The sequence below is a fragment of the Paralichthys olivaceus genome, chromosome 10 (assembly GCF_024713975.1).
Source record: "Paralichthys olivaceus isolate ysfri-2021 chromosome 10, ASM2471397v2, whole genome shotgun sequence".
Taxonomy (NCBI): Eukaryota; Metazoa; Chordata; class Actinopteri; order Pleuronectiformes; family Paralichthyidae; genus Paralichthys; species Paralichthys olivaceus.
The window spans coordinates 7,972,533-8,111,047 of NC_091102.1; the positions used below are offsets into that span (position 1 = coordinate 7,972,533).

General features: G+C 41.2%; 12 protein-coding genes across 25 annotated transcripts in view; 5 read left to right on the forward strand and 7 right to left on the reverse strand.

Moving 5' to 3' along the window:
• Positions 1 to 1,377: 1,377 nt before the first annotated feature.
• On the forward strand, positions 1,378 to 17,455 carry srpx (sushi-repeat containing protein X-linked). 2 transcript variants are annotated; one of them, XM_069533299.1, is made up of 10 exons: positions 1,378 to 1,541; positions 7,124 to 7,180; positions 9,903 to 10,091; positions 11,506 to 11,682; positions 12,700 to 12,826; positions 12,951 to 13,072; positions 13,987 to 14,166; positions 15,306 to 15,439; positions 16,515 to 16,636; positions 16,724 to 17,455. In XM_069533299.1, the coding sequence occupies exons 1-10, from the start codon at positions 1,481 to 1,483 to the stop codon at positions 16,905 to 16,907; spliced, it is 1,353 nt and encodes a 450-aa protein (XP_069389400.1). In that variant the 5' UTR covers positions 1,378 to 1,480; the 3' UTR covers positions 16,908 to 17,455. The 2 variants fall into 2 exon arrangements, with proteins under 2 accessions (XP_069389400.1, XP_069389399.1); XM_069533298.1 differs by lacking the exon at positions 7,124 to 7,180 and having other exon boundaries at positions 1,382 to 1,541.
• A 638-nt stretch (positions 17,456 to 18,093) lies between these two features.
• On the reverse strand, positions 18,094 to 54,541 carry sytl5 (synaptotagmin-like 5). Of its 5 annotated transcripts, none has more exons than XM_069533291.1 (18): positions 54,406 to 54,541; positions 35,326 to 35,657; positions 35,017 to 35,232; positions 33,724 to 33,836; positions 32,928 to 33,045; positions 31,903 to 32,040; positions 31,303 to 31,405; positions 31,055 to 31,184; positions 28,943 to 29,055; positions 28,157 to 28,252; positions 25,540 to 25,605; positions 23,969 to 24,147; positions 23,546 to 23,648; positions 23,291 to 23,452; positions 23,070 to 23,178; positions 22,399 to 22,537; positions 22,098 to 22,306; positions 18,094 to 20,897 (listed from the first exon to the last, which is right to left on the reverse strand). In XM_069533291.1, exons 2-18 carry the CDS (start codon positions 35,442 to 35,444, stop codon positions 20,755 to 20,757), a joined length of 2,256 nt encoding a protein of 751 aa, XP_069389392.1. In that variant the 5' UTR covers positions 35,445 to 35,657; positions 54,406 to 54,541; the 3' UTR covers positions 18,094 to 20,754. The 5 variants fall into 5 exon arrangements, with proteins under 5 accessions (XP_069389392.1, XP_069389393.1, XP_069389391.1 ...); XM_069533292.1 differs by having other exon boundaries at positions 28,952 to 29,055; positions 31,297 to 31,405; XM_069533290.1 differs by having other exon boundaries at positions 31,297 to 31,405.
• Positions 54,542 to 56,005: 1,464 nt separating this feature from the next.
• On the forward strand, positions 56,006 to 58,351 carry LOC109631175 (dynein light chain Tctex-type 3). The gene is made up of 5 exons (XM_020089775.2): positions 56,006 to 56,165; positions 56,963 to 57,004; positions 57,104 to 57,227; positions 57,347 to 57,424; positions 57,635 to 58,351. The coding sequence occupies exons 1-5, from the start codon at positions 56,139 to 56,141 to the stop codon at positions 57,703 to 57,705; spliced, it is 342 nt and encodes a 113-aa protein (XP_019945334.1). The 5' UTR covers positions 56,006 to 56,138; the 3' UTR covers positions 57,706 to 58,351.
• A 141-nt stretch (positions 58,352 to 58,492) lies between these two features.
• On the reverse strand, positions 58,493 to 65,779 carry xk (X-linked Kx blood group (McLeod syndrome)). Of its 2 annotated transcripts, none has more exons than XM_069533295.1 (3): positions 65,358 to 65,779; positions 61,694 to 61,956; positions 58,493 to 60,557 (listed from the first exon to the last, which is right to left on the reverse strand). In XM_069533295.1, the coding sequence occupies exons 1-3, from the start codon at positions 65,600 to 65,602 to the stop codon at positions 59,620 to 59,622; spliced, it is 1,446 nt and encodes a 481-aa protein (XP_069389396.1). In that variant the 5' UTR covers positions 65,603 to 65,779; the 3' UTR covers positions 58,493 to 59,619. The 2 variants fall into 2 exon arrangements, with proteins under 2 accessions (XP_069389396.1, XP_069389398.1); XM_069533297.1 differs by having other exon boundaries at positions 61,700 to 61,956; positions 65,358 to 65,758.
• Positions 65,780 to 70,924: 5,145 nt separating this feature from the next.
• LOC109631264 (gastrin-releasing peptide receptor-like) lies at positions 70,925 to 75,144 on the forward strand. 2 transcript variants are annotated; one of them, XM_069533300.1, is made up of 4 exons: positions 70,925 to 71,474; positions 73,693 to 74,032; positions 74,162 to 74,275; positions 74,978 to 75,144. In XM_069533300.1, exons 1-4 carry the CDS (start codon positions 71,056 to 71,058, stop codon positions 74,996 to 74,998), a joined length of 894 nt encoding a protein of 297 aa, XP_069389401.1. In that variant the 5' UTR covers positions 70,925 to 71,055; the 3' UTR covers positions 74,999 to 75,144. The 2 variants fall into 2 exon arrangements, with proteins under 2 accessions (XP_069389401.1, XP_019945455.2); XM_020089896.2 differs by lacking the exon at positions 74,978 to 75,144 and having other exon boundaries at positions 74,162 to 74,786.
• A 462-nt stretch (positions 75,145 to 75,606) lies between these two features.
• Positions 75,607 to 80,098, reverse strand: asb11 (ankyrin repeat and SOCS box containing 11). Its single transcript, XM_020089898.2, has 7 exons — positions 79,931 to 80,098; positions 79,395 to 79,474; positions 79,198 to 79,305; positions 78,523 to 78,673; positions 78,311 to 78,445; positions 76,812 to 77,000; positions 75,607 to 76,707 (listed from the first exon to the last, which is right to left on the reverse strand). The coding sequence occupies exons 1-7, from the start codon at positions 80,022 to 80,024 to the stop codon at positions 76,583 to 76,585; spliced, it is 882 nt and encodes a 293-aa protein (XP_019945457.2). The 5' UTR covers positions 80,025 to 80,098; the 3' UTR covers positions 75,607 to 76,582.
• Positions 80,099 to 80,934: 836 nt separating this feature from the next.
• piga (phosphatidylinositol glycan anchor biosynthesis, class A) lies at positions 80,935 to 86,997 on the reverse strand. Of its 2 annotated transcripts, XM_020089893.2 has the most exons (8): positions 86,852 to 86,992; positions 85,879 to 85,941; positions 85,459 to 85,620; positions 85,089 to 85,359; positions 84,673 to 84,805; positions 84,298 to 84,430; positions 82,875 to 83,081; positions 80,935 to 81,632 (listed from the first exon to the last, which is right to left on the reverse strand). In XM_020089893.2, the coding sequence occupies exons 2-8, from the start codon at positions 85,903 to 85,905 to the stop codon at positions 81,354 to 81,356; spliced, it is 1,212 nt and encodes a 403-aa protein (XP_019945452.2). In that variant the 5' UTR covers positions 85,906 to 85,941; positions 86,852 to 86,992; the 3' UTR covers positions 80,935 to 81,353. The 2 variants fall into 2 exon arrangements, with proteins under 2 accessions (XP_019945452.2, XP_019945451.2); XM_020089892.2 differs by having other exon boundaries at positions 85,459 to 85,941; positions 86,852 to 86,997.
• On the forward strand, positions 86,519 to 104,279 carry LOC109631268 (amyloid-beta A4 protein). 2 transcript variants are annotated; one of them, XM_069533303.1, is made up of 18 exons: positions 86,519 to 86,645; positions 91,589 to 91,947; positions 94,294 to 94,461; positions 94,606 to 94,735; positions 94,847 to 94,959; positions 95,263 to 95,453; positions 95,564 to 95,793; positions 97,952 to 98,085; positions 98,192 to 98,266; positions 98,744 to 98,902; positions 99,144 to 99,272; positions 99,463 to 99,562; positions 100,354 to 100,421; positions 100,866 to 101,004; positions 101,181 to 101,234; positions 101,752 to 101,843; positions 101,951 to 102,097; positions 102,188 to 104,279. In XM_069533303.1, exons 2-18 carry the CDS (start codon positions 91,888 to 91,890, stop codon positions 102,287 to 102,289), a joined length of 2,091 nt encoding a protein of 696 aa, XP_069389404.1. In that variant the 5' UTR covers positions 86,519 to 86,645; positions 91,589 to 91,887; the 3' UTR covers positions 102,290 to 104,279. The 2 variants fall into 2 exon arrangements, with proteins under 2 accessions (XP_069389404.1, XP_069389403.1); XM_069533302.1 differs by lacking the exon at positions 86,519 to 86,645 and adding an exon at positions 95,971 to 96,138 and having other exon boundaries at positions 91,651 to 91,947.
• LOC138411881 (uncharacterized) lies at positions 87,067 to 91,622 on the reverse strand. Its single transcript, XM_069533307.1, has 5 exons — positions 91,442 to 91,622; positions 90,953 to 91,143; positions 89,127 to 89,429; positions 88,972 to 89,025; positions 87,067 to 88,756 (listed from the first exon to the last, which is right to left on the reverse strand). Exons 2-5 carry the CDS (start codon positions 90,993 to 90,995, stop codon positions 88,590 to 88,592), a joined length of 567 nt encoding a protein of 188 aa, XP_069389408.1. The 5' UTR covers positions 90,996 to 91,143; positions 91,442 to 91,622; the 3' UTR covers positions 87,067 to 88,589.
• A 76-nt stretch (positions 104,280 to 104,355) lies between the features above and the next one.
• Positions 104,356 to 110,107, reverse strand: gabpa (GA binding protein transcription factor subunit alpha). Of its 4 annotated transcripts, none has more exons than XM_020089895.2 (10): positions 109,970 to 110,107; positions 107,825 to 107,902; positions 107,597 to 107,741; positions 107,348 to 107,432; positions 107,015 to 107,239; positions 106,721 to 106,915; positions 106,562 to 106,618; positions 105,979 to 106,104; positions 105,412 to 105,604; positions 104,356 to 105,105 (listed from the first exon to the last, which is right to left on the reverse strand). In XM_020089895.2, exons 2-10 carry the CDS (start codon positions 107,899 to 107,901, stop codon positions 104,883 to 104,885), a joined length of 1,326 nt encoding a protein of 441 aa, XP_019945454.1. In that variant the 5' UTR covers position 107,902; positions 109,970 to 110,107; the 3' UTR covers positions 104,356 to 104,882. The 4 variants fall into 4 exon arrangements, with proteins under 4 accessions (XP_019945454.1, XP_019945453.1, XP_069389405.1 ...); XM_020089894.2 differs by having other exon boundaries at positions 107,825 to 107,924; XM_069533304.1 differs by lacking the exon at positions 109,970 to 110,107 and adding an exon at positions 109,520 to 109,649 and having other exon boundaries at positions 107,825 to 107,924.
• u2af1 (U2 small nuclear RNA auxiliary factor 1) lies at positions 109,421 to 116,708 on the forward strand. Its single transcript, XM_020089899.2, has 9 exons — positions 109,421 to 109,561; positions 112,346 to 112,444; positions 113,733 to 113,820; positions 114,586 to 114,652; positions 115,045 to 115,094; positions 115,534 to 115,632; positions 115,731 to 115,864; positions 116,174 to 116,266; positions 116,366 to 116,708. The coding sequence occupies exons 2-9, from the start codon at positions 112,401 to 112,403 to the stop codon at positions 116,529 to 116,531; spliced, it is 741 nt and encodes a 246-aa protein (XP_019945458.1). The 5' UTR covers positions 109,421 to 109,561; positions 112,346 to 112,400; the 3' UTR covers positions 116,532 to 116,708.
• Positions 116,709 to 137,157: 20,449 nt separating this feature from the next.
• The window catches only part of sik1 (salt-inducible kinase 1), a 10,758-nt gene continuing 9,400 nt past the window's right edge, over positions 137,158 to 138,515 (reverse strand). For both annotated transcript variants that reach the window (XR_011244300.1, XM_020090294.2), the window contains one exon: positions 137,158 to 138,515. This exon is cut by the window's right edge and continues 1,384 nt beyond it. The gene's annotated coding sequence lies outside the window, so the exon portion shown is untranslated.

The following is a 138,515-nucleotide window of genomic DNA, read 5'->3' on the forward strand; positions in this document are numbered from 1 at the left end:
TGGAGTCAGTTAGGTCTTTAACTCTTTGTTCACCTGAGAGCCACGTTCATGGAGGCGTGAACAGTTGGCCGAACCCTCATTTAATTACAGCTCAGGGAATCATCCCGCATGCCTCCTTTTCCTGTTTCCAGTCAAGGGAAGGTACGCTTCAATACCTTCATGTGTGGACTCGCCTCCACACACACACACACGCTCTATAACCCGACTTCATGCTTGTGGAGGAGGAAATTAAACACTGATTACTTTTTCACCAGTGCTGAACTTTCTCTAAACCTTTCAGCTGTGCAGGTTTGTTTACATGAGCAGCTCTTATGAAACAGAAGAAGAATCAGCTGTCTGCTATAAACACATCGAGACATTCTCAATCCACTTAAAGATAAAAGATATTCTACAGAAACTCGCACACAACTTCAACTTGGATCCAACTAGACCTCCTGTCAGATCTGCATATCTGGAGCAAATAGTGAAATAAGAAGAGAACCAGTGTTTGAAACTGAGAAATCGTTCCAGTGTTTTACTTCAACTTCTCCCTGATGATGAGAGGAGATAGAAATTGAACAGCCTCTGGGATATTCAGTCAAAGGTGAAGGGGGTGGGGCTACAGAAGTGTGATACAGTCTGTACACATCCTCCACCAAGCGTAATTCAGTCTCAGCTGTCAATCATGATGTTTCACCTTTTTATAGCATCAAATATCGAATTAAAAACAAACTTACTGGAAAAATAAAAACTAATATCTAAAACCACAGAAACATCTTTGCGAAAAAATGTATTTGACGAGTACTTAGATTTTTTCATCTGGTGCATGTCCCATCTGCAAACATGGAGGAAGCAAGGTTTATAACCTATACTGAAGCCAGCCACCAGGTGGCGATGGAGACAGCTTTGGCTTAACTATTGAGGAGCTGTCATGTCATCCATCTTTATATCCTGTGCCACTGCACTTTACTCTATAATATTTCTGTACAAACAATATTTCTCTCGTGAAATGTGTTATGTTTAATTATTTTAAACTTTTTTATTGTTTTTTCTCTTGTTTAACTCATTCTGACTTTCCCCAGTGTGTGGATCAATAAAGTTTTATCTTATCTTTTCTCATCTTATGTTTGGGTCCCTTCAGATTTATCATGTGATCTAATAATGGGTTCATATCCTCCAGATTGGACAACATTGGTTTAATTTACAAGTTTTTATTAGTTTATAAGTGAAATCTGATTTGCTGGTGGGGTGTTTGTAAGGTTTTCAGGTAAAGTAATAGCAATCAGATTTCTGCAGTTGATGTACTTGAGTACCTGTGACGGTTTTACGCACAGAAACAGAGCGTCAGTGTCCTGCGCCCCGGTGGCCCGGGCTGTGTGAGGAGAGTCCTCCCTTGTTTGAGGACGGAGAGGCGGGCCTTTGGAAGGAGGAATGCGCTGGAAGTTTTCCTGCAGGCTCCGCTTCACATGTTGAACAACCACCGTCCCGCGCCCCGCTCGGTATGGACATGTGGCCGCTGCTGCTCCTGCTCGTCCAGCTCTGTCTCTGCTCCGGGTACGAAGGTAAGCACCGACCGAGGGGCCTCTCATCAACCGCCGTGACTTTATCGATTAACCCCAAGTAATCAACCGTCTGATCTTTTACACTAAATGCGTAGAACGTGTGAAGTCACTGAACTGGAGGATGGGGCCAAGTTACAAAGGTTTGTCCTGGGGAAAGATGTCTTGTTTCACTTTTACGCACAAGTTTTACGCTTCTTGTCACCGCTGGTTTTTGGTGAGTCGCGGTGGTGTTTACGTGGAGGGGGTGGACAGGCAGCGGGGGGAGTGCAGTGTGCATCTGGGGGACGTTTCTGAGGCTCTGATGAAAACCTTGCACCAGAACTGTAACTCTTCAATTGATCTTTACATGTCTGCGGCCTTGATAACGTTTTAATACTAATGTTTAAATACTGGATAAACAAACTTTATCAACTTGACAGTGTGAGTGAATGAGGTCTGGAAAGTTTTTACTGTACTGATGAGGTTGGTGTTGAGCAAACACAGAAGGTCTCTGTGTCCCACACACACACACACACACACAGATATTTCTGAGGCCATTACTTTGACCTACATAACCATAGTTGCTACTTGTCTAAACCTAACCCTAAACTTAACCTAACCTTAACTTTAACCTTAACTTTAACCTTAACTGAACCTTAAAACAAGTCTTTGCAGCATAATGTAATTGATTTACACATGAGGACTTGATTGAAGTCTCCATAATGTGACTGTGTAAACACATTTAGGTCCCCACAACATGAGTAATACCTTGACCACACATTCTATCCTTACCAAGACTTTGCATTGACTTTCATTCATTTTGGACAGCCTAACCAAAACCTTAACCATGACCACTTCAACCCTAACCTGAACCTATAACCACAGTTCACATCTCACCACGAACATGAACCAGGACACCAGAAATAACACTTTGCTCCATTAGGACCGGGGCTTTGGGTCCCATGATGTCTACTGGAGAAATCCCAAAAAACAGAAACACACACAAACACACACTGAGATCGAACTGCAACAACTACGATTGGTCAATCAAATAACATGTCATTGAATTTGCGGCTGTTCATTTCAAGGATTGATGGATATTTAAACTTTTTTTTTTTGCAAAAATCTATAAAGTACTTTGGCTCCGTCTTTGAAATTATGAGCTATGTGAGAGTTAGTTAGTTGACAAGACGATTAATGACATCACCTGAGACTTTGGGAAAATGTGACAGGAATGATTAGTCGAAAAAAAGAAAGTAAGAAAAAGATGCAGCCAGACACACCAGTGTGTGTGTGTGTGTGTGTGTGTGTGTGTGTGTGTGTGTGTGTTGTGGCTATGTGCCTGTAGATGGTATGAGAGTGGCTCACCACTGCTATATGATCATACAGGCTGCAACATGAAGAGAAGCTGCAGAGCAGATTTACACTGACAGACTAAAAACTGCTTGTTGAGCCGACAGTCACGACTCTCTCTCTCTCTTTTTCTTTCTCTCGCTCTGTGCTCCTCTATGTCACAGTGTGTGTGTGTGTGTGTGTTTATGGGGAGTTTATTTTACAGGGGTATGTTTGTGTTTGTTTTAGGGGTCAATTGGTTCAGTTTTCAGTTGTGTGTGTGTGTGTGTGTGTGTGTGTGTGTGCCTAGAACTGGGTGGGAATTGAAAGAAACTGTCCTGTAGCAAGTTTTCATTAAAGGCAGATCACATTTTCCATGATGATTCTTGTTCTGATGTGGGTCAGGAGCAGACAGATCACAGTGAGTAACCTGAGGGAATGCCAGAGAGCACAATCACTGAAAAACTGTGACTACAGACGTGTGTGTGTGTGTGTGTCTGAGTGAGAAGTGTGGCCTAAGCTACAGATCAGGAGCTAAGTGTTTATTAATGAAGAGCTAGTATTAATTAATATAATACCGGGAGCAGCAGAGCAAGGCCGTAAACACAACACCGATATTTTATCACCTTATAAAACTGATTTAATGTATGTGTGAGCAAACAGCTGCAAACCATCCAGCAGCGTTATGAGTAATTCAGGGTTATGTTTGATTGAGGCCATTTTACACATCTTTGCTCTTGAGTCTCTGAGACTCAGCAAATTGAGCCTGAAATAAAATAAGAGACAGTTCATTAAGGTGCTGAAATGTACTTAAAGGGATAGTTCACCCAAAAATGAAAATTCACTCATTATCTACTCACCTCTATGCCAACGGAGGGATGGGTGAAGTGTTTGAGTCCTCAAGACACTTCTGGATCATGGAGATGTCAGGTGATGATGTGCATCGGAGCCTTTACTGGAAGTGCAGCATTATATCATGTCTCAGATCACAGACGGTAGAACTCTCACATTATACAATCCATGTGAATTAGATTCACCAATATTGGGATGATTGGAGAAAGTGTAAATAGATTCACACAAAGGATATGCATAGATACATATGTGACATAAATGTGACATCAGAACAAGTATATTTTTAACCACGATGGTGACATAAGAAGCAGCTCTTACAGACGGTTGCAGACGTGTTGGTAAATACAGTATAACTGGAACAGAAATCATTAGTGCTGGAAAAAAAATTACATAACTGCATAATCATGCTGTCTCCTCTGCTCCGTTCGCCTGTAGCCATACTTCAACCGACTTCACATAATGACAGTGTGTATTACAGACCCGCAGAGAAAAGCTAATTGGAATATCAGCCTCTGTAATTTAAAGCTTACTCACTCCCAGAGGTTTTCTGCTGTCTGCACTTCTGCCACTTAGACATATTTCTCTTTTAAAAGTAGGAGAACTGAGCAGGAAGATGACGCTGGTGTCTGATCACACCTCAGACAGATTTTCAGACACGAGTGAAGATTTGTCTCATGTCACATATTCTCATTTTGGACTCGTTTTGAATCTGGAATGATTTTTTTCAGTAAGGTCAAATCAGGTTCAGTCAATTTAATCCTACTGCAGAGTTGCAGACTGAGTGGTGTCAAGCCTGCAGGTCCAGATGACACACTCCACATAAAGATAGAGGACGCGTCTCCACTTCCTCTGAATATTCAGATATGAAGCAGAAACATCCCGAACACGAAACTGTCATCTCGCACATTTGGAGCCAGAGTCTGTGCCGTTGCGATCAGGGAGTGTAGTCAGGGTAGCGATATCCCATAGATACACATGTTCGGCCAATCACGAGTCGGTCTAAGCTGTCAATCATGACACATCGTTTTTATAGCATCAAATAAAACCATGAATTTTTTTGTGCAGTCACGTCATCTGTTTTTATACATATTCAGTAGTCTAGCAAGGCCCCCGGCAGCTACAGGCAAGAAAAATAACTGCAGCAACTGTTTAGATATGCAAATAAAGACATTAAGAATGTATAAAAGAAAGGAGGATTTAATCAATTCATCTATTTCCATGCAACTTATCATCCAGAGATTTAAAAAAACCCAAAAGAAGAGTTTGAGTTGGGGCCTAACACACATTAAGGCCCTGTGACCTCGCCTCCGTGACCTTTATCACAAAGACAACATCAAACAAGAGTTTTATTAGATTTTATGATTAATTTGTTAAATTTCTGGCTAAAGCTCATTTCCTGTTGAATATGTTCTCTTGGTTTATGTGGAGAGGTAAGAGAGCCAAAAGTAAACAGCTCAAGACAATTATCAATAAACTTCCTCTGGATGCATCGTTCTGTTTTGTTTGTAATTGCTCACATTTATTGTTTGTATCTTTTGGCTTCAGACATATAAATATTTCATAGGCAATTCTGATTGTGCCTGAAAACCCCAGCTCATAATGTTTATCAGAGAGAAATGTATAAAATTAATAACAATTGCTTTGCTAAATTGTCTCATGGTGCATCTACAACGAGTGGACTTGCAACACAAGTAGATTTTTTATTGTTTGAGCATTTATTATCTGCAGGATGCTACAGGGACAAAATGATGCCATTTTTATTGGTCAATTTGTTTAATGGGGTTTTGGAAGGTGCTCTTCCATCAGTGGAGAGATATTGATTATATGTCTGAACTGGGGTTTATGTATGTGGTGCTCTGCTTCGAACAATGAAGACGTCTGTTGAGAGGCGTATTTAGAGAATACATTTAGACTTTTGATTGAATTAATCAATTGAAGAAGTGATAAATGTTTAAAACGATGAGGAAAATCTGAGAAAAAGTGACAGTTTTCTGATTACAACTTGTCAAATAAGACAATAAGTGCATTTCTATGTCATCTATCAAAGTAAACTGAATATCTTTACGTTTTGGATCCTTGCTCGGTCAAAACAAGACATTCGAAGATACGTGTGGCTCTGTGAAGATTCATTAAATTGTAATAAATATCACAACCTTCATGAAAAACACACCCATACGTTTTTTTTGCATTTGGAGAAGAGTATGAGTTTATTATTGTTTATCATAATATGTACCAGCCAATCAGAAATAGGTAGCCTCTGTTTGACATGGTGTACGTTGTTATATCCAATGTCACAGAACTGACACACACACACACACACACACACAGACATACATACATACACACACACACACACACACACACACACACCTGTTTAGTTTTCTACACCCTTCTCTGCCTCTTCCCCATTAAGAAGCCGTCACTAAACTTTTTCTCATTAGACCTCTACATCTGACTCACTCAGTGTGTGGGTTCGCTCTGCACAGTCCATGCTGTGTGATCTGACTGCTGAAACCTCAAAGCTTGTTGTGTGTGTGTGTGACTTGCAGCGTTTTGGGTCCAGACAGTTTTTTATTAAACTGACAGAAAAGCCATGATGAGAAATGGGGGACGGGAGATGTGCTCACACAGTATCAGGTTCATTGATCAACACGCGGCCGATATGTGGAGCTGGAGGAGCTTGAACACTCCTCCCTTGTGGAGCCCGAACAGAGGACATATTCACACCGAGGTTCAGAACATCCCGGGGCCAAGGTTGAACACCCCTCCCCCTTACTTTAACCCCTTCCTCACCCATTTCCTCTTCCCTCTGTTTTTATAGCATCTTGACCTGCTCCTCCTGATCCCTCCTTCTTCTTTCCCAAAATAATCCTCCTTGCTCATCACAATTCTGCTCACATTTGTCTTTTACCAGCGTCACTCAGCTGTGTCCCTGCAGCAGCTCTGAGAAACAGCTCACTTCTAGAACACTGCGAGTTTTAGCATCTGAATTCACTTTTGCTCCGTCTGATAAATCTGCTCAGAGTTGACTCAAATTAAATCTCTGTCCACGGTAAGTACGATCTATCTGAGCCGTTTTGGAACAAATTGTTTCAAAATAAATGCAGCTTCTTCTTTCATTTCTACCAAACACAAAATGGGGGTCGCACAGTGAATCACTAATCAATTTTTCCTAATCATCTGGGAAAAAAAATCAAGGATCTTTTTGGATGTGTCCTGTCCAAAAGATTCAGATCGGCCCCCTGGAGTCTGGTTCAAATGAAAAGTTATGTAATGATTGGAAGCCTTCTCTTGGTGCTGTGTGGCTGAAAAGAAAAAAAAGCCCAGGATGATGCTGTCAAACATTGCCTAACATCTTGGACGCAGCTCTTTTCCTCACAGTAGTTGCTTTTTCTTTCTTTTTTCTCTCTCACCCCCAGGGTCAGGACAGTACACCCACGGAGACGATGAGGACGGGTATTCTCGTCGATATAAAGGTGACAACATGCAGATACACATACGGTCATTTCATTTTAGGGAGTGTTCATTGTTTATCAAGGACCAACTGCCCTTTGCAAGTTAACTACACGTCCTCTCGTCTTAATGAATCAAAGTGAAATGGCATCTTCTCCTCTTCTTGAGATGTTTCAGAGTGATGAAGGGGATTTAAATAAAATCTTTAACATTTAACTGGATTGCTCAAAAGTGGTGTTGGAGTAGGGTGATAGACCTGCAGTGATATATGTGGTGCTGTAAACTGTCAGCCTCCAGCCAAACCTCCTTGATCAGCTTCGTTAGATCAGGAGATTAATATTAATTTTGAAATGTCAGCAAAGTCTCACATCCAATCACTAACCTCTGATTTTTCTTACAGCTACAGTGACCCACTAGCTAACAGACAAATGTGCAGCAATTTGTCCTCAATCAAATTGAATTTATGCCCCTGGGTTGAAGACGTGGCGTGGAAAAGAATGAAACGTTTGAAACAACACTGCAACTTTTTACCCTAAAATATCACCTTCACAATGATTGTGATGGTTCAGTGACTTGGAATAAGGAGAATGTTTCCACCTTCAATCCCACTCTTTACCCTGATTGTCTGTTTTTGGTGAGACTCCTGTGAGAAGTCTGGAACTGACTGAAAGCTTAAATTGTCAGAATCAGGTCCAGCAAGTGAAAGAGTAAAGCTGAACTGTAGATCAGTTAAAAAGACTCAGAAGTCATTAAAAACTATTTATTTTTATCTTCATCTTCAGCAGGAAACGTTCAAATGTGAAGAATTTTAAACAGAGTTTGGTGGGTTCGTTACAGCAGCAGCTCTTCTGGTCCAGGAAGCCGGGGATTATGGGTAATACCCACCGTTCGGTTGTGTTTCGGTTCAGTGATTGGGACTGCAGAGGGCGCTGCTGCTCAGTTAAAGTTACACAATGTTGTTTTAAAGTTTTAAAGCAATAGAAAAAAGACAAGGATTGTTATATACTCAGAGCAACAATGCACAGTGACAGGGTTAAAATGAGAAAAACTGTTTTTTTATTTGACTGCGTCTCTAAAGAGTCGTAATTCAATACCAGCTCATTCAGCCAGTTTTGTAAACTGACACAGTTCCGTCAAAGCAGCTTCCAATTTTAAATTCAGGGTCACTTAGATACGGAACATTACTGTCCAGGCCAAACCAAACTCTCTCTGTGTGTAAAAGCTGAAATGTAGTATTATTTTCTCTCTTACTCAGTGGCTCTGGAGACTCTGCCAACACACACGCAGAGAGAGAGGGAGCGAGGGAGGTTTGCTGTGTAACGGATTCCCTTTTTCATTCCAACTGAAAATTTGCCTAATATGGTGTGTGTCCTCTCCGAGTGTGTGCGGACAATGTGTTGGTCCTGAGGGTTGGTGTTTGTCCTGAGCCAGCAGGAAACAAACTGCAGATCTGGATTTCTGTGTGCTGGAAACGAACCTTGTTGCCTCTCAAACTTGGCGTCAGACAGGGGATTCTTACGCAAGCGTTGTAGAGAAGGCAGCAGTATCTTCCCTGGGAGGAAAGAAGAAGAAAAGTTTAAGACCGATGGGACACTATAGTTGTTTTGCTCAATCGGGGGATTGTGTGCTGGACTATTTCTATACAACAGGAGGTTGTGTTTTTTTTCAGCACATGGTCCTTATCATCAAAAGCTCTTGAATCTCTTTCCCAGTCGGCGTTTTCGACTGCGTCTTCTTGTCTTTTTCATTCTGAGACAGTTGTATGATTTTTTTCTTTTCCAATCACAAGTGGGCTCACTCGAGCATTTTTCGAGGGGCTTTGCAGGAAAAGTTTTTTCAAAAAGTCCAGAGCAGCTGACTCTGACATTTGCGTTCTCACGTCCAGACCCTCTGGGACATTTTAAGAGAATGTCTGGACGTCAGTGCATGTCTGAAAGCAGCTCTGGTCTGGACCAGTGACTTCCTGGAGTTCCAGCTGAAGTAGTCCATAATGTAATCCCCCATAAAATGTCATGAGATACAGCGGAAAAATACACGATCTTCAGATGTGGACGTCTTACACTTGGCTGAGGTGGAAAAGTTGTTCATCAATAATAAAGAAAGTTTAATGAAGGGCAATAAAAAGACTTAGTGATAAATCAAAGAGTACATGAAGCACATGACTTTAACGTCTAGCTTCTGCATCATGGAGAGATGCGTGGACCAATGAGAGTGTTACGTTATGAGGACTCCATTGTGCTAAAATACAAGTGATGTGTTTGTGTTCGTTGTAATCAGTGTTGTAGTTCCGCACGGATTAAAATCTCAGCGGGGTGAGAATGAAAGCAGTCACATTATAACCAGAGCTAAGAATTAAATTTGGCCGCACTCCAAACACAGACTTTTATCTTAACCTCCATCACACACACACATTCTGAGATTTAAGTGCTCTCTTTACGTCATTATCTTTTCCTCAAGTGAGACCATCTTTCTTGCCTCATGAGACACTGTTGGATTATGGGAAGTCTCAGACAAGGTAATGAGAAATCCACCGTATCGGTCTGAACTCTAGAGCACGAGGAAGTCTTTTTTTAGCTTTTACAGTCTTCAGGTAAGATATTGTTGAGCCTATAATAAACACTGAAATAAATAACCCTCTCTCCCATAGTGTGGTGTTGTTGAGAGTCAGGTTGAATTAGAATAAAACATAATTGCCTTGATGCGGTGGAGGAAAAATAAGTGTCTTCATCTTTCCTCTGTTTTTAGGGACCCCGTGGTGCGCGCCCATTAAGATAAAACATGGCGATGTGAGCTGCCGCACCCCCAGAGGAGAGCACTACAGAAACGTGATGGGGACGCGCTGTAAAATCCGCTGTAAGCAGGGATACGAGACCCAGAGCTCGGAGGTGGTGTGCATGGCGAGCAAACACTGGTCCTCTAACTATGCCTGCAGAGGTGAGAACTAACACCCACACAGCAGGGATTCTGAAGTGTATGTGTGTGACTGTAATAAACTGAACTTTAGGCCTTAAATATTCCGAAATATTTCAAAATATTACGTTCTAGGTCTTAAATATGTTTAGGTGTAATCGTGGAACTCTGATTTTCCTTCATATCTGTCATACTTCACCTCGATTTTAAATGTATTCTTTTACATCTACATCTATATTTAAAAAACACATACCCACACATCGCTTTGTCTAAAGTGGATTTTTTACATCTTTGAGCATCAAGGTTATTTCTTGGGGAGAAGTTCGGGAAGGAGCTGGTTCTCCTTCCAAGTCGTATCTGCAGCTGATTTTCTTTTTATCAGGCTTATTCATAAACAATTTCCTGCAGCCATTACTTCTCCCCGGAGTCTATTCTTGGCGAGCGTGAAGCCTCTTTGGAAAGAAACAGTATTTATGAGACATGGGGCATTAAACTGCTCCATTGTAACTCAGACACTGATGGAAAATTACTGCCGCTGCTACTAAATCTAAACCCCCCCCACCGCTGCTCCAAATAAATGAAGTGGCGTTTCTAGACAGAGTGGGGCTGATTAGTTCTGCAATAATGATATAATCAAGCAAAATGAAAACCATAAATTTAAAAGGTCAGCGCGGAGAGGTTGATATCTTTTAATTAAAGGCCAATATCAGTGAATGAATGCACCGGGTTTAAATTATCTCAAGTATGTGAAGAAGAAGAGAACTATTCCTCAAGTCATTAGCAAGCAAAGAGTGAGGCGAAGTAACAGCTCAGTGTGTGGGGGGGGTTTGAAGGGTCTGTTTAGTAAAAGCTAGAGATTGACTTATCTAGTTCAGTGTGACTCATCGTTTACAGTCAGAACTTTTTCATGAATCAGCCTCTGATCAAAACTAGGGAAGAGCGATAAAACAAAAGTCCAATTTATATAAATGTATTTCTTATTTAATGTGGAAGTACAATGAGGAGGTAAAACACATGATCGACCTCAGGTTTGTAAAGTGTTTTATATTTCTCTGCTCATAAAGAAAGTTTAACCCTCAGGAGCAAAAAACAAACAATCTTTAAAGTGAACAGAAATTATAATGCGACATTTATCATGATAATTATCAATATCGACTCAAAATCTTCTATGTTGATATAATCTTGGTCAATGTGGAAAGAAAATGACTTCCCCACTATGGATGGAACTCGCTCTGATGAAAAGTCCAAACGATTCAAACTACTTTTAATTTGTCTGTGACAGAATTTTGACTCTTCTTTGCACAAGGATTTCAAAGTCGTAGTTTAATAAGTTAATAATAATATAACCAGTGTCTTGGCTTTTTCGGAAGGTGTGGTGTTTGGGTGTCGATTATCAACGACCTTAGACAAAGTTGTGAACTGAACTTTTCTCTCACAGAGATCCGCTGCGCTAAGCCGGACATGCCCGTCAATGGAGGCTACAAGTGTTCGGACGGCTCTTACTTCAACTCTCGCTGCGAGTTCTTCTGCTCTCCTGGATTCAGTCTGAAGGGCCAGAAGACGGCAACCTGCCAGCACAGCAGAGTGTGGAGCGCGGCTGTTCCCACCTGTGTCGGTAAGACTGTGTGTGTCCTTCTTTTGTGCTGCGGCAGAGGACCGGAGCCTTGGAAAAACCTATAATGGAGAGAGACTGGTTTAATTACATGTTTGAGGCCCAATGTCAGCTGCACTACACTGTATAACTGTCCACAGCAATAACTACCCCTCATAACACAAAAGATTTATTATTGATGTCTGGAAAATACACACACACACACACACACACACACACACACACACACACACACACACACACACACACACACACACACACACACACACACACACCAGCAGAAAATGTGAATGTATTTCACGTCTTTGAGCCTGAGGCTGAAACTGAAAATGACTGTTTTTGGTGAAAAGATGAGCGATAAGGCTCAGGCACTCAGGTGAGCATAGAAATGGCTGAATAGTCCTGCAGCCTCGGTAACAGTGGGCAATCACAGCAGACACACACACACAGACACACACACGCACACAAACACACACAGCTTCAGATCTTACTGCAACACAGCAAGCATACCCTCACCGATGTTGTTTGAGAAATGACATTGAATCTCCTTTGTCTGTGTGTAAAGTCTCATTCTCCTTGAAGCGATGATGCATTTTTCTTTTCTTTTATTGCATTAAAAACAGGCCGTGACTATCAGGACAAATCTCTTAAATAATTGAAATGTTTCATATCCACCTGTCTCTCAGTGTCTCTGTGTCTTTATAACTCACCTTGGTATCTTAGATAGTGCTACAGGTGACGACTGCCATTAACTGAGCAGCTAATATTAGGTTTTCTTATTTATTGAATTAATTTAATTTAAATACATTTGTCAAAAGTTACAATCTACAAGTAAAAAATATTGTAAATCACATCCATCCAGAAATGTTCTTTCTTGGTCCCTGGATCAATAAACCCTGTGATCCACTGGTGACCAGTCATCTGGGATTGGCTCGTGAACCAAAGTTTTCACCTTCTCTGCAGAGCAGTAACACATGTACATGTCAATATGGACCATTTGTTTTCTCTTTCTCTCTGTAGATATTGATCCTCCCAAAATAAAGTGTCCTACTGTGAAGGATAAGTGGGCAGAGCCCGGAAAACTGACAGCGAGGGTGACCTGGGACACACCGGAGGGTGTCGACACTGCAGATGGCATCCTCACAGAGTCAGTCTTATCTCCTACACTCCTCTTTAAGCTTATCCTCCAGTGTGCTCACCCCAGGGTTGTTATTCCACCTAGAAGCAGCCAGATCACAGCGAAAGATTAAACCTGAGCTCTTCTTTTGCAGCGTTATCCTGAAAGGGAAACCTTCAAAATCAGACTTCCCAGAGGCACTCCACAAGATGTCCTACACCGTGTTTGACCGAGCAGGGAACAAAGGATCCTGTCGCTTCACAGTCAGAGTGCGAGGTGAGTTTCTAATGATGGTATCTGATCGTTTGTGTGGGGCAGGGTCAACAGTGAGTTCACAGTGTTAGTCGCAGGGGAGCGAAACAAAAAAACCAGCTCAGGTCACAAAAAGGCAAAACTCTAACACAGGTCAGATGAACCAATCCAAGAACGAGGAAACATCAGGGAACTGAACAGAACAGAGATGAAATCCACAGGGAGGTCAGGATGATTAAACTCAGGTTTCACACTTCAGGGTGCAGCATTCAGAAGAGTGGGGAACAAGACAAATACAGGAAGTAACATACACAAGGTAACTCTTATATTTTCCCAAATTATTTGTTTAGTTTTTTTAATTTTCTAGGAATCTGTTGGTTTGCGTTGGTATGAAGGAGCTTCTTTTGTTAAAAGAAGGTCAGGGGTTCGTCTCTCAGCTGTGACAGAGCTGCTCCTTCTCCATTAATGTGATAATTCTGCTTCATAGAGACGTAAACTAGTGATCTGTGGTCGATGTGTCTTCTTCCCCTTGAATCAGAGTTTTGAATTCCCAGTTAAATTTATGACAAAAACCAAATGCACAGCTGTTCAGGAGTGAAGCTGTTTAATGGGAAATATCCCCATATTACCTCTGGTTTAGGGATTTAATGGATTCAGTGGAATTTGTGTCCTCCATCATACTGCAGGGCTTTATAATGTGATATATACACCAGGCTTTGATGAGCACCTGAACCAACAAGCACCAGAGAGTGATACTGTGATATTTCCTGGATTAACACACTGAGGTAAACAGCTGTGTCTGTCACAGGTTTTGGAATGAGGTCAGCCATGTTATACAGACTTCAGCAGAGCAGGCCTCTGAATTAACTAACAACTACTCTGCATTTGTTGCATCACCCTTCTCCCATTATGCGTCTCGTGTGCGTCTCTGTGTTCAGTGCGCCGCTGCAGCTCACTGTTTGCCCCTGACAATGGTTACATGAAGTGCGACAGTGATGGAGACAACTATGGCGCCACGTGTTCGTTCACGTGCACTGGTGGCTACGAGCTGCGGGGCAGCGCTGCCAGAGTGTGTCAGTACGGACTCACCTGGTCTGGCACAGACACAACCTGTGCAGGTACGTATGCTGCATGACAATGAACACACACTCACCCACAAACAGACACACAAATACGCTTTTATTCAAACCTTTAATTATTTGAAAATTTGTAATATGAGTGTTTGATCGATGAAGCATCTGAAGCATTGGGGTATATTTGCAAGGATATGTCAAAGTTATTATTTTATTTTATCATGCCTCCGACCACTGGGGACAGTAACTGTGCCTCATGAACATGTTATCTTAAAGGTCCAGTGTGTAAGATTTAGGTGAAAGGGATTTTTGGCAGAAACTGAATATGAAATAATCTTAAATGGTGTGTTTCATCTAAATTGTCTGAATTGTTGTTTTCTTTACCATAGAACGGCTCTTTATATCTAAAAACTTCATATTTACATGGAGGGGGGTCCTCTCTGTGGAGGCCACCATGTTTTTTACTATCGGACAAACTGGACAAACTAAAACCTTTTGAGTTTCCATGACAACTGAAGTTCACCACAGGTTCTGTTTCATGTTGGGAATGGGAGGGTGAGATGAGGAACATTCAGCTGCAACATGCAACTTCACCTCTAGATGTCACTAATACTACACACTGAACCTTTGAGAACACCTCAAGAGAAACTTTTCTAATTTGGCACAAATCTTCTAAAACGAGCAGATTAATTGATTAGATTGTGTGGTCAAAGGTCAAAGGTCAAAGGTGAAGGCCTCATAAAACATGATTTTGGCCTCTTGAACAAGATATCTTAAGTTTGCCACACTTCCAGTCACATTTAATTTCCATGTAGTGTCTAGTGCCGCATTAGCGCTAAACAGAAATATGTTGTATAAACTTGGTTAGTATTTATCTACCTGTGCTGAACCGCCTTCCCTGTGAGAAGCTCCGGTGAAGTGAAATGGCCCCTGCTTCTTTCCATCGATCTGATCAAAATCAGTTCTGGATTCTCATCAACCGAACGTCTGTATCTATGAGACAGAGAAAAAGCAGCAATTAATGTCAGTTCACTTACAGATGGGTTAAAAATGATAAAATCATTCAGCATCTCCTCGTCATTTCTCTCTCTCTCTCTCTATATATGTATATTTTGCTGTGAAAAATTCTCTGTGTGTCGTACCTTCTATATTGTCACTTAATTGTTCATTCATTGTCATCGCAGCCATGAACATCAACGTGGGTGTGCGGACTGCTGCCGCGCTTCTGGACCAGTTCTACGAGAAGCGACGGCTCCTCATTATCTCGGCGCCAACAGCTGCCAATCACAATTACCGCTTCCAGATGACGAACTTACAGGTGAGACACGACGCAGAGACAGAACACGAGCTGGAGTTCAGAGGCGACTACTGAAGCCAATGTGACTGGTGCACCGCAGCGTGTTTGTGTTTGTGTGTTGGGTTTTCGCTCTCGCTCAGTCGCCCAAGTTGGACAAAGCAGCAGAAGAATAGGAGGGAGGGCCCAATGATGAAGAGAAAATGTCAAGGCGATGAATAAATGATACTGACGCTGGCTGTGATAAGGCGGTGCCGGAGATGGATGTTCCTGGGCTCGTCACAATCCTTTAAGGATAACTGTCACTAAACGCCCGACCTTTCAGAGCGACTGGGTTATCAGCTGGAAGACAAACACATAATCAAAGTTTGTCTTTCTTCTAATCAGTAACGATGTTGATAACCAATTAGCAAAATGTCATATAATTTAAATCAGGTAGATTGAGATTTGAGCTGAAAAAACATTTTCCCTTTATTTTGTATAATTTAATTCTTAAAATAACAAGAAAAGTGTAAACAGTCAGAAATAAAGTTGCTGTGGCACATTTTATTTTCTCTTAATTAAAGAAAATGGATCTTCATTTATTTATAACTATCATTATCATATAATTAATCAACACTGATCTGTTTTCAGCAACATTATAGCTTTGAAACTATTTACAAATTAAATGCTGCTTATAAATAAATAAATACATCTGTGCTGTGTGTTTATATATCAGCAAATCTGCAAACAGTGTGGTTTTTGGTATAAACCAGTTTTATTTTTTTATGTTTTTTTTAACACTAAGCCTTTTAAGAGTTCTTGTGAGGAAAGTTAGTGTGATGATAGAATCAGACTCTGCACATAAATCATTCTGCTCAGTGAAAGTCAAACATCCGAGTGAAATAAAGAATAAAACACATTTTTGAGTTGAAGGGGACTTGAATAAATCATGAAAATAATCTTTACTTGCAGCCTGAGCGCTGTCTAAACTTAGTGTAACAGAGTTTAATATGCTCTGGACTTGAAGCTGTGCTCACTTTGGTTTGTGCTGCACTGGAATCAATAGCAAAGTTATAAAAGTTATGGATCCGTCTGTTTTTCTGTCCTGTGGGAGCAGCACGCTCAGTGTGGACTGGACCTGAGGCACGTGACAGTGATAGAGCTGGTCGGGACCTACCCTGCACAGATCGGACGGATTCGACACCAGCTGCTCCCCCCACCACTGGCCCTGCAAATCAGGTACACACACACACACACACACACACACACACACACACACACACACACAATCCACAGCTGCTCACTGGGCTGATGTGTGTTTCCTAGGTTACTGCTCCAGATCCCACAGAGGTCTTTCCAAATGGTGCTGGTAGACAAGCAGGGCATGGACAAGCAACGCTACCCGTTCCCCATCACAGCGGCCGAACTGTTCACCACCATCGACACTTTCCCGCAACGCAAGGACGAGATGTTGCTACAGCAGGAGGCGGGTCAGGGCTGTCAATCATAAAAGACACGCCTGCCTTTTTCTGTGCACATGTGCGGACTGTCGGCCATCTTTGATCCTTCTCCTCCCCCAGCGAGAGCAGACAGAACCTGCTCTGACCTCCTGTTCCTGTCCACATGTCCCACTCTCCCACATAAACTCTAACAGGTAACAGTGCAACATCCCAACTACTCATCCAACTCATCCAGTGAGAACTCATTTCAGTCCTGTATCCTAAGGTGTGTGTGTGTGTTTGTGTGTGTGTCATCATAAGTGTGAGTCATGGAGATTACTAAGTGGGTCACACAGTACATTACAATCATATTGATTCCTCAGTCACGTCTTTCTGTATGTTTTATTATTATTATTATTATTGATATTTTCAATCAGAAATATGTTTAACTATTTTGTACAAAAAGTATTTTTACTGTAGAAAACCTTACACCTGTCTTAATATTTATATCTCATTTCTTTGATAATGACGTTCTCTGACACTCCCTGGAAAACTGTACAGTACATCTGTGTGTCCACGTCAGAATTTACAAAACACTGATTAAAAAATGTTTTTCATGGAGGATGTGATCTTCAGTTTGTCAGTGAGAGTAAACACAAGAGGTGTGTGAGAACGACTTACGACAGCCCTAAGGTGCAAATCACATCAAATGAGTTATTGGGTAAATTTTTTAAACTAGAACAGTATCCTGTACATAAATTAATTAATGTATGTGATAATATAATTTCTCATTCAGGTCTGTCAGTAAAGATGGATAAAGTTTAAAACTATGTCCTACATGGACTTTATTCTGACTCTGGATGTTAAGTTTTTTGTCAGAAACCTTTAAAGAAGTTGTAAAAAAGAAAAAAGCCACTGCAATGATCTTTAGGTGCAATAGTTTGGTTTTTGCCACAGAAAATAATTAAACAAGAAGATTACAGAAAATGAATCAGCAGCTACTTTGATCGTCCCAGTTTTTTTAATTTGCCAAATCACTGTTAAGTCAATGTGAATATTTTTCATGTTTATATTATATCAATGAACTTCATTAACACTTGCAAGCAATTTTAAAACATCCGCTGCGAAATTATAATTAAAAATGAGTGACAAGATTTTTTGCACAATCCTTCAGTCAGAAAAACCCAAATAGTGTTGGAGCTGCCACTTACAAAGAAAACACTTGAATAGTCATTCAATAAATCAATCAACAGTTAGTCTATGGAAAGATGTGTTTATTTCAAAATATTCCCTTAACATATTTTGAACAAAAAGGCTTGAATGGAGTGAATCTGATGTTCGGAACAGAGACACTACATGATGTACATCAAGAGCTTCTTCAGTAATCGGGTATTGCACAAGCCTCTCATCTAAAATACATTGTACAGTGAACACCATGAGTTATTACTCTAAGTGTGGAGTGTGAAACTGTTTTGCTCTGCGGGTTCAGAGCGGCGGTTTGGCCAAGGACGAGCGTTCAGAAACCAACCAACATGAAAAATGGATGTGTAGGGTTTGAAACTGGAGGATCCTTTTTATTTATCTTTTTGTGAACTGCGTGATCCGTCACAGGACGGTGGTCCGAGGAGCCGTGGGTGACAGGGACAAGGTGACTGCCACTGACACCTTATTGCTCCCCCTGAGACGAACGCAGCGTGGCTCAGTGCTGACTCACTCTATCACACAGTGGCGGCCTCAGGGTTCCTGGGAACGCACCGCAAGTCACACGTCCTCTTCTGTGTGTAAAGTGATGTCATTATCAGTGCTTTAAATAACCTCCTTTTGTTCTTGTCTAATACAGTACCATGCAGCATCTATTATCACACTGATACAGTGTTATGTTCATTTACATTGAATCTAGTCTAAATCATGGATCCGTCCAGACTTTGTGCCACAGATTTTTTTTTTTTTTTTACTAGAGAGTCAGGGGTGGAAATGAACTGAGTGCTCCTGTGACTTGACTTGCTCACAATGACAATGCTAGCATGTGGATGCTAATCAGGTATAACGATAAGTATGATGAAGTTTAGCTGTAGGTTATAAATGATTTTAAGAGTTTGACAAGATTTGACCTGATGATGGCGCTACAGAGACATTCATTAATCACCAGGTATAATGATTCATCCTCAACTGGATTGATTGCCAACAATGTTCTTGGAAATCTAACTATGTCAGCATGAATGTCTGTTAATGTTGAGATATTGTCCTGGATGAAGAGAAAACTTTGGTGATCATCACACACAGATTCATCCTCTGGGGACAATGAATGTCTGAACACAATTTCATCTGAATCCATCAAATGTTTAAATCTGGACCAAACGGGTAAATTGACTGAACCATAGAGCGAAGCACTCAACAGGATTTCCTCTTTGTCTTTGTCGTATTTCACAGTAAAGTACTTTTGTTTTTTGGGAATTTGATGAACCTGAAGTTTTTAATCACGGTGATTCAATTCTGATCAACAGACAATTAATCAAGGGCAATTTTGATAATTGATTATTTGTTGTTTATTTGTTCACACTTGTTGCTTACAGCCTCTCGCCGCTTGGTGCAGTTTGGTCTGTCAACACAAGCTTTTGAGTTTGAGGACATCGCCGACAGCTCGAAGGAATTTAAAGGCCATTATGCACGTTTTTCAGGCATTTTTCTTCTTTTTTGCGTCCGAAAGCAATATCTCAGGATAAGTTTGACACAAACAGATCCCTGTGACCTTGCAATATTTTTTGCATTATTTAATTCAAGAATTCATGAGGTAATTATGACAAAACGGAACACACATGGAAAAAAATAAGAATTAAAATAATGATAAAATTAAAAAACTTTTTTTTACCATTATTCAGCGGCATAACTGACTGCTATGTGGAGTTTGAGTTCACTTAAAAGTATGTGAGTGAAGTATTTCTACTTTCACCCCAGTACAATTTTGTTGTACATCCTTCCATTATCTATATATTTCTAAGATCTCGACTTTGCGCTGTAAAGTGCCTTATTATGATTTGGCACTATACCAATAAAACTGAATTAAATTGAATAGAATCTATAACATTTATCCTGTGAGGGTCAAGGGGGGAGCTGGATCCCAGCTGATTTTGGGCGAGAGGCGGGGTTCACCCTGGACAGGTCGCCAGCGTGTCGCCAGGACAACATAAACATTAGAGTCTTCAATAAACATAACCATGGACCCTGGGAGGAGACCCCACACAACAGGGACTCAAACCAGGAACCAGGCTACAGTGCTACCCTCTGAAAAACCAGAGGTAATAGAGGGTTTCTCTATTTGGCTCCCTCATAAATCTAAAAAGCATGAGCACACAGTGTGTACGTACTCTGAGGAGTCTTCAAGTGTTCACAGTTGATCATAATTCTGCTTCAGTAATAATTGAATGGAGTATGATGTCACAGACTTTCTAACACCAGTCACTTTCCACCCCTGAACGCAGCTGTTAATGAGGCATCGTTGTGTGCTTCAGACCAGGATGCAGCTCAGTTGTAAAGGGAACGTCTACGTTTCTACATTATTAATCGGTGCCTTGTCGACTGTTGTCTACTTCAGCCGTTACAACACAAGGAAATGACTCTAGTAAATGTATCACAGACACAAGGATGGACGCATCAGGAGTCACACCGTGTGCTTATTCTGTAGCTATAGTAAGTTACATACATGTTTTCTATATTCAGCAGTGAACAGCAGTGTTTGGTCAAGACTAGATGTTGAGGGACACATGTAGATGAGTGTGTAAGGCATGACTGGCTGTTCTGGACCTGAACATCTCAGAGGGGAGAAAAAGTCGGGACCAGTCTCCACCAATCACACCTCTTCTTTTTCTCTTCCTCCTCTCCCTCCTTCTTTACCCTTCATCCTCTGCGCTTCGGTCTGGCTCATGTCTCACGTTTGCGCATGCTGGATCGCAGCATCAGTGTGCACTCCTGAGGGACCTCTGGGTTTTCAGTCATGCGTTGCCACAGCCGCTGTTCCTCCCCGTAGGAGTCCATCCAGTCTACCTCGCTCCCATAGCTTTTCCCTTCAGGGGAGAAACAAACAAACGAGCAAACATTTGTTTTAGTTTGTTAGAACTACTCCTGCTGTGGAGCCCTGAGGAGACAAACACTCCCTCGGCACTCCATTCACTCTTTAATATTTGATGAATGGTAAATGAATGGATGAATTAATTAAGTTTAGAAGCCCTGGGCTCACAAAACAACACATTTTCATAGAACTGTAAGGGCAACAGTAGAATGCAAATTTAAATTCACTAGATCCAGATTTTTATTTTGGTCTGCACCGAATTGCACAAAGTCATAAAAACTATGTCTGGGGGGAAAATCCTGGATCCACACCAAAATTGAATGGGTTCTAAATAACAATCAAACAAACAAAGACCAACAAAAACAGCCTCCTCTGTAAAGGCAAAATTAAATAACTGTTTCAAACAGATTTAAATAAAGTCTGATTTTATTTTTAACTTTTGGACAGGCCAAAAATTACCCCTGTTACCTGTCTTTATGCTAAGCTACGCTAACTGGGTGTCGGCTCCAGCTTCATATTCACTGTACAAACATAAACACGATTATCAAGCTTTTTGTTTAATTATGTCTAAATTGTACTGAAGTACAGTAATTGAGAAAAATGTGTATAGTGTATAGTATTCAAGAAATCGCTAAAGATTAGTTAAGTATCCATGCATTGGAAACAAAGTACATATCAATATTTGAAGAACAAAACTAATCTGTTTGCCAGAACACTTGTTTTTCATTTTGATCCACAACAGAGATTCTTAAATAATCACAGTATTTATGATACAAAAGAAAACAGGCCTTTGTCTCAGCTCTCACACACAAGCTGTTTTCTCTTTGAATGTTTTTCAAGCAAACTTAACGAGAGCACGAAAACAGCAGCTCTCAGCTCCGCAGCTCAATGTTTTACTTCCACACAAACATAATAAACACATTTTTCAGGTATGATCTTTGTGCAATGTAGTTTTTTTCAGTTTTGTGTCCGTCACATGTTAAAAACATCATCACCTCACAATTTTTCCGACATTTTCCTGCTCTATGGGCTCCCTCTGACATTTTACTAGGGGTTTGGGGGGAAAGTTCCAGAAAATGTCCAGAGCAATTGATTTGGACATTTGCGTTCTCTTATCCTGATAATTACAGGAACATGTCTGAAGTTCAGTGCATGTCTGAGAGCAGCTTTATGTTTTACTTATTCTTACTCATACCTGTGCCGGCTCCCAGCCTGACTCCTCCCAGGAAGACGTTGCTGGCCAGAGCCTCTTTGTCCCACACGGTGAGCTCCAGGCAGACGTTGTTGAGGTCTCCTGGCTGCAGGCCGCAGTAGGTGAAGGTGTGGTTCCACTGCGGGTGCACTGTGCGTCGCTCCACCGACGTCTTGTGCTTGGTCGACTTGTTGCTGTCTGGAAGCAGGTACCTGGGATGAAGGTGAAAGTGATGATTACTGCACAATGTTGGGGCTGTGTCTTTGTGAGTCACTGGTCACATAAGGAGCAGGGAGCGTCTCACCCTTTCACAAACGGATCAGACGTCCCTCCGGACTTTACAGCCGTTAGATTTTTGGCTCCTTTGACGAGCAGCTCAACCATGCCCCCTTTAGGGAGGGTGAAGCTGCTCGTCTTCTTTCCTTTCAGGAACCCTTTCTTCACTGAGGAGGGAGAGAGGCGGACACAGAGAAAAGAAAAAAACTAATTGGGAATTCATTTAAGTAACACTTGAGAAAGAAAACAAGTTTGTATGATGTACTTTACATGGAAAGCATATGAACACATGTGAACTCTATCTGCATAGACAAACACATGCACACAAGACATTTTTTAACAGTAGCTATACTCAGGTGTAACAAACCACATGAAGATGGATTCTGAAGGAAAATAAGTCTCAATCAATCAATAAAATGAAATCACAAATTAAAGTACTGTCACTCAAGGGAAATTGCTAATTCTAAGAGTTTGAAAAACAAACAAAAAGAGTTGAAAATGGAATTAATTAGAAGTGAAATGATGGAATTTGAGCTTTTCAAACTTTTTGAAAAATGTTGGGTTCTTTCCTGACCCATCACACGTCCATGCTGCTAACTAAAAGACAAACAAACGTGCTGCAGAAATCAAAACCTACTTCGTGGAGTTAATATATATCCTCAATATAATACATTTAAGTGGTCACAGTTGTGAGTGTACCTTGCACTTGGTCCAGAGGCAGCGTGAGGTTCTTCTCTGCAGGTATATACTTCAACACGACTGTCAGTTCTCCTTTATACTGCATGGTAGAGTCTATACTGTTCTCCACCTACACAAACATATTTCACAAACCTCTCATGCACTTGTCATGTGTCTGTATTTGTTTAACACAGAAGAAGAAGAAGAAGAAAACAAGTGTGCTTGCCAATTCAGGCTCCTACCTTTGGCTGCAGAGCATACCAGTCCTCAATCTGGGAATTGAACTCGCAGGTGTCCAATGACAGCTCCACTTCTCCGAGGAAACTGTTGTGTCCGAAGCGGTCGTGTTGCCACACGGAGACCTGCAGGGTTCGAGTCTCCAGCTGCGAGTGGCTGATCACGTACTGCACAACATGAGAGGAAACACAGAAGCTTTACTATATGAATGAAGCTTCATAGATCGAGGCTGAACGTTGGGGAGGTTTTCAGCCACTGACCCTCAGATTCTCATTGAAAACAGGGTTAATGGTGTTGGCCTTGATGCTCGTCTTCCTCTTGCTCTGTCGTGACGTGTCTGGCAGGAGGTACGTCTTCACATATCTGCAGTGAAAACAACACAGACACTCAGTCGTGCTCCGTCGGAGGAAATCACATGCAGATTCTTCCTGTCTTGACTATATTACAGCAGATTCTTGCACAGGCAATGATGAACCTTTGCGGTCAATATCAATACAATATAATTTCTTTAATTCAAATGTCTTTACAGAAAAAAACTGTTTGGCAAGAATCCATCAAATTTGGCAATTGAAACAGTGACGTGAAGACGGATGTTTAACCAATAAATGTTACAAATATATTATTAAAGAAACATATGAAATGGGTATCCATGTCTGTGTGTGTGTGTGTGTGTGCACTCCTACGCGTCCGTGCGCTGCTTCCTCTCGTCTCCTGTTGCCAGATTGTGACACTCTTTGACCAGGATGTTGAGCGCACCGGTCTTGTAGCTGTAGCTGATGTTCAGCAGGATCTCGCCACTCACCCTGGCGTTGCCATAGTCACCAGTCTCGCTGTACATGCTCATCATGCTGTTTATGCTACTCTGTAAGAGAGACACGAGAGGAGGAGGAGGAGGTCAAAGGAGGAAAAAAAAGAGGAAGAGGGAAAGAAAAGACAAGAAACACGTGTGGTACAGGCCAAAAAAAGGGAGATGGTGAAATACCTTTGTTATTCTAAAGTTTGACAAAATGCTGATGAAATATGTAATATTCTTAAATAAGATTAATTAATTAATAAGACATTACTTCACTACTACTGGATCCCTATAGGGTCATTCTGTACCCAGAAGACTTAAGATTTAGTGGTGAACACAGAGTAGAGATGTGAGCAAGACCTGCATGACAGAGAGCCCTGCCTTCGATAAATAAATGTAAAAGAGGTTGAACACTTTGAAAAGCCAACAATTTTCAGGAAGATTCACTTTTATATTGTGTGAGTCAAAGGTCTGCAGTTTGTGTAATATACAAAAATGAAGGTATCATTTGTGTTTGTGGATTATTATTATTATCCACAAAAGAAGAGAAACTGAATGATTGAAATGAATTGCATTAGTGACACCGGGGGCCATGCGTGATTCTTTTCCTTTTTCTATCAATCAATGACTTTTTCTTTACCTGTTGATCTTAGAAATGTCAAAATCGTGTAAAAACGTCTGTAACAATATTTCAATCTAAAAGATATTTAATGTACTATCACAAGTGAGGCTCCTCTTAATCTGGAACTTTCTGATTTTAATTAGTAAAATCAACCTGGGCTGTGTGTTTATAAATGAGGCTCTGTAAACGAAATGAAAAAAACACACAAGGGAAATGGTTGAAAGTAAAAGCACACGCACAAGATTGGAACTTGCTAAATGTCTTCTTGTTATCACCAGTTACATCCAGAACGTAACTTCTTTCTGAGGTAAGAGTCAGAGTATGTCTGCACCTCCTGAGTTTTCTAGATTACAAAATTTAAAAGTCATAATTCCACAAACCAGCTGGCAAAACACACTGTACTTCCTTGTATCGTGTACCTGGAAAACCCATTTCATGAACAAAAGACTCCAGCAGGTAATTATAAATGCAGCATTTCTGGTGAAGCAGGCTAACATGGGTGTTCAGGACATAACTGGTATAACCCACTGATAATAATATTCCTGTCCTTCCTGGAAAGAAATACTGGAGAATGTAACTCAAGGGAACCATTGTGATCAATGCCTACTTTAATGAAAGGGGCTTAGACATAATGGCAAGAGATGAGGATAAAATCACAACAAGAATGAGCACAAACACTGAACATGCAGCTTTGTTTGAAACCTACTGGTATGTTTAAATTGAATCTATGTATTATTGAATCTTGCATGTAATATTTGTGCTCTGCAGCTGCACCTTTACTCTTCTATAATGCAGTGGTGAATATAAACACATGCACAAACGTGGAGGAGGAGACTTACAGTCTCAGCATCTGAGTCGGGGACATTCAGGTACCCCCACCTTCTCTCTGAGCCAGGAGTGGAAGACTAGCAGTCGATTCATTTAAGAGACAGAGAGAGGAAGGAAAGACGGAAGGCAGAGAAAAAGGGGAAGGAGAGACATCAGAGCTCTTGGATGTGTTAGTGATAGAGGCAGACCCCGAACACAGACCCCCGGCCCCTTAGGAGGAGCTGCAAAAACCCCGGCCCCGGCAGAACAGCCAGAAACCACATCACACTCGGTCACCATGGTGATTATCAGATGAAATGAGAGATTACGACTGATCTGGAAACAGCAGCGTTGAAATCAACACACGCACGCGCACACACACAGATGTGTCATGGCAATCTTGGTTTCTGAGAAGTGACTACAGACCCATTACTCTGAATAATAAATCATAACACACAGTCAGCACAGACTGATGTACTGAGTCACTTATCATCATCATGTTGTCTCATCACTGACAGCAGCAGAGACACAATGATAATTTTAAAATCTATAAAATGCTGCATATTTCATAGTCAGCTTGTTATCTAGAAGTATGTTCCAGTCCTCTGTGTGTATTAAGGGCATTATAAGAAAATTCCACACAATGGAAATAAAATGATGGACAGTAATTATAGTACTAGAGCAGACAATGGTTAACAGAGAGTGATGTTTAGACACCTGTAGCCTTACAGAGCTCTGAGGCTGTACACTCTTAGTTCACCTCAACTTTTCTCAGATCATTCAAATATATACACACATATATATATATATATATATATATAAAATATTCAGCGAAAGCTTGAAAAACACAAAGGAAATTGTATTACAGTAAAATCAATGGCACAAACAGCACAACAGTGGTGCTTTCATTATCCACCCAGAGCCCTTTATATGTCATGAATCTTGTATTAGTGGACAGAGTATATCAGGGATTGAATCAATGACAGACTCATCTATCTGCATAATGTCCCTCATCACCTCCTTCCACTTCCCTTCATTCTCCCAACAGCAGGTTGGCAGCGGCTGTTACGAGACGACAAAATAAATGAGACAGGAAGTGCGTCTGTCTCGTCTGTTTACTTCTCAAATTACACACTCGCACAAACACACTGACGGTACCATGAGTCATGATGAAAGACAATTATTTAGGACATTTGAATAACTGGATTTTCTGCCAGGATAAGTTATAGCTTATCACAGGGGCAACGAGTAAACACTGGAAAGTCAAAGAGTCCATGGTGTTTAATATGAGTGATTATATCATATTGAACCATGGAGTCAGCTTTGGGTTAATGTGCTGATGCTTTGAAATATCCATCATTTCTGTCAGCACAACACATTTCAATTCAATTCTCAGTTCTCAGCTCCAACTCCAGGGTTAGTTCAGCTGCCATCTAACAGGAGTTAAGGATCCTGTCTACATTTGTCTACAGTCTCAAACACAGAATATTGAGATATGTTATAGTTTGCCCCCAATTTAAACTTCCAAGCCTGATATTCATTAACCTCTTAGCTCTGTTTTAGTTCTCCACCGTCTCCTGTGGGAAATGTCTGCCTCTCGAGAATGCTCTGCACTTTGTTCACCAGCCAGTCTTCAGCTGTATGCGTCTGCTCTTTGGCGCTGAGAGTGATCAGAGCTTTTTTTAAAAAAATCAATATTAAGAGTAAAGAAAAGCAGAAAAAAACATCAAAAACAATTAGCTCAGAGATGCTAAGATGAGGTTTGTTTGTTTGTTAGTTTGCAGGATTATGTAAAAATGACAGATTTCCATGAAACTTGGTGGAAGGTAAAGATGGTGCGGATTCGGATTGTGAATCAGATAATGGAATTTAATTTGTGCTTACTTAACATTTTGGTTGATTTCTCAGAAAATAGTTCATGGGTCATGATTCTAAATGAAATTCAGAATGAATTTAAATGTGGTTCCATAAGGGGACGGTTGGGCCTTGATGGAGGAATTTACTACGTGCCATTCTAGTTCTTTCCTGGATTGTCACGACGCGAGACTAATCTCACATTACACACAGTCATTTAATTCACTGTGAGTTGCAACTTTAAATGTTTTCTCTTTTTGTGAGCTTCACAAAATAAATTCCTCCTTCATCCATTGTTTGAGGGTATAGAATAGTATACTTAGAATATAATACTTCCCCAAAAAAACTACAAGAACTATCTGCATAGCTACAGATGCCACAAAGGGTCCTGTAGAAATGTCTGTTAGTAATTTGAGTATAATCTTTAAAATATTCAAAAGTTGCTGTATTAATCTACAGAAAAATAAGTTTCTACAATACACTACTCTCATATACACAGCAGTAATGTTTCACATTAACATACTACTAGTCAAGTTTGTTTTTATTAATGCAGCAGGTTTCCTAAGGCTGTTTTATTTGTGTTGCAGGTGTTCGTGACACAAATTCGCCCGACAGCTCGCACAATGTTTACACAGTCAACACAGGAGCGCACAGACCTGACTCACTCCTCAGGTGACACAGAGGCGATGTGTACACAGAGTGCATGTACACGTACGTTTTATGAGCACACAAGACTCTTCACAAAATATATTCTGCTTATTTTTGTGTATGCAGTAGCTTTAATACGGGATTTACCGTTGACACTGCGTTGCTGAGGCGTCGACGGGCCGTCTGGCTGTGGGCCGACATCAGGGCATCGATGTCTTCCTCGGCATCTTCATCAGAAAACTCCTGCAGAATACAGCGCTCAGTTTTAATCAAAAGGGAGGCAACATCTGGAAAGCTGGCCAGTGCGTCTTTATGATAATTATTTTGTCACACAGCAGCTCTGTGTGGGTGGATGCAGCCAGCTTTCAAAAATTCAATCAGACAAGTCGGGACAGAGCGTGGTAATTTGTTTTTCACCAGCAAAATCAAAATGTCACTGAGTGTACAGTAAACTTGTTGGCTTGAGTGAAGGAGTAACTTTACGACCAAATAGCATGTGTGTGTGTGGGGGGTGGGGGGTTGAGCGTATGACCCTGTTTTTGTATTTCCATGAAGAGCTTTGAATGCAAATGAAAACTCAGTAAACACAAAGACAAAGCAGCCACATACAGACAGCAACATCCTCCACCTGTTTTCAGCCTACAGCCGTTTAGATGCTCCTCGTGCTCTTTGAAGTGAGCTCTGAAGTGAAATTAACATTCAGCCCCACATCTCTGACGCATCACGAAACCCACAGATCCTGAGCTGGATACGGACAACCAGTTTATATGGATTTTAAACAAAAGAGCCACGGACTGCGAAATCCAAGTGTCTCTGTAAATTTCACACTCAAAAGCTTCAGCTGTGACGAGAATCTGCGGCGACACCGCTGCAGGAATGTGGGATCAGCATGTGGGGACACAGCAGGAACACAGGAAGAACAGATTGACTGACACTGCTTACTGTATCGTTGAGCCCGGGGACTGAGCGGCTTCTGAGGCTGAGGGCGTCGTCACTGCTGGGTTCAGAACCGGGAACTGATAGGTCCATCTCTGAGCGACTGTGATCTGGGAGAGAGGAGAGGGAAACGGGAGGGGGGGGAGATGCAGAGGAGGAGGAATGAGAAGGAAAATAAATTGTTTCAGAGATGGTGTTTGAAGGGACTGGGAGGCAAAACACTGAGAAGCAGTAGCAGACAGTGAAAGAGGGAGGACACTAATGATCATCACCATGTTATCAGCTTGGATAAAGATCACGACTGTGAAAAGACATTTTGCAATAACAATAATGGCAATAAAAATAATTTATTGTGCTCTTCATGTACAAGAAATAAAGCTCAAATTGTTTCATTTAGACTTGACATTTGAACAAATAACATTTCGGCCTCTGCAGACAGAGACATCAGAACCAACATCTGAACCAGTCTGGTTTAAATCAGTCGTTTCCCTTCCTGTTTTCTTATGCAACCATTTTTTGAATGTGTGCGAGTTTATTTTATGTGCATCACCATCATTACGCTGTTTTGGTGCGAGTACTGCATTAGCCATTATGGTTTTGCTTCTTCATGAGCTCAGTCATTATTATTTTTTTTTTAATGTGGAGAGAGAGGAGGAGGCTGGTGAAGTGGGAGAGTTGACGAGAGGTCCCGACAGACCCAACCTAAGATGAGACAGAGCCAGCGTAGGAGAAAAAGTATGACTTTCAGGCACAATGGCTAATTGAAGAGGAAAGCTCTGCTGTGTGTGTGTGTGTGTGTGTGTGTGTGTGTGTGTGTGTGTGTGTGTGTGTGTGTGTGTGTGTGTGTGTGTGTGTGTGTGTGTGTGGATTGAAAAAACTCCAGTTCAACACAGTGAAAGCCTGAAACCTTGAAGTTGCAAGACGCAAAAAACACAAAACCCGCAGGCAGGAGTGTTTCAAAGGACTTTGGGAGCCCGAGGCAAAAGGGAACCTGTGGGCCCCACTATCAAACGTCGTTAGGGTGTTTCTGATCATGTCAGTACAGTCGTCTGTACAAAGCAAATCATAGAGTTTGATTGGGTTTTCACAAAATGACTGTGGACTGAACGTAATCAGCAGTTGTCTTGGGCCCCTGCTCAGCTCTGGGCTGCAGGGACTGATGCAACCTGAGTAAGTCATGATATTTTCAGGGACTTGTAGTTAGCTGCAGGATGCATGCTGAGTGCAGTTTTTAGATAAACATGGAGTTTGTTTGTTGGCTGGTTTGTTGAATCATAAGCATCATTACACAAAAACTCCTGATGAAAAAATCGTATTTAGGGAAGTGATTTCTATGAGTGTGTGAAATTTGCTTGATTGAATATAAGCGGACTGTTGGGCTTTGCAGAGGTATGTGATCTCCTAAGTGCTATTCCAGTTTCAATATGACTTTTAAAAAGAAAACCATAAAGTAAGGGACATGCCGATAGGTTATATTATAGAAAACTATTACTTAGTATTATTTGCAGTAATATTAACGGTAGGACTTCACACACACTGCAGCTGTAGCTCTAGTTTCCTGTAACCCAAGAGGGTTGGACACAAAAATGAAATATATATTAAAAAAAAAGATAAAATAAAAAAGTACAAGGTTTTATATACTGTTGAAGATATGGTTTGACACATCTGTGAGTGAAAGTGCAGACACTAAGCGGAGCCACTTTAAACTCTTCACACACTTGTTAGCAGCTGTTACTCGCAGAGATAAAGAGTTTGACACAGACAGAGAGTGAAGGTGATTATACTTTAATAGGAGAGCACTCCACACATAAAGAAGAGCAGCAGCGAGTGACGGGGAGTGAAAGTCAATAGTGTCATTTCTGCAACCTGGAGTAGGGAATAATTTTGACCTATAAAAGATACTTAACAGTCTGCGCCGCAGCCCTGATTAGCCTGTCTAACAGCCCTTCTGATGTGATACCGCTTCCTCTGACACATTTTCAAACTGTGACTCTGGCGTGGAAATGTTTGCGTGTGAGCTGTGAAGCTGTGAGACAACAGCAGGAGGCAAGTTGTGTTAATGTGGAGGGAAAAGAGAAGAAAATACAGGAGGACTGGGATCTGAGTTACCTGAGGACACTGAGGCCCTGGACACAGAAATAGTCGGAGTGCCAGAGTTCGTCCTGTGATGGCCGACACCTCTCTTCTCCGGCGCACCATCGCTTGAGTGTAAACTGGCAACGCTCTCCGCTCCGTCAGGCTGTTTGCAAACACAAACACACAGGTCAACACCAAAACTGTCAAAAGAACATTGTAATCCAGACTGTTTTCCTCAGTGTCTTGCTGTATGTGTGTGAGTATGATTTGCTGACCCTGACCCTCCGGTTGTCGCTGGCAGTGGATAATCTGTCCGGAGTTTGGGATCGCAGGTTGTTAAGGACTGTGGGCATCCCTGAGGACTCCACGGCAACAGCCCCGCCCCTGAAAACCACAAAGATATGAGTGCAACGAGATCAAAAAGTATTGAGCACCAGTCAGCGAACATTTTCTTTACTCTCCACGGCTCAATTACTGCAACCAGCATCACCACAGGCCAAACAGGCAGGTTTACAACGGGAACTTCATCAGTACCAGTGACAACAACTTAAGATTTGAAAAGTCGTCTAACACCTGTCTGAGGCTGGATTTACTTAGATATCACTTAGGCAGATGCCTCAATGTCACTGAACCTTTAATAGCCATTGAACACATCTGCTCTATTCATGAGGTTTTACACTGTAGTTTTTATACTGAAGAGACTGAGGCTGCACCAACACTGACAGGATGAGCTCTGAGAACATCCTATCGTTACTGCTGACGTGTTTTTATTGATCCGTCTTATTTCATGTCTTTGATTTTATTGTAAAGCACTTTGAGCTGCATTTCATGTATGAAAGATTCTGTATAAATACAATTTATTGTCGTTATTATAGTATCACCTGTTTGAACGTGGACTCGGAGCAGAGCGAACACTTCGCACACTCTGAGCGTCTCCGTCCGAACCAGATCTGACGCTGGCGCTGTCGACTCCGTTGTGTGGCTTCAAGGTGAGTCTGTTACCTTTTTTATTCATCCTTCTGCAAGCACGCACACACACACGCACGCACGCACGCACGCACGCACGCACGCACGCACACACACACACACACACACACACACACACACACACACACACACACACACACACACACACACACACACACACACACACACACACACACACACACACAGCCAGTTATCCACTATATTTTGGAGATATGCGCTCATGTCCATTACTGCAGAGTCATTACACTGTGTCTATTTTCTCTGCTTTATCGGGATCATCTTGGTGGCTTAACTCTACAGTTTGTATCCTGCAGAGACGTACAGCCCCGGTACATAAATATTTTATTCAATTATTTCCACTAACTAGGTTATTTTCTGTCCCGTCCTGAAGTCTGCTGATTATGTGATTTGAGATGATCCAGATTTTGCAGATCTAGAATTTTAACCCATGTTGGCTGAATGGCTGTATACATGACGGTGATGATCTGCTGGTTGATCCACCACTTTGGTCCACACGGAAAAATCTCATCTGTTATTGGATAGATTGCCACAAGAGTCTGTACAGACGTTCATGCTCCCCAGAGAATGAGGCGCTGTGATGCCTTCAGGAGCCATTAGAGTGCAGACAAGATGTGGTGATGTTAGCCGGCACAATCCAATTATCATCGTGTTATTTTTTCTAAATGTATTTAAAACTGCATTCACGGCCTCAGAAATCACATGAGCAACCACTTGCTCTTATCGGAGGCCTTTGTGCTGAGGTGAGCCCTCAACACACTGCAGATTTCTTCAGATCTTATCTGGCACTCTCACGCTTCTTTTGTGTTTTCATGCTGTGGAATAAGTCACTGAATAAACACTATCAAATTCAAATTGGTATGAATATAAGCTCAGCTGTCAGTCTTTGTTCACATCTTACTCTTTTTTCCTGACTCCGTCCACAGCGCTGCGTATCGCACTCCTCTTGGATCTTGGCGTGTCGGATCGCTCGGCCTCGGAAGGGACCGGTTCGTTCTCTGTAGGCTTTTCATCTGTAACTTTAGATGAAACCCAGCAATAAAGCATTACAATCGGCATATATCTGACAAGTACATGTTAAACCTTGAAGCAGAGTGAACACAGCAGCAGAAACCCACGAGTTTATACTCCTGTCAGTCATGAGCAGAAACCTGAGGCTGCAGTGGACTCAGGTTCACCAAGGCTGGACAGATGACGAATGGAAAAATGGGGGTGGTTGTGGCTCAGAAGGTAGAGAGTAGCTCCTCCAGTCTGCATTCTGGAGTCTCCTTGGACGTATGAGACTTGTGCAGTGAAGCACTTTGAGTGGTTAATAAGACTGGAAAAGTACTATACAAGTACAGCACATTTATATTTTACCATTAACCATAGCCTGGTCTGATTTCTAATGAGACTGCATATGACGGGGTCTGAATATGACAGCGTGAATCCATGGACCACACCTGCCTCCTCAACAGTCCAGGCTGCTGCTGGTGGTGTAATGATGTGAGGAATGTTTTCCTGACACATTTTGGGCCCCTTAGGGCGAGAGAGATTTTATGATGCAATCATGTCAACATGGACAAGAATCTCGAAGAAATGTTTGTGCAATCCATCCCATGCAGAGCCAATGCTGTTAGAGATGGTCTGTGTTCCTAATAAAGTGCTCATTATTGATCATTTACAGTTTTCTAGAGTATGTTCGTGGTCGGACTCACTGATTGGGCTGCTCAGGATCGTCTGTTTGATCACGTCGGTGCTCAGCGCGACCTGCTCAAAGCGTTTGGACCGTTCCTCCAGGAACCACTCTCCTGTCACCACCTTCAGCTCCCTGCAAACACACACAACTGATGAGGGTTCAACTCCTCAAAACACCAGTTCACACTGTTGGATACTAACATCAGTTATTTATTGGTGTAATCGCACAAAACCCACTGAGAACGGACATAGAACCCGATGTTCAGCAGTAATATTTCAGTTGGTGCTGAATAATTCCCACTGTAGCAGAGCTGGAAATGTCTCATAGTCAGAAGTTCTGCCATGGATTCTTCCCTCATGAATGTTGAAAATGAAAATATTTCAGAGGGATGACGATTGAACTTTATAATCACTATGAAAGCTGCAGTTTGTGATGCTGTTGAAATAGTTTGCACTAAATCGAGACGTGTTGAAGTCTTTTAGGCAAATGGTTTAGATTTCCTGCAAAACTATTCTACAGACATTCAGACATTAGTTGTTGCATTGGTTATTAGGTGTACATATTAAAAGTCAAAGTGGAAGCTTTGATGACTTATTAATGTTTTAAAGTATCTTTCTTCCTACAAAAATCCGGTTGACATTTACACCCACTAGAATTTCACATTATGTTTCAAATGGAAGAATATCTAAATCACTGTATTAAACGCCGTTTTAATAATGCTGTAAGACTGGTTGTAGTTGCCATAGCAACGTAACACGGCTGTAAATGGCGCTCAAAGGAAGGCCGAGTCAACAGAAAGCGAAACAGCCGAAAGAAGTAAAACGAGACGGTTGGTGAAAATGGCTCCACTTTTATCTTTTTCCCGCTCAACACTTGACGCCTCATTAGCAGAAATAACTGTCAGAGAAGTTAACAAATCAACCAAGAACAACAAATAACAAATACTTCAGTGTCTTTTTAGATCTTTAAAAACATAAATGCAATCAATTTGTTTGGGGAACAAAAAAAAAGAACTACATTTGGCAAGTATAACTAATTATCCTCATGTGTGGAGTGTGTAGTTAAAATAAATCACTATAAACTGCAACTGTGCACCACTGGTATAAACAGCAGTGATAAACAGTGCTCAAGGGGGATAAGGTAGATTTTTCCTTTAAGCCTTGGAGAAGATCCCAGCAGCGAGACATCTGAGGCTGTCAGCGACAAACGGAGCCAGATGTGGTGTCATTTACCATCTAATCCAAACCATCTGCACTCCGTTCATCTTCCAAACGCCAGACATCGATTTGGTCCCTGCAGGCATCGCACTTACGTGATCTTGGCACAAACGTTGCACCTCCACTGGCGTTCCTTGTGGAACGTAACCCGACAGTTGTTGCAGACCCGCAGCTGACACTCCTCGCAGAGCTCCCCGCGGTCGAAAATCAGGCCCAGCGTCTTCAGGCAGCGAGCACACTGTCGCTCCCCCAGATCCTGGGGCCGACGGGTTCCCTTTCGTTTGATCTCCAGCAGCTCATTCTTCAGCTTCCTGGAAGAGGAAAGAGGAGGACATCAGGAGAGATGTTAAGAAAAGTCAGATTGAGGTGAAAATTAGTTGAAGTGGTGGCAATGCAGTCTTCACCGTATCCTCTTCTCCTCTCGTTTCCTCAGTTTCTCGTCTTTCTGCAGCACCTTCAGGATCATGTCTCTTTCATGTTCCAGCAGAAAGGAGAGGTTCAGATCCTTCTCAGCCTGCTCCATTGATCCCTCAGTTAGACGCAAGCAGTCAGAAAAGCCAGCAGCGATGTTACATGAAGGGCGTCAGAAAGAACTACATCATGATACAAAGTGCTCCACGTTCTGTTCTGCTAAAGGTCGGGTTGTTCCTGGTCTTTGAGCATCGGCAGAGCCTGAATTTCCCAGCGCCGCACTTCCTTACAGAAATCTGACCAGAGATGACCACTTTCAGGAAGCCTAGAGGAGACACGAGACACAAGGAGAGGTCAGTGAATTACATCTGATGTTAATAATTTAGACGAAACTGTAAATGGGTCAGAAGCAGTGAATAATATGTGAATTAGGAGTTCCAAGAACACAGAGAGATATATGTTTCAGCAGTAAAGTTACAGTCAAAACACTGTAAATAAAGATGGACGACATTACTGCTCCTCAGAAGTGAAGCCAAACTGTCTCTATCACCCCCGGGTGGCTGGCTGCAGACTAAGTCAAACGTTACCTCCTCCGACTCGGTTGAGCACAGGTACCCTGCTCCACACACTGATCGGACTCGGACAGATCTAGCTCCAAAATTGCATCAAAAGCACAAGCAACTGTATCTGAGGAGATGGAGGCACATCGTCCATCTTTTTATTACAGTCTATGAGTCAAAAAGGGCATCAAAAATCCCACAGTGTCTAGAGAACATTGGACATAATGAACAAACCATGATTTGTTTACATTCACTAAGTAGACCATTCACAATAATCAGCGGGGGATGAAGTGGTTGTTGAAGGCTTTCAGCTCCCTCTGTTTCCCCTCACTTCCCTGTGCTTTGCATTCTGTCCGTGGATCACTGCAATTGGAGTAAAATGGAATTATGGCCAAAAATTCAATTCACAACCCCGAGAAGCAGGTCGACTGAGAAACTGAGCCAAGTGACGTGGTCTGTCTGCTTTTCTATTGATCTCCTCAAACACAAACAAACAGCAGCCCACATGCTTCAGGCGTCACTATGAGAGCAAAGGGACAGACATCTCTCTCTCTCTTTTCACAATCAGATTTGAAATACATTCAAAATAAAAGGCAAACAAGCCATTTATGAGTAACTTTTATAGGGAAAGAAATCGGTTTAGAATATTGAAGGTCCAGGTTAATGTGATTGTCTTTACTTGGATGAATTACAGAAAGATAATGATTTGCTGACGTACAAGGGGAAGGACAAGTAATTGGTAGACATTTGACGGCTCCACAGCATCTTAACAACCTCCCAATTAGGCTCCAAGCCTGACATTCACATCCACATTCCTCAGCTTCCATTAGCAAAGCCCCGTCCGATAAACACAGCAAGACTCGTACTAATTATCGGCACACCTGCATGCCAATGCATACAGCTACATTACATTCATTTGGCAGATGCCTCTGTATGAAGAGACTTATTAAGTGTCTGCAGGGAATGCAAAGTCTGCCCATCAGTCACTTCATATCTCATCAGCCGTTGAGATCTGCTGTGAAATCGTGCAGATATTCATGGAGGATGAAGCCTTTAGACTTTGGTGATCATCTAAGGTTGATTTTTGTGGTTTTGGGTTAAATGTCTGAACAATTATTTGGTGGATTGTCATGAAATATGTCACCTAGGATTTATTGCAACACCCCTGGTGAACACCAGCATCACCGCTGTGTGAGAATTGGGCCTCACAGAGCTGCTAGCGTGGCTGTAGACTCTTGTTTCCGCCCAACTATTAGCAGAGTGTTTGGATAAAAGTATCTTGACATATGTCTTGACACTATGACATATGGACGGGAGGAGCTAGACATCGAAGCGACAACCCTTCGGATCATGGCTCTAAAAGCTGATGATGATGAATGATCCAGGGTAAAGCAATGAAAATGTCACTCCCACCAGTGCTGTGGAAATGCCAAGTGGCTCCGATTTCACATGAGGCTTCTGCGAGTTATTGATAGAAATGATTGCCACACATGCTTTGAATACCACACACCCTTAACCTTAACCAGGACCAATCCTTGCCTAACCTTAACCTAACCTGGTTAATAATGATTCACATCTTCTCCTAACCTTAACCAGGACCTCCGAAATAATGCTTTGCTTCATTAGGAATGAGCTTTGGTCCCCATGAGGTCTACTGGTCCTGACGAGGTCGGTGTTCGTGATTGAAAAGGGGTCCCACAGAGGAACAAAAATGAGAACACACACACACACACCCAGAAAAAGAGACGACTCTCTTTCACTGCAGCAGCTGAACAAGTAAACTGCTGTGAATAATCTGATTTGCACAAAAATAAGCTTTCCATGCCGCCAATAAAGTCGATCGTGACGATCACAAACTAATATATACAGGGTTGTATGAGGCACTGAGGAGAGGGACAAAAAAATTAAGTTGGGAAATAAAAGTTGAATGAAGTGGAGGGATCTGCATAAACCCACACCAGCCCCCTTCAGTCCTTCTTCATTACCGTCTCTTTCATCCTCGTCCTCTCTCCTCTCTGTCTCTTCCCTCCACTTTGCATGAATTAGCACTAATGAACCGGCAGACATCATCCGGGCTTCATTTGCAGCCAGAGGCACATCATGACATCGACGATTATGGCATTTTAAACTGAACTGCAGCTGCATTGTGGCCAATGAGGAGATTTCCCTTCAGTGAGATAGAGAATTTATTTATAGTTTGAAATTCTCTTTCTAGTGATTTTTCTTCCTAAAGAAGTTATGTTTTCACTCCTGTTTGTTTGATTGTCGGCAGGATTGCCCCAAAATAGCCATGATTCTGTGTGGATGCATTTACATGTCTATCAGTTTCTGCAATTTGGTGCAGCTTGATTTAAGGGGACTGTTGGGCCTTGGCGTTTCATCTAGTTTTTCATTCTTCACTCAACTATTGTTAACAAGCGCAAAAAATGTCTTCCAGGAGAGTGCGTTTGGAAATATCCACAGTTATTGCAGCTTTTCAATGATATATCTCCTCCCTCTGATCTACCCAGAGTCCAGGTATCAGGACTCAAAGAACTTGCTTCCTTACTTCAACATTAGGGATACACACCACTGCACAGACCAATATAAGAAAAACTGAATATGCGGTCATCTCAACCTCAGTAACTGTAACAGCACATGAATTTCTTGGCTGCTGAGAAACTGTGCCACATGATCTTCCTGACGTACCAGGCACACATGGCTAACTTGGTCAACAACAACAGTGAAGCAAAGCTAACATTTATCTGAGCTTCTATCATATTCTAGTTGTGCTGTTAGAGCAGTTTGAATTGTGTGCTGCAGTAGGCGTGGTGTCCTGACGCAACCCTCCCTGAGCACACAAAGCGCACATTCCCGCTGCCAATCTCTCTGCCCTGAGCAAACAAGAGCGAGGAGACAGTAAAACATCTGAGCAAGAAATGCCCCTGCAAATCCAACACAGCTCAGAGGGAAGCACGGTGACTCACGGCCCTCTCAACACAGTGTGAGAGGAAGGTTTGAATCCTCTCCACATTGTTCAAAGACATACTGGATCATTTGTCACAACCCAGAACATCTGACGACAGAGCCACACTGTGGTGGCTCCTTGGTGTTTTGTAAAAGTTGCATTTTACCACCAGTCTGTGTGGTGCTCACAGACAGCACAATCAAAATCTGAAAATTACAGATCACAGGTGAGCTGCCAGCATCTGGGCCACAGTTGGCATAAAAGCAAAGTAAATGTAGATGAGAAACAAACATGGGGGATAAACATAAAATACAGTCATTACTAAACATTCAGTGGTCGCACAAATCAGCAGATGAGCTATGAAGTCGGAAACCAGGGCCACACGAAGCCTCCAACAGTGTCCGTCCTTCTCTACTTTAATATAAAAGTTTCATGCTGGATTTCTTCCAGAAGAACCATATACTGTGTGAGATGACTCATTTTATTTTATTACCCTTTGACATTACAAAAGGTCTATGTTTGTACTTTTTACACCGGGATATGTTCGGCTTTGGATGGGTGCACTCTGTGAATAGCTGCCCTGTCAGACTTATAGGATAATTCCATTCATAATTTACATTTTTATTATCTTTTTTTTTTTTATTGCCGTTGTCTGTGGAGCCAAAGCCTGATATAAGTTATTTCTCTCCAGTGTTGTCTGCAAACCATTAAAAACACATAAAATAGCCGCATATGCAGCTGAAAATAGTTCCTGAAAAATTAGCTATTCACTCGTGTTTGAGTAACATTTGATAAAAATGGCCTGAGGTTGATAAGGAAACTACACAAACCACTACGAAAGGCAGAATCAGAGCTTCTTGATGTGGTGGAAATATCCACAATATTAATGTGTCTCTGTCAAATGTCAAAATATAAATTGTAACAAAACAATGTAAAAAAAAAAAACATGTCCATCAATCTATACTCGATAATCAATAATGACACAGTGAAAGCATGTTTTAGAAAAATCTGTAGATATTAAACATTTAACTATCATTATACTGAATTATCGTTTAGAAAGGTACACATGCATGTATTCTATAGGGACTTACACTTCACTGCATATCAGCATGTCAACATGTCAGCCCAAGGAATTCCATGTAGACCTCAGCAATAAAATTGTTATGAGGCATTGATCAGGGAAAGGGCATGAAACCATTTCTAAAGCTTTGAGTGTTCCTCTGAGAACAGTAGCATCAATAGTAATTGTGAGACGGAGGACGTTTGCAACCAGGCGAGTGATGAGCTCTGTTCAGGGAGGTGACTGAGATCAGAACGGTCACTGATGGAGCTTCGAAATTGAGAAAACCTGCCAGAAGGACGCCCATGTTCCATCTCTGCACTCCTTCAATCAGGTCTTTATATATCAGACATGTCATATTAGATTATAAAACATGTTTGTCATTTTGTTATTTAAACCTGTACATTTCCTTCTGTCATGTCGAAATGTCTGCTGTGAAAAAGACCTGTGGTAGACCAGGGACACAGATTCTATTTTGTGTTAAAGGCATATGATTTTAAAGTAGTCTCAGTGAAGAGAAAGATTCACTACTCAGGAGGCAGAAATGAACTCTTTGAGCAGAACTCACAGTGTTGTTCATCACCAGAAGAAAACCACCCCTACATTGAAGCATGGTGGTGGCAGCATCAGGTTATGGGGGTGCAGCTCAGGGACAAGGACACTGGTCAGAATTGAGAAATGAAAGAATGCAGCGAAATACAGAGGTCTTTGAAGAAAACCTGCTCCAGAGTGACACATGCTGAGGAGACTAGGTTCACCTTTCTATACGACAACAACCCATGGCACCAAGGAAACACTTGAGTGACAAGTCTCTTACTGTCCTTGAGTGGCCCAGCCAGAGCCCAGACTTTGACCCACAGATCAAGATCTGAAGAGAGACCCGAACAACGTGTCACATCAATGTGAAGAAGCTTGAGAGGATTTGCTACAGAAGAAAATGGGATAAACTGCTCAAATCAATATGCAAAGCTTTTTGCCCAAGACGACTTACAGCTGTGATTTCTACCGCGGGGCTGTAACCAAGTAGGCCACTGAATTCTATGAGATGTCCATTTTAGATTTTTAATAAATTTACTTTCACTTCGTCATCATGTGTTATTGTGTCTGCCTTTTGTTTCTCTGCTTCCAAAGCGACACAGATAACAACTACTCAGAAAAAATGGACAAACAATTAGCAAACAATTGGTGACACTTTTCAGCGGCTGTTTCAATACTGGACTTTATACCTTGATCAAATTGATATGTTTCTGTAAATCTGACAGATAACACCTTGATGAAATTGTTTTACTTCAATATGATTGATTTGCTATTCGAAATTAATTATTACATTAAAATATCCTCCAATTCTGTAGTTTTTTCCCTGATATTCTGTTTTAAAGATCCCGCACTCATGCTCTGCTAATTTTTCTTGCTCCTCTTGTTCATCTTGATCGGCAGAATGTTGTTCGGTGTGCGGGGTATTTTCTTCCAGAAATGTGGGTCACTCCAGTCTTCTTCAAACGAAAAATGAATCAGCTTAGACTTCAGCTTTTAGCCCTGACGGTTCAGCGAAGAGCCCCACGGATCTTAAACCCAAGAGATCCCTTTTGCTTTAAAGATCGTAAATAAATCATAAAGTAGCTCCTTTTGCCTCGTATCAGCAGATTCTTCATCCCCCAGGGAGGACGAGGTTTTTCCAGATAATTTCCCCTGGCGTTACATTGTTTTGCATGTTCACTACCACACAATGCTTGGAGGGAGGGCAATGGAGAGCACTGAGTCCATATCATTAATAAATTACACAAATTGCCAGTTGCATGTAACAGGCATGAGTAAAGGTGGTTTTCTTCCAGATGATAGTTGGCGGAACCTGCAGCCTTTAATGGACTGTGGCTTTACCCCCTCGTTTTAATGTTTTATCCCCAAATCCTGCAGTAATAATACACAGGATGCCGTACATTCTCCTGTTGAATCATTGATGCGACACAGACGGCAGCAGACAGTGATGATGACTGGCAGAGAGCGTCTCTGGTGACCATTAAACAGCTGGTCGCAACATGGGGGTCTTATATGGTGCAGACACACACATACATTGAAAAGCATGCTCTAAGTGTAGGAAGCATCAATTATTCATTACTAAAGGTCGATAATGACACTTCACAGCTGCTTACACCAGTGCTATGGCACACACCATAAATACAAATGTACTGTACCTCTGGCTATAACAACTGCCTGTTTTCTGGATGTCGTCAACAACCGAATGTTTGGGGGGGGGTTTGGTTTCTCTGGATGTTGATGTGAGGAATAATTACAGATCACAAACTAGTAATTATGGCAACTCCCATTTAGTATGAATGCGGCATATGCATGGATGGTGGGTGGGGATTAAAGACGTAGAGGAGGAGGTCTTGGTGCTTAATGACGCTGAAGTGGTTGATGAGGTAAATAAATATCAGCCAGGGTCTGCTGCTCGAGGTTATTAAATGATAAGGGTTTTCTGTATTTTGTCTTGTTGTCAACAAATAACATGAATGGGACAAAACCAACAGTAAAATTCATCTGACTAGTAAATATTGTGTGTAGCCAAAGCCTGATACTGTATTTTTGTCCTATTTGGCAAATGAGCTCTGCAAATATCCAAAGACAATACAAATATTTGAGTGTTTGTGTAGTTGGATGACACTTCACTGTGAACATGGGCGCTGTGTTATTTATTCAATCTCACTCAATCCCACATAATTTATATCATCCTGCTGCTAAAATAACAAATGTGCATTAAGGGATACAAAGGGATACTGTGCTACTTAATCATTTTGGAATCATGTCACAGTTTTACAGTTAAAATTAGATATGTCTTAATGAAATAATTGTTGGTTCTGGAGTATTTCTTTGAGTATTTTCAACCCTTAAAAAAATCTTTCTATCATCAGTCCCACATGATGTAAAGACAGTGTCTGACTTTATGATGTTCAGCCACTCCTAGTTTTATAAACCTCTCCTTGTAGGCCAGTCACTCTTTTCCCTCATAACTGTTTTAGTGGTGAACAAAGAGAGAACCTGTGTCAGTTGGATGTTTCATTTTTATGAATCCTTTTTATTTGGTAAACCTACAGTAATTGATTGATGAATCTTTTATGGCAAACATGTTTTCAAGCAGTTGCACATCCAGTAAAAAAGGATTTATTTGTAGACGTTCAGTAAAACCAAAACAAGGAGCTGAAAGACGATAGAACACTTTATAGAGCTAAGAGGTAATGCACAATCAGCGCTAATTTTTCATCATTATAATTCACACTTCACATTAAACACAGCCATTTAATTCTCCTTTGAATAACCCCCCCCCCCATTTTTGTGCAGCAGTTTAAAAAGTATGACAACATGACGATACCTTAATGTATTTTGTTCATTGGAATTTTGTGGTGTTTTTATTTTTTTTGCACTCAATGTGCCATCAGTCACAAACAACCTGAAAACAAAGGGAGTGACTGTTGTGTGTGCTAACCTGCTACAAAACCCGTGATGGCTACAGCAGTGAGGTAGGGATCCTGACATGTTTTACAGACGGTACCAGGAGACTGAGGGTGAGTCTGGTACAAACCAAAAGTAGTGCTGCCAAGGCCAAAGCATCCCACAGGTGAGGTCGTGAACTTTAAAATCTATAATTGTTTTGTGTTGCATTTAAATTATATCCTGTGTTTTAGTTATCCCCTAAGGAACAGAAAAAAAGCCAGGTTTACAGAAGCATTAATGGAAGTAAGCGGAAGTATTGACCTGACTTATGTTTTCTGTCTGTTGGTTGGATGGTTTATCAGCAGGATTAGCTACAGAATGGATTTCCACAAGATTTGGTGGAGGATGGGATGAAGGAAGAAGCCATTCACTTTTGTCATGGACCCAGACAAAGGGGTGGTTCTGGGAATTTTAATCAGTTTCTGTAAAGGGCTGAGAAGTGTTTGTTCACCTGGTGCAGATCCAAACTAAAAATCTGGAACTAGCGAATTAGATGTGGTTTTATAAGAGGAGTGTTGGGCCTTGTGCCATTCTAGTTTAATCCTTTGAATAAAGTTTTCCCTCCCATGTAAAATCACCGTCCCAGATGAATTACATCACAGATCACTTGAACACTTTACATGTGCAACTCAAACCAGACAATCTAATATTAATTAATAAAAGCAACATGTTCCTCGCCTCATGTGAAAGAAAGAATCACACAAGGCAGCACAACAAACTGGACTATAAATCCAGACAGGTGATAAATGTCCTAATTCATTCATTCAAGGAGAAAGTCCAGAGGGAACTACCACGACTGTGACAGATGTAGTGATGATGAAAGAGCAGCAACACTCCGCAGATATAAAACTCACTTGCGTCTTAGTCGGGCCGCTGCACATAAAACTCAAGGAGTATTAAATGTACAATTGTGAGTGTACAACAGTGTGTCAACAACACACTGAAAGTGCAAAAATAAAGCAGAAAGCAAACACAGTATCTGAGCGCTCTGACAAATATCCCACATGCTTGTTGTTGTATCTCAAAAACAGCTTCCAGCTTATCTCAACCTAGAGGAAATGAAGCTGATAACATTTATCCTGTTATCTCAGCTGTGCATCTCCCCGCATGTAATCCACTTCCAAAGGTCGGATGTGGTCCTGGGTTCTCAGCAAAGGTGAAATCAATAGGCAGCCACCGTCTCCTTGGAAAGCTCAAGATGAGATGCGACGTGCTGGAGGATGCTGGAGAAGTTTTGGGGAGGAGACAGCAGATTGGTTTGAGCGAGGTAGCGAAAGGCAACAACTCATTCAATGATACATGACATGTTTGTCCAAGTGGAAAGTATCTCTGCCTGTGTGTACTTTGTGTTTAAGTGGCAATCTCTCTGTCTTTCTCTTGACTCTTACACACACACACACACACACACACACACACACACACACACACACACACACACACACACACACACACACACACACACACACACACACACACACACACACACACACACACACACACACACACACACACACACACACACCTCAGGTCAGATCTGCACGGCTGCAGTGCACTAATGACCCCCCTCCCTTGCCTGGAGACCTGTCAGACACACTGTCCATGCCACTTCCAATCAAGCGAGGATCTGTCTGCAAACATTCTCGTCACTGCTCCTCATCCTCAGGACTCTTCGCAAGTCAATAACTCTGCTGAGACACAGCCCGTCATGGTTTGTCAATCAGAATCCAATTTGAAACCTTAATTAGCCGCTTGGCTCAAAGGTAATGAAGCGACATTAGACACCGATATGAATAACTCACCTCCGTCAAGCCTGACACCTCGGATAATGGCAACTAGCATTCTGTCCTCGCCAGATTTGGCCTTTTGCTTCTAATCATGGGTCCACAGGGAGGGTGGTGATGTCAGATTGCAAAAGAAAGATAGCTTCCACCAGAACAGCAGCCAATGCTTTTGATCTAATCTCTAAACTGGCTGCCAACTAATCATCATGCTCGCACCGGAGATGAGTGTAACCTCAGGGGAGAAGGAAGACGTGGTTAAGACTGGTCTGGAATAAAACAGTTCATATCTCCGAAAGGAAGAAGCATTTTTCAGTGTTCTGAATGAAGAGAGACACGAGACAGAAGTACTAATGTTTGAGTCAGTTGCTGCGGACATCTGGAACTTTTCCAGGCAAATCCCTGGTACAATGTCCGTAAAAGTCACAGCGAGCGAGTGGGCATGTTTCTAACTCGCGACGGATGCAAAACTGCAGGAATACAAATATCTCAGGATGAGAAGGAGGAGTCATACATGTAGAAAATACAGATGAAGATGTCAACTGGCAAAGACAACGAGATTGGAGAGCTTTTGGTCTCCTTCATGCTCGGCTTAGGTTCCTGAAATGTTCCTGTTGTTGTGAACTCATCTGACCCGGACAATCTCCTGCTGCGTTTTTCATCAGGTAAAAGGCAAAAACTGGAAAATAGAGTCTGGACATTCTCTGGTTTTTGCCAGAGTTCACATCTGAAAGCAGCTCGAGTCAGAGCTCCTCTCCACATGTTTCTACTAGAATAGATTAAACATACTGTAGTTTTCAAATCTTGTTTTTCAATCTTTACACAAATATTTCCACTGCTATTCCACAACTTTCCCTTCTAGCAGAACCAGCAGATCATGGATGAATTAAACAGAGTGAGAACTGTGGGGCAGCCAGTTCACAGAATTAAGAAGAAGTATATTTTCACGGCAGGACTTAAATATGTTTGGCAGTGATGGTAGATTCATTTAAGTGAATAATATTTCCTCCACTAGTCTCTGGGTTGTTTTCCAGATGCATCTGCGTTTGACCATCACCATCGTGATCCTGCCCAACCACCACTAACATTTAAAGCACTGCCCTTGCAGCCATGGCGCACATGTCACTGCCACCATAACATTACAGCTCTCCCAGGAGCTGCTGTCAGTAATGACCTATCAGGCCCGGACGCCTCCAGTTTCCTGCGGGGCTCGATGGAGCAGAAAACAGGAAAAACACACCAACAGAGATAGTGACTCTAAAAACCTTATCCGCAGCCTCCCTGTCAGCTGTTCTCTCTTATTCTCGCAGCACTCCTCCCTCTGCTTTCTGCTCGTTTCACCTTCACTGGACTCACTCTCCCATATAATTCTTATCTGAACGGTGCTTATTGTCCTCAAAGTGATGCGTTGTTTGTGTCATTTCACCCACTAATTAAGAGGAAATGGCAGCATGGTCTCCGACTGCTGCAAACAGACCAGCAGAGAAAGCACGGAGCTGCAGACTGAGCATGGATGACTGGTTTAGTTGGTTGTGTTGTGCAGCTGGGTGTGACTCATGGAATAAAAGCAGAGGGGATCAGGACTTTAAGGGGAAAAGGAATAAGACAAATAGAACAAGCACTCAGCCATGACTTCATTGCGGGTTAAATGTTCTGACCTTGAAATATTTGATTTTCAGTCACGGCACATCTTAGAATGATGCTCAAGCAAAGTTCAAGACTTCCCTCCTCCTCATTCAGACGATAACGTACAAAGCAATAATTGTGTGATCACAGTTGCATGAAGCTGATTTTTCCTGAATACTTCCACTTTCATCAGAATTACTTCTGTGAGGGAAATTACACAAGGCTCAGGTTTATTAATTTCAACAATTTCATACATAGAAACAAAATGTCCCACAATGTTGACACAATGCTGCACTACAAAACGTACTCATGTTAAAAAATAACCTAATATGATGAAATTGAAATACTAAGATAAAAAAAAAGGCTTGAGATCATTTCCTGACCTTGGAAGGCTGAAGCCGGTGAAGCATGATGAGAAAGTCCTGGTGCAGTGCAGAGAATAAGAAGACTAATCAGATCTCAGTCCGACTGAACATCAAACTAATGAAGCTGACATTCAACTTAAATGCAAGTTTGGGGTTTAAATAAGAGTCTACAGCCGAGTTAGCAGCTCCGACTTCAGCACAGCAGTGATTCTCGCTGAAAAATGACAACATGCTAACATGCTGATGTTTAGCAGGGACACATTTACCACATTTGATGATCCTAGTAATTAACACAATGTCGACAGAGAGGGAAGATTTACATGATTCCACGGTGATTAGCGCTGAATCTTACCAGTTCACACAGCAGCTTATTAACCGCTTTTCTTCTACTCCAGCTTGTTCAAGTGACGTTTGATGCAGAGAACGGCTGCTCTCAAATACAATGGATGTGTGTTAAATATGAGTTATTTGTTCAGTTGTTGTTTAGTGCTAATTCTTAACCAGTGGAGTAGCCTATTAGCCACTTTTGTTGTGTTGCAGCTTGTAACCAAGTGAAACCGGATAGGATCAGATTACAGGAACTCTAAAATGCTGTGGATGTATTACAGAAGTGTTAGAACAGTTAGTTGTCGACACTGACATTAATAATCTTTCCGCTCGGCTGCTTGTAAATATGGTTTAAAAATCATGACGTGGCCATCGCATTGCAATGGAAACATTTACTAATAAGCATTCAACAAAAAGTACAACTGGATAGAAAACTATAGAAATTCACGCACCCCAACCCCACAGCCGGGCCCCTGTAGTTTGCTGATCCGGCCCTGCCTGTGGCATCAGGAGATTTTATCTGGACAAAAGAGAAGCGATCCCAACACATCCCCTCTCTCTGCAGCCAGGCCACTAGCATCATTCAAGAGCATCGAGAGCCTCTTTACTGTATGTAAGTGTGTCATGTTTAAATTAAGTGGAGGGCAGGAAAACAAAGAGCCTGACATACAATGTGCTGCATATTATTCATTCATTGTGTCTGCAGCCGTATCAGTGATAACATCACAACCTCTTTGCATGAACCGGATGATGCCAGTGAGGGAAAATCACAGTAATTATCTTTTTGAAATGAGACACATACAACTCAATGATTATCCACCTCTTTGTCTGTTTCTAGCAAAAAATCCACACGACTCCATTGCCTATTACATTAAATAATTCAAGCTGGGTTAATACAATGATAACAATTATTGTCGCAATATAATATCCCTCACTAGATTGAACAAATGTGGGATAAATGTTCAACAGAAATAATTTCCATGTAATGATTGCCTATGATTACTTTCTATTAAGATATTTAACGTGAAAAACTAAAGTTATTTACATGATTTGGACTCATGCACGTTTGGATTTTATCAGTTTACTTATTCTGAATGTTCTGCCACAGATGAAATGCTGTGAGCAAGTGTTTATCATGACAATAAAAAATACAATTAAAGATCTGGTGTATTAAAAAAAAGCAAAAATCAACCTTTAACCCCCCCCCCCCCCCCCTTCTCCTTCCCCATCTGCACTCTCTGGAAATCAGTGTGTTTGTTTCTTGATTATTTAAATAAAGCTGCAGTGAAAACGGTCCAGATTTTAAGCCACAATCTGCCGTCGACGCTCCAGATCTGGCAATGGTCAGGCTCACGATGCAAACTGTGAGACAGCTCGAGTGCCGGCAGTTTAGTTGTAACACAAACACACACGCACAACCACACGCTCATTGGGAATTATCTAAAATCTCTGGCCTTAGGGAAACAAAATTTACCATTTCTTTTTCTCTTCCGTTTTTTGCACACCTGCTGCAAAAAAAGTCAAACTGATATTTAAGAAACTCTCCACGAAATGATCAAAAGATAAATCCAGGATATTTTCCACTTTCTCTTTTCAGCCTCATGTGTTCAATACTTCTCTTGACGAGCACTTAAAGAACCAGAGATAAGAGGTTTTCAGATTGAGGTTGGATCTTATTAACCCACTTTCAGTTGTGGCCTCTTATGCCGCTGTGGCTTCTTCTTCACAGAGACGCAGAGCTCCCTCTCTTTTCACCATGTCTGAATATTTCATAGTTCTCCCTTCCCGTTTAACCGCCGCTCGCCTGCCACGTTTCACTGCGCATCATCTTCTCAAAACGCAGCTAATAAGGTGTGCGTGTGTTCAATGCAGAGTTAGCATTATGCGTAACGTGGAAAGCATGCGTAATTTGATGCCGAGTGGGTGCAAATGGATTGTGATTTTAATTTTCAATTTTATTAGCCCTTATTTTTGTTTTAACATATTAGTGCAGCTGAAACATTAAGGAGACAGATGGACAATGAAATGCAGTGTTTGCAGGGCAGATGGGTGTCTGAGCTGACTGAGACTGGAGGAGTGATCGATGAATTAACATCTTTCAGCAAAGAGAAACAGTTTTAGACAGGTGGGCCTTAAGTCCTCCAGCTCTAAAAGCTCTGACTGCATTTATCTACAGTATCAAGTCAAAAAGTATCACTACCCAGACTCCTTTCCAGACTCATATGAGGCCACTGGACTTTTGAATGCAGAAATATAATCAGTTCATCTTTGAGTCCAAGTGACAACTGGTGAGGATATGAAGAAATGATCTAAATGCAGACCTTGACCTTTGACCACCCAACACATCAGGTTATCAGTGAGTCTAAGTGAATATTTGTGCTGAATTGATTATCTCAAGACATCCTCAACAAAACGACAAAAAGGGATTTGTGAGGCACAACCAAATTTGATTCACTTGTGAGTACGAGTGAATTTGTGTACCAGATTCTAAGAAATCCTCTCAAGGCGTTCTTGAGATGATCTTTAAAGCATCACTAAAAACCAGGTTAGAAACATTTTAATAGAAAGCAACGACCTCCAGCAGCAGCTCTGACTGCCATGGGCTCAGTCACTTAAAACCCAGCAGATGTGTGTACCAACATTCAGCCCAGGACGTGGTGACACTCCAGATGGCTCTTAGAATGAGCAATGAAACTTCACAACCAGAGGAAATAAAACGACCAATTAAAGGTGAGCAAATGAATTAACTCCTCTTGTGATCCGACTCATGTGAAGGGAAAACAGAGACAGAGTGAGAGGTGGTCAAAGACGACGAACACGGATGAAGTTGACAGGAAATCCTACACAAACTAATGACTAATACTTACTACATGACTAAGAACTAGACTTTAATCCTCCACCTGTGGGTCTCCACCTATAATGACGTCATAAATCCATCTGAGCCTCTACCCTGCCTTGATAAGAGCGAGGGCTTTTACCTAATGAAGAACAAAACATCGTCTAGTTCCTCAACAGAAGATAAACAGCTGCAGGCCTCTATTATTTGCTGATTACACATTATACAACTATTTTCTGTGCTGTTTTCTTGCAGAGAAATGAAGATTAACACAACCCTCACATTTTAGTCTCTATACTAAGCATTGCTAGCACCCCCCCCCATCAATCCTCTCGTCTCACTTTAAGCAAAACGTGGTTCCCAAACTCAAATTTTTCCTATAACTCATATCCTTTCAATAGCATTAATACATAAAAATAGTTTCAAAAATATATATCTTAAAAATATCATGACACAAATTATTTCAGCATCTTTTGCAAGGTTAATACAAATTTTGTCAAATTGCAATTAATGTTACGGACAAACTTTCCTGATTGAACTGCACAGTGATTACAATGTTAAATGCTGAAGATCTTATATTATTTGAGTTTCGCTCATCTTGTTTTGAATCACTCTCACTGAACCTTCCCACAGCGATGTTCAGTATTACATAACACTGTGGTTTCATTTCCCTCAATCCCCTCCACCCAGTGATGCCAGTGGCCTTGATCTGCTCAAACACATTTATTGATTCAACACCTTGATGCACACGACTTGCAAACAATGAATCGAGTCTGTGTGTGGTGTACACTCAGCTGTGTTGACTTTTCCAAACACTGGTCAAGATCCTGGTCCTGGGAAATAACAAAATAATCATGCAATGTGAATAGGGGGGGGGGTTATTTTGAGCCTGCATGTGTCCACGCCTTTGGCCTGATTTCTATGTTAAAGTGTCCCATTATTCCATCGCAGCCCTCAGCGGTTCAGTTCAGCATGAGCGGCACAGAGCGCCCACAGAGGCATGTGTCCATCCACATTAGAGGTTTCGGTGCAGGGCGACACAGAAGCATGGCTCCCTGACCAGCAATCTATTACTCAACTGAGTCATTCCTCTCAGCACTGCCTCCAAATTACATTTCTGCTTTTCAGATATATATATTTTTTCTTCCCTCTCCTCCCACATCTGCGTGATTGAACGGGGACGCAATGTATCTCCGAGGCCGGGGCTATAGACTGAATACCAAACGGTTATGCAGCACACACAGGAGAGTCATGGAGGAGATAGGCATCAATGAGTGGGAGGGAGGGAAACTCCACACAACACGGCACCACAGAGATCAGACATCACTCAGATTATCACATACATTATAATAGGCTTCTGGACGAGACGTGCAGGGATCTCCACAGTGCTTCTCCTGTTACAGCTCAGTGTTTGTTAGACAAGGGAGTGGACAATGTAAATAGGATTTATGTGAAATACAAAGAGGATCCCAGCAGTTCTACTCAACAGAAACATTGAGATTGATTCCCACGCAGACATATCTCAGTGCTGTGATTTTATCTAACTTAGGAATTCTACAAATTACTTAAATGTCAGATCAGCATATCATAATTGATCATGAATTGCAGAGGTGGTGGTTAGAGGTTCTGTGTGTTAAAGATGCAGGTTACTGTGATGCACAAAGTCAGAGCGCTGGAAAGTGTGAAGATGAAGAGATTGAATGTTTTTTGGTGAGATGGCATGAAAAAGCCAGACTGTGACTTTTGAACAAATATAGTATTTATAGTCTAGTGTTTTGGTTTTGGCGGACAGAGCATATCCGTCTGGCACCATGAGCTACAGCCTGCAGAAATGCATAATAATGTGTGTATGTGTGAATGTGCGCACACACACACCTCTGCTCGGTCTTTGCCAGATCTTGGAGACGGCAGACCTCTAATGCTGTGTGACTGCACTCCCCCGGGGCTTTTTCTTTCTGCTCCACTGGATGAGCTCTGCTGGCTGCACGTACAGAAATCAGGGAATCCCTTCATTCTCCAGCTTCACTCCTCCTTTGCTCGCCCATTTATTCTCTCCTCCTCCAGCCTTGTGTGTATGTGTGCGTGTGAGCAGTATAAACTCTCGGTTATCATCAGGGAGCCGTTCTCCCTCTGACAACGATAAAACAGCCTCAGCAGACGCAGCGTGTGTTTCTTAAAGCCAAACGAAGCAATTTGGGGAAACGTCGCGATGACAAATGACAGTACAACCTGAAACAAGCAGCGATGTAAAATTCGTCAGGGTTTGTTACAAACAAACCTTAAAGAGACGGCTCACTTACATATCACAGCCACTTAAGGGGCCTCATGATGAAGCTAATTGTAATAAATGAACTCATGGGTGTTATTTTTACTCATTAGCACAAATGCTTTGTTTTAATTTGCAGCGGTTTGAAAACAGGGACTTTATGTTTTCCGAGTGACGTCTGACGAGGGAAAGATCTGGATACATATCGGCTTCTTTAGTCGATGTAAGGAGCCACATCGACCAGCAGCAGCCCGGCAGATCTAATCACCTCTTCTGAAAGTTGATGTGACTTTTTCCCGTCTTCACACTGCATTAGCTGTTTCATTCAAATGTGCAGACCTGATGCAGCAGATGAGACTGAAGCACGAGTTCGTAAACATGTTTGCACGCGAAGATCCTGAATAAGCAAAACCAATTAAAGGATCAGGTGATCGATCAAGCAGTCAATCGTCCAAAACTTAATCTGCAAATTTCAATTATTGATCAGTCGTTAAATTGCGAATGCTCAAAATGTTTCTCAGCTTTTCTCGATTACAAGACTCGCTTTTTTCTTAAGGGATTATAAACTTAATGTTTCTGTGGTTGGACAAAACAAGCATATTTAATTTACCATTTAGGACATTTGAAGCCCTTTCAGTATTTTTTGACTTCTTATTGACCACAGGAGTAATCAATAACGAGTCATATTGATTTGCTGCATCCCTAAACTGATTGAAAAAGAAACCAATTCAACTCCAACAACCCTAAATTAATGTGTGCATCCTGTCTGCATCATGTAATTCAGTAAACCAGACTCAAACCTTGTTGAGTCAGGACTTTAAATCCTGCAGACAGCATTTTCACCCTGTTCAATATTTGCTGAGAGTGAGGGAGAATCTAACACCAGCTAAACTGAGGCTTAACTCCACCACTGGATTGAAATGAGGTCAGTGTGGAGCTGCCGGTGGACCTGAACGCCTGCCCAGTCCTGAAGCACCCCCCTTAACATGATGACAGGATCCCACATGTACATCCAGCTGAGTCCAACCAATCCTCCCTTCACAAAGATTCCAATGTCCAGTTTTCAACGAGAGATTCAACTTTATGCTCATGTTGGACGCTGCAGTTTTTTGAACATTTTGCCTTAAATAAAGATGTGTTTCTGGTATTTAGTCCACCTCATTAATATCAATGAGCGTTCATCTAAAACTCTCAGTATCTCAGTGCTGCTGCTGTTTTTCTGTCACATTTCACCATCTCCAGTCATCCCTGAGGAGCTGTGGTATATTCCACATTAAACCACTGAACTAACACGGACAAGGTCATTATCAAATATCAACTATGAGGCACAAACATAGTGGAGGAACATCAGAGCGATTTCCTTGTGTTGAGAGGAAATCTTTCACCAAACCAGGTGGAAATACATCATCCATCCGTCTGATAACGAGAAGTACATGTTACATGGCAGGTGTCACATATTTCCACCTGCAGGTCGGGCTTTTGGAGATGTTTCGCACAGACTACAGAACTGACCTGAGTTGACTGCAGGTTAGAACCAGGAGCAGCAGCTTCTTCTTCTTTTGCTGCATTGCACCTGCACACACGCGCCTAACTTTGCCCGGGAAGTGGCTGACTGGTCCCGCCGATATTAATCCTCCGAGGGTCGTGATCGTGATCGCGGACACGCCGTCCCTTCCCACCCCCCACGAGATCAGAAAACACGGCAAATAAAGCCCCGTTCACCGGGAACAAGCGGAAGCGGCGAACCGTGTGTGCCATATGCCAGAGGAAGGCGCGGCGGGGTTCGGTGTCCCGAACCTGCGGAGCGGCGGTGTCTTACCTGGAGGCTGCGGGCTGGAGGGGGGAGCACGGCGGGCAGGAAAAGAGCGAGTGTCCGGGGATCAGGGACCGAGAGGTAGCGTGTCGGTGCCGAGCACCGTCTGAAGACAGGGAACCACAGCCGGGGTGTTCCCGACAGGAGGGGGCGTGGTGTGTGTGTGTGTGTGTGTGTGTGTGTGTGTGTGTGTGTGTGTGTGTGTGTGTGTGTGTGCTTGAACAGATATCTTTGTGAGGACCAGTTTGAGCACAAAACCTACAGAGGACATTTTAGGAAAGTGAGGACATTTTGGCCAGTCCTCACTTTCTGACCCACTTAGAGTGTCTGAGGGTTGAGACTTGGTTTCAGGGTTAGAATGGGTTAGGTTAGGGTCAGGCGTTGAGGTTAAGGTTAGGGTAAGTGGACATGTATTGTGCCAATGAATGTCCTCACTAAGATAGATGTACAAATGTCTGTGTGTCCCGGTATAACCCGTGTTGCGGGGACCTAAATCTGTTTACAAAGTCACATTCTTCCTCTTGAGGACAAAAATCAAGTCCCTATGATGTCATTTGAAGGTTTGGGTTAGATCAGATAAAGCTTAGGTTTAGGTTGACATTAGGTTTAAGGTTCAGTGTGTAGAATTTAGTGATATCGAGTGGTGAAGTTTCATGTTGCAGCTGAACACCAGTCACCTCACCCTCTCCTTCCAAACATGAAAAATAAACTGGTAGCCTTTAGTTGTTTAATTTGTCCAGTCTGGACTAATGTAAAAAACATGGCGGCCTCCTTAGAGAGGACCTCCTCAATGTATAATCATATATAAAGTATTTGAATATAAAGGGCCTTTTCTGGGGTAAGGAAAACTACAATTCATACAATTTAGATGAAACAAACTAGTGAAAACATACATTTCTGCCAATAGTTCCCTTTCACCTAAATCTTACACACTGGACCTTTAAGTTAAGGTTAATAGTAGGTTTAGGTTAAGGTTAGATAGTTAGTTAGGGTTAGGTTTAAGTTAAGGTTAGATAGTTAGTAAGGGTTAGGTTTAAGTTAAGGTTGAAGTTGGGGTTTGACATTTATTTAGGGATTGCATTATGGGTATCCAGCCAAACTCAGCTCCCTGTTGTGCAGTGTTGGACTCTATATGTTCTGGGAAACTCTCTGCTGTCTCTGCTGGTACATTATTTATTATGGATTTCCCCCTTTTCCCTCTATGAGCTCCTCTGGGAGTCTGTGTCTCTGCTGCAGAATGACGGCTTATGTAAGGAAGAAAACAGGACAAATGAGATGAGGAGAAAACCCCACAATGTGAATGGTTGTGTCTATATGTCACCTGGGATTGGCTCCAGCTCTCATATCATATGTCACGCTTGAGAACAATAATGTTTTCCTCAGATTTTAGTTATTATTTTTACTTAAAAATGCTCAATGAAAATGAAAAAATAATAATAACACAGACTGAGCATATAAAATATTAACACATTTAACCATCGGATTATCCATGAAACAGGTTTAAGTCAGTAGAACCAAGTAGAACATTTAAATGCTGCTTCCATGTTTATTAATATCCAATAATATAATGTGAGTTACAAGCGTGGTGTAGTGTGCGGACTCAGCCACGAGGGGTCAACATCACGAGGAGAGGGCGCGTCTTTATCTGCGCTCGTTGTCTCTGAACCACCGGAAGTGCTCAGCGACAACAATCTGAACAACAGACAGAAGAACAGACGTTTGTGTCTGTGGTGGAAACGATGGAGGAATTTAACTCTGGAGAAGAGGTGAAACTATTGCTGTTTATTTCTAATTACACGAAGCCTCAAATCTGCCGCCGTCATTCACACTAGAGACGCTTCGGAGCTACTTAGCTAGTGTTAGCTTAAAGCAGCTATGGCTAAAGATAACGGTGCTCCAGGCTGGGTGGGGTCAGATCATTTATACTTATACCTTCAGCAGAATATTTTATATATATATAATATATACATAAATGAGTGCGTTTATTTTTATTTTTTTACCTTATTCAGATTTATCATTTTTATTTCTTCTGCCTATTTTACTCCTTTTAATTTTTCATCTGTTGTTTTTAATGTCCCTGTTACTCAGCACCTTGAATCTAAACACAGCTCCACTCAATCTTATTCTGCAATCATAGAATATATAATAACTTCTGTTGTCAAATATATGTTGGAGTAAAAACTACAAGTGTGGTAATATTGGTATATTAATTATTGTACTAATAACCAAGTGTTTGGATGTGAGTGTAGTTTTTTTTCTAAATCTCACTTGTTTATTAGATTTCACTGTAAACATCCTGAGGTGAATTGTAGGAGAGTAAACGCCTCGTTGCAGAAAACTCTTTATATACGTTTGTTTTAATTTAATACATTTTATTGTCAATGACTGATTGAGGCAGCTGCAACTTTAAAGCGCAGAATTCTTTCTCATTATCTATATATTTAAATCATTTATTTCAGAACGTGAAATCATCAAACTCTTTCTGCTTTAAATGACACTTGCTGTAAAATGTCCAAAAGACGAACACAGATGTCGCTAACTCTCCTTTTCAATCACCCTGCAGGTTGTGTTCAATGCTGATGAAGCCACTGTCTCAGTTAAAGAGGTGAGGCTTAACCCATGGAAACATCCGCAATCTTCATTTTATTGTAAATCCAGTCTTTGGTGTGATGACAGTGTTTTTCTCCGTGTGGTCTTGTCTCAGTGTATCGAAGGTGTCCTCGGAGGAACGGATTATAATCAGAATAAAGTGAACCAGTGGACGGCCAGTATAGTGGAGCACTCTCTGACACACCTGGTGAAACAGGGACGCACGTTCAAATACATAGGTGAACTACATGCACCCATCACATACAGTACATGAGACGCTGAGACATGAGGTGTTGACAGGTAGATCTTGTATATGGAGGTAAGCATGTGACTGATATTGGTCTCTGTTTTTTTGTAGTAAACTGTACCATCATGCAGAAGAGCGGTGCTGGTCTCCACACGGCCAACTCCTGCTACTGGGACACTGCCACTGACGGTGAGATACAACCTACATTCAGAGCTGGTATCACATGAAATCGTTTAAGACACAATATCTGATTTTCAGTAATGAATAAGTACCTGAATGTACAATATGTTAATTCAGGGCTCCAATATCTGTTTGAATAATTGTGTTCAAATAATTCATAGATAATATAACTTTAACTTTTTGCCCCAGGATTAATATGAGACATTTCTTGTTTTTCAGGAAACTGCACAGTCAGGTGGGAGAATCGAACCATGTACTGTGTGGTCAGTGTGTTTGCTGTGGCGCTGTGATGGCGGCACACAGCTGTGTCCTGCTCTTTCATCTAAAACTGCCACACTTTGACCAAGAAGCCAGGAAGATCCTCAGGTGGACGTCAACTACAAGTGGCTGTTTTTGTCCCGCAGACAGGAAATGCCTAACGTCAAGAGTTGTGATACTAGAGCCTGCGTTTGGTGGGTTCGTCTCTGAGGATAAGTTCCAAAGTCATAGTCAGTGTTAGTGGTAGTTTTGTTTTCTAAATATCGTGATCCATCAGCTTGCATATTGTCCAATGTCTCTAATCTTTCCTTGAATGTCGAACCTGATTTGTCCTTGTCCTTCGTTACATTCCAGAACAAACAGGACTGAATGATTACTAGAATAAAGTTTACCATTAATTAACGTGAGTACCTGTGTTTGATACTGAATTACTTTAAGTGTTTATGCCCGTCTGCATTTGTATTCTTAATATTTATTTTGGCTGTGCAGGTAAGAGGGAGTTTATTTCAAGGATGGAATAGTTTAAATGATCTGTCCCCAGAAAACGAATGCACTTTTTCAAGAGGTTTTCCTTCAGAAATTTGAATATTTGACTGTGTGTTAAGTTTATTAAAGCTGCTTGTGAATTAATTTGCGTGAACATGAACTGTGGATTCATTAAATCTATTCAAACACAAACTAGCTATTATTCCTTTTCCATCTTTCTTAAGCAGACACTAAACATTTTGAGGGGATTTTTTTTTAGTAGAGTGCAGTTTGGGCTCTTGTCCACTAGAGATCAGCACAGGATCATACAGAGTGAGAAGAAAACTGCACAACTTTCACATATAAATATATAAATTTATTAGATTTTTTTTTTAAGTATCATCTTTTAAAATGCCTTGTGTGTATGAGAATATTTCATGTGTCACTCAAGTTATTTATCTTTTTGGCTTATTTGTACAAATATCAGGAGCATTCGTGTGATTGGCGAGGTCGTCGTTCCTCTGCAGATACATTGAAAAAAGGCGTGCCAAGTCAAACAACACTGACATTCTCTCACACACACAATTATACATAAAGGTGAAAAAAAAGAAAATATATTTTGTTACAGATTTGTGCACTGTAAATGTGTAACTGACGATAGATGCGACTATAGCATGAATTTACAAAAAAATGCAAATACATTTTAACAAGCATTTCACATCACAACAGCATTTGCTGCTCAGCGGTTGAATCTAAGCCACTTAAATCATTTTTATTGTAAACGTGCAAGAAACATTATACTCAGAGATGTGCGTGCGTTCACAGTAACGTGTTTGGTGATTAAACAGGCTCTTTAACGACAATGTGTGGAGGTTCTCGTCTCAGTGACAAGCACAAATACAGAGGAAGCAGCATGTGTTTCTGATAAAGCTCTTATCAAGGAGTAAAAAAGCTGATTGCTTGCAGCCGCATAGACTAGCAGGAGGTCCAGAGAAATACAATTGATCAAACAGACCCTCTCCCCCCTGGAGACACCTCATCAGAGGCTCCACACATGCACACCTCCATGCCAAAGACTAAATACAATCAATTCAAATGTATGGCTCCTTGTGATCAGTAATGCAGCACATATAGTTTCCAAATTTACAAAAAATAATGGCATCCATGGGTTTTTATTTGCAGGATGACGGGTCAGGATGTTGGGTGATGAGTAGTGAGCACCACTTCTGTAGTGCTTTTATACAGGTTAACACGAAGCATGTTTGCAGCCAGGACAGATCTCAAGTTAAGGACATATTTGCTTCATGTAGAAGTGTCAGACTATGGTAGAAAACACAGTTGGGATGTGTGAGATTAAGTTTGAAGGATTTAAAATGTAAACTCAACTCACAGGCGGATCCATGTGGCACTTAAAAGGTAACTGAGGGTATGATAACTGTCAGAGTGGATCCTCTGAATGGCACCGTACACATTGGGATGCTCTAAGCGTTGCAGGTGACACTGTGGCTGAGGTCGCCGTTGATTCCGACTCCTACATTACTGCCCGTTTCATTGGGAATGTCATAGACTGTGTCGTCGAGCATGTCGTATGTCGTGTCGTTAGGGGCGTCGTCTGTGGGCTCACTGGCTGAGTCATGGGCTCCATCATCGGTCGGCTCTTTGCATGTGGAGGTTCTCGGCGGCTCCAAGACGGCCTTTCCCATCGGCCTGTTCTGCGGTGAAGTGGAGTTGCACATGAGACACAGAAGCGAGGAGCAGTCCCACAGGCCCTGGGTCATGTTGGAGGAGAAGAGCCTCCGACACGGATGACAGAACTGGTAGAAGACCAGCATGAAGAAGATGGCTATGGCGTAGGCGACCAGCAGCTGCAGCACCAGCAGTGGTGCGCAGATGAACTTGTAGAAGTCTGTTTTGTAGATGTACCACAGCAGAAGCAGGGAGGCGTTCTCCACAAAGCGCAGCATGTAGTACACGGCCATGCGATACCAGTTCTGGGACTTATTGATGAGGTCTGGGTCGTTGAGTTTCACCTGCACGGCCGACCAGCAGAACATGTTGATGCCGGCGTAGAGGAAGGTGAGCAAGCAAAGCACGATGGTGGTTCCCACCCTGGTCAGAGTCTTTTCTATATTCTCTGGGAACGGCGAGTGACTCTGCCAGAACAGGATCCAGGGGTAGAGGAAGAAAACAAGGAAGTTCAGCAGAACCACAGGCAGGACCCAGAGCTGTAGCACGGAGCTGAACAGCACCAGCACCACCACACGGGTGGCGATCTCGAAGCTCCTCCACAGGAAGATGCACAGATACGCCATCGGCCGGATGTCCACTTCATAGTCGTCATATTTGATCTTAATGGCCAGGATGTTGCAGCGCAGGGCTCCGTACACAATGGACAGGAGGGAGATCACCATCAGTGTGCCTGACATGAACAATGAGAGAAATACGAGGACGCCATCAATGAAAGGAAAGAGTCACATTAGGTCTATTTCCAGGAGGGAAAGTTGAGTTTCTTTCTATGCAAGAAGGAAAATTGTTCAGCACCTTTTCAAGTATAAAGCTGCCAAGAAGATATAAATATATATACAGTGTGAAATATGAGTATATATAACACATCTTTAGTGATAGACTTAAAACAGTTTGAGGTTAATAATAAGAGTTTCACTAAATACAGAGAAATTCAACTATGATAGGATTTGTTTGCGTGTAAGGAAATGTTTAGAGAAAGAGAACTATAAAATAAATGTTATAGTTAACATACTGTAACTGTGGATGAGCTGCAGCCTCATATTATCATCAGACTAACTTTGGATGAGGATGAATAGATTTTATCACGAGCACTGAAAGGACACAATGAAGGAATCTTCTAGTGTGAATGGTAGGAGGGGTTACAGCAAACAACAATGTTTTAAAAGCACAATAGTTGATGTGTTTTTCTGTCACACTAGGCGTCTCTCAATCAAAACAATAGAACACAGTTAGGAGACGGTTTCCTTCAGCGTTTATGCTTCAGTTATTTTTTTACCAGGAGCCAAATGAAGAGAAGTGATCTCTCCTGGTCCAAAATAAACAGACTTTGGCAGACGCAAAGCACGAGACACTGAGTGCTACCTTGATTAACTTAACAGATTTCTCAGGGTTTGATAATTTGGGTTGATTAAAGTCCACAACTCAACTTGTCTTATCAGTTTAATGCAGAAAAGACACACATTACACTTTTAGAGTACATATGGACACCTGAGTGTGGTTTTAAGACAGAAGTGACAAGGCCCTGAAGCTTTTGTTCACCACTTCCTGGTCATTAAACCGGCAGGCGTGAAATAGAAGAGCAGCAGCTTCAGAGAACATGAAAGTGACCCACTGTATTTATGACCTCTTGTGTTTGGTCCTAAAGCAGAGAACAGATGGTGTGAGAACCTGTGAGTTCATCTCAGTGACAGAAGCACACACTTCTCACACATACTGACCCCTGATCAGCAATTTACTGAGACAATCATCAATATCAGATAACTGACTAAATCAAAGAGTCCAGAGTCCCTCCCCCCGTACCCCCCTAACCTCTACCGATGGACACCCCCTGCTGCAGGACGCAGATGTAGAGCTGTAGGGTGAGCTGGGGGGCCGATCCCAGGAAGGCCTGGATGACCGAGGTGCGGGCGAAGGCTGCTCGGTGCGTAAACAGTTTCCCCTCCGCCTGCCCCACCTGCCGCTCCACCTCCTCAGACTGACCCCCGCGGGGCATCTGCTTCTTCCTGGTGATGCTGACATACGGCTCCTCTACTCGGCCCACGCTGCCATAGATACAGAACGCCTCCAGACACCTGCAATGCAACAGCAGCGGGAGAACAGAGATCATGAGGAGCTGCAGACTCTCTGACGTGTAGAGGAACTCACTGAAGGGCTGCAGAATGATGCATTACAGAAACAAACAATTAAATATCACATTCAAACATCAGTCACATAATTAACATGCTGATGTTTAACAGGGGCCTGTAGTTTAGTTTAGCTTGTTTAGAACATTTTTAAAAAGGTGAAATCGTCCCATAATGTCAGACTAGTGTGTTATCTAGATCACCATGGTAACCAATGCTGCACCACTAACCTGCTCCACAGATCAGTTCAGTCATTCGTGGTCAGTGGCTGATTCTATTGATGACTAATAATAAACTTTATCTACTGTTCAAAAAGGAAACTTTCCTAAACATGATATTCTCCTGAAGGTGACGATCGTCAGCACTGAGAGTTTGTCAACTATTAAACATTTCGATTGGAAATAAACGAGTAAATAAATCAAATCTGAACGGCACATACAGTTCATTTCACACCCTCAAATATCAGTCCTCTTTCTCATTGATGCTCAGAAACACCCTAACTCACACTTTTCTAAGAAAGTGTAAAAGATCCTGGATCCACCTTCTGATGCAGATCTGCACCACAAAGGTTCATGGTAATCCCTCTTTTAGTTTTTGCGTAATCTTACTAAGCAACAGACAAACAAACACAATCAGATGAAAACCTCCTTGGTGAAGGTAACATGAACTACAGTGCAACCAGTTCCTAAACTGTACTCATTGTTTTTTCAGAGACACTACGAAATACAATGTATGACTTCAAGAGGAGATTCGTACTTTCAACACTACATCCTCTTAAACAAGTATTCTTCCCATCATCTACACCTTTCTAAATCAGCTCTAACGTAAGTGATGGTGTGAGTGCACATGACGTTCAAATTTGACTTCCCATAATTCTAAAATATATACGTTCAAAAGTTACAGCTTTTCAGTATGAAACTCCATCTTAGAGTTTCCATGTTTGAGCTGTAGCTGAGTGAGAGGACAAAGACGCAGTATTGTGTTGCACTTAATTTGTGTAACTCAGACTGCGAGGCTTCTTATTAGCTTTACAGAACATTTAATTACGTTTCTGGATTCTATTCCCATCTCTTTTACTCTGGAGTCACTTGAGAAACAGAATCTGCTCATGGCCCGAATACAGAGGAGGAATGTTTTCAACACTTTACAGGTAAACATGATGTTCAAAGACTGATCAGAAAACATATGTGTTGGTGGAGGAGAGCAGATTTGACTAAAGCATTAAAAAACTTGGGAAATCTTCAGTAGTTTCAGCCAAATGATTTTAATGAACCACATAAACAATCAGGTTTGTTTTTAATGATAAACTACATGAGATTAAGACAATCTGGTCTCAATTTGATATCTATGTGTCTCTGTTATAACGAATGGCAGAAGATCTGTCAGAGACAGTGAGTCACAGTCATCAGCTGCTAAGATACTTAAATGCAGATGTGGGCAAAGAGCCAGAGGTCGAGGCGGCTCCCAGTCGATAAAGAAGCACTTAAAACCAGCCAGGCAGGAGGATTTAATTCACAGTGGAACTGAGGGACAGACTGATTATCACCGAGTCACACGCATACTGAAGCTTTTAACAAAACATCCAAGTCTCATTCAAGGATGCAGTGATAGATATCAGGCCCACACTCAGGGAGTTCACGGAGTTTTAAGTGAATGTGTGAAAACGGACAGAGTTGAATCAAAATAAATAATCTAAACTCGGTGTGGCACATCAGCTCATTCATGTCTTCGACCACGAAGCTCAAACATCCAGAGGAGGTTACAATAAGTGAAACACATTTTTGAGCTGAGGACAAATTCAAACGGTTTAAAGCTGCAGGAAAAAATGTTTTTTTGTAAAACTGTTCCCAAGACAAAAACACTTAACAGGCTGATTAAACTCCACTTCTATTTATGAGCACAGTCATGGAGCATTAAGAGCTGCAGATTTGACAGGAGGAAAATAAAACCAAATAGATATAGACGTACAGAGTCATTCCTGCTTCGACACAAAAGAAAAAGAACTCATGTCTGAGACATTAGGCGTGTTGTGTTGGGTGGATCATACCGAGAAGAGGAAGTGTGGACATTTCCCTCTGTGGCTGTGCTGTCAGAGATAAGGAGCTATGGGGTGACATGTGCTATTCTTGGTTGTGCTCTTCACTGAAGGAAGATGTGGAGGTCTGAGAAATAACCGTTCAAATGCACTCGAGGGGGAAAGGAGATCATGTCCACAGAGGCCACAGCTGGGGAATCAGCATATACTGTGAGGGGCGTCTGCTCAGCTGGGCGACCAAAGGAAATACTGTTTATACAAAATAAAACAAAGGCTAAGTCTCAGTTATGTGTATGGCTAACAATTATTTATCATTTACTTTATATTTTCTACTTCACAACTCCTGATAAAACAATCTCCTCGCTGCCCCGTGGCAAAGTAACCACACCCACAGATTCAGTTTACTAGAATTACTAGAAAGACAGGAAAAGTTGCATATCTAAAATCATCAAATATTTATCTTTTGTTTAACAAATTCTAATGAATCGATCATTTAAATAGTTGCTGATTGCTGTTCTGTCAATCCAGCCCACTGTGCTTAATGAGCAAACAGTTTCCTCTCTAGTGTTTCCATGTGATCCCTGTGGTCAGATCTCCTGCTGTGTGTATGTTTGAATGGGGGGGGTCTGTATGCAGGATTAGGCTCTGATTCCAGAGACAGATGGTCCAGAGCTTACCCAGGGAAACCCCAGGCCCCTTATTCCTCTGCTCTGAAGCACTGTATGCAGATGTTTAAAGGTCCCTGCATCAGAGCGCAGCAGCCACATGATGTATGTATGTCATCTGCTTTATGTGCTCCAGGCTTCATGCCGAGTGATTTCATGAATAAATCAGCCCCAGCTCGGCCTGTGAGATCACCATGAAGATGATCAAACAGTGGAGATCCCAACTGAGAGAGCTCTGGCTGTATATGGAACATGTATCAATGAGGAGTGGGAGCATTGATCAGCTTTTTATTTCCGATGGCACAGATACGCTTTCATTGCTCCGGCACGTGAGCAGCCAGTCGAAGAAGAAAAGAACCCGAGAACAGATGAAAACAACAGCATGTGTGCAAAGCGTCGATCAAAGCATCAGTAAGCAGCTTATGTGTGCAGAGGCCGGGGACATGTTTTTAACGAGAGAAACCATCCGTGGAGTCGACACCTGTGCGTAATGACGCTGGTTTCATGGCCTGGTGCAGAGGAGATGAAGAACACTGTGGTCCAGTGTGTGTCAGTGTGTGTGTGTGTGTGTGTGTGTGTGTGTGTGTGTGTGTGTGAGAGAGAGAGAGAGAGGACCGAGCATTAGAGACACACACACGTAAACAACTGACCTGACTATGGGTCCGAGCTGCAGGATGTGCAGCAGCAGGATGAGCGGTCGGTCCCTGCTCAGGTCCCGGTGGATGAAGGTGAGGGTAAGCTGGACGAGCACGGACGGTACGAGCGTGAAGAGGAGCGTGAGCGCCTGCCAGATCTGGTCTCCGGCGGAGCGGTACGTGGAGCTCAGGTAGAGAGCCGCCGTGGTCTCGGCCGTGAACAGGGACACCGACACAAAGATGGAACTGGGGACGCGCATCCTCGCTCACTCCGCCATCTGGGGAACGCGGCGCGCTGCTTCGCTCAGGGCCCGTTCATCCATCCCGCAGGCACCGAGCTCTCTCGGTGTCCGGCCACACTGGACGGCGGAGAGTCGGGGGCACACGCCGCCGCAGCAGCTGCAGGGAGGTTGGATGTTTTCACAGCCAGGTGTCGTACCGGCGTGGGACTGGAGGGGGCGACAGTGGCGCTGCACTCTCCTGTGCGCACCGCAGACAGTGACAGCGAGTGACATTTATTGTATTTATTCATTTTGATATGGAGTTGTTCAAATTGAGGGAATATTAAAAACAATAATGAGGATTTATGTGTAAACACAATTCATGCATGGATATGAAGAAATATAATGTATATTAATATAATGATATCATTTTATAAAATTCCATTTATTTTGTTTGTATGGTATATTTGTATCTATTTGTTGATTGTAGGACTTGTAGATGTTGATTCAACACAACATAACAAACTATATAAATAAAGAAATAAACTGAAAACACTCAAATTAAGATATCATTTCCTTATTGGTCCTGGTTTTTACAGAGTTAAAGGAGAAGTTCGGTTTTTTTCAACCTGGTCCTTATTTCCAGCATATGGTGTGTAGATCCACTCACCCATAAAGGTTTGGAGTGAGGTGCTTTGCATTACAGTATTCTTTTAAAGCAGCTGTGTCCTGGTGCTCGGGCGTATTCACCCGGTTTGCTGATTAAACAGGAAGACAACTCGCTCTCGGTTCGCTAAGCTAACGCTAGCTCCGAGGCTGCTGGTTAGCCCGCTGAAGTTAGCTAGCCCTTAACCGGGTGAATACGCCCGAGCACCAGGACACAGCTGCTTTAAAAGAATCCTGTACAGTGAAGCACCTGATAAGTGTTCTGCCATGTTGCGCAAAACTAGCAGCCGCAAACTCCGTGTAAACAAACACATCTGATCGTCAGCTGTGCAGCGGCTGCGCGCCTCGGTGACGTCACCCCAGTGAAAGCCCGGGATGTAAACAAAGCTACTCGTTAAGCTAACGCTAGCTCCGAGGCTAGCGAGACTCACAGGGAACTAGAGCTGGAGATTCATGGTAAATCAAGAGTTTCGCGGCAGATAATGTTTATTTAGAGGCTGTATGGTGGATGCCCCGAACCCTTGCGTTGTATGGATATACGCTGATCACGTTTGGATCTAAAAGCGTCCGAAGGACTCCAAGTTACTCCAAACCTTTATGGGTGAGTAGATCTACATACCATGTGCTGGAAATAAGGACCAGGTTGAAAAAAACCGAACTTCTCCTTTAAGTGACAGTTGTGACATGGATATTTCCATCCGCTGTTTCTTAGATTAAAAAAGGTCATATTTTGTCTATGTACATATGTTGAGGTCTGATATTCTCAAACATCTGTCAACAGTACGGTGCTTGGCAAGTGAGTTGTTTATAAATGTATCTCCATCAATACACTGGATACTGAACATCATAATCATTGTTGAATGTTTTACAATGTAGAGACTCAGTTGCTTGTTTCTTTATGTTGTTTGAGCTAAATCAGTGAATGTGTAAATTAAATTGAAACTCTTTGAGATTTGTACAGATAAATAATCTTCTAGTGATTCAGACGGGTGTAATTATAATAAATGTAGTCTATATAATAGGTAACACTGGTAACGTGAATTTTTAAAATATTATAATAATGGTGCGATGGATTTCTACAGTAAGTGAACAGTGAGGGAGATTTAGTGGTATCTAGTGGTGAGAATGAAAATTGCAACCAACTGAGACCTCTCACTCACCCTTCAAATTCATGAATGTTTGTCCCTTCGGGGCCACTGTAGCAACATGGTGGACTCCATGGAGTGGGGTCCACTAAGTTGTTCCTCTTAAAGTAAAGAAAACTGTGGAAAACAATCACTCTTTGTTTCAGGTTTTTTTTCAATATCAGATATGTTTTTGTGAATAAAACCATTAATCATACTCACTGGTCATTTTAGCAAAAAGAAACAGATGCAGAATAAACAGCTTTTGCCACATTAGCAGAACTTAATGTGATATGTTCAGGGGCAAGACATTTGGATCAGAACTTAAATAAATGCACCAACTTTTAAATTATTAAAACATTAACAAATAAATTAAAAGGAAAAGCAATAAAACAATGTTATAAGACAAACAATGGTGAAAGTAGTTAGCAGTTAATTTTCCGGCACCAAAGCTGTAGATGTGTAGACTGCAGGTTGGTTTAATTTATAATGAAGCATCTCTGTTTTATAAGCTTTTCATATGTTTTGTATTTAAGTAATTACAGGAACTATTAAGATGTCAAATAAATGTATTGAAATTTTTTCAGTAACACGATAACACAAGATAGCCGTAATGCACCTTGACGTTGGTTGCCACGCGCCAATAGACCGAACAAAGAATGTACTGAAATTTAACATTTCTAAAAAAACTGATGTATTAAGGGACATGGGCAGAAAACCCAAGTACAAGAACCTTGAATTTAAGTAGTAAGTCACTTAGGAATTCTGAGGCACAATACTACAAACTGTTTATATGATATATTATATTTATCTTTGTTGTGTGAAACTGCAAGAAGATAAATAAATCATAATAAAATACTATTATTCAACGAAAGATGATTGAGTATTACGATGGAGTAGGAAATATGTGCATGGGAACTCCAGGAAATGAATGCTCCTGGCTCCTTGGGAGCAATAATTTTACCGTCCAATTTAGAGGAGATCAAAGATTTCCTAGTGTGGAAGAAAACGTGTTTTTTGTCTAAACTGGGTTGGAAAAACAAAAGATGCTTCTCAAAGAAGGAATAGTCAAGCATAAAATCCCTGAAGCAGTAATGTAGAGTTGTTATGTGTCGGTATTGACGTTGGATGTGAATCCCGAAACAAAGAATTGTCAAATATGGCGTACATCATTGCCATAAGCTGTATATCCCTGAGTTGCTGCATAAACAGTATTGCATCAGTAATAATAATGATACTTTAAGTACTATTCACCATAATACCTCTGTAGTAATGTCAATTATAACATTTTGAAAACAAACTGTTAGTTTTAATATTGACCTTTCTACTTGTGATCCTATTGGTTTTACTTCCTCCTCTCAGTGTAATAATTATATTTACAATAAAGTGCCACCAACATGAACTACGTGTCCAGTGTTTATTATTGTTATCCATGATGATGATGATGATGATGATGATGATGACGATGATAGACTGTTTATTCTCTCATGAGTCGGAGTCGTTGTACCAGCAGGTGGCAGCAGAGGCCTTCAGTTCAGCAGGCTGCTGTCCATGGTGCTGAAGAAATAAAACCCCTCTAACACACACTGACCATATTTCAAGGGTTCAAAAGTAATTGGACACTTTTACATATGTTCTGAGCAGATGTGCACATAAACTCAGACGTTGCTCAGAGATGACTAAGATGTGACAGTAGTGGAGTTGTCTATCCATCTGAAGAGTGAGGAGGTGAGAGAGATGTCTAATGTAGTTGGGTTTTATAAAATCATCAGTTGGGTATGGAATTTCAGAAAATAGCAGATGAGTCATTTGACCGAGCTGCACGTGTCATGGGTCGAAAGAACAGCTCTTGACCCACACTGGGATTCAAATTCACTATTTCTATTTACTTTTCAATTTTATTTGATTTCTGGAAATCATCTTGCAACCCCTGTCTCTGTGTTTTGTGTTCCCTGGCCCCTAGTTTGCTTTAATGTATAATTTTCATTCTGTAAGACATTTTATTTCTACCCCATAATTTCGGTTGGCTGTCACTTTTCAGACTTGACCATTTGAGATCCAAAACTCATGAGTGATAACATCATAGTAATAACACACAGTGTACTGCTCCATTTGAGCAGCTGAAGCATTTCATATCCTGAGTTTTGCAGGTCAGCCATGTTTGCTACAGCGTTATCATGCATAGTGCCATTTCCAAGGTGATTCAAGAGGTTATCTTAAGTCGAGATTGTGTGTGAGACGCTTTGAATCATATTTTGATAAGAAATGAGTTGAAAGGAGTTGAACAAGAGGACAAATGCCACATAGATATGAACGTGGGAATAAAGGTCATCTCATGAATGTACAATTAATTAAGTTTTTGACAGCAAAAAGTAAAATAAAGCTAAAAGAAATGCAAAGTGAACCAAAACTTTTCTGAAATGGAAAGACGTGAGGATAATGGAGCCAGTGAGTTGGGGAGGTTGCCTTTACATCAAAGAAGAACAGAAGAAGTTATAGCTCTGAAAAACATGATTTGGTTCATCTGGTTATGACCCGAAATAGCAGACGGTGGAATCTGTATCGTTTATTCTCTCATTCACGTTCCTGTTTGATGGCTCTTTCCGCCCTCGGTCTTTACACAACTGGTCGAAAAACAAATTATAAACATTTTGTGTGGAAAAACTTCTGAGAATTAGTAACTCTGCAGCTATTTTGTTCTTTGAAAAGATTTTTAGTCAATTTGGAGTAAAGTTCTCAGATGTCAGAGAAACCAAAATGGCTCAAGTCATGCTCTGAGAAGCACATTTTTCATCTGTCTTATCTACAGCCTTGATACAGGAAAACTCAATTTGCATTTATATTAGAAAATGATTATGAGGCCCAGTTAGAGCCATCTGAGGCACCAGGAAATAACACCCCATTATGACTTCAGCGTGAGATGATGTCAGGGTACAGGACTTGTCTTGTGACCTGTCCTCCTGTGTGTGTGTGTGTTTGTGTGTATCTGTGTGTGTGTGTAGGATTCCTGGTTCTCCTCTCTCGCCATTCAACCTGAGTTCCTGCAGCTGACCAAATACTCAATGCTATATATGCATCATAACAAAACCATAGTCTTATTCATCCAGACTCCACACCATCGCTCACTCAAATAATAAACACGCTTTGACCAAGTTTCAAACGGTGTTGGAAACCTTGGATCTGGCCTATTGGATTTACTGATTCCCAGCTTTGGCCATTCATCGTGCTCTGATACCACATTTCCAGTTCCCTTAACTCACTACAACTCCAGTTGCAAATAACTGCCTTCATAATGGTTCACTGTCTCCTGGTCTGCATTTGCATTCACACAGTCATAACAGTGTTTGAGACTGCATGGACACTGCAGTCATTTTGAAAATGGAAAATACAGGTTTGACCTTTAATTCCACACTTAAGATGATGTTGTGAGCTGTGGCAGAAGCAACTCTTTTCCTCCTGTGTATGTGTGTTCCCTCCGGAAGTAAATACACTGAAGATAACTTAAATTTTTTACAACCTTGAAAGAAAAAAAAGTGCAATGCCTTCAAACCAATTATTCCAGCCCTGCAATCTTGACAGCATTTTAGAGTGTAATGCGTAAAATGACGCACCAACAGGAGGGCGTATAGTTTAAAAGCAAGTCACCAAACGCAAGAGGATACACCAGACTCTCCTGCTGGACACCTCTGTCTCCTCCCTGCTATGTCTCTGGAGGAGGACTCATTTCTAACAGGCCCCGAGGACACCAGGGGTCCTGTGCTTCTGAATGTTTCCAGAGTGTCTGAGGACTCCACAGAGCAGCACCAGTACAACATCTGGCTCCCTGGCATCGTCATCGCCGCCGTCTATGGGATCATCATCATCGTGGGTCTAGTCGGAAATGTCACTTTAATGAAGACGTGTTTGTTGGTGAAGTCCATGCGGACGGTGCCCAACTTATTCCTGTCCAGTCTGGCTCTGGGGGACCTGCTGCTGCTGGTGACCTGCGCCCCGGTGGACGCCAGCCGCTACCTGGTGGACGAGTGGCTCTTTGGCCGCGTTGGATGCAAAATGATCCCGTTCATCCAGCTCACCTCGGTGGGAGTCTCCGTGTTCACCCTCACTGCTCTCTCCGCTGATCGGTAGGCCAACAAATGGAGGGGTTGTTTTTGAAATTTTCGTTTTAAATGTACAAAAACAAAATTTGAATTCACACCTCAAACATATGGGTTGTTGAAAATAAATGAAATCCATGCAGAAGAATAGAGTATTACGCTCTTAACTTTTGTTCCAATCTTGAGCTTGCTCTGGGTAAAATCACGTTTTTTATGCACAGGATTACATTTCACCCCAAAAGAGAAATTCTGCAAATCTTATTTAAACTGAGAAATTCTTTCAATGGGTTTAATGTGGAATCCAATGCCTGGGGAGAAATTCCTCTGATGATCCCTGAATTTGGTCTGAGATAGTTTCTGCATTATCCCGGATGCATTTTCAGTATAGTAGGTAGTAATGTGCATAACACTTCTCACCCTGGCATGTTTAGTGCTGATAAAAACGACAGAGGTGAAGGAAAATACAGAGCAAAACTGCCTGGGAGCAATTGGTGATTAGTTCACCTCAAAAGAATGTCCCCACCTCCAGAAGCAATGCTTTAAAATATTGAGTAAGCTACGTGTAGGTCAGAGTGGAAGGAAAGAGCCAAAAAAACAACAACAATCAATCAAATTGTATTTGTAGAGCCCATATCTAAAGTTCACAACTTGTCTCATCCTCTGTCCTTGACCCTCAACAAGAGTGAAGAAAAACTACCCAACAACATATTAACGTAAAAACATCCAAGAGAGCAACATTTGAGGGCTCCCTCTCCCAGGATGGAGAGAAGTGTAGTAGATGTTGTGTGTAGCAGAGCACATCAACAAAATAACAATATTTACAATGTTGATGAGAAAAGACTGAGTCTAACATAAATGTTGTTGTGAGTCAAAGTTTGTTCAAATTGCTACACAGTAACATTCACGATATCATCTCTCATGTATTTACTTCCCCTCACAGAAAACAAGTGATGTAAGTGATGCAGTAATAATCTGCTCATGCCTGTCGCCAAAACCTCTTTCTTGTTTTTAAGAGACATTATATTATTTATTTATATTTATACTTTATGTGATATAAGAAAAAGCTCGGTACATAGTTGGTTTTCTCTGCACTATGAATTAGTATTATATATAATACTGGAGAAGATCTGCTCCTCAGCGCTTATTTCCCCTTTTCCTTTTTGGAGATTGCTTCTTGTGTGTCTTCTTTTTCTTCTTCAGCGAACTTCCTGTGTGCAGCTTGCTCTCCATCGAATCTTCTGTTGGCAGCTTGCTCTTCTTTGTGGGTGCTTGCCTTTTGTCAGTCTCTCTCTTGAGAAGCTCATGCGTTCGTTTCAGCTCCTCTTCAAGCTGGCTCTGTCGGCTTTTCAGCAGGTCAGTCTGCTCCTGGAGAACCCTGTTTTCTTCCTCAAGAGACTGCACTTTTGTGCTCCACTTTAGCTCACTGCTCTTTAGCTCATTCTCCTTTTGAGAAAGCTCAGCCAGACTGCCAATATTGGCTTTGGTGCGTGCATGTTTTTTCTCAGTCTCAATCGCAAAGAGCTCATGCATTTCTTTCAGCTTCTCCTCAAGCTGACTCTGTTTGCTTTCATGCAGGAGACCCCAGATTTTCACAGACTTAATCATAGTCCTGCCATTATAGAAGGAATCTCTGAGGTCCTTCACAGTGTCCAAGAGCTGTAAGTACTCAGTGGTACTAAATAGGACTGGTTCACAAGTCTGAAAGAGAGAAACTTACATTTAGATCATTATTAAATCTCCACACCCATAGTAACACAAGGTAGGAGAATAACACATATTTCTACAGCTAGATCTACTTTAGTCTAAGGACAGAGCTCCTTGAAACACAACCCAACAGAGAGTAACATGTAGCCACAGCCTGGAAATCAAATTAATACATATCACATGATAACAAAACCACAGTGAAATGAAAGTGTTGGGCTCAACATCTATTGAGTTTTATGGGGGTACGGATAAACTGTAATTCAAATTCTTCATGACGTGAATAAATAACAGGGAAAAGCTTGCTGGCCAAGAGCACTGAAAGAAGACAAATGAGAAAATCTTACCAGTTTTCCTTTTGAGCCCATTTAGGTTATTGTTTCAGTAAAATTTATTTCAAGAGTTTGTCTTTCTCGTCTCAGTATGCAGTTCATCCTGAACATGAAACCATTTTGTTGGTTACTTAATTTATTTTCCCGCAGTTTAAAACTCAGCACAGGTTTCAAAAGCTGGCCTAGTCTACCAATTTGTCCTCATCCTATAGGTACAAAGCCATCGTCAAGCCGCTAGACAACCGAAGGTCCAGCATCTGTTTACGAGTGGGGGTGATCTGGCTGCTCTCTATGATCCTGGCGATTCCTGAAGCTGTCTTCTCTGACCTGCACGCCTTCACCACCAGCCACACCAATGAGACGTTCATGACCTGTGCGCCCTACCCTCACGCCAGGAAGCTGCACCCGCAGATCCACTCCATCGCCTCCTTCCTCATCTTCTACATCATCCCACTCTTCATCATAACTGTCTACTACTGCTTCATAGCTCGCAGCCTGCTCAGAAGCTCTGTGGATATCCCATCTGAAGGACACCTTCACCTCCAGAAACAGGTCTGTGTGAGGAGTCCTCTGTTTATTTTACTTACACTGTGGTCTTTACATGAACCATATCAGGAAATAACACAAATCTATTAAGTCCCCAAAATACTAGGTTAGAAAAAATATTTTTTTTCATTTCAGATCAGGTCCAGGAAGCGACTGGCCAAAACGGTGCTGGTGTTTGTTGGCTTGTTTGCTGTCTGCTGGCTGCCCAGTCACGTGATCTACCTGTACCGCTCCTTCAACTACGACCAGGTTGACACATCGCTGGGCCACTTCATTGCTAGCGTGTGTGCTCGAATCTTCGCTTTCACCAACTCCTGTGTGAACCCGTTTGCTCTTTACCTGATGAGCAAAAGCTTCAGCAAACACTTCAACAAGCAACTATGCTGCACGTCTCCCAGACGGTTGAACCACCAGAATAGTGCAAGTACTAACATAACCACCGTTTGAAAACATCCTGGTTTTCATAAACTTTAGCTGGACTGGGGGTCACATCGTTGGTTGCCACCCGCCAGTAAACCGAATAAAGAAGAAACAGATCTTTTCATACAACATCGAAAGATTCCAAAAATGTTTCCAAAAATATGAGTTGAAGGAAGAAAAGCAGACATGTCCTTTATGAGCTGGGTATTTTGATGGTTGAATGGTTAAAACCAGTTGAAGTTTGCAATCGTTGTTGGGCTCAAAATAGCAGAAACACTGAAATAACTTCCTTTTCAGCATTCACACCAATAAATTCAAGCATTGAAATATACTATAAACATACAAATGAGCTCCATTTTTAAATATGTATATTGTAAATTACATCTGTGTGGATTTAGTTTAAAGGAATTATGTCAAATGTTTCACACCCTAATCACGTTTCTTTAGGTACAGATGCATTTGCTGTTGTTTTTAAATGTTTTTATTTCCATATAATAATGAAACTCTATCTTCCTTCTGTTGCACTGACAGCTCCTAAAAAGAGAAGCCTAAGCCTCTCCCTCGCCACCTGGTGGCTGGCTGCAGTATAGACAATACTTCCCCCTTCGCCTATGTTAATGTATGGGAATGGACCAAGCTTACAAGTCCAACTACACATTAAACACACTTTTCCCAAAGATGGGTTGAGTCATTTTAAGTAGTAGTTATTACACTGAAACATGAATATACATATATTCATATTTTCATCCCCCAATTGCTCATGATCTTGATGTTCAAGATGGCAGACTTTGTATACAGGATATTTTGTATTCATTTCTGGACAGTGGGAGGAAGTGGAGACAAGACAGCCATCTTTATTCCATGTTAACCTTTTGACCTCTGAGGACCTTCTCTTTGAGTGTGGCCTGGCCCCTCCGTGTACATTGGGAACTTTGGCTTCATAGAAAATGTCAACAGCCAAGTTCTTGAATCAACCGTGAACTGGGTGTACACCACTGTCAAAAAACTTTTGCTGTTTAGGTAAAGAAACGTCAAGTGAGATCAGCTCAAACCAGATTGTTCAGGTCTCTGCAGAGGAGACCTTTGAGGTTGGCATTTGAGAATGGGAAGTGAATTCCCTCTGTGAAACACCAGCCATGAAAATAAAGTACTCTCCTCGGTTTCTCAGATCCTTGTCTCTTACTGAAATTTACAGGAAATTGAAAAATACAAACTTTCTGTTCTCCATACAGGTATAAATGAGAGGATTTGTTTCTTACATTATGCACACCCAGAAATTTAAAGCATATTGCACGACTCTGCAGCACATCACGATCTATTCATTTTAATATAGAGACTGATGGCATGCTGTTATTTCTTGGAATGCTTTTTACAAAATACAAATGAACTCTCAGTGAATACAGAGGTTTGCTCATTCTACATATTCTGTAAGAACCTGTATTACAATATCAAAGTGAAGATTTAGTATTGCACTCATGCAAAACTGTCATGGTGGACCATTATATATTATATCAATATCACCTTTCAGACATCTGCACTACCCACAATTCAACTTTGATTATTAACAGATCGTTGTACGTTCTGGTGTGTTATGCTAGTTGCGGGCCGGCTGATGTGGCTCTGAGCTTGCCTTATGCAGAGACATGGCGGGAGCTATTGAGTCGCTTTACTCTGTTGACCCAAACTCCCTGGAGCCACCAAAAACTATTTAACCACCAGTTACTTTCCTTAAAAGTATACATATACATCACAGTGGCTACAATATGAATATAACTGATCTCTGAACTCTTTGGGAACAGTAATTATTATACACATCCATTCTTTGACAGTGGGCAAGAGGCTGGTTACAACAGGCCACCAGCAGATCACAGGGCTGATATACAGATACAGACAACCATTCACACCTACGGACAATGTAGAATTGCCAAACAACCTAAGCGGCTTGTCTTCGGTTATATGGGAGGAAACAGGAATACCCAGCCACGCCAGGATTCAACGCAAGGACCTTCTTGCTTTTAGGCGACAGTGCTAACCACTGCACCAATGTGCCGCCTGATAAAAGACATGGGATGGAAAAAGCTATAATTCTCTAAATGTGAATGTCTTTGCCCACTCCTCAAGCATCGTGGAGATGTTTTATTGGTAGAGGAGGAAGTCATGGATACTGTGAGGAAGGAACAGGCTGGATGTTCTGTGCAGTCGACTCCTTCCCAGACTTCTGCGAATACTGAACCGACACAGCTGATACAGAGTGCACAGACCTGGGCAGAGGAGACAGAGCAGGGTTGGCACGAGGGAATGAATGAATCAGTGTTAGATTGTGTGTATAACATGAATGCGAGGGCCTTCATACTTTACAACACACCTCTTTTCTGTAGTGTGGTTCTCACTGTGCTGTTTGGTGCTGACAGGTCCAGAGGAGTTTTGCCCTCCGTGTTCCTACAACACGCGTCAGCTCCAAAGTCCAACAGAAGGTCCACGACGTCGGCTCCTCCGCCTCGAACTGCAGCATGTAACGGACTGTCCTGTCCACACCCCATTTGAACGTCTGCTCCTACATGTGCACAAGCAGAGAGGGTTTATCTCCTGGATAACTGAAGCACACCACAACCAACATGTTTCCTCCCAGACTCCACCACTTTGATGAGAAAAAGTAATAATACAGAGTGAAAATCTGCTGCTATAATGGAAACATTATAAGATGGGAACTTAAAGCAGAGCTATGAATAATATTAGATTATTTGCAGCCCAGCTTCAAGCCATAAACATTACACACTTCTCTGATCTGTGAAAGAGATTAGAAACAAGCAGTTACCATGGCAACCAAGGTTGTAGAGATGACAGTATGATGATGTCGTTAAAAAACAAAAGTCATTATTTAGACATCTGTGTCTTGGAAAGCTTATTCCATCACAAGTTACCCAACACACAAAATTTATATAGGATTCACAATTCAAAACCCAAAGACATTCAGTCACACGACAATAAAAGCATCAAATCCTAAGTGATTGCCAAAAAAGTTACTGTTGATCAAATCATAAATAAGTTAACTTGGGCTTGCAGGTCAAACTTTTTGTATTAATTAGATTCAAAAAATTTTTTTTTTTCCTAACTAAGTCAGTCATGCATCTTGTTTGCACACTGCCAGTCAAGCCATCAGCAGCGACCTGGTTCAGTGTCTTGCCCAAGGATACTTCAGCATGCAATATACAACATAGTATATGCTTACACTAGTATGAGAGGGAATGGTCTGACAGGAGCACATAGGTCGATATTGTTGTCTTTGGTTCTTCTTGCCAAACTCAATTGTGATCGTTTTATCAACTGTACATTTAAAAGTGACCTCTTATATCTTAAAACATCAGTGTACTGATTTATTAAATGGAATACACAAGAATGAACATTAGCTGAAAAACATTCATTGAAGAAACAGGAGAAGGATAATATATCTGTTTACTTTGAGTACTTTATACTAGATAGGTGTGGAGCATGAGCAAAGAAAGAATCCATTAAAGTTTGGTGCAGATCCAGATAAGTGAGTGGATCCAAGATTTCTTTTTGTAACAATATGAGTTTTTATTGATTTCACATTAAAATAAGTCATTGATATTGATGAAACAATTATCAGGTGTGTTAAGGTGATATCCACGAGTGTGTGAAACCTGTCGCAGATCCAAATAAAAATCTGGAACTACTAACTTTCAATATGGTTTCCCAAAAGTACTTTCGGCCTTGGGACTGTGTTTTTATATTTTATTTTACTTGCTGTGTAACTGACAGTATCTTTAAAGCACTCAGAAATTCAAATGTAATATCAAAAGAAATCAAAGAAAGTGCAAATTTGCGGTCACAGATTGATTTTACCTGTGTGAAGCAGCACCTCCACAGAGACAGCGGCTCCAGCTGTGCAGGCAGCATACAGCGGAGTCCCCACTACTGGCAGCTCCAGGTCAACATGTGCCCCGTAGCTCAGCAGCAGCTCCAGACACTCTCTGTGGCCTGATGGAAAACACCTCAGCGTCAGAGTCTGAGCAGTGACAGATCTTTAACACCCATACATGTTTCCACATACACACCTCTCTTCGCGGCCTCGTGTATGGGCAATGCCAGCTGATAGGTGGTGCTGATGAGGGCACTGTGCTGCAGGATGAGCCTGACACAGGCAGCACTCCCGCTGCTGCAGGAGTTGAAGAGAGGGGTGGCGCCATCTGTGGATACTGTGTTCACCTTTGGAAGGATCATGAAGGCACGTGATTCCACTGCATAATTATTACTGCACAGTTGTACATAGTTGGATATTTAGTCACTAGCCTCACATGGGAGATACAACATTAGAAACACTCCCCTGCTTAACGTTTTCCATCTTTAAAAGTAAACATCAAGAGAAGGAGAGAGACCAGTAACTATCTTAAAAACTGCTATGGCATCTGTATGTTTTGCGAAATTCTCATGGCTAAGTCCAAAATTTTTCTGGTATTGCACCCTGTGTGTTTCCTTGTTGAGCTAAAGTGGAGTCATAGAAACACAAACAGGGAGCTTTTAACTAAAAAGACTAATACTGGAAGATAAGCTCTTGATTTAACTCCAGATAAAGTACAACATTCTCTTTTAATGCAGAACAAAGACTTTGAATTTGGTCCATCATACAAATACACACTACATTCCTCCAATGAAAGTTTCCCAATTCTGTTTTTATGCTGGAGTTCCAACGTCATCTCATTCCTTCAACTGAAAATAGGCAGCGCCCTTACATTTGCACCTTTGTCCACCAGGAACTTGGCACACGCATAATGTCCACCGAGACAAGCTTCATGCAGGGGAGAGACTCTGTCCATGGAGAGTGTGTCCACGTGGAAGCCCTGCAGGAAATATAAGAGAATCATCAGGTTTTTCATTCATCATATGAGCATCTATCATAAATATCAAGACAGAGCTGGGTTATGTTTACCTGAGCAATGAGGCTACGGAGGTGGAGCAGTCTGCCCTGGTAGGCGGCCTCATGGAGAGGAGTCCTGTCCGACCAGTAGTCTGACACACAAAAAACAAGATCAGTCAGGTCTCCATGTTCAGGAAAGTCCCAGATAGATGGTGCTCTCTTTTAGATTGAGATGGCCTCATCCGAATACACGTTTATCTCGTTTTTTCAGGCCCGGACCAACCCTGAACACCCAAAATCACTGAACAATACACACTCTGGGTTTTGATGACCACTGTGGAGCAGGTCAACAAAACCTCTCTGCAAAGTTTCCATGTTTTGCTGATCTGTAGTTTCAAAAACGTAACTGTTAAAAAACCTAGAAAACTATGAAGACATGTATTTTTTGCTTTAATACAAAGATGTGCTATAGACAAACTCCCTGTTGCCGAAGTTTTGATCAATTGTTGATGAAAAATAAATCTTAATCGATTGTGTGAGCCTTGTTTCTCCCAAAACACAAAAAACTGAGCCGAATTGACCAAATAGAAAATTATAAAAACACCTACCAGCCATCAGTGAGTTGCATGCCAGCCCCCCATAGATATACAAGGGCCTCTGCCAAGTTGGGCACAGGGAAACCTCGGTTTGAACAGCAGCCATGATGAAAATGAAAGAGCAGCAGACTTCTCCACGACTGTCCAGGACTCAAGCTCTCCCAGTCGGATACACAATCCTGGACTCGGCCTTCCTCCCCCTCTTATGTGGGTCCTTGGCCACCTCCCCCACATTACCACCTTCCGCCCACCCTTATCCCAGTCCATGGATTTAGTCTACTCTACATTACAGTATGTGCTAAACAATGGTTGTGGGAACGGGCCTTCGCTGATGTACCTTGAAGAAAACACTTAGTAATGGGCATGTAACCGGCTCCAAGCAGAGGGACGAACAAAGACATGTTTCACACTCTCCATATTTGGGAGGTTTAAGAGCTCTAAACTGTATTTCATCTCACCAAATCTGTTATGTGTGATTGGGAACTTTCTGTTATGACAGCACATTGTAAGCTAAAGGCACAGTTGTATCTTACTATAAAAAAGTCTGCGGATTCAAATATTCTGTCTCTTACTTACAATAAAACACATCTACATCCTCTGACATTTACCATGATGAGAACTCTCCTTGAGTCTCTTTACAAATTTGTTCTATGGTCACATATCTGCAGCTCTTGTTATCATTGCAAATGTAACACATGACAAAGTTCAGTATTTAAAGCTGTCTCCATACTCAACTCACAAGGCTTTTTTTGCAGATGTGATATAATCTCCGACCTCCAATCACGACGCTATGCTAATCTGGACTGTCAGCCTTGAATAGCCCCGCCATCCCAACTCTACCACCTCCCGTTTCACAAGTTCTTTGTCTTTTGTCTGGCACTCCTCATTCCACAGAGCTGTTGCTTTTGTAAAACTAATTGTAAGCAAAAAGGCTCTCCAATGTCTTTCTGGGCGTTTTTTCCTTGCAATATAAAACTGGAGACAACCTAAATAAAACACAACGTGAAAACAGAAGAAATATTTGAAAGTACACTTTATTTTCTGGAGTGGACAGTCTGGGAGTCACACAATCATCTTAAAAACTCCCAGGTTTTATATTCAGTAAATCACAGAGGAGAGAAAACGTAAACAAAGGAGTTAAATTAGTGGTATCAAAATAAAATAAAGATTTGCCCAAAACATAAAAACAAGACTGAAAATAATTTACTGCAATTATGAACAATGGAACAGTAAGAGTATTATTTTGTCAGCCCTTTTACTCACTCTGGTCAGTGCCTTTTAAAATCTGTATACCAAATCAAAAAAGTGCTTATTACAGTCTCGAGGGCTCCTGCAGATTTCCATTTTAATTTGTAAATATAAAAATAGAGATAAAATGCTTTCACACAAGGTCCCTTTGATAGGTAAATGTAAACAGTGTTTGGGGTTAGCACATTCAGCATCTAGTAGTTGCCTCTAAGAGTGTGGCTCTTTTAAAACAAGCTTCTTTTTTACTGCTCATTTCATGCTTCCACAGTCCCTGAGGGCCAGTGGCGTCCATGGCGACGTCCATGAACCGATCTGGCCACAACCACTGCAGGAGCAGCAGGAAGAGGAAGTTTACAACAGCCACAAATGCAAAGATGGAGCCGGCTACGGGGCCGCAGTGAGCCCTCAGCCTCCGTAACCGTCTGTCCAAAGGCAGTACCTCCTCTCCAGCCACTCTGTCGTAGACCTGTGGGGGAAAACACAATGATGAGAGTCGACAAACGATTCACCGCAGCTGTCAGTACACTTACATTCAAACAGGACAAACCAGGTAACATGGAAAATAAAAAAATGTGTCTGTGTAAACATTCATCAGGTCAGTAATCAGATTTCGACAATCCTCCCATATCTTATATCTTTGAAAACAGGGCGTCCTGATTCTGACTGTATTAGTGATACAAGACATGTATTAATTGTGTATGTGTGTTGATGGTGCAGTTATTGCACAGATTCTGAAATAAGAACACAGTTTTGCAATAGTTCAACTGTAGATGACAGTTCTCACACACTCTCACACACTCTCACACACTGTCACGCACTCTCACGCTCTCTCACGCTCTCTCACGCTCTCTCACACTCTCACACTCTCACACTCTCTCAGACTCTCTCAGACTCTCTCACACACTCTCACACACTCTCACACACTCTCACACTCTCTCACACAGATGTGTCGTGACATTCTTAGTTTCTGAGAAGCGAGTACAGACCTATTACTCTGAATAGTAAATCATAACACACAGTCAGCAGAGTTATGTATTGTGTCAGCATCATGTTGTCTCATCACTGACAGCAGCAGAGACACAATGATAATTTTTAAATCTATAAAATGCTGCATATATCATAGTCAGCTTGTTATCTAGAAGTATTTTCTAGTCCTCTGTGTGTATTAATGGCATTATAAGAAAATTCAACACAATGGAAATAAAATGGTGGACAGTAAATATAGTGCTAGCGCAAGACATATGACCAGCTGGATGTGGAAATATCAAGACCAGCATATGGATCACAGTAAAAGATACTGAGGCAGAATTAAGAGAAAGTTGCAGCGCACTGTAACACACACAGACACACACACACAGACACACACATTAATTGTTTTGCTTTTAGGAAAATCAGGTTTATGTAATCTGTGATTCAGATCGTCTGGTGATATTATTGCTCCTTAACTGCTGGTTGTGTAACATGTTTGTTCATCATATCAACTTATCATGTGCTTTGGGTTCCAACACCAAGTGGTGAAAAAAATCAGGCATTACTGAGGTGCATATAAACACACCTTCTGATAAACATATCAATTAAGTCCACATATTTGTGATTCACTCATAGAATCCAAGAGACAAGAATGTCTTCAGCACTTAGACACGCTCTTACATGTACTGAAGTGATACTTACAAGAAATAATTGAAGGTTTTGGTGTTGGTGAACTTACTTTTTCAGTCCTTTCTGCAACGTTTCTCCAGGTGTAGAGGTTCTGCACACGTGCGTGGATGGATGCGGGGGAGGAGACAGAGCCGGACCGCTGCCGGGCAATGACAGTTTCTAGACCAGCGCACAAAGAACTAACAGTGGGCTCACACAGGGTGATCAGATCCTCTGGTAACACCTCAGGAATGCCTCCAACACGAGTGCTGACCACCTTAGAAATAAAACAAAATATGATGCACATGCAGTGAAGACAAATACATACACAGAGGTATGAATGTTGCAAGTATGAGAGTACAACAGCATCACTTCAAAGGTTTTAACACACTTTGTAAAGTATAATACAGTCTTAGTATAAGGTGAAAAAAAACAGTAATTTCATCTGACTTCTTCTGAGTGATTCTGTTTTCTATCTGTACACACCCAGCAACCCAAGTTGTGTGGGTGCTGTAGTTGGTGTGTACAGACACGCTCAAATATCCGTCTGGATCTTAATCTCAATGTTGATGTTGTCAGCTAACTTTGCACATACCACTTCTGATATAACTATTCAGAAAGTGATTTGGAAAAAGGAGCATCATAAAATGTTTTTGGGAGAAAGACCACTTTAGTGTAAAACTACACAACGTGTCCCTTAGATAAACTGAACAGCGGAAGCTGGCCATTTACCAGTCATATTATTCTGTTATTGCTGTTCCTTAATTAAGTGCTGATAGTGCTGTTTTCTTCTCCTCTGACGTCAAACACAAACTGACCAAACTTCCTCTGTCACATGTGATTGTCTGGGTCCTGCATCGTCAGCCTTTCTCCTCCATTTGTAACCATTTAGGTTATTAATGTCACATTGCCTCTCCCCCTTTTCTCTTCATGTGCTATGAAACAGAATTGAGCAGCAACCTATGAGCACACACCCACAGGAAATCTGTGACAAGATTTAACTACAGCTGTATCATCCCAATTCTATTTAACTCTATTAAAATAAATTCAGAAAGCTGATGAGATTTGCAAATGTTTGATTTGTTTCTTTTTTATATCCATAGGTGAAACCTTTTTTTCAACAGATTGTTTAGAATTTGATATTTTGCTTTGTGACATGTATTCAGATGGATGTGTGTGATGGATGATCAACTGTTGCAGCATCAATTTCATCATTTGTGTTGGAATAAGCTTCAGAAAGTAAATGTAAACACAAACGTAAACAATCACTACCAAATCAGGCTGTGGGTAATATTGTTCCATGTAGAGTCATGAGTTTCACAACTATAAATAATTCATTAGGTGATTTTTATGATCAGTTTACTCTTTAATCCAGTGAAAAGTAAATTATCAACTGGATACTGTATCTTCTGACTGAAAACTCTCCCACTGTCTGCCCTCTATCACACATCATTATTTCCTCTTAATAAACTATTGCATGAATGGCACCAGACCTGAAGTCCACAGCTGGCGCCCTCGACAATGGCCATGCAGAACGCTTCAGTCAGTGATGTGTTGAGGAAGATGTGACCCTGAACCAAAACGCCACAGACATCTTTATGCTCCAAAGCCCCAAGCAGACGCACTCTGCAGAGTTACAATTGAACGAATTAAGGCACATCCAATAAAGGTACAATAAATAACAATAAAAACGAAACACTGTTGTCAACTTTTATGACAGAAAATGTGTCTGGTGCAATGTTAATATCTGAGGTTCCATTAAGGCAGAGTAGGTAGAGTATAGATTTCTTCAATTTACAGGGAAAAACCCTCGAAAATGTTGAAATGATACCATCTGGTCAAAAATTCTCAGGAAATATGAGCAAGACCTGTCATGCAGCTGGTACTTCTCTCTCACTTCCTCCAACACAATTCTTTTCGGCCCCTCTCCACCAATTAGAAAGTGCAGATCTGGATGTTTGAGGCAGAGCTCTGGGATTATTCCACCGAGAAGATCGATTCCTTATGAGAGGAAGAACAGAAAATTTGTTTTAACAATGAATGTAATGCAACACATATACCAGAACACTTTATATACTGAAACTGGATTTATGAGGCTGAAAAAATGTGATCATTATGTCATGTTCTCTCTTTTAAATAAAAGTATGATGTAAATAAAAATGTATTCTTAGAAACCCTGAAGATTAATTGATGAAAATGTTTTTTTCAGTCATCCTAACACTCCACTGCCTTGACTACAGACATTTGGAAATACATAGATTATTCAATGTTGATTTCTCTGTACCTTTGCGGTAGACAAGACGGCTGATGACCACAATGGTGATTATGTCGTCGGGGCGCTGGGAGGGATCTGGGGTGAAATCCAGAGGGTCCACAGCATTGGGAATAACGGACACTATCTCTGGGTTGAGCGCTGCTCGGAGCACTGTGTTCTCCTTACTGGTGTACGACACACACACAATGTGGTTGGTATCACACAGCGTCACGGTGAGGAGCTTGTTGGTCAGCACAGAGCTGATGTCAGCGAAGCCGAAGAGTGAGTGGTCAGTGAAAACCTGTGAATCATTATAGTCTTTAGATCACCTGTAGCACGGATAAAAGGGTAGATAAAAAGATTTTTAAAAGTTAAATCTGGATCATTATGAGTCACAAACCGTGTTCAGACCCATGGTCTTGGCGTGGAACAGTGCATCATGGGCCAGAGCGGAGAATGAACTGTGTGCATGCACCACAGTGATGCGTTCTCTGAAGAACACACAGCGCAGCAGTGGGAGACTGTGGAAACAGGTAGTGGCTGTGGATTGGTTGTACATCACCTGCAGGGGGAGGTAGTAGACCTTGAGTCCATTGGTCAGGTACCTAACACCCTTCCTCCGGCCATAGGCATGGGTGACGATTACCACCTTGTGTCCCTTTTCAACCAGACATTGGGAAAGCTGGTAGATGTGACTTTCTACTCCTCCCATATTTGGATAGAAGAAGTCAGACACCATGCAAATGTTATGCTTCCTGTTAAAGACCCTGACAGACTCTGCAGGAGCACCAGATCCTCCCTGAGGCGAAGGATTACTCACAGCTGCCACTCTCCTTCGTTGGCCCATCGCAGGTTCCTTGTGTGGCTGTGCGCTGCAGCAGTACTGTAAAAGATGAATTCACTGTTACTGCATCCACTAAAAATTAACTTAAAACAGCAACAACAGCAATAATCAGTCAGTAAGTTAACAATTTGTTTTTTTGGCTGGGCCGGCTACAGTTGTATAAACATCCCCATCGCTGACCACTTGGCTGGGATAGGTTTACTGCTACGATTTTTGTCCTCAATTATTCAATTGATTATCTGACCTAGAAAACCCCAGAAAAATGAATGAAGAAAAAATGCTTATCACCAGATCTCACAGCCTGAAACTTTTTGTAATTAAATGTCTTCTTTTAACAATAATTGAAAACCCTAAATTATTCCGGTGACAATAATGTTGAATGTAGTAAATACGAGTATTCTAATGCAATCCTCTAAATCATTGCAGCTCTAGATGTAATACTTTTACTACAGATTGCAGCAAACAAACACTTTCAGCTCTATATGATGCAATTTGAGATGTTTACTTCCTTTCTCTACAGTCGTCCAGTATGAACACATGTCACAGTACATGTGCTTTAAGTGGATAAGGTTTATAACTGCATTAAAATCAGCCCATTACCCAGGAATCCCCCAAATGCTGCTGCCTGTACAGAAGACGCTTCACTGGCTGTGGTGGCATCTCTCTGCTGTGCAGCGTTCCAACTGTTTTAGGGTGAAATGCTCCTTTAAGTTGGATTTGCTGACTATTCTGCTCGTGTCACGGTGAGTCTGTGATATTTATCATTCACACTCAGGGTCCACATAAACGTCTTCACAGTGACGTTTACATATAGAGACGACGTTTCTAAGCTGACATGATCGTCTATTTCCACATCTATTAGCATCAAGCTAACCCCCTTCCTGCAGAAATGCCCTCTTCGTTGACATTTGAACAACATGTCGTTCACGCTGTTGGAAACTGAGCTTACCGTGAATAAGATGTCACTTTCGTTCCGGCCTGTGAAAACACACGGAACTATTTATTACGTGCAGATTCATTTCTGCTCACTAGCCTCGAGCTAGCCGCTTAGCCACCCGTGTCAACTTCCTGTTATTTCATCACGTCAGTCGCAGTGATGACGTAGCGGCGTCCTTTGTGTTTTGGTTGATGAGTGACAGATTTTATTCTCAGAAAAAAAAAAAGTTATTTTAAAGTTTTATTTCAAATGTTACATCGATTCAGAAAATGTGATTGGATACTATTGGAACTTCTGTGAATAATTATCTGTGTTGAAGTTCAGAATTATGTGAGCAGAAAAAAACAGACAGCAACAGGCATCGTGACAAGGTCCATGAGATTCTGACAAGATTAACGTTCACTTGGAAATGATGTTTGTGATTTATTCAAGCACAGAAATGCCTACACTGACTTCTGGTAGATAACATACTGTAAACCCACATTGCTGAATGTTTACACAATTCTTCCAGCTAGACAATGGTAAGTTTGAATTAGTTATCTGTGCACATTCCCTGAACCAGTCTGAACATGTTGGAAATGTAATAAGAGAAGTACCTGATGGCCAATATAATACAGTACTTGCTAAAACTTTACAGTGACCTGCACACATTAAAGACAGTCTTTGTTTTAAGGTCCAGGTATTCACAAGGTAGTGGGTACAGTAGGTTTACTTTTAAACTTTTTAAACTTTTAAAAATGAAAGAAAATTCCTCACATTCATGTAACATGTTACTTCAATTCCCTCCGCTCCAGCTTGCTTCAGATTCTCCTTTGATAATTTCACAGTTCTCAGGGTTAAATTACATCAACCTCAATATCTTGTTACATTGAAATAGTGTCTCCTGCTGTTTGGTTGATCAGTTTTGGCTCATTCTCAGACAAACATATATTATATAGAATTATATTCATTTACCAAGGTGAAAAAAATCAAGCAAAACAACAACATTTAGTCAACCTGCAGTTCACGTTACACAAAAGCAGATTAAAATAGGTGTCATGTTTTAATGTCATGGTTGATGTTAATGTAAAGAATGTGCCTGTCATAAGACCTTATGAAGAAAATTCCAGCAAATACATTTTATGCACAGTACAATTGTTAAACAGCTTATGAAATATTGTGTTCATAATATTGAATTCATATTTTATACAGTTGTTCCAAACAAAAACAGGGTGTATTTGAATCACCAAATGGCTCAGTTTTCAGTATTTCTGTAAGATTAAACAACATTTAGAACATAAAGACTGGAAGTACAAACTTATTCTTTAAGGGTTTATAAAGCAATTCGGATTTACTCAAGATTCTCACACATATTAAGTATATGTAGCTATACCTGAATCTCTTTAGAATAAGTCATACGCCATGAGGTTTTGAAAATAATGTGTTTTTTTACCTCTGTTGGGGTATTTTGTGTTGGTTTGATAGAAGAATTACACAAAAACAATCAGACAGATTTCCAGAAAACTTGGTGGAAGGATGTGTCAGTAAAGAACCCATGACAATTTGAGGTGGAACTGAATGAGCGGTCTCATCCAGGATTTTCTCAACATTGTGAGAGCATTTAAAAAAAAACATTTTTAATGTTTTCCCAGAAAATAATAAATAGGTCTGGATGAATAAAACCTGCAATATTTGGGGAACTGGTGGGCTTGATACCACAGCCATTACTAACCACAGTTCAGGTGAAAGTGCTTCCACATTGGAATTCATCTCAGAAGTTGTCAGCCTCCAGTTCTCTTTTCTTTCCATTGACCGAATGACACATACAGGTCTGGGTTGATTTCTTTTTTAATTTCAACATGTACCACAAGACCAGGCAAAATCCGAGCAGCAACAAGATGGAGATGACTTTGGGGAATCGCACACAGGACTTTGGATCTGTAAAAAATTAAAATGTGCAAGAACATGAAAATGAATCACCAAACAAATCTATATTTTCTTAATTAACTGATGTCAAAGATTTTATTTTAAATATCCTACCCAATGACAAGCTTTGTTTTGATCATATGCTGTAGTATATCCACCTACTTACCTCCCAACCTCCCATCCTACAAATCTACAAACCTACCTACCTAGAATAGAAACCTACCCACCCGTCTGGTTTTGAATCAGGTTGTCGGGAGTTGGCGGAAGACGGCTGTTGTTTGCTGGTGAGAGAAGACTTCAGTTAAAATAAATAAAACTCTGCTGTAGATTGATGGGTGAATAGATGAGTGATCAGATACTGCAGGTATAGATCATGACTCACCAGAAACGTTGAGGTATATGTCATGGTATTCATACCCATCTTTTCCATGGTAACTGCATTTGTATAATCCCTGGTCGGCTGCGGTGAGGTCGGTCAGGAGCAGAGAGCAGTTGCTGCTGTTATTAGCCACAAATATTCCGACCCTGCCCTGGTAATTGCTATCGATGTCTGAGGTGGTCTTGTTCTGACGGAACACCACTATTGGGATTGTTTTTTCCACTTGCCACCTAAAGTCTTTATCCTTCACTCTGTCTGGGCAGTTGCATTCCAGAAGGACACTGCCCCCTACATTCTCTGTATTTCCTGTGGGACATAGACGAAAAACAATTATCCACACACACTGTAATACTTTAAAAACACAAGTGTCCCTGATGCTTTGAAAATGTGAGTTGCTGCTTCTCAAAAACTTGAGAACTTAGGTTTTTCTTGTATATGTTCTACTGTATAGCATTGATATTAATAGCTACACACAATTAAATATATTATACACATCCCATCTTACAATCTCATTTTACTGTGACATCATCAATGTATTATTATTTTTACTGGCCACCATCCCTCTTATTTTTGTCAAGGTATGATAATTTCATCATTTTGTACATAAATAATATTCACCTGTGGTTAAAAGTTAAAATGTAGTTAAACATTTTAACAACACGGCACATATTGGATTTTTAAGACTGCAGCCTCTTCCTGAGTATGTGTCTAGTTTTGTGGTGCTTTCCCTCTATATCTCACTTCCTTTGTTCTGCTCCTGCTACAGAATATACCGTATATAGCTGAAGTCAGTGTCTGCGCAGACTGGAGCTACTTCAGTCCTCAATTGTTCTCTAATTATCTTCACACACTCAGCAGAGAAACAGACTTGTAAAGTTCCTCAAATCATAGAAGTCAAAAACTGTTCAGAAAGATTGTTTCAATGTTGATGTCGATGTTGAACATCTCTAATGTTTGGGATTAAATCTTGCACAACCATTGCCTTGATCCATTCTCTTAATTCTAAACAGGTTTTGGAATTAACCCCTGGTAATTCAGTCTGTTTTCCTTCGTCACTGGCTTTTTCAGAACAATCTTACAAACGAACATTGAACCAGTGCAAACCAAATATAAATATCCACATCATGACACATTAATACAACAAAGTAAATGATTGCTCAAGCAAAATGTAATTAATAAGCAAAAACAGGTCCAGTGTGCAAGATTTAGGTGAAAGGGAACTATTGGCAGAAATTTAATGTAGAATAATCCTCATGATGTTTTCATTGACTAGTTCGTTTCATCTATTTTGTATGAATTGTAGTTTTCTTTCCCCCAGAAAAGGCCCTTTATATTTAAATACTTTATATTTACATCGAGGGGACCCTCTCTACGGAGGCCAGCATGTTTTTTACATTAGTCCAGACTGAACAAACTAAACACCTTTTGGGTTTTAATGACAACTGAAGCTACCAGAGGTTATTTTTCATGTTCGGAAAGAGAGGGTGAGGTGAGGGGTGTTCAGCTGTTCAACATTCAACTTCAACACTCGATATCACTAAATTCTACACACTGTACCTTTAAACCAAATGAGTATGAACTAATAAACTATTAACTTATCAAACTCATGTGTTCAACAACAGTCTGTTAAAAGAACGTCACTATATCACTAAAAGGAAACAACTGATTTGACTCAGGAATGAAGCAGATAAAACATATGACTCAGTATTACAAATCTACACAAGGTGTATAACGTACATTTACATGGATCTGCTGTATTTATTCAGTCACATTCCAGAGAGGACGACAATGTCCAACTCTCCTGAGGAATTTGAACCTTGAACACTTACCTGAAACAGATAAAACCATTAACAATCCCAGAATTGTCTTCATGTTCACTGCTGGAGCTGTACATATAAGTCCAATCTGTGCTGTTCACTAGTGCAAGTGGTGGAAAACCCCAGCTATCAGGAAACAGGGAAACGATCAATTCACACTCGTGTTCTGAGAGCCTTTGGTGGAAAGTGAAACCGTCTTCTTCCTATGGTGAGAGCAGGGAGTCTTGAGTTTCCGCAGAGAAAAAAAATCCCATAAAGTTAATTTTAGCATTGTGTGTACCAACATCATAGAACCCTGGTAGATTATAACGAGTTACTCAAAACAACCTCTTGGTATCTCGTTATTTTTGACTTATTATGTCATTATTTCATAATATCATCTCATAATGTTTTTATCTCATAATCAGGATTTTCCATCTATAACTTTAACTTTCAAGCTCAACATTTCAAATAACCATCTCATAATTTGATGACTTACTACTTTACAATTCTGGGACTTACCAGGTCTTTAATATGACAGTATCACAATTTCCTCTTACTGTATTATACTTTTGCGACTTATTATTTTATAATTTTGCGATTTTTAATTTTTTTTTGTGTGTATCTAATACTTTTTGATTTAGCTTTAATCCTTCATGTCTTTGGCAGGAATGTTCCTCCTTACAACACTCAATACATCATCGATCAAACATTCACTTTCCTCCCACCTCCTCCCACCTCCTTCCTCCGCCCACTCCCTGGACGCAGCGTCACGCCCTCTCCGCCGTCAGGAGCTCAACCGGGAGGAAGCAGCGGGATCGGGATCTGGGATCTGGGGCACTCGAGCTTCCGCCGCGTCGATAAACAAACACCCACACGTCCGCTTCGACGTTTACATGCTTTAATCCGCATCTCTCCACTAGCGGAGACATCGTGAACACAGCGTGGGGGACCAGCAGGAGGAGGCCATGGGAGCACACACGGCGTTCTTGCTGTTACTGGCGGCGACCTTGACGCTTTCAGCCGAGGTGAGTAACGGAGCTGCGGCCGGGGGCCTGCGAGCAGCCGCACCGGCCTCCAGGTGGACGGAGGGACGGGAAGGGCGTGCGAAAGAATGACGCGTTAAAATGTTAAACTGTTGTTGTTATTGTTATAACACCCAGCGTGTCGTGTGTTCCGTCACAACCGTGCTGACGTTATCACCAGTCCACCTCGCACACCGTCACTGAGCTGGACCCGGGAGATGATCGTCCACTCACGGGCTGTAGCTCCTTGTTTCTCCGGGTTCACGTATTTACTGCGTAGAATTAGCAAAGCGATGCTACCAGGGCCTGTCGTTGGATGTGAGTGTGAGGGGCAGCCTGGCCCTGCTACTGTATGACACATGTTTATCTTATAGTGATTTCTTTTTTAAATTCAAATCTCACTTTTTCTTATTATACCGAGTCACTGTTATCTGCTGCTGGTTACAGAGCTGAGTTTACACACCCGCAGCCAGTGATCCCATGACTAGGATCTAGGAAGCTAACATTGGCTATAGCTTGGTCCAGAGAATGGCACATATTGGCATGGCAACCGCTATCTGCTAACACGTCAGTCATGTTAAAAGATGTCGTTGTGTTTAGACAAACTTGGGAAACACAGCAGCTGCAACCACGTCACACACAAGTCAGGAACCTCAGCTCTGAGATGCATGAGCAGCCCCCTCCACCAGAGAGCTTGTTTTTCACTTGTGCTGATGTGGAGCGTGTGGTTCTGGTTCTGCTGTGTGGTGAGACATCTGAGAGGAATGGAGAAAATAAAGGATGCAGCCTTTTTTTTTTTTAGTTTGACACAAGGAAGATGGCGCCTGCAGCTTTGTGCTGCCGGACCGGGGACAAACATGAAGCTGAGGATCAGCTGGAAAAGGGATGAACGAGGCGGACATCTCGAGTCATTAGACACACCGTGTGTTTAATCACATGCATGCTTGCATTTGTGCGTGCGAGTTATTCAGGGAGAGTTTCTCAGCCGCAGAGTCCTCAGCCAAACCCCCGTGTGCTGCAGTGAAAAATGTCCACGGATCCAATTCTGCAGGACACATCAGATGATAACCAGGGACTATCCTTAAAAACTGTCAATGTTGTTTATCTCAGTATCCTTTAATGGACCTAAACTTAGATTTATGGGGTTTAAAGCTAATGGAAAATGTATATAGTTATACAATGCTATTTTGTTTCTGCACAGTGGGCAATGGAATACACAGATTTATGTTTTGTTACACACTGGAGACTTAATGACTTTGTGTTCAAAAAGGATGCCTAGTTTTTTATACTAATCCCAAATAGTTTGGAGAAATCAAACGCATTCCAAACAAAAGATTGGGTTCTGGGAGGTTAACCCTACCCTTCTGAGTTGCGACCACAGAGTCTATAAACCTCAATTTGTTTTTATTTCTGGAGCCTGTTACATGTTGACATAACACTCCTTGTGCTCAACCAAGCATTGGCTCATGCTCTCACTGCTTACTGCTGCACTTTTTCTATTTTTTTTAAACAGCATGAAGCGAAGTGGACATGCCAAGATGTTCAAAAAGAGAATTGAATCGTTCATTTATATAAATTAATGGAAAATATTATGCACTAAAGGTCAGAAAACTGTTTTAGCAGAGATTAATAATTATAATCTATTCCACTCACAGGAAGATAATATTATGCAGAACTTCACTGGCTTGGAATTAGTCATTTAAAGACTGACAAAAGATGGCTTGGTGGCTGTTGTCAGCATGAATAAAAGGGTTTGAAAGGCAAAACACAGTGGAAATTCTATTTATCCCAAACCTAAATGAAGGAGAAGGAGTAAGTGCAGAGAGCTATGTGCTATTAAACAGCTGGATCTGATAGTTGTGGTTCAATATGTTTTTCTGCTCTTTGCTAGAAAAGGCTGTATCGTCTCAAATACACTCTCATTGCACTTTCATATAGGAAATGGATAAAGCCTCTTAAGACAAGCTAACAAAGGGGACATGGGCTGCACGGGAGCTATAATACTTAGCTCTCTGGCTTATGGGCTCAGTGGGATAAAACTTAGTACCTAGCCTTGCTTAGGCTTAAACCAGTAGAGATTTGATTTGTTTATTTATATAATAACTTAAATGTACAGTGATATTATGAAATGATTGAAAGAGGCCTTTATCCTTCTGATTCACTTGTTCTAGTTCTATGTAGAGAGACAGATGTATGTCCAGGATTGGAAGTGAAATGACGCAGAATAAACTGAGGGGATCTAAATATACATAAGCTGCTTCAGGAGATTTTTGTGGGCAAGTGATACTTAAGTCAGTTTGGTGCAAACGGTTTTGATAGTTTGTCTTTTCTTTTCCGTTGTACGTCCAGGTGCCTGCAGATGACTCCCTGGGTTTGCTAACTGAGCCCCAGGTGGCCATGTTCTGTGGAAAGCTCAACATGCACATCAATGTACAGACGGGCAAATGGGAGTCTGACCCTTCCGGCACCAAGAGCTGCATTGGCACCAAGGAGGGAATCCTGCAGTACTGCCAAGAGGTATTTAAGCCGTGTGAAACAGCAGTACATAGACAGATAGAGATAGGGACACACACACACATAATCAGCAAGCTAGCAAGCAGACAAAGGCATAAGGCATTAATGTAATGACAAAGAACATAACAATCTCTCACTGGACCCCAGGTGTACCCAGAGTTGCAGATCACTAATGTTGTGGAGGCCAATCAGCCCGTCAGCATCCAGAACTGGAGCAAGAAAGGCCGCAAGCAGTACCGCAGTCACACACGTATCGTGGTGCCATACCGCTGCCTGGGTAAGCAGCTTTACTGATCAAGGTGTATTTTACTTGGCGTGTTTGTGTGCAGGATTGCATGTGTGAATGAGTGAACTAGGTGTGACAGACAAATCCATGTTCACGTTGCAGTAGGGGAGTTTGTGAGCGATGCCCTGCTCGTCCCAGACAAGTGTAAGTTCCTGCACCAGGAGCGAATGGACCAGTGTGAGAGCCACCTGCACTGGCACACAGTAGCCAAAGAGGTGAGAAAAAACAAGAACTCTTCTAGTCCTCTGTGCTCGCACTGGGACTCTCCTTAATCTCATCCTCCCACCACTCATATCTGTTGTAAAACTACTTTGCCACTTTGTTCTGATTGTGTTTGTTTTATACTTTATCTATTATTCTTTATCATTATTTTTCATGGTTCTTCAATGAACAGCCCTCAGAAACAATTACAGTATAAGGACTGACGTAACTGAATGTTCTAAGATTTCACTTGGGAAGTTGTTCATATGTGAGAAATTGAGGATGTGAAATCATGATTAATGTCTGTCTAAAATTAGTCCTGTGGAGACCGCACAATGAATCTCCATGACTACGGGATGCTGTTGCCATGTGGCATCGACCGTTTCCAAGGAGTGGAGTTTGTCTGCTGTCCGGCGGAGGCAGAGCGAGAGACGGAAAGCACAGAGGTAGAAGGGGAAGAGTCTGACGTCTGGTGGGGTGGAGCCGAGACTGAATACTCTGATAACAGGTATCAACATCACCGGACACACATGTGCACACTGCACACACATATACACAATATACATACATAAACACACACTTGTTTATACAATCGTGAACCAGCCGCTCTCTTCGCAGCATGTCACGTCCAGCAGACACAGAGCCCGCCACTACAGAAGATGATGAAGACGAGGATGAACAGGAGGAAACCTATGAAAGGGACGGAGATGACGACGAAGATGATGAGGAGGATGAGGAAGACGAAGAGGATGTGACCGATGAACGGGATAGTGATGAGCGCAATGCTAACATTGCCATGACCACCACTACCACGACAACCACTGAATCAGTTGAAGAAGTTGTTCGAGGTAAAAACTCAATCCATCACACACCCATTGTTTACACGAGTTCAGTCTGTGGTGGTTTTTTCTGTAATATGTTGTTGAGTATGAAACATGCCACATTTTTATGTTTTTCATGAAATTCTGAAGCCCACATTTTTCATTAATTGTTAATTTGCGTTTGCCTGTGTGCACATACCTCAGCTGTCTGTTGGGCTCGTGCTGAGTCAGGCCCTTGTCATGCCATGCTGGAGCGCTGGTACTTCGTGCCTACGAAGGGCCGCTGTGCTCCCTTCTTGTTTGGGGGCTGTGGGGGCAACAGGAATAACTTTGAGTCGGAGGAGTACTGCCTTGCTGTCTGCAGCAGCTCGTGTAAGTCCAAGGACCAGAGTCATCTACACCCTGAAGTGTCCGCACCACAAGCCTGATTCCTGTCCTCAGGCTCCTGCCGATTGTCTCTTGTATCTCATTCGCTGTCTCTGTTTCTCTCTATCACGAGTGACTGATGGCTCTTAACCAATCGGAGCACAAACAAGTGGATTCTGTTGCTCATCCTCTAGTTCTGTGTTGAGCACTGCAGGATAATTTCCTGTTTTCAACAAATCTCAAGAAAATACGCTTATCAGCCACTGTCTTCGTACTAAATGAAGCTAGCTGGCTGCTAGTGGTAGCTTCATATTTAGCAGAAAAGGGGATGAATGAATGTCACTCCCAAAATGTTGAGCAAGTCTTTTAAAGGGGCTAGATTCTAGACTATAATCTTACTCAGGTCAAAACATTGCCAAAAGAGTTGTAAATAGAGAATCTGTTGGGGACTACTTTCAGTTGTGGATTCATACACCATTTGGTTCTCTAGTATTTGTGGCAGGTGTTTGTGGGATTGACATTAAAAAATAAGCTACAGTGCCCATGTGGATCATAATGTAGTAATGTACTGATGTGAATACTTAATAAGACGATACTTGTTTTTTGGATCAATACCATTTTACATAACTAGAGCCTTAAGTTTGTTTGAACTCTGCAGTGAAATGAAAGGAGAAAAAAAGCCAATTGGAAAGAATGAGTGTCCCTGTTGGAAAGAAGCCATGATGCCAGTCATCCACCTCCGCATAATTTAATCATTCTTTTCATCATGTTCTAACCAGTCACACTAACGTACTTCTTACAGCATGTGGAGCAGGTGTGTAAATACTGAACCTTATCTGCCATCATGATGTACGTGCATCTATGTACACGTACTGTATGCTTGCATGCTTTCCAGTTGCAAGGTCTTGTATTGGCTGCTGGTGTTGTACAGGAGTCTAACCTGGGAGCTGTTGGTTTTAAACAGTGTCAACAAGTCTTAACTAACTAAGTTTGTGCTTGCGGGCTGGGTGTTGACAAAGGTTAATGGGCTGATTTGTTGTTTCTACCCAGGGAAGCACCACATTCCTGTGATGGAAATCTGTAAAAACAAGAGGCTGGATTACCAAATTTGTCTTTGTGTATTTTAGGGGCTTTCTGCAGAAATGATTAAGACACAAAGTCCCAGGGATCTTATCTGAGCCAGTTCAGACTTCAGGCACAGTTTGAGACAGGAATTAAGACACAAGAAACTTATTTGTACAAACTTTTGTACAAACTTATTTGTATAAGTTTCCTGTCATAAAGGTATTAGAAAGGTGATAAAAGTTTCAGGTCACAAACAGTTCAAGTCATAAAAGTCTCAGACAGGGATATAAACGTTAATTTTCAACTACAAAATAGTTTCCCACCACACTATTTTTCCACTACACTCCTCAGTGATGCAGCGACTGCCCTGATCCTGACTAGACACTTTTCATCTTATCTCCAGGCTCCCACGTTAAACAAAGACACAGACGAACATATAAACACACTTACACTGGATAACCTATCATCCTCACTCCCCTCACAATCTGCATCTCTCTTAAACTAGCAATTTTCTGTGTGTATCTAACATATAATATGTTTTTAACATACGTTTAAACTTATTGCAGATTTCACTATCCTCTTGAAATTTCTGTCATAAGTCTTGAACAGAAACTAATGTTGCCTTTATAGAATGCTCACTGAGGTCGGTGTTATTCCTGCAGCCACTGTTCTTGCATCCTCTTTACTCGTGTTTTTACTGTGTGGTTTTCTCCGCTGCCCCTCACTTGACACTTCCTTCTCTGTTCTCCCTCAGTGCCCACCATGGCCCCCAGTCCTCCAGACGCTGTGGATCAGTACCTTGAAACCCCTGGCGACGACAGTGAACACTTTGACTTCCAGAAAGCCAAGGAAAGCCTGGAGGCCAGACATCGAGAAAAGATGTCACAGGTGTGTGTGTGTTGACGTTTTCATCCTAAACATGCCTTTTCCGCTGTCATGTTAAAAAGCCATGAACTGGTTTCATTGTGTGCCTGACGTGACTCTCGTTGTCCAGGTGATGAGGGAGTGGGAGGAGGCAGAGAGACAGGCCAAGAACCTTTCTCGTTCTGACAAGAAAGCTGTTATCCAGGTAGGACATACACTACACAACGTCTGCTATTAGTGTTTGTTTTATATCATAATTTGTAAATGTCGACTCTATTTTCAATGAAAACATTTGAGCTGAATCATCTTGGCTGAAAATGAAAGTCATGGTGAAAGATGACTCCCAAGCTTCAAATCAGTGGTTTTTGACAATTTGTTCCGTTAGTATTTACTACAGACGACAAGATAATGATCAAGTGTTGTATTCTGCACATTTAGATATATTAGGCTCTGAGGTTCTAATAAGTCATTGACATTATTTAATACACAGTGAGAGATAACAGAGGCGTTTCAATGGGCTTATATTGGACATGTACCAAGAAATAACCAGCACATGGACACAATATAAGAACTTGGAATATGTATTATTTTCAGTGTAAGGTTATTATCTAGATAAGCAGAGAAACAAGATTAAAAGTTGAAAGAAAGAAAATAAATCTTCAACCCCATCTTTGCTCCGCAGCACTTCCAGGAGAAGGTGGAGGCTTTGGAGCAAGAGGCAGAAGGAGAGAGGCAGCAGCTTATTGAAACCCACAATGCCCGAGTAGAAGCTCTGCTCAACAGACGTCGACGCCAGGCTATGGAAAATTACTTGAGTGCCCTGCAGGCCAGCCCTCCACGGGTAAACATGCATGTATAAACATATCCACAAACCTTTGGTGGATATAACACTTTCTCATTCAAGACAATAAAGGTCTTGTCCATGGGTGTGTTACAAAGGAATTCATTCAGTGGTGGAGATGTGTTTAGACACAACTAATAAAAGTTTTCTTGGTGACGTTTTCCCCCTCTCTACTGGCAAGCAATGTAATCAAGTGTATCTGAAATGTGATAAACCCACTAACACCATAAATCACAACCAGGCCCGTCAGGTGTTGACTCTGCTGAAGAGGTACGTACGTGCTGAACAGAAGGACAGGCAGCACACGCTCAAATACTACGAGCACATCCGCACAGTCGATCCCAAGAGGGCAGCTCAGATGCGACCTCAGGTACTCACACGTCACTCACAAGTCACAGCCCGTCACTGTTGTAAAACTAGGACAGAAAGATTTTAAATGTTTCAAAAGTGACATATTTTGGTACTTTTTCACATATGTCTAATGAATTTGAACATCGATGATATTTTTAACCTTTTTTAGTGTTTATACCGGAACTGATTCACTTTCTTTCAACCTTCAGGTTTTGACTCATCTCCGTGTGATAGATGAGAGGATGAATCAGTCATTGGGTCTTCTCTACAAAGTGCCAACTGTGGCTAATGAGATCCAGAACCAAGTTGGTAAGTGTCATCTTCATACTCGTGCAGGATTCGATTCTTTGGATCTAAAGTATCTACATGTATGGGAGGAGTGTTCTGTTAATAAAAGAAAGTAAAGGTTGTATTTTTAGTTAGAAAATATATATTTTTTTAAATCTTGAACTTCTCATCAAGTGATTTATGGGATGATATCATATGTCATCCAGCAGCTGGTTAGCTTAGCTTAGCATAGCACTAAGACTAGAAACAATTTAGATAAAAATCCACCTACTGCTCCTTTAAACCTCACCAATCACTACATTACATCTTGTTTGTGTTATCTTTTCGAAAACCACAATTTCCATAAGATGTGGTTCAACTCATGCAATGCTAAGCTAAGTTAACCTAATGGACTGGTAGGTGAAGAAAGCAGGTCAGCATATTTTTCCAAAGTATCAATCTTAATTTAGGTCAGCCTGCAGTTTCGAGCAGATGTTTTAAATCAATCTCAATCTGCACATTACCAAGGAAGAGGTCTAATTGAACCACCTCAAATTTGCTTTGGGAGAATCCAGACTGCTCTAATGAAGTAACCCTGCGACCTCCTGTAGTGCTGAGAGAGGATGAAAGCCAGTTTTACAGCGTGCCGTGAGTCCAGTGATGAATGGCGTGCTGATAGTGCAGCCTCTTTACAGGTTGTCTTCAGTAATCAGGATGCCGTATGGACTTCACTTGGCATGCAGTTTTTAAATCCCTCTCACTCCCACTTTTTCTCTCCCCCATCTATCATCGCAGTGTTTCCCCCTCGCTCACTTTCTGTTTTTCCTTCTTAGCGGTGATAATGCAGAGAGTACAGTCGGAGCTGTCTCAGCAAGTCTCTTCTCTGCAGAGCGACGGGCGGGTGAGCTGTACCCACTCTCATATGCATGGAGCCCATTCTGTATCTCTCTCTCATATATATATATATATAAATAGAATCACCTCTACCCTCAGAATGATAAAAGACAAAGTCAATACAGTCACGCCGAGAGAAGTTAGATGCAGAATTACAATGGGGGCAGAGACAGAGGTTGTTTTTCCCAGAGTTTGTTTCAGTAGCTCAGCTGATCACAAACAGTAATGAATGTTATCTGGCACAGTGATTGAATAGAAGTAGAGAAATCAAAGAGATTCATTTGGCAGGATACTGTATCTGAAGGGCAAACTAGATTAAGGCTGCAAGTGTTTTAGCCACAATACATCAGCAAGTAAGGGAGATGTCAGATTTGAGCAGATAATCATCAGGATTGGATTACACTTTCAAAGAAACCGTCCCTGAGATTAATGCTCCGCTGTGTGTTTGCAGGTGGACGGCAGGGTGAGCTACGGTAATGACGCTCTGATGCCTGATCAGGCCTACAGCTTTGCTCCCATGGACCCTGGCCTGGACGGACTTGGCTTCATCCACCCTGAGAGTTTCAATCAGCCCAACACAGAGAACCACGGTAACACACACACACACACACACACACACACACACACACACACACACACACACACACACACACACACACACCTGAGTTTAAACGCAACAAAAAACATTTTAACAAAGTGTAGTAAATGAGATACCATTTGACAAACTCATTGATGAGATGATACATGATTTCACATTTTGATTCAGTTGAGCCTGTTGATGCACGTCCAATTCCAGACCGAGGACTGCCTACAAGACCTGGTGAGTCCTTTCTCCTTCACCACCTTTCTCGGTAAATAGCTTCTCGTTTTTGCATGTTATAGCCACGGACATATGGAATAGCATGTTCATGCTAATGCCATCTGAAGATCTGAGGCTCATAGCCCATAAAGTGATTTGAATGTGATCACAGCTAAAATTGACTATGAAGGGCCAGAAACAAATATTTGTCTCTAATATTACTATAGTACTTAGATATGATGTACATCCATGTAAAATGTGAACAGCCAGAACACAAAATGACCAATTGAATATAACATAAAAGAGGCACATTGATATCAAGAGATGTCTGTAATATTCTTGCGTTTGCCCTTATCAGTCACCAAAGGTTTAAATTCCCTATCTGCCGTTGTGTGTGTTCACTTTGTTTATTAGACACAACACAAAAACAAATATAACCTTGTATATAGGACAACAAGAAGCTAATGCACCACTACCTGACTTTGTGCATGTTTGTTCTTTCAACCCACTTTGTCTGTGCTTGCTCTGGTCCTGTCAGTGTCTGCCCTGAAGCCAGAGGAGATGCCAAAAGTGCGGATGGATACTGAAGAGAGGCAAAATGCTGGCTATGAAGTGTACCATCAGAAACTGGTATAAAAACCATTTGATGTCAACACAACAGACCCTGTCATCATATTTGTTCTGGTGCTGCAGTGCCCTGTGCTTTGTGCACACTAACACTTGTTTTGCAATGGTAGGTGTTTTTCGCTGAGGATGTGGGGTCCAATAAAGGTGCCATTATTGGACTTATGGTTGGAGGGGTTGTCATAGCAACTGTCATTGTCATTACCTTGGTGATGCTAAGGAAGAAACAGTATACGTCTATTCATCACGGTGTAATCGAGGTAAAGAAAAGAGCTGGATGAACAACAGAAATCACTGTTTCCCTTTCTCTTCTTTTGTTTTACTGACCTGTTTGTTTTCGGTGTTTGCAGGTGGATGCAGCAGTGACACCAGAGGAGCGTCATCTGGCGAAGATGCAGCAGAACGGCTACGAAAACCCCACCTACAAATTCTTTGAGCAGATGCAGAATTAAATTACCGTTCATCAACATTTTCTTCAGGTGTATCCCGACCACTCACTCTCACCACTCGGAGGGTCTGTTCCACTCAGGTCTTTTGCCCTCAGCTCTGACAAAATTATATTTCTCACCTGAAGGGGGGGTGGAAGGAGGCGTGAAGACAAGACGCAGGCTGGTTTTTATGTTGTTTTAAAGTGGGGGTACAGTTTATGTCTCAGTGAGGGGCTGGGCTAAAGGAAACTGACCTGGAACAAATCTTCTTCATTCCTGATCCCTTGGTTGTACAGAGGAACACACAGCTTACATTTACTTTTACATTTACTTACAAGGGTACCCAGTCTCAACTACCCGATTCAGCCAATGAGAACAAAAACTTCAGTGTTTGTATTGAACAGCCAACACCCCGTTGACTATTTACATTAAGTCAGTGCAGACATATGTAAACCCAGACAGATTAACTCCAAGTGTCTCTTTCGTCAGTCCAGCTGTTTTTTTTCCCTTTGTTTCCTCCGACTGTCCGACACGTCCCTGTTCCCCTGCTCTCAGATAACAGCTATGCTGTTCGATGACATAACGGCTCTTAAGCTGGCAATGGGAGGAGGGGCTCTCAGAGCGCCTCTCCACACGATTAAAGCCCAAGTGTGTCAGGTTTTTCAAAAAAGGATTTAAAAATTGTAGAAAATGTCTGAAAAAATATATTCAAAATATGTAAAACTTAAAAAAAACCATTGTTTTGTTTTCTGATTTTTTTAATGTGTAATATATTAAGACAGAGATTAGCTGTAAGTATATGTAGTGCATGGCAATATTGATGACAGATACAGTTAACTGTATGTCGAGGTCCTCTTCCTAGATATTTTAGCAGGATTGTACATTTGTAGTGTCTTCTTTGTGATCTTGTGATATGAAGAAGAAAAAGAGTATTCAGAATCTGGTCTGCTTTGTGCTCACAGACTTGCTTTAACACAATCTTGGCTCTTTATGCTCATCTCCATGCTTCACTGTTGTGTTAGCTGCATGGGCAAAATGCTCTATACTGTATGTAATATATGTGATAGTATCCGAAAGGAAGACGATCGTGTTACTGTTTGCGTTCTATGCACTCTTTGTCAGTTTGGAAGTCTGATTATTATTACCAAATATTGATGCTGTTAAGTCCCTGATGCCAGTTCACACTGTTGCTGCACATTGGGTTTTTCTTAGAATGAGGTTCAAGGTTTCTCTGATAGTGTGTCATTCCAGATTTTATTTCATTCCAATGTCTCCAATGTATTTGGAAGATGCAGATCCAGTTTGCATTAATGCAGTTTCATTATCAAGCTCGGTCTTTTCCCCTTATTCCCACGTTTATAATGTTTAGCCTGTCTTTATGGCTGTGTCAGCAATATTGTACAGTGCAGCACTTTGGAGTCAGCGCAATTATCTAAAGAACGGATCGGACTCGTTAGGGCTACAAAAATCTGAGGAATTCTCTCGATGGTCCAATCTCCTCTCCATTTCCTAACCAAATCACACGTGCACATTATATTTTTCTACATTTCCTGTGTATACATGTACAGTGTCATCTGCACATCTGTTGTAAGGTCTCTTAATAATCCTGAGAGTCAGACGCACCATTTACAACAGGATGATGACCACATCTCAAATCAGCACCTTTCCCTCTCCCCTAAATTAAGTTATTCTCACCTCCACCTGCAGTAAACATGAATGTGACCTGCATATTGTGCATTTAAACCACAGGATTACAACACATATCACCTCTGCACACTATTTTAACATATCTACAGAAACACTACCTGAAGCTCTTAATCAGGTGAATGTTTGAAATGTGTATTGATGCTCACTCTGGGTGTCTTTGATGGATCGTGGTGAAAAGAAGATGCTTTTGTTTCTCATTGATTCAGTGCCCTTCCTCTGTGTGTAGTTAAATGAACCGTTTGCTTAGAGTAAGAAGAAGCTTTCTACACTCACTATACCATGAATAAAATTTTGAATGTACATAAAACTTCCTGGTACACTGTCATGACTCAATGATTTCAAAGTAATGCATTGAAAAGGCTGAAATGATTGAATCCCAGTCATTAAGAAAAAATGCTTGCTGCTTTATTCCCCCTAGTGGACAAAAAGGGTCCAACAGTTTAGGGAACAACCACAGAATAAAATACAAAACGGGTCCTCTATAAATGGAAAATATGAAAATACACTTGCCCTTATGGCTATCAAAAAACATTAAGTACCAGTATATACAGAGGGAGCGATTCTTAGCGACAGACATGGAACACATTACACAAAGCTGGTTCTTCAGTCACATGTTCAAACATTCAGTCACATGCACAACAGCATCATTCAATAACCACACAAATATTCTGCACCTCATCCTGACCTGCACACGCATCTCTTGGTTAGAATTAAAGCAAAGAAACAAACATTTTACCTGCTCCAGTCTAATTGGACTTAAACTGTAGAGACATTACCAAAGTTGTTAATCCACACTGATCAGGGATCAGCTTTGCATTTCTGTGCTTAGTGAACACAGCTGTGTCAAAAAAGGATTGGATTTGATTTCCCGTCAGCGGAGGTGCTAGAGGGCGCTGTAACATGGCCTCCCTCAACTGTCCTTGTCTAGTGTTGTGGTTGCCAAGGTCACTGTAGTGATGGGCTGACCCATGCCATGCATCTGCATGCGAGCCAGTTTCTTTTGTTCACACTCAGTCACCAGGCTGTTGAGCTCAGCAGCACTGTAGCCAATCAGAGTCCTCAGGTCGCACACAAACTTGTAGACGAAGCGCTTGCCCTGCACTTTGCTGATCATGTCCCCGTCATAGTAATACCTGAGTGAAATTTTAAATGTGACAGTCAGAGTAAAATAACACAATGTCAGCATCATCAAGTTGTCATGGTCAGGTCATAGTTGAGAAATGTTTCTTAAACAAGCCACCTACACGCACATACAGAGAGTTAAAGGACATAAATATCAGTTAACTACGGTCGCCAAGATGTCTCACACAAGCACTGTATTAGGGACTTAAGGTTTAGATGTCTCAACCTCTCCTGCAGGGATTTTAAGTCCACTGACTGTATGGAAGAGCAACACAAAGGCACAGATCCCCCTTAAAAAGATAAGACAAAAGACAAACCTGAGAGCTCGGCTGAGTTTCTCATAGTTCATCGTTGGCTTATTCTTGCGTTGGCCCCATTTCTGAGCCACAAGTTCAGGCTGGTTGAGTTTGAACTCGCCCTCCTCTCCCACCCAGGAGATGCAATCTCTTGCATCCTTGTCTGTCAACAGCTCCAGCAAGAACTGCCACAGCTGGATCTGACCGTTGTTACCTGGTAGCAGAAAAACACATAATTCAAGATAAATTAAATACACATAAAAAATAGATGCATTTTCCATAAAAAACACTGCACTGGAGAATTTGGCAAAGTGTTGCAGCAAACAAATATTTTGAAAACGAATTTGCTAATTATTTAGTCAATTAATCAAATGTTTGGTCTTTACTATGACCAACAGTTGTGAATGGGCTGTGGTGTTTATTTCAGACACATTTTTGACAAAATGACTGTAAAATAAATTAAAATTTCATAGGCATTTAATTTTCAACCTGAACCTGCTTTTCAGCTTTTTAAGCTGACTGTGCCGCTGAAGAAAAATGTCACCTGTTTAAATACAAATATCACACAGAGTGAGCTGTGTGTAATACCTGTGCGGTTGCCAGGTGAGCTGCGTTCCTCTCCTCCTGAGATACGTGGAGTTCTGGGACCACGATTCTGCTTCAGTACCTTTATGGCAGTGGGTGTGCTCACCTGAGCCGGGATGATCTGCACAGCTGGATACAGATGCAAAAGTTACAAATGAAAGTCAGTAAATTTTCTTTAGAGCTGCAGCTAAATACTATTTTCATTATCAATGTATTCTGCCAACAAGTTTAATTTCATTAAACAGTCATAAATGCTCATCACAGTTTTCAGGGGCTCATTTCGTCTGGCATCAATGCAAATCAAAACTACACAATTGTTCATCATGTCTGTTAAAAAAATAGTGGCTGATTATCTTTTGATAAAATAATCAGGTCTGGTTTTGAGTCGGTAATAAATCAAATACAAGATTGTCCTTGAAATATTATAGTTTCTTTTATCACCTTGCTTCCCTGTGGGTGAGAAAAAAAGACTGAGTCTGATTTTGATCAGCCAAGATGAATCCAGATCATGCGTGAGACTCTCTAAAAGGAAATTTTCAAATAATAAACTCATACATTTCAGCTGATTTTTCACAGGAACACTTACGTTGATCAATTGTGACTGTGGCGTCTCCTCCAGACTGATCCTGACTTGCCAACACATCTGAAATATAAACAAGGGATAAGTTCATGAGATAAAATTGGCCTTTAAATTAGCTGTTTACTTCTTAACTGTCAAAGAGTAGAACCACACCATCTGACTTACATTTGCGTAGGAGCTCCAGGTGACTCCACAGTATCTCTCCATTAGGCACTTTCTGAAGGAACTCCTCTTGGCTGAAGCCGCAGAGGTCTCTACCTGGGATGTGAATGCTGCCGATTTCCATCTCGTCAATGTTGAATTCCTTCATCACCCAAACAGCCCAGTGGATCACCTGGTCAGCTGACCAGAGCATGGGGTCTGCAGGGAGAGAGAGAAACCTCTTTTTACAAACATCCATCTCTATTTCTCACTACATTTTTTCATCACAGTAAAGGTCTTTATAAAAACGTTCCTCACCATATGGTATGCCCAGACGGACCTGCTCTTTGCGGTAGCCTTCAAGTGCTGCCGCCCAGCGTGTCACCTGTTCTGAGGTCTCATCAGAGAGACCAGACCTGTCCACAGCAATCAGCTGACCCTCCTCGACCAGAGTACTCTCCTCCCCTGCTGCATCTGGATCGATCACCACTTCTACTGTTTCTACTGGCTTCACAATTTCCAAAATGTTCAGCTTCTCCTCACCTGAGGAAAGACGAAACCACAAACAATTAAGCAGCAAGACATCACTGTATAGCTGCTGATCTCTGACATGCTCCATAAGAATTGTGTCAGTGTGGATAAGATGCGTACCTGCTTTGGTTATAATCTGCAGACTGAGCTGCACTGTTCCATCTGTCTTTACTCCCTGATCAAAGAGGCTGTGATCAGGGTGAAGCTAAAAAAGAGGACACAACAGAAGTCAAGAGAGAGACGACTCAGCATACTCTGCCGTGAAAGTGACAACAACCAGGCAACAGAAACACGTGTATCAGATCATGAGGGGATCTTGATATGCTCTGAAATGCACATTTTGGACAGAAGCAGCATACATCACATTACCTGAATATCCTGCAGGCAGATCTCATATGCATCCAGTGGTATTTGGATGCGTGGCTCCAGAAGCTTTTTCAAATTTCCGATGGGCTCATTGATGTCAATGTCTTGCTGAATCAAATCAGATGCAGTGATCGTTTGCTCCTCAACACTACAGAAAAAAAGAAAGAAGGACTGTTAACGTGCAGTAACTGTATGTGCAAGATTCTGCACCTCAAATAACCACTGGCTTACCCTTCCTCCAGGCACGCCTGTTTCTCCCGCTCATCGATCTCGATCTCTATCATCTCTTCTGGTTCACTTTTAGACATTCTGTTTTATGCAGAAAGACAAGCTGTTGGAAAGTAATAAAAGAGATGGTTGACTGCCACTTATCATGACAAACACAAACAATTACACTGTTAATCACACCATAAACAGTGTCTTCAAAACAACAGTCTTCAAATGAAGGAAAGAAAATATTGTGTGACAGAATCAGAGAATGTTATTAATTATACTGATTAAATCAATCACAAATTTATGGACTAACTGATTAATCAAGTAATTGTATCGCTCTGAATTTGAGTGTTTAGGTTGTTGTAACTAGTGTTTTACAGATCGGAGGTTGATCAATTACGTGTTATATCTCATCACTGTGTTTACAGAATGCATTAGAAATATTGAACTTTAGTTGTATTGCTATTCATATTGTGAAATATAAAAATAGAATATATGGCATATAGAAATTAGTGTTGTTATTATTCTGTAGGGGAATTACAATATATATATATATATATATATATATATATATAGCTGTGTTTTACCTCATTCTATACCATTGAGAAAATATGGGAATTGGGAATATAAACCTCAGTTCCAGTGGTCATCATGGGAAACCTACTTCATTACACTATCTTTAAACGAAAACAACTTTGCATGTCTCTTGTTTATAGGCTTATTCGTTGTTCTACTATATTCAGTACTTTACTCTGTATGCTAGTACTATATTGTGTATCATTGCCAAGTGTATTACATTTTATTTTCAGCTTCTTTAATTCTTTGTATCCGTTGTATTGCTACTTGGCTCTATGTGCAATGCCCTTGACATACTGCTGTAACACAATGATTTCCCAATTTGGGATCAATAAAGTGCATCTGTCTATTTGGAAGTCTAGGCAGCAAGAACCACTGAAACCCAAAAAGTTTATTTAATCCATTTCAAAGGATAATTTAATATAGAGTCAACACAGATTGTGGGTTGTACACTGAAGTTTGTGACAGTGAAGTGTGATGTTGTGAATACTCAACACACTGCAGTATTAGTACTAGTATTGACAGTAATAGTATAAAGGCCTCTGAGCCTCGACTCCTCATTGGCTGTGAGGGACAGTTCACTGAGTGCTGCGGCTGCTAACGTTAGCCAACTCGAGGGCGAGGCTCTGGCGTCTAAAGGCCAGACGGTAGGCCATTAGTGAACAAAAACAATCACCACACATAACTGTACATCGCACACACATGTTGGAAAAACACGTTCAGCTGATATTTACACACCGGGCGACACGTGTCACCGCAGTGAAGCTGTTCCGCGGTGAACCAAGTTAGCTTAGATTTAGCGAGCAAATGCTCCACGGGGGCGAGGCAGCCCCGATACACAAGCCCCGCTCCCGACGTGCTAAACAGCGGTTAAACTATCCCATAACAGCGCCGCGCCTCATTACACCGAAACAAATGTCCGCGAAGGCACAATTTAACTCTGTGCGAAGAAAAGTTTTAAAACGGAAATAGAATAAACGGAAACAAAACAGCATAGGGCAAATGGAAAGGAGCCGGAAATCCTGGCTAAGGTTTACAGCGCCGCAAGACTTCCGAGAGCAGCCGCGTCCGATGCAAAGAGGCAACTTAAGCCAGGGAAACTAGCACCGCAGACCGAGTGAGATGTTTCTAACTCACCGGATCGACCTCCAGCTAAACACCACCCGGGACTGAACAGAAGTATGTACCGAAAACAAAAGCAGAGTTTATCGTCTGCGGATGTGAACACGCTGTTTGTGGGTGGACGGTGACGAGCGCTACGGGAGCATTACTGTTAGCATGTTTGGCTAGCGCCGAAGTACCGTAACTAACTTTTTTTTAGTTGTGTTTCTCCTTCTCCTACAACGGGAAGTAGATACTAGTTGCGGGGAGAGGCGTCCGTGTTAGCCTAGCTTTGTTTCTGGGTCGTATGAAGGCGGCCTCGCCCGGCGAAGCTAACTAGGAACCAACGACAGCTAGCTAGCTAGTTAGCTGGCGAGCTACAAAACAGCGGGAAGAGTCCGAGCACGACAAACACGACCACGTACATGAGCACGATTCAGTAGTTTCTCTCCAAACGAACACGCGTGTCTGCGGAAGTATTCATACCTGTTTAAAATCAGGCCCCCAGAGATGAAGGTGTTCAACTGTGGTGGACAAGCAGCCAAATTTCACACAGTCGAGTCGTATCATGCAAGTTATTTGGTGAAGTACAGACACAGTGAGGAGGGCGGAGACTAACTGGCATCACTCAAGTTAAAACTAAAACAAAAAACACTGAGGCTTTCTGGGAACTTTGTCTTTATTCCGACACGCTCTTTGAGTGTTTTACACATTTTCCACCTTTTCTCTGCACAGACGCGTCCAGCAGATTAACTTTTTGTTGTTTTAATTAAGCAGCTCAACATGGTTTCACTTCTGTGTCACCCCACCATTTTAAACTGATTACCCACAATTCAGTTCTCATTAACGCAAACATCCCTTTTTTTATTCCAACAATGAACTAACATGCTGTGAAAACTACACTTGGTTAGTGATTTTTTTTATTGTGTTTAATTCTAAAATAAACCTTCAAATCCAATATCAACAGTCAATTATTTAGAATATGCACATCAGGATGAGGGCGGTCCATGAGGAAGTTATAGGTCTAACATTTCTCATTCTACAGATATATATATTTTCACACAGGCCTCCACAAAACTACTTGGTAAAATGGTATGGGTCCCTCCCACTGTAACTCCCACACAGGCACAGAGGACCTGTGGGCTCCTGAGGGCCCTCAGCAGATTCCTGTTATCTGGTTTTTAATCCACCCATGGTTTATAAACTCTTTTTATTGGTGTTTCCACACATTTCAAACAGCAGTGTCAAACATTGATTTTTTTCCCCAAACCTACATACAAAATAGTGACATGTAGACCACTATTAATAGCAGCTACATACAGGCCAAATATATATATATGTATATACATATGAACATACATATACACATGTATATGATTGTAGTGTGATACATAAAAAGAAAAGGAAAGAGATACCCTCTCCCTACAAAAGCTAGTAAACAAACGGAAAAGAAAAACACCCTTGGTTTCTAATACTAAGGTGAAATGTCTTCGTAAGACTTTGATGGTTACGCGAATGCAGACTATTATTTTTGGTCGCTTTACGCCTTGTAGACTTGTTAAAAACCACTTTGTTTTTTGTTTGCCTTTAAATGCAGGTTCCTGATTTGGTTTAATGCACTGTATCATCCGCTGTTGAATCAACTATCTAATTTTATCAGATGGAGATTCCAGTAACTGCTCATGTGATGCTGTTGTTTTGTTGTATTATATTATATTTGTTATATTAATATTTGTATTTTGATCTTGAAATAAGCAGGTTTATGAAATAAACATATTTTATTTTAAAAAATGGTCTATGTGGCATTTATGAAGAGACAAAATTATTTATAGGTTTATTTTCTTGGTCAAAATGTTGCCCCATTTCAAATATTTAATGGACCATAAAAAGGGGCACAAAAAAATGCTATACTCTATAACACCAATGAATGTGAATAGTAGCAGCCTTTTATTTACCCAGAACTAGTTTAAATATACATATTAAAATCTACAATATTTCAATTATTATTAATTTATAACTGCATTTACTGAATGCTTAAACCAGATTTAATTTTTAGGGTATTTATGGACGCCAAACTGACAAATTATTCTAATGCTAATTACAAAATGTACAGCATGGAAGCGGCTTTTGTTTTGAAAGTTTCACCCAAAGCGGAAGGAAAAGATGTTTAAGAATGCTTCCGGTTCACCTTCAAAATAAAACATTTTATGGCTTTCAGAGTAAAGTAAAGGTAAAGATGAATACGTTTTTCAAAAGTAATTTAATTTCAGCCCATAAAAGACTGAGAGTTGTCCAACTGACAGTTTCTCTCTTAAACCATAATGATTTAATGATAACCCTAAGTCATTGATAAATGTACATTGTAATGAATGATACTTTTCTTATATTTTTAAAGTAAAAATAATATTTTGAGGCTCCGTAGGCTATTGGATGTATTCTTTGATTTGATTTGTGTATTAACCAGTTGAAATAAGTTGTAAAATACATTAACAATTACTTCACATTTCAATTACACTTTTAGAGAGAAATACCTTACTTTTTTGATGCACAATGTCGTTTTGATCACTTTATTCACAACGCAGATTAAGTAAATCGCAGACACTATGCTTAACAATTACTCATTATATAATATTGTACATTAACACATGCTCACTGCAAACCAGTATAACAGTTACTAGCAAGAACTAGACTCTGTACTTGTACATGTTAATTAACTCAAATCATGTGTGAACTTTAGTGTGATAACTTATGTGATGTCACATAATGACTGCGTTAAAAGTGATAATATAACTTTGCAGGTTTTGTCCATGAATCCAAAGTTTGTTGGTACATTTAAGTAAAGATCGTGCTTTCATTCTGAAGGAGTTGAAACGGAAGTCGGGTCGCTGCCGCCGCTGAGTGAACGCAGGCGGCCAAGATGGCAGAGTACCTGGCGTCCATTTTTGGGACAGAGAAAGATAAGTAAGTGTTAAACGTTGATTTAATTGATAGTTTCGCATGTTTTATGTGTTTCTCTTACTCATGCTGCCGGGGACCTGTGTGAATATGTGCGTGGTGTTTGGTTTCTACCGCTGGAAGCGACACGCTGGCTACAGCTAACAGCGCTAGCATGCTAACCTCAGGAAAATACCGCGCCGCCGCCGTTAGCTCCTGTAACATCTGGAGGAGTGTTCGCAACGAGTTCAATTTTTCTGAATGAGTAGACTCACTCACACACTTCAGTTCAAGTCCATGCGACCCAGTTACTACTATCGACCTTTGAGTCAGGCTAAGCTAACGCTAAGTACTTTTTGAGCCCTATCCCCGTCTTTGTTCCAGTGGGAGACACTCGGAGCAGCAGAGCGACCTCGTCACGTTATGAAGATTAAACTAGTTCCTGATCTCTACATCTACTTCAAACCCAATAAACCTAAAGTAACACGTGAGATCAGGTGTTCATCCACCGCCTGGGATGTCCTGCAACATCCTTGTACTACTACTCACTACTATTTAAACTCATGGTGTATCAGTGTCCGCTCCTTCCAACATGTCTTCTCTCCGAGTCTTCATTCATTCAGTGCAACACTAAATGTTTGAAGGGTCAAAAAGATTAAATATGTTGCTCTAGTCAGTTTTCATTTTCAGTCATTGTTGGTTGATAACAGAAAATAATACATACAATACTTTTTTGAATGAATGATTTCCTGAAGATTATTGACAAAGGTTGGATTTCACAAATTAATCTTAAAAGTGTTCTGTACATTATATTCCACAAGCGTTGTTTCATAAATTAAAATCAACTGGACTTGTTTGTATGTACACAGTGGGAACAGTATGAATAAGAATGCCCTATTTAATAATTCAGGTTTATTGTAAAACAATGAGAGGAATTGTAATTGGAAAAAAATAAGCGTACATACACATTGAGTGGGGATTTTACTCAATATTTAAGAAATTGCTTATTTGCGGAGAAAACTTACAGCTTGAAAATAAGCGTGTTAACATTAAGAAAGAAAATTTGGGTGTTAACATTATAATAGAGAACAATGTCAGAACTCAGGGATGACCAAGGCTGCAAGCTCCCACAAATCATTGCATTTGAGACCATAGTGTAAAGTTAACTTTCCACAGTTTGTTTCACTTGCAGCTGTAGTCAGGGGAAATTGTAGTTACGTGTTAAAAACTGGCACAAGATGTAGTTTTAAGTCTCATGAAAAGAGTTTAGTTGAATGTTTACCTCTTCTCCTCATCATATTTTCTCCTTCCTCAGGGTCAACTGCTCTTTTTATTTTAAAATTGGTGCCTGTCGACATGGAGACCGCTGCTCCAGATTGCACAATAAGCCAACTTTCAGCCAGGTAACACTGTCACACTGTCTTTAACCTTAAAAGTGATTATTGCTATATATTAGTAATAACTTGGTATCAATAAACCTTTTAAACTTTATTTTTCTATTATCTAATGGAACGTATGAGTTGGTTTAGGGTGGATAGGATAACTACCACTGTTTTAGTGTCAGGGTTTTACAAACACTGATTTATTGGAACTAGTTGCATGTTTGTATTTCAAACATATTACTCAGTGTTGTTTTAGAATCCTGCTTTCTTTCTAGGTTTTCAAAAATAATCATGGTGACCTTGTTTTTTTCTGTTACTGTTTCCAAAACATCATCCATAATAATAATTGAAAACTGTCTGATCCAATCATAGATAAAAAATCACAGCATGTTTTCAGTATCCAGTGACTTTGCCTTTTAAGAAATGATTCCATTGGGGATGTTTGTTCAGTTTACAAACACAGAGAGAGTTTTGGTTAACAAGCTGTACACTGAATGATGATACATTGATTCTGTCTTCTGACTTAAGCCTTGTGAACAAGTAGTATTAAAATAAAGCAATAATATCAGTGGTGTTGTAATTAAGATTGCTTTGTCTTCAAACATTATACACTAATAAACACAGTGGAGTGGGATGTTGCTCCTGGACAGAACGTCATTGATCATGTCTTGTTCTGTACTTGTATTTACACTCCACCTAAATATCTTAGTCAGTCTCATTTCATTATTGGATTTTGACAGTTTTCCACATCCTGTGCACCTAAAAATGTGTATTTTTGTGTTTCAGACGATTGCCCTCCTGAACATCTACAGGAACCCCCAAAACAGTGCCCAGTCTGCTGATGGTCTGACCTGTAAGTGTTTCAACCCACGACGTAGCTTTGTGACTATAACTTCTCACTCCTTCCAGCCTTCTCTGGCTTTACCAATGCATCAGTTATTTTAATTTTCAGAGGGGAGTTCTGGGCAGCCCTTCAGAGGAGAACATGGCTGTTGCCTCAAATGTTGAAAACAATGTCTCTTCTTTGACTTTGTCTTTTGGAGATCACAGAAATTCCACACTTTAATATTCACTGAACCAGATATTTGATGCCCGAACTTCAACATGTCCCTGAAGAGACCTCCCGCCACTCAGTGTAGTCGTTTACCTGTTGAAAAAACTGCACATCCTGTCCAGAATTAGATTATCTCAGTTTGTGTAACATTTAATCCATGTCTATTGATTTGTCTCTCTTATAACCACCAGGTGCCATCAGTGACATGGAGATGCAGGAGCACTATGATGAGTTTTTTGAGGTAATTCATGTCATTCTAAAGGTTTTCTCATCTAGTGTCGCTCTTTCTCAAACCATGAACACATCACTTTAAAAGTTATTACGAGAAAATATATATTAAAGGGCAATTTTGCAAATGTGAAGTTTTGTTTTATCTGAGCCCTAATTTTTTTTTAGAGAAGTAGCATCTTTGTGTAGTGTAAACAAAATAAGTTTTCTTCCACAGTCAGATAAAGGTAAAGAAATTAAGGTCAAACATCCAGATCAATGAATTCTTCTCCTGCAACCCAAACAATGCAACTGTGGGGTTACTGAACAACATCAAAAAGGTGGCAACAAAACTAATGTTACTGCAGAAAGTGAACATTTCCTAAAATCTCAAGCAGTTCCTTTTATGGACGAACTCGTCATTGCAGTGAAACCAATAACATTTTATGTAATTTCTCTCTTCATCCTTTCAGGAAGTCTTTGCAGAGATGGAAGAAAAATATGGAGAAGTGGAGGAGATGAACGTATGTGACAACCTCGGGGACCACCTAGTTGGAAATGTGTATGTGAAGGTGAGTATCAGGCCTAAAAGCAAAAGAAGTCACCATTACTGCTTTTATCTTGTATACAGAGACTGTGATGTGTCTCGATGGTCTTTTTATATTTGTAGTTCCGTTATGAGGAGGACGCTGAGAAGGCTGTGATTGACCTGAATAACCGGTGGTTTAACGGGCAGCCCATCCATGCTGAGCTCTCTCCCGTCACAGACTTCAGAGAAGCTTGCTGTCGCCAGTACGAGATGGGGTGAGTGCTCCGAGCTGAGGTCGAGGTCGTAGACTGTTTTAGAAGTTAATTTAAAAAGGAAAAGTTTGTGTGATATGTTTAAATTTTTCCTGCTGGATGGAGCAGTGACTATGTAGAAAAGCACCGGTGATCTTGTTTAACCTTTTTTTATAAAGCTTCTGTTGATCGAGTGTCTTTCTATGTTCTCTATGTCAGGATATATAAGCTTGTCTTGTAGCCGCTGTATGAACTTGTTTGCTGTTGATGTTATTATACCTCAAATGTGAATCTTCTTTCATGACGTCCTTTTTGAATTTGTCCTCTCCACAGGGAATGTACTCGTGGTGGCTTCTGTAACTTCATGCACCTGAAGCCCATCTCACGTGAACTGAGGAGAGAGCTCTACGGGCGCCGGAGGAAGGGGTAGACACTTACTCATTACCTTTACAGAGACACTGAGGTCTACCCACCTGTTCAATTAATGTCATTGTGCTTATAATCTACACTTCTGCTCTTCCACAGCCGTCATCGGTCTCGGTCCCGATCTAGAGAGAGACGATCTCGCTCCAGAGACAGAGACAGAGGTCGGGGAGGTGGAGGCGGAGGCGGAGGTGGAGGTGGAGGCGGAGGTGGCCGTGACCACGAGAGGCGTCGCTCCAGAGACAGAGAGCGTTCAGGACGATTCTGAACCTCCAGCCATGACTACTTGTCCTTCCTTCCCCGTATCAGTTTTTTTTTTAAGTTTGTACCCTCCAAGATGTATTCTAGGACTAACAGACAGGTACACGCTCATGAAGCTGTGACAGCATTGACAGCCTTGTTTTTTTCTTGATTTCACCTGATTAAATTGAACATTTTTACTTAACGTGGCTCATATGAGTATTTCTTATTATCACATCACTTAAATCTCAGAAACATTCCTGAGCTGTATTGAAATACAGAAAGAACTGAATGTACACCAACAATTTAAAAACCTAATCAGCAGTTTATTAAATTCATGTTCAGAAATTCCTCTTCTGAAAAAGAAAACCTCATCAAATGTTATTTCTCTCATGTCCTGGCCTTTTTGCAATATCTCAGTTGACCACAGGGAGGCAGAGTTATTACAGCATAGACACGAGCAGAGCATTGACAGGATGATACTGAAACACACTGTTTTATATTCATTGAGCATTAAGGCCACGCTGCCTTCTCTCACTTATTCATTTATTATACATTTAATGCATTTACTTACTTTTAATACAATACATCTTAGCATATACTGAGAGTTACACAGAACTTTATATATATAATGTGAAAACTGATCAAAGAGGCAAAAACAATTAGTCTGTTCCCACATGACACAGCTGTCTATATATATCTCTTATCTTTGTGGACAATGATTTTACATTATGGTTAGAGAGAAAATTCTGCATAAGGCCGCACTCACATCATAGTATGAACTCATGTAAACTGATCATTTGAACATTTCTGAAAGTCGTTTTTGTGTAGATGTCATACGTCTGTGGCTTTAATTGATTCTCAGGTTGTTGACTCATATAAAATATAAAAAAATCTGTGATTGAGTTTTCTTTACTCCACAGATGTCTACTTGTATTAGTTTTTAATTTATCTCTTTCTTTTAAATCTTCCTGTTTTTATGTTTCAGAATATTTGTCAATTTGCATGATACTGAGAAATCATGCATGTGGGAGATTTTAAAGTGAGATTATGTGACAATTGGAAAAGAGAAGAATAATATGATCTTTTTACAAATTTAAATGCACAACTTGTCACATAATATATAAGTTTAGTGAAACATTCATCAAGCATGTATTAAATAGCTGAAATAATATCATTGATTTTTATTATCGCTTCCATCAGGTCCATTGGCTTGGACTGTTCAATAATTCGCCCTAATTCATTAAAACATCTCGTAACGAGCCACATTAAAAGTGTAGAAGTGAGATTCTCCAACAGTTCAGATTGATATCGTCATCCTCGTCTGTTTCACCCAATCAGAAACGCCCTGTGGCTCTTCTGTGAAAGAATGTGTTTCTCACTACTCCGTCATTCCTGACAAAGGGGGGGAAAGGGAAAACGTTTCAAATGATCTGTCAGCTCCGATGTCACTGAATATTGACTTCGCATGGAAGTGACACCCACTGAGCTGAACTGGAAACTGTAACCATCAACTCCATTATTAAACAGGGCCGCTGTGAGGGGGGGGCAAACCAGTCATAGCTCAACAAATATAACAGCAGATGGAAAACCACAGATAATCACTGTGTCCTTGACTGAAGGATGTTTTGCATGTTAATGTGTGTGTGTGTGTGTGTGTGAGGTCATCTGATCAGCCAGAAGAGACACTGACACATGGACACCAATATTCTGATGTTAACTTGGATTAAGACAATAGTATGAATAACACGCTGCCATGTAAACAGCATTTTCTAATGACCTTAACTCTAATAAGATCATACTCAAATTAAAAACTATCGAATTTGGCACGTGGAGTAATCAGACTTTAGTAGCATTATGTAAACGTGCACATTTTATAATCTTATAACCTCCTATTTGATCAAACTATGCTCTGTTACATGTAACCTGAAAAATGAATGGAATATTCTATCTATAATCTAAATAATCTCTTATTAAGAATATTGTCGACCAGTCCAGGGTGTTCTCCGCCTCACGCCCAGCCGGGAGTGGCTGGTTATGAGTGGCTGGAAGAATAAACTCAATATTCAGATGTTACTGTCCATGTTATCGTATTCACTGTCTCAGCACACTGTTTCACTGTCTCCTCACTGTCATCAGACAATAGGCTTTCGTAAAAAATACCGAGGTCTTAATGTTTTAGACACAGAGTTTTTGAAAGAACCATCTTCAATGACAAGAAGAACAAGATGTCAGAACGGATGCAGCCCTGCACAGGTGTCTGCAGAAGTGAGCTGGAGCTTTCTGTCACTATGTAATGAGGAGGAAACGGTTGAGGCGTTCTGAAAAAGCAAAAATATCTTGTGGATGAACAGAAAATCATTTGCAGGGTGATGCCCGGGAGACAATCTGCAGGAGGAATGGTTGTTTGTCTCCATATGTTGACCCCTGCAATATGCTGCCGCCCCTCCAGGGTGTACGCAGCCTCTTGCCCAACGTCAGCTGGGACTGGCTTCAGCTGCCCCTTTGTGACCCTGAGAAGGATAAGCAGTTTAGATAGATGGACGCAGGTGAACATTCAAGGGGAGACTTCATGATGTCATAACTTCGGTAAACCTCAAATACAAAAAGGGTCCAGTCCAGAAAAAACTGAAAAAGTAACAAAGTTCTATAGTCTGATGACACATAAACCAATCTCGGTCAAAACAATGGAAAGAGGAAAGTGTGGCGAGGAAAAGAAGGAACGTCACCCAGTGATGACGACAAACTGACTTGTTGTGTGGGCAGAGTGTTCTGGCCTCATTGTCTCACTGCACGATGAAGTTCCTCCTGATCAGCTGATCCGGCTGCTGCCATCATGAATAAAGATTACTGAGCCTGTTCCAGAAGCAGCCGTGACACCACCTCCACCCTGCTTCACAGAGCTCGTATGTTCTGCATCGTGAGCAGATCATTTCTTTCCACACACTTTTTCCATCACTTTGGCAGAAGTTGATCTTGTTCCTTCGGTCCATAAATCTTTGTTCCATAAATTGTTCCGGCTCATTTCTCTACTTTTAAATTCCCTCCGGGCCTTAAACTCTTCCTGCTGATGAGTGTTTTGCGTCTTGTGGTGAAACTTCTACGTGATATTTTCTGCTCCGTGTCACTGTCGGCTGTTTTTGGCCTTGTCTTCACAACACGTCCGTCACGAACTGCTGTCGACCTGTTCGCACTGACCTGTTGCTCAGGGCGACTGTAGTTTCTGTCTTTTTCAGGACATTCATTCATTTGTTCATTTCCAGTAATGATTGTTTGCACAATTCCTCTGACTAATTCAGGCATCTCTTTGGTTTATTTATTTTTTAACAACCAACAGTTTTCTCAGGTGAATCCTGAGACTAAAACTCAGAGTAGATATTCCAAACTTTTAATCCTAAGGGGCAACAAGAAACACCTGTCAGTCACACGTTAAAATATTGTAAAAAAGGGGGTTTAGTCTAAAAAGGCATGTAAAAAATTTTCATTTTTGAGAATCCCTCTTTTTCAGCCTAAAATTAAAACATTGTTCTGGTAATATTAAGTATATTTTGAAATCTGAGTGTTTCTCCCCTTTACACTGTATCTTGTGTGTATGTTTTGTATTTTCACTTTTCTTAAAATAAAGTAAAAACTTGAGGGAAAATAAATGTACAGATCCTGAGAGATGTATTTGTGGAGTGATCATTGGTGCTTTTGATTATCACATCTTCAGCTTTTAAACTGAGCAGTTTGACCGCACAGGGATTTAGTCTTCTCTTGTTCTGCCTTCATGATATTAAACAGCTCACAGTGTCTGAAGGTCTCTGCTGTAAATGAATGTGCTGTTTTCCATCCATCTTTCTAATCTCCCTAAACGTCCCAGTGAGTTTCTGCTCCTTGTAAATACTTTAATGTGTCTTTTCCTGAGGGAGTGAATGTGGTCTGTGATCAGGTCCGTTTAGTTTGGAAGGTGAGCCGCTCAGATCCGACTGCTTCATGACGTAATTAGAAAATTAGACCGTTTTCATAATCAACAGGTCACTTGAGATCCCCACAAACAGCGGGTGTGTTTGGAAATGATGTGATGACAAACATGTGCACTTCAGCTTCTCAAAGCTTCCTTTGCCTGATGAGAGTAATTACAGAATAAGAGTTTAATTATTTGCCTTTCAGGGCCTTCAGGGAGCGTGAGTCACTAAATCATCCACTGTGTAATTTCACATTGCAGACAGAGAGACCGTCAAATGACCTCCTTAGGCTGAACCTGCGTTAGGTTGATGATGGCACACTTTATTTTTGTGTGACCCACCCTCCACGGTAAAGCTGCCCCCCCTCCTTAAAATGTCTGAGTCAGCCCATGTGAGAGTACAGCAGGAAAATGTTTGGAGAATTCACAGTGAGGGTGTGCAGACGACGTTTCTAACACGCAATGGACAGAAGAAAAAAAGAATATAAATATCTCAGGATGAGAAAGAAGAGCGATACACAAAGAGGGCGCAGATGAAAATGTTCAGTTCGGAAAGACAATGAGAAGTGAGAGCTTTGGGCGACGTGGAGGATGTGGATAATGTGCAGACCCAAATAGAGCTCATATCTAAAAACGGCTGAAAGAAGTTCTGACGAGGAAAAAGGGGTTTTTATCCTAGTGGGTGTCAATCTGAGAGTCTCTGAAGGGATCTCACAAGTTACAAAACAAACAGTCTGTGTGTCCTACTTCCTGAGAACAGGTCATCTGTGTACCACTGCTGCCTGTATGCAAGGCCATGGATACACACAACCAAACAATCATGTGTTGAACCTCTGTTCAGATAAGTTGGTTTTCTCTCAAGAGCAAAATCATACAGACGTCTTTTTTAACGTCAGAACCAGCCCATGACTTTTACACAAGCTCCCACATTTCTCTGGAAACATCAGCTTCAGCATGTCAGCAGCTGTTTTATCTCTTGATTTTCCAGCACAGTTTTTTTTCCTTTTCTCCTTTTTCTTCCTTCTCTCTTCAAACCTCAGTTCAAATAATCTGTGAACACACCGAGGCCGACCCCTCTGCAGGCCGACCACTTCGCAAGCACACGTGGCCACTGCTCAAACAGACGGCACGCGATTTGAACACAAGTTTTTTGAGCTAAGCGTATACCACAGAAAAGTAAACAGGCATGTTCTGGGATAGTTTCCGAAAAGAATATAACCATAAGTCACTTTTCTAACAACCACAAAAACTAATATTAGGAAAAATGAAACATGATGTAAGTCTGTGCAATTGCTAGAAAAGAGTTAGTTTCTCTCGTGGGTAATTTTTGCCTGTCAACATGCACCCGAGGCACACAGCTCCCACTGCAGTGTGAATGACATGTCCCTCTCACAGTGGCACAAACTGAAGGCCATCAGTTTCTGAGCTGGTGAGTGGTGGTGACGGAGGACGCTCGTCACTGGGCTGCTGCCTGCGGTTGTCTCACCCAGTTGGACTCTAGTGTCAGTAACAGCCCTGCTGGTGCGGCCCAGCATCGCACCTCCTGGGCCTCCGTTATCTAACTCGAGTGAAGTCACTGGGTCAAGGCAGCCGCAGTCAGTCACGACCCCTCGCCTAGAAAGTCACACTTGCGTCAGCACTCCAAATGGTTGGAGCTGGATCCATTAGCGTTAGCCTGTTGGAAATCAATAGGGATGGAAATAACCCAGTTCAGTGTTTAACGATGAGGAGTGCTCCCTCCACAGCTTCTGTGTCTCCTGCATACTAAACAAAAACTGTCTGTGCTGAGATCCCCTCCGGTCTGTTTGTGCTGCAGCACTAAGAAAAACCATGACAAGGCCTTCACAACTCAAGAATGTAAACAAATTGTGTGAGAGAAAAGAAGAAAAAGAAGAAATGTGCTCTAAGTGAAGCGTTTGATGTATCTCTCATGCTGGTTATATACTGTATAGTTCTAAAAACAGCTCTGGATGTGAGTTACACCCTGTGGACATGGAGATGTAACAATAAGTGAATATAAACCTTTAATTGTTGAGCAAAGTGTTTTATGAAAGACTTAAAGGAAACTGGTATATATCCACCTTTTGTTCTGAAGAAAAAAACCACGACCAGACATATTCCCCCCCTGCAGCAGCCATGAGGCCCCGTAAAGTACAGAATCATGTTGCTGAACTCACACAGAGGTTTCTAAGAGGCTGAATTTATTTATCGAACACAATCAAACACTGAATTTATATCATGTTTATCATGGTGGTAACCACAAAGGTCGTTTATTCCCTAACAACACAATTATTCTAACAACTTTCTTCTAAACTTCACCAAATCGTGACCATGCACCCTGTGACCTTAACCGCATGTTTGTTATTGTGACCACGACAGGGGAGGTCTGGTGCACCTGGCGTCAGCATGTTAACGCTGGCGTCATCGTGAGGACTTGAGCCTGCTGATGATAGCATTTAGCTCATAGTGCTGCAGTTTGACGAATGGTTGCATCAAAAAGTAGATTCCAAGCCACAAAAAAAACACACACATGTGACTGTCTGGTTCATACTGTAGAAAAATAACAGAAGAAAGGAAGAATGGTTTTAAATCATTTATTTACCCTGAACCTGGTTAAAGGAAAGCTGTTCACAGACATGACCACCATGTCTGTGAACACACACACGTCCTTTGGAGAATCTCTAGAGTTCATTGAAAGCAGCCAGAGATACACTGAGGTGGCTGTTTTAACATTGCTCACTGTTTGTGAGTCACTTGTGGTCTGACTGTGAGGGTCAGGAGCCTTCAACATAGTGGAAGGTGGACGATGATGTCCAAATATGAAATAGTGTGTATGGTCGACAAAAAGAAGAGAAATAAAACGCTGAATGGGACTTGAGTTACCCGAATGAATTATGGGTGGTGGAACAAAAAATACTGTATCATACTATAATTTGGGACGGTAGCTTGCTGTTAATGTTTCCCTCAAAGGCATCAAGAAAAACAGTACATTGTACAAAAGTCTCTGTATTTTTACAGCAGTTTCTTACAGTACACAGTCTTGCACTAATTGCAGTTGAGTATTTTTCGTTGCAGAGAATAATTTTTTCTGCCTAATTGCCCCCAGGTGAAGGTCAGAGCTATCTCAGATCGACCCTGATTCCCACTCAGATGACTTTCCACTGGAGAACCTACAGTTTATTCTGGGAGGAGGAGTCTCAGGGATCGTGGGGTTGATTCCTGATAGGAAATGCCTCTTTAGCCAACAGGAACACAGCACAATGGAGAACATTGTTAGGAATCACAGGGTTTTTATTTAAGGCTGTGAACAGGACAGTAGGGGACATCGCTGAGGATGTGAACATGTCCTGGTTTTATTTTTCTCATTTTACGTCATTCCTTCATCAAAACGTATAGATCACAAGTGTGTCACCCGATGAAATGAAAGAAACCCCTGCCGTGTCTCGTCCCTGCTTTATGTCCTCTCAGGTTTCTATCATACGGCTCCTCTGAATTTACACAAGAAAACAGATGAAAGACGTGGGATTCTAACAGCGGGGGGACATGGCTTGAATACACACCGACAGACGGACACACCAACAGAGTGTGACTGACTTACTGAGTTGGAGAGAAGAGAGAAGTCAAACGGACGCAGAGCAGAGCAGCTGTTTGCTCTGATTTCTCTCGTGCGTCACACTCCGGCCCCTCAGGAGCAGCACAGCAGTTTGAAACTAACCCCTGAACTTTATTGGCAGGGCCACGAGGATACAGCTTACAGTGGCGTCAGTTGCCAAATGTGTTTATTGTTTCCCATATTTTCTTAAAGCGTCCCTTCTGAGCAAGCGAATGTCGAATGGTCACGTCTGTGTTGCTGCTCTGATGTCCGCCATTTAAATACGTCCTGCACCAAGGACGCACTGGGTTGTTCCAGCCTGAAGAAGAACTGTCAATAAGATGTGACTTGTTAATATTCTCCCTTTTAAATTTGAACTCCCCACAAACAGAAACCTAAATGTCTGAAGCATGTCACACTCCTGTAAACGTATGATTTTACTAATAAGGCCCCATTTTAAAGCTGTGATTATTAGCTGAGTTAATCCATTGCTCTGTTCCTCAGTTATAATCCATTAGTAATAACAACTCTTGAATTAGCAGGTTCTGGATAATCCTCCTCCGGCCCAACACTCCAACACTTTGCTATAGTTTCACATGGAAGGCCCCCCCAGCCTCTAAGTTATAAAAGTCATGAACAAAATACTTTCTAATTTCTGTAAATTGTTAATAAAAATGTATTCTGACTGAAAGTATCTCACTCATGAGACCTAACGATACACACACACACCTGTTTTTATAGCATCAATAATTAATTGAAACCCAACTTATCCAAAACTTGAACACTTGAACAAACACCAGTTTGATCATCACTACCTCAAAATGACAGAAACCATCTTTAAGAACATTTATTTGACGTAGACTTTGACGTTTGAGTTTGGTCCGTGTCCCATCTACTAACATGGACCTGGTGGGATCTATGTGCTATACTGCAGCTGGCCACCAGGTGGTGATCGAGACGCTTTAGCTTCACCTTTGGGGAGCTCTCATGTTGTGCTTCTTTATATACAGTGAATGAGTAATGAATATATGCACAGGTTTTGTGTATTTATAACGTTACATATTATGAATGTATATTTGTTGCATGTCACACTTGCTCCATATATTTCCATCACATCTTTGCACTAATCAACTGAAGCGGTATTATCAACTATCTTCTCCTCTGCAGGGCTGAAGTGACACACCCCTCTATCTTGATAAAAAAAAGTCAATAGACTTTAAACTTCTTATTATACTGATGACAACCCTGACTTAGTAAGTATTCAAATTCTAATACTGGAATATGTGTACCTGCTTTGTGGCTAAATTGAATTTTATACATATATATATATATATATATATATATATATATATATATATATATATAGTTGTGGGAGGTAACAAGTATTAAAACAAGCAGCTGAACACAGACCAACCTGTGCTGTCACATTCTTGGAGTTTGAACACACAGCCACTGCAGCTGCTCAGCAGATAGGAATCTGGAAAGTGAAAATCATGGGCGGACACATAAAACCTTTAATTGTTGCTGACAATGCAGCAGTGTGAGGAGTGCATGTAAAGAAAATCTAACTGGGGCAGAGAGCCACACATGCACGACCGACGGCACACGGACCCACACGTACACAAGCATGCAAACCCAGTGGAGCCTCTGAGAAGAGTTTGATGCTGATGTGCAGTGAAGGCAGAGGTGGTGCATTAGTTGGAGTGTGGAGCTGCTGTGAGTCAGATTGTGCTGCCGTGTCAGCTCGTCCAGACAGGCACTGCTCTCCGGGCTCTGTGTAGGTGTCTCTCCGGGGACAGAGAGGCTTTTTTGTTATGAAACCCAGAGTTCAGGCCAGTAGCTGCTGCACCTCTTCAATACTTTATGACATGCAATGGTTGCCTGCATCGTCTGGTTGGCAGCACAGGGTCACAGGGCTCCAGTACAAAATGTTTTTTACAAATCACACGTCCATTAACAGATTATCTCCAGCGCTTTGCTATTTTACGAAAGGCTTCACTACAGGATGTTTTCACAAAGTGCATTTTAGTCTTTGTTTCAGCTCGTGGTCTCATGCATTTACCCGTTCACATACAGTTATCACATAAGTCTCACATGAGGCTGTGGTGATCTATCAAAATGTTCTGCAGGATCTTTTAAGTGACAGCCTTCTCCAACAAATGCATTCATTTTTAAACAGCAATTCCGCACTGTCTGCACAACATGAACTAAAATACAGCTGGGGTCAAATCCCTGCTCATATATCAAATGTTGACTTTTAGGCAACAGTAAATAAAAGAAATCAAACTTTTTAAAACTTTGTTTGAACTGGGGTAAAAGCTGCAGCCATAGACTCGAAGTAAAAATGATTCCTCCTGGTTGGTTGTTGTTAAATGGAGAATCCTGTGATCCTAAAACATTTTCACAAACCAAAGTTAACTAAGAGTTTAATCAAAGTTTGGTTCATAATTCTGAAAGTCTCAGAAATCAATCGTCACAATTATCTCTTGACCCAAGGCGTCCTCTTTCCTGACTGAAACTGAAAGCTGCAGTCGTGATCTCAGCAGAGAAACTGTCTCAACAGTGTTCGTCATAGATTTGTAATTTCAGGGTTGAGTGGACAGAATCTCTGGAATGTCTGAAAATGGAAAGATAAAAGTTACTTCCTGATGAGGAAAAAATCGGTTTGGTTCGCAGAAACATCGAATGGCAAAGGAATTTAGTCTTTTTGAAATATGTGTATGTATATAAGTAAAATATGTAAATTATACTTGTTTTGGTTATGTTTTCATCACTGTCTCTTTGTTTGTTAAATAAAAACTACTGGACGAATTATCAGAAAACTTGGTAGAAGGACGACCCCATTCTATCTTGATGTGGCTCCAGATCTGGAGGCAGATCTAGGAATTGTATCATCACTTTCTTTAACATGGTCAGATAGATGTATTTTGACATTTTCTCCAATTTCCCAGAGAATAATTCATGGATCCTGATGAAAACAATCAGGTGTATTTATGGAACTGATATCTATGAGTGTGTGAAACAAGGTACAGCTTGATTGAATTTAAGGGGACTGTTAGGTCTTGGCGGCTGGAACACTTTTCTTTTAGCTTGATTTGAAAGATAAAGTCCTAATTACTGGTAGTTAGCTTTGTTTGATGTTAACAAAATATCCTTTGTTTTTCTCGTGCTGTTTGAGGAGGTGTGACTTTTCTCTTTATCACTCTCACTGTTGACTGCATTAGACTTTAATCCATTTACTGACAGTTTAAGTATCAGCCTTGTTGTTATTGTTTCCAGCGCCTCTTAAAATGTACTACCTCACTCTGGGTCACCTGATGCACTTCAGTGTCTCCGCTATCGGTGACCTTGCATACCGCAGGCTTATGTAACCTCAGCAGTCTCCGTTTTCACAGACGTGCAACAGGAGCTCCAACACAGCAGTCTGAACGCACAGTGGTGTGTGTGTGTGTGTGTGTGTGTGGTGTGTGTGTGTGTGTGTGTGAGGTCGCTCTGCAGTCTGTGTCGCCTCTCAAACATCTGCTATTAACCACAGGTTTCCAGCAGCCAGGTGGCACATTTTGTGATGGGTGCTTTTAATTCAGTTTTGCTCATTTTTAAATATCAGTGAGAGATGTTCAAGACAAATAGCATGTGTGCATAAACACTGATGTGTATAGTTCAGTGCACGTGCGGAGGTGTTTGTGGACGTGTGTGTTTGTTTGTGCTGGATGAGATGTTGTTCTGACTGAGGAGGTTTTCCATTTTGGGAGCCCCCCGTCCTCCCAATCTGTTTTTTCCTCTTTTACGTCAATGCCTCCAGACCGTCACTGAGTGAAAGGGTTTTCCCGCTCGATGCCTCCTGAGAGCTGCTGCCAGACTCGCTTCATCACTGTATGTTTTACGGGCCAATGAGTTTCCGTTTAAGCTGGAGAGAATACTTCAGTGGAAACAGTGAATAAACTTCCTCACTAGTCCCCCAACTTCCTCGTCTCCTTTGTTTTGGTAGCCTGGCATTTTCCAAACAGGTGTCTGTGCAGTGAAATAATAAACTCATTCGTCATTTTTTCCCTTCAGTGAAATGGCAAGATGAACAGAAGATCATGACGTCAACAGGATGTGCGCTCACTTCCTTTGGACAGAAGTGCTCGTTCCTGTCATTTGACTTGCAGTCATGTGGTCGTGCAATAACGTTGTGCAACAAAAAGACAGAGAGGAACTAACACGGCCGAGCAGCTCGGGAGAGTTGCTCCAGCCTTTTAAATTAACAGAGACACAGCCGAGCGAAGGACTCGCAGAGTGACAGACGAACAGCCCGGAAGGATTTCAGTATACGAGACAGAACATAAAGCAACGCACAGAGAGGAGGAGGGGGAAAAAAGAAGCAGGAGGTGAAAATCTGTCAGACGAGACTGTTAATTACCTCGACAAATTCAGCAGAGCCTTATGACTGCCAGGCTGGAACAAAATATTGCTCCTTGTCTCAAATAATCAGCTCTGCTAATGCCAACCCTTGCACCCCTACTGGACCCATTTCTCTGCCCTCCGTCTGGCTGCACAAACACTCATGACCCACTTAGAGAAGCTTACACACGCAAACACACAGAAAGAGACAGATCTCTGCAATCAGCTCTGAGAAACAGCTCAGAGAAATGAAAGGCAGACTTGTTAGAGCTCTGCAGACTTGTCGGCTGCATTGTGAGGTGGCCGTCGCTGACGCCAGCGCTGGCTGATGACCTCATGGGTCCACTGCAGCGTCGTTTGGTGACACAAGTAAACAAACAAGCTGCATCTAGTTCCAGCTGAGACAAAGAGCCAGTCATTGAGAGGAGAGAGTGTGAGGCGGCCGCTCTGACCTATAACCCCCAAGATAAACAGCAACAACTTATGACTGTGTGTTTAAGTTGCATTGTAGAAATGAATGTGTTATTATGAACTTTCAGTTGATGAGGTTATAGGGCAGGTTTGGGTTGGGGTCGGTAAAAAGCAACATTACATCACAAGTCAGCTGCAGCCCTCTTTCCCTCGCAGTCACTGCACAGTCATGAGGAGGATGAGGATGACTGCTCATGTGCACCCTGGTGTGTTTTTGGATTCTCGGAAGTTCTACTCAGGAGCATTGATTAAACCTCACAGTGAGTCTGTGGAAAATATCAGTAAAAACATGTCCGAGATGTAGATTTTTTGATTTGATGAAAGTGCAGGGACCAATAAATGTTTAAGGTTTGAAAAAGCATGTAACGTCCACATCAGACATCAGTTTTACAAGTCATTCTTGGCAATAAATGAAATATCAGAGAATCTCTAAAGCTGAGACCCTTCACTTCACATGAAAACAGAGACTTGAACTCATGGTGCACAACTTCAAAAAAGGAATTAAGACGGTAACACACAAAATAATTGTGTTCAACTTAATTGTAACAAGTTACACTTGTACAATTACTTTAATTTAAGAGAACTCAATTAATTTGTTTGGTACCAATTGAAGGATCATATACTTCATTAAGATACATCATCATATATTCCTTTTCAACAATTGATGAGATAAACAACTCATGTCTCTTTGTGGTGAAGGAGGGAGTCTGGGTAGCAGGTGATGAGAACAGCTGATACCCATGATACCTTCCTGCAACTTGTGGTCATGTAGCGACAAAGTAGCAGCGTTCTCTCTGGTTTCACGAGTCCAGTGTAACAGGAGCTAGAAGCCGTGGGGTCGGGCCCCAGTGACGCAGCCATCACCTGACTTCAAGTCCTCCCGAGTTTCCACAGAGACACAACTTCTGACACTCCCGTGTCATGGTGCGACCAAGTGGTGCGACGAGATGCTCTGACTGTGTCTGTGATCACAGTTCCTCCTCTGCTCCGTCATATCTGCCGTGCACAGAGATGAAACACTGAAGTGAGAGATGACACACAGGGTTTTTTTTTTGCTGCAACAAAACAAGAAATGCTGTGAATCACACAATACACAGACTCAATTCAGGAGGAAAGGCAAAAAAAGATGAAGTGGAGGTGATCCACGCTGGTTCCATGTTTACTTTCTGAGAACAGAAAAGAAGAACATGGAGGTCCTTCTGAGAAATCCAGAAATCTGTGTGTGTATGTGCGTGTCTGTCCTTTGAGTTTCTCAACAACAACTCTAATCATGGCGGGTTGTGTATTTCTGAGGAACCTGGGAAATTAGGCCCCAACCCCTCCTCCTCATTTATTTCAAAATGAACTTGCTAAAATGACGTGTGACCGAATGCTCCTTTGTGAAATTGAAAGCTATATATTTATTTGTTAACAACAATAAAACAACATCGTAATCAACACAATATATTTTTATCAATAGCTCTTAAAGACGCGTTAACAACCACAACCTTCACCCAGGAACAAATGTTAGTCTTTCAACTTAACATTAATAATAATGTGACATTTATCGGGATAAAGTGTTGGTACCTGGGTGGGTGAGAGGTGGGGGGGCTGAACAAAGACACGCGAGTTTGTGGTTTGTGTGTGTGTGTGTGTAACTGTTTGGGGACAGACTTATTCAGCAAACAGCTGCTTGATGAACTCGGTATGAGACAGTGATGGAATGTAATGCCTGTAATGGAATGCTCACATGGACGCCAAAGCCTGCTGTACAATATTAACAGAGCCCAAAGTGCGTCATAGCTCTCACAGCTGACCGTGTGTGTGTGTGTGTGTGTGTGTGTCCCTTTAATCTCTCTCTCTACTGTAGTGCCACACCAGTCTTGTGGTGGTGATGTACGAGCTTCCAAATCCCTTGGTGCTGTCGCCATAGAGACAGGAACAATGGCAGCGCTGCACATTTACCTAATATTCAGGGCGAGTGCTTTGTCAAAGATTTCAGCTCTGACAGGAGCGCTGGAGGGTGGAGACAATTAGTTGTAGGCCCCATTGAAGGCATAGAACTTTCTGCTAGTTTTAATTTGATGGGATGATTATTATCATAATAACAATTACAGTCAATCCACACAATACAAAGCAAGAGTTGATTTTGCGCAGAGGTGTAGCCTCCATATGAATACAGAATCCTGTCCCCTGGAGATTACGTTTATATAAAACTAATTTGCATGAAAAAGTATGATCTTTTGAAAATGTCATTGTGATCCGATATGTTTTGAACCAACATCTCTCCAATGTAATGAGTGGAAACACTGGGTGTGAGGTGAGGTACACCCTGGACTGGAAAATCTAATAGAACAGTAAAACAAACGATGAATGAAATGAGAAATTGAGTTAATCTCTTTGAAAATTGGTACAGCTTGGTTGGCTGCCAGTGAAAATTCTTCTTAAGGCGTAGTTCAGCTAAAAGGAAATTCCCTGTAGTCATTGCTAATTATTTGTTCCAGCTCTAATAGCATGATGTGACCCAGCTACAGATGTGAATACTGATTCCACTGCTGGGTGTGTTAAAGGTCATGCTGTACCTGTGCCGCCTCCTTTAATTGGACACTTAAATTTCATATTAACCACATACCGAGTACCTGTGTGCTCACTCGGCTCTCATTAACAGGTGACACAAGACGGTACCTGCTGTGGAGCATCACTCCAAAGTGACCTTCACGTGTCCGACAAAGCTAAAAAACATTCCTGCTACTTTCCATTTTTCTGTGAAATCATGCGATTGACCACCTGACCAGGTCATCAAAGAGAATAAACAGACAGTTATTTTCTGGACTTTGTTATTTACCAGTTTTCCTATTAGCTCAGTTTTTATGCTCAGAATCACTGATTGTACTCAGAAAGCTTTACAGTGTTAAAGACGTTCGACGCGCTCTATTCTTAGAATCTTGACATGGTTAAGAAGTAATGACTTCAAGTGGAATATTTTGCCCAGTGAGTGGGGTAAATATGATATGTTCCCAGGACTTGACATTCACCAAAAGAGGAACTATTTTCACACTTTTAGCTCGAAATTCTGACCCGAGTCTTTATCTGCTTAATGCTCCACCTCATCATGAGTTTTATTTGACAAAACAATGTTGTGAGAGTGGTGAGAGTGTAAAGTTTTGGCCTTAGCTGAAACTCATTATAGATCTCTGCACATTTATCATTACAAATAACCTTTTCACATTAGGTCCACACAATAATGTTGTTTTAACATTATTATTAAGTAATTATTGGTTAAAGCCACTTTAAATTCATTGATCAGACTCAAATGGATGGAAACTCTGAAATAGATAGAATTAGATGAAGACATAGCATTAAATTAAATTTGGTATATGTTGTTAGATTTGAGCTGGTTTTTGATCTGATTTCTGAGACCACGACTCATTTAACAGTCGAACGGAATTTTCGGCTCTGTCTTGTGTCATTTGCCGCACAGTGTTCCCAGCCTGCTGTTGGGTGAATTTCTGACATGTCCGAAATACTGTCCAAAAAATAGACATGCCCCATTTTTGTTCCACCACACAAAATGGCACAAATGGTTAATTCAGCACATTTCCCATCGTGAAAACCCTAAAACATTGATTTATCCGTAGGGGCAGACGAGTATGTACAGTGTGAGAGGACTGAACAAAAACAAGTCTAAAATAATCCTGTACGTCTCTTCAGAGTGGTCTCAGTACTATGAAGTCTTTTCCTCAGTGGTTTTTGTCGGCTGTGTCCATTACTGCTAATGTGTCCTGCACAGTTTATACAAAAAAAACAAACCATTGCTCATTTCAACACTAAACATCTCACAGCTTTGTGTGGCTTTCTTCCTGGTGAGGTGTGTGAACTGATTGCAGCAAACTCAGTCATGCTGTGCACTTCCGAAGCATGTTTATTTACTCTGCTGTGAATGTCCACGAGTTCCACAAATCCTCTGGTATTCATACTCATCCTGCCAGAGGGCTTGATTATTGGCAGTGACGCATGTGTGCAGTTCCTCGCTCACGTACACAATTAGCGGGGTGCTAATCTCACAGCGAGGGGAGAGCTTCAAAAGCCCCTGAATTGGCTTAGTAGAATATTTCCCACACTGTGTTTTATCTGCTATTTACACATTCAGGCCAGTGGTGAACAGCAGCGCAATAACTTCATAGTTTCTTATGCAACAGTCCTTGTGGCTGTTACAGTATCATTTGCATTTTCAGTCTGAATTTCCCTTTTGTCATCAGACCTTTAGTTCCTCTCATCTGCAGCTAATCACTGGGATTTTTTTTCACATTTCCATAGTTGCACTTTTCTCTCCAGCATTTGCTTTTTTTCCCCTAAACTTCTGTCTCTTCTGCTTTTACCCACATAAATGATTCTGGGAAACCTCTTTGCTCAACGGCCTTACACTTTTGATAAGTGAATTACTTATTCAAAATGCTCTGAATGTTTAATGGAGAGCCGCCTGTGTGTGGAATTATTGATTATTTTCACGGCGTGTGTGTGTGTGTGTGTGTTTGTGTTTGTGTATATGGAACAGAGTAGGAGGTGAGATAGGTTCATCTGAGTACGCCTCCACTCAAGTGCATAACAGTCCAGGCCAAATCCCCAAATGCCTTGAAAGTCCCCTTTTACGCTCAGCTCAATACCTTTTCTCTTGTACTGGTGTAAGTACAAATATCCAAGTACTGTACTTCAAGTTAAAGTCCAGCACTTTTCAAAAACGTTCTCACAAATGTGACACAAAGTTCACAACCAAACAATAAAACAATGATCATGACACTGATTATTCCTCTATTATTGTTCAAAAACACAAATTCAAAACACATCAATGAGCCAAACGAATGTGTTAAGTGACATTTTTAATCATTACCAGGAACATATAGGACAGGAGTTTATTTTCACTCCCATATTCCCCATCGCACTAAATGTATTCATCCACAGCTGAAAAGAAACAGTTTTGTTCTGTTTGAGTGACCTCTGTTAAAACCTGCAGGGCCCAGCTGTTAAATGGAATTGGTTAATCTATTTTCTTAATGAAACAATACATTTATAATCACTTAAGCCTAAAGCCTTATTGAAGCTTGAGGCCTGCTGAGGCTTGAGCTCTATACTGAAGCTTGAGCTCTATACTGAGGCTTGAGGCCTGCTGAAGCTTGAGCTCTACACTGAAGCTTGAGCTCTATTCTGAGGCTATCAATTAAGACAAAATGCCCTACATACATCTTTAAAAAAAGACTTATTTAGAAAACAAGCTTGGGTTTTAGAGCTAGACAGAAGTGTTGAGAGGTGAACTTACATTTTTACTTTTGATGAATCAATATAATTTGTCGAAATGTAAAATGACCCCAAATAATTACAACATTATCCTCTACATTCACCATGGTTCATACGGTCAGTTGACTACAAGAGTAATAGTATAATGCACTTGAGTCCACTACATTCGTCCGACAAATATAGTGAGCTTTATTGTTACCTTACAGTTTCAGATTTTACACACAAAAAATATATCAGCCCTGGAACCAAAGTACTCATCCTGTTGACACTTTAACATTTTGTGGTGCGTTAAATATAAAAACACAAAGTGAAATGCTTTATTACTCTCTGAAATGTGGTTGTAAGTGGATATTAACGTGACTGTCAACAGCAACAACTCCTCCGGAGGTCACCAGTAACTGGAGGCTGTGCTATAAGTAGATACCACAACGTTCGTCTTCCTGTGACAATTTGTTTGTTAAGTAACACTTAAACATTTAAAGCCACTTACAGATATATTATAGTTTGTTAAATATGGAGGATTGAAGCAAATTATCACCTCCATGATCCTCTATACACATACATTTAAAAATCTCCTAACTAAATATACTTCACCACCAGCAAAGGCCTTTTACGGTCAATGTTAAATTTCAGTTTTGACACCTTACAGTACATTTAACTGACCTAACTTTGTGTTGCAACTTTCAATAAGTAAAGAATCTGAATCTATTTCCTCCATCAGCGCTCATCTCCATGTCTTCTTCTCTCTGCATCTCCTGTTTTGTTAATGTTTGCCACCAAGTCGAGTCGCACCGGGAGCTCAGGGACAAACTGTACAAGCCACACTGAGTCCCGTGTTTCTTCACTCTGGGTGACCCGCACAGAACTGTCCCGACCCTGGAGCTCAGTTTACATGCACATATACACAACCAACCTCAGAGAGTTATAAACAGAATCATCTCCATTTATCTGTCACAGAGGCAGATACTGAATACTCAGCACACAGACTCTGACAAGGACAATTCAGCTGGGCCTGTGCCCAAGAGGAAGTATGATCTTTGCAAGATGACATAAGCAGTCAGCTGCTTGTCAACTTGTTCCAAGTGTGATCATGTCAGCACATAAGGTGTCAGTGAGTGTTTGGCCTATACAGCAGCCTCTGACAGTTACACCCTATTACCAATATTTTGAAAATGTGACTCAGTCGCAGCTCTGAATTTCTTTCAGTGTAATCAGCCTGTCAGTTCAATTTTTACGTCCAGAGTTCCTCGTACGAAATAAATGTTCCGTGTGGAGTTCCACAGGGCTAAAATCTAGGTCCACTCATTATTTCTATTGTATAATTTTACTATTATAGTGCATAAGCTTAGTATTGATTTTTCATTTAATGGCATGTAGTTATTGTCTCTAAAAAAAAGTCATTTAATTATAAAACTGTCTCCAATCTCCAACACTTATGTTCAACTTGTGTTTTAATATAATTTGATTCAGATCTACCTTTTCCTCCCGTGTGTAAGAAAAAGAACAGATCTTAACTTCAGCTTTTCATTATACGTGTATGAAGCCATTAACAAAGCAAATACAAGAGCTCAGCTCACACATTTAAGGTGGAAGTTATTTGTTTGTGGACAAAAACAACTTCCCCATTTTTACTTCTTAAGTAAAAAGTGGAAAACGCACCTGCGACCTGGCACTAATTTAAAAACATAGCAATAGTCTGACGTATACAGGATTTTTGATGTAATGACCACACAACAAAAAATACCGAGTATGTGATGGCATTAAGACAAAAACGTATATTTGCCCTTTCTTCTCTGACATTTTCTTTTGAACTTTTCACTGTCATTTCAAACTTCTATAATTCAGACTGTTGTTGAGAGCATGTAACAAAGAGCTTGTCAGTAAATACAGGGACACGTCTGCAAGCAGCAGCTGATGACCGATGTTTGTGGTGGCTAGACATCGAATGCACAGTGTTCCTTTCACCCTGAGCCTCCAGGGGCAAATTCCTGAGGGTAAATTCCAAATGTCGAGCCATAAGTTACATGTACAAATGTGTGGGACTATTTTGGAGTCAGTGATTTATGGCCAGTTGTCACCATGTTCATTTGTACATGCAGTGAACAGCAAATCAACGCATTGCTAAGTTTGGAACAGGCAGCACTTTGTTGGGTCCTGTAGAAATGAAAATGGGAATTCACCACTGTCTTAGTCTCATTTTTGTCTCATTTCCAGCCATCTGGTGATTTCTGCTCAGACGTCAGACACCTGTCTGTTCTCAATTTCATGAATAACCGACCATCAGGAGGGTCGTCGGGTCTGATGCATCATCGATCAGCATCACAGCAGAGGAAGCATGTGCATCATCACTGTGCCTGATCATCAGTGACTGGATACAACTTATTTTTACAGTAAAATACTGATATTAACATTCAGTGTTTTATGATCCTCTATTGACTTACAGTAAGTTAATGGATAAAATAACTTAATTTAGCAACACTCACATTATCATGAGATATGCAGTAATAACATTTTGTCCTCAAGAGTCACTATTAATTACCAGTTACACCAAAATATATTACTTTCTTAAAGTCATTTACTCATTATCTACTAACCTCTATGCTGAGTCCACAAAACACGATTGGAGTCTCAGGGGTGAACAGTGTTGCAGCCAAATCCAATACAGTTAAAGAAACTGGGGAAACATACAAAAAAAAAAAAGCCTCCATACTGCTCCTGGGTCATAAGCCCCGACATTCAACTTAAAATCCAAACAGCGAACTATTACTTTAGGGGACAAAACTAATTAATATTCTAGTACAGGGATCATAAAATTCAGAAGTAAAAAAAATTATATAAAAGGCAAAGATTAGAAATGTGTAATATTAACATTAGCCTGAAGGAGTTGAGCAAAAAAGCTCTTCTGTTATAATTTTAAAATGTGAACATGAATGATGCATGTGAAAAGATACAACATGTCCATGTTATTAAGAACATTCAAACCACAGCAAGTTTAGGAAGAGAACTTTATTTAAATAAATAGCCACATAAATAAACAATCTTTCTCAAACTAGCATTCTCTGTCCTCATTTCTCTCCCTGTTCCCTCCACACACGCACACACAGACACACACAGACATGCACATGCTCACACAGTCAAGTAACAAATAACAAAAGGATAACAAACAAAACTGAAATATTTCTTATTATCCAAAGTTTATCAAAAGGGTCATTTTACAGATTTGCATCAAGAGTCTAAGTGCTTCAATGGTTTTATGAGATTTTTCTTAATCATGAGAAAAAAACAAATCGGTAATAAGAAATATGAATAAAGTGCATTTCTTGCTTCTGTTTACACAGCGAGCTCAAAGATCGATAAGCTGTCAAAAGGGGTTTCTGAGTGAACAGCCAATAATGGAGGCATCCATTTGAATTTCTTCAGTGTAGTGATCAGAGTCGGACACCTCTGATTGTGGGTTTGTTCAGAGAAAGGCACGTGTGTTGGTAATGAGTGCAATCAACAACAACAAAAATGTCGGGTATAAATATGAATACTTCTTTCCAACAAAACATTTCTCCTCTACAAGATGTTTCACAGATATGAGAGAACTTCCTAAATATCACAGGTCTCCTGCAGCTTTCTAAAACGTCATATGCACAAATACATCTGCAATTTGTACTAATTTCTAGCAACTGAAGAAAGTTCCACTTCCAGAACAACATGTTTTTGCTATGTCTTCCCTCTCCTTTTCTAGAAAAGTACAAAACTGAATACCAACATGGTCCTGACAGTAACAGCTGGAGATATTCACACGTGTAGCGTTAAGGTTTGGTGGCGACAGGGTTTTTTTTTCTCACAGCAAAAGCTAAGGAGATAATGTGGAAATGCAAGCGAACCACCATGCTACATTTTGAGACAGCATTCAAAGTGAAAAGTCAGTAGTGTATCTGTGATAGATCACCCAGCTCTTGTGCTGTTCACACTTTGGTACAAAAAAAAACACACTCATGAATGCTGCTCGCATAAACAGCATTTTGAAATGCCTTCTTGTCTTTCCTTTCAATTTGTACAGTGTCATGCGATTAGGTTACGTAGCTCGTACCGTTCGTAGTCAGCTAGCTAGCACAGCAAGGTCAAACAGACGAGTTGAAAATCAAACAAGCCTCAGGCATTTACATTTTGACTTTCCTATGTAGAGTCTTGCCTTTCCTGTGTATTTCAATGTGAAATATTGCACTGTTCCCACAGTCTTTGCCTTGCAGGTTGGATCAGGACACGGAAAATGTCATTCCTCTATTATTCTTGGGGTGTTTAGTTTTTTTTTCTGTTTCCAAATTCTTGCCTGAGGAGGTAGTAAAAGCAACAAGAAG

Excerpts from the sequence above, each read along its gene's own strand:
- srpx (XM_069533299.1), top strand. The coding sequence starts at position 1,481 with ATGGACATGTGGCCGCTGCTGCTCCTGCTCGTCCAGCTCTGTCTCTGC. Across the intron at positions 10,092-11,505 it reads CTCTAACTATGCCTGCAGAG|AGATCCGCTGCGCTAAGCCG; the intron begins GTGAGAACTAAC and ends TTTCTCTCACAG. Across the intron at positions 11,683-12,699 it reads GGCTGTTCCCACCTGTGTCG|ATATTGATCCTCCCAAAATA; the intron begins GTAAGACTGTGT and ends TTCTCTCTGTAG.
- sytl5 (XM_069533290.1), bottom strand. The coding sequence starts at position 35,444 with ATGGAGCAGGCTGAGAAGGATCTGAACCTCTCCTTTCTGCTGGAACAT. Across the intron at positions 23,649-23,968 it reads AGGAAGCAGCGCACGGACGC|ATATGTGAAGACGTACCTCC; the intron begins GTAGGAGTGCAC and ends TTTTCACTGCAG. Across the intron at positions 22,307-22,398 it reads TCTGATCCGTTTGTGAAAGG|GTACCTGCTTCCAGACAGCA; the intron begins GTGAGACGCTCC and ends CCTTCATCCCAG.
- LOC109631175 (XM_020089775.2), top strand. The coding sequence starts at position 56,139 with ATGGAGGAATTTAACTCTGGAGAAGAG. Across the intron at positions 57,228-57,346 it reads ACGCACGTTCAAATACATAG|TAAACTGTACCATCATGCAG; the intron begins GTGAACTACATG and ends GTTTTTTTGTAG. Across the intron at positions 57,425-57,634 it reads CTGGGACACTGCCACTGACG|GAAACTGCACAGTCAGGTGG; the intron begins GTGAGATACAAC and ends CTTGTTTTTCAG.
- xk (XM_069533295.1), bottom strand. The coding sequence starts at position 65,602 with ATGCGCGTCCCCAGTTCCATCTTTGTGTCGGTGTCCCTGTTCACGGCC. Across the intron at positions 61,957-65,357 it reads CAGCTCGGACCCATAGTCAG|GTGTCTGGAGGCGTTCTGTA; the intron begins GTCAGTTGTTTA and ends GTTGCATTGCAG. Across the intron at positions 60,558-61,693 it reads GGGGGTGTCCATCGGTAGAG|GCACACTGATGGTGATCTCC; the intron begins GTTAGGGGGGTA and ends TGTTCATGTCAG.
- LOC109631264 (XM_020089896.2), top strand. The coding sequence starts at position 71,056 with ATGTCTCTGGAGGAGGACTCATTTCTAACAGGCCCCGAGGACACCAGG. Across the intron at positions 71,475-73,692 it reads ACTGCTCTCTCCGCTGATCG|GTACAAAGCCATCGTCAAGC; the intron begins GTAGGCCAACAA and ends CTCATCCTATAG. Across the intron at positions 74,033-74,161 it reads ACCTTCACCTCCAGAAACAG|ATCAGGTCCAGGAAGCGACT; the intron begins GTCTGTGTGAGG and ends TTTTCATTTCAG.
- asb11 (XM_020089898.2), bottom strand. The coding sequence starts at position 80,024 with ATGGCTGCTGTTCAAACCGAGGTTTCCCTGTGCCCAACTTGGCAGAGG. Across the intron at positions 79,306-79,394 it reads TCCGTAGCCTCATTGCTCAG|GGCTTCCACGTGGACACACT; the intron begins GTAAACATAACC and ends TATTTCCTGCAG. Across the intron at positions 78,674-79,197 it reads TGGTGGACAAAGGTGCAAAT|GTGAACACAGTATCCACAGA; the intron begins GTAAGGGCGCTG and ends ATCCTTCCAAAG.
- piga (XM_020089892.2), bottom strand. The coding sequence starts at position 85,905 with ATGGGCCAACGAAGGAGAGTGGCAGCTGTGAGTAATCCTTCGCCTCAG. Across the intron at positions 85,360-85,458 it reads AGACCATGGGTCTGAACACG|GTTTTCACTGACCACTCACT; the intron begins GTTTGTGACTCA and ends AATGATTCACAG. Across the intron at positions 81,633-82,874 it reads TTGCAGAAAGGACTGAAAAA|GTCTACGACAGAGTGGCTGG; the intron begins GTAAGTTCACCA and ends TTTCCCCCACAG.
- LOC138411881 (XM_069533307.1), bottom strand. The coding sequence starts at position 90,995 with ATGAAGACAATTCTGGGATTGTTAATGGTTTTATCTGTTTCAG. Across the intron at positions 89,430-90,952 it reads AATGGTTTTATCTGTTTCAG|GAAATACAGAGAATGTAGGG; the intron begins GTAAGTGTTCAA and ends TATGTCCCACAG. Across the intron at positions 89,026-89,126 it reads CATATACCTCAACGTTTCTG|CAAACAACAGCCGTCTTCCG; the intron begins GTGAGTCATGAT and ends TTCTCTCACCAG.
- LOC109631268 (XM_069533302.1), top strand. The coding sequence starts at position 91,888 with ATGGGAGCACACACGGCGTTCTTGCTGTTACTGGCGGCGACCTTGACG. Across the intron at positions 96,139-97,951 it reads TGCTGTCTGCAGCAGCTCGT|TGCCCACCATGGCCCCCAGT; the intron begins GTAAGTCCAAGG and ends GTTCTCCCTCAG. Across the intron at positions 98,903-99,143 it reads TGCAGGCCAGCCCTCCACGG|GCCCGTCAGGTGTTGACTCT; the intron begins GTAAACATGCAT and ends AATCACAACCAG.
- gabpa (XM_020089895.2), bottom strand. The coding sequence starts at position 107,901 with ATGTCTAAAAGTGAACCAGAAGAGATGATAGAGATCGAGATCGATGAG. Across the intron at positions 106,619-106,720 it reads CCTGGAGCTCCTACGCAAAT|ATGTGTTGGCAAGTCAGGAT; the intron begins GTAAGTCAGATG and ends TTTATATTTCAG. Across the intron at positions 106,105-106,561 it reads CACAGTCACAATTGATCAAC|CTGTGCAGATCATCCCGGCT; the intron begins GTAAGTGTTCCT and ends ATCTGTATCCAG.
- u2af1 (XM_020089899.2), top strand. The coding sequence starts at position 112,401 with ATGGCAGAGTACCTGGCGTCCATTTTTGGGACAGAGAAAGATAA. Across the intron at positions 112,445-113,732 it reads TTTGGGACAGAGAAAGATAA|GGTCAACTGCTCTTTTTATT; the intron begins GTAAGTGTTAAA and ends CTCCTTCCTCAG. Across the intron at positions 115,633-115,730 it reads TTGGAAATGTGTATGTGAAG|TTCCGTTATGAGGAGGACGC; the intron begins GTGAGTATCAGG and ends TTATATTTGTAG.